At 38.4% G+C, this 144,179-nt stretch overlaps 10 protein-coding genes across 12 annotated transcripts; 6 read left to right on the top strand and 4 right to left on the bottom strand.

Annotated features, from left to right (window-relative positions):
• Positions 1-42,448: 42,448 nt before the first annotated feature.
• Positions 42,449-46,832, bottom strand: LOC122036000 (ERBB-3 BINDING PROTEIN 1-like). The gene is made up of 10 exons (XM_042595166.1): positions 46,674-46,832; positions 46,492-46,604; positions 46,323-46,407; positions 46,084-46,233; positions 45,843-45,996; positions 43,719-43,934; positions 43,456-43,592; positions 43,258-43,349; positions 42,902-43,081; positions 42,449-42,677 (listed from the first exon to the last, which is right to left on the bottom strand). Exons 2-10 carry the CDS (start codon positions 46,583-46,585, stop codon positions 42,613-42,615), a joined length of 1,173 nt encoding a protein of 390 aa, XP_042451100.1. The 5' UTR covers positions 46,586-46,604; positions 46,674-46,832; the 3' UTR covers positions 42,449-42,612.
• A 25,331-nt stretch (positions 46,833-72,163) lies between these two features.
• Positions 72,164-76,388, bottom strand: LOC122036002. Its single transcript, XM_042595169.1, has 2 exons — positions 75,522-76,388; positions 72,164-72,522 (listed from the first exon to the last, which is right to left on the bottom strand). The coding sequence occupies exons 1-2, from the start codon at positions 76,317-76,319 to the stop codon at positions 72,496-72,498; spliced, it is 825 nt and encodes a 274-aa protein (XP_042451103.1). The 5' UTR covers positions 76,320-76,388; the 3' UTR covers positions 72,164-72,495.
• A 7,230-nt stretch (positions 76,389-83,618) lies between these two features.
• LOC122035999 lies at positions 83,619-85,573 on the top strand. The gene is made up of 2 exons (XM_042595165.1): positions 83,619-83,806; positions 85,014-85,573. The coding sequence occupies exon 2, from the start codon at positions 85,019-85,021 to the stop codon at positions 85,184-85,186; it is 168 nt and encodes a 55-aa protein (XP_042451099.1). The 5' UTR covers positions 83,619-83,806; positions 85,014-85,018; the 3' UTR covers positions 85,187-85,573.
• A 12,476-nt stretch (positions 85,574-98,049) lies between these two features.
• LOC122035993 (fatty acid desaturase DES3-like) lies at positions 98,050-101,225 on the top strand. The gene is made up of 9 exons (XM_042595159.1): positions 98,050-98,125; positions 98,309-98,802; positions 98,877-98,966; positions 99,053-99,119; positions 99,987-100,079; positions 100,163-100,348; positions 100,449-100,529; positions 100,717-100,854; positions 101,005-101,225. The coding sequence occupies exons 2-9, from the start codon at positions 98,423-98,425 to the stop codon at positions 101,194-101,196; spliced, it is 1,227 nt and encodes a 408-aa protein (XP_042451093.1). The 5' UTR covers positions 98,050-98,125; positions 98,309-98,422; the 3' UTR covers positions 101,197-101,225.
• Positions 101,226-101,527: 302 nt separating this feature from the next.
• Positions 101,528-103,375, top strand: LOC122036006. The gene is made up of 2 exons (XM_042595174.1): positions 101,528-101,692; positions 102,904-103,375. Exon 2 carries the CDS (start codon positions 102,909-102,911, stop codon positions 103,074-103,076), a length of 168 nt encoding a protein of 55 aa, XP_042451108.1. The 5' UTR covers positions 101,528-101,692; positions 102,904-102,908; the 3' UTR covers positions 103,077-103,375.
• Positions 103,376-122,719: 19,344 nt separating this feature from the next.
• On the top strand, positions 122,720-123,987 carry LOC122035997 (CAX-interacting protein 4-like). The gene has a single exon (XM_042595164.1). It carries the CDS (start codon positions 122,802-122,804, stop codon positions 123,729-123,731), a length of 930 nt encoding a protein of 309 aa, XP_042451098.1. The 5' UTR covers positions 122,720-122,801; the 3' UTR covers positions 123,732-123,987.
• A 2,765-nt stretch (positions 123,988-126,752) lies between these two features.
• On the top strand, positions 126,753-128,161 carry LOC122036003 (noroxomaritidine/norcraugsodine reductase-like). The gene is made up of 5 exons (XM_042595170.1): positions 126,753-126,947; positions 127,050-127,257; positions 127,334-127,550; positions 127,675-127,781; positions 127,863-128,161. Exons 1-5 carry the CDS (start codon positions 126,859-126,861, stop codon positions 128,037-128,039), a joined length of 798 nt encoding a protein of 265 aa, XP_042451104.1. The 5' UTR covers positions 126,753-126,858; the 3' UTR covers positions 128,040-128,161.
• Positions 128,162-129,772: 1,611 nt separating this feature from the next.
• Positions 129,773-134,495, bottom strand: LOC122036004 (mitochondrial substrate carrier family protein B-like). 2 transcript variants are annotated; one of them, XM_042595171.1, is made up of 7 exons: positions 134,044-134,495; positions 133,124-133,300; positions 132,885-133,034; positions 132,405-132,506; positions 132,254-132,324; positions 132,101-132,168; positions 129,773-130,346 (listed from the first exon to the last, which is right to left on the bottom strand). In XM_042595171.1, exons 1-7 carry the CDS (start codon positions 134,296-134,298, stop codon positions 130,105-130,107), a joined length of 1,065 nt encoding a protein of 354 aa, XP_042451105.1. In that variant the 5' UTR covers positions 134,299-134,495; the 3' UTR covers positions 129,773-130,104. The 2 variants fall into 2 exon arrangements, with proteins under 2 accessions (XP_042451105.1, XP_042451106.1); XM_042595172.1 differs by lacking the exon at positions 129,773-130,346 and adding an exon at positions 130,365-130,492.
• An 872-nt stretch (positions 134,496-135,367) lies between these two features.
• On the top strand, positions 135,368-138,381 carry LOC122036005. Its single transcript, XM_042595173.1, has 6 exons — positions 135,368-135,804; positions 136,028-136,124; positions 136,374-136,549; positions 136,629-136,695; positions 136,785-136,845; positions 138,104-138,381. The coding sequence occupies exons 1-5, from the start codon at positions 135,679-135,681 to the stop codon at positions 136,799-136,801; spliced, it is 483 nt and encodes a 160-aa protein (XP_042451107.1). The 5' UTR covers positions 135,368-135,678; the 3' UTR covers positions 136,802-136,845; positions 138,104-138,381.
• Positions 138,382-138,719: 338 nt separating this feature from the next.
• Positions 138,720-143,509, bottom strand: LOC122035996 (coronatine-insensitive protein homolog 1a-like). Of its 2 annotated transcripts, XM_042595163.1 has the most exons (4): positions 142,768-143,499; positions 140,254-140,740; positions 139,362-140,160; positions 138,720-139,184 (listed from the first exon to the last, which is right to left on the bottom strand). In XM_042595163.1, exons 1-3 carry the CDS (start codon positions 143,244-143,246, stop codon positions 139,369-139,371), a joined length of 1,758 nt encoding a protein of 585 aa, XP_042451097.1. In that variant the 5' UTR covers positions 143,247-143,499; the 3' UTR covers positions 138,720-139,184; positions 139,362-139,368. The 2 variants fall into 2 exon arrangements, with proteins under 2 accessions (XP_042451097.1, XP_042451096.1); XM_042595162.1 differs by lacking the exon at positions 138,720-139,184 and having other exon boundaries at positions 139,203-140,160; positions 142,768-143,509.
• Between the last annotated feature and the right edge of the window lie 670 nt (positions 143,510-144,179).

Here is a 144,179-nt window from a genome sequence, read left to right as displayed (position 1 = left end):
GGTGGTGGTTCTTCTTAAATTACAAAGTATGAACTTTTTTTTTAATTGAGTTTCTTTTTTATTTATTCTTTTAATACTCTTATTTATTTATTTTTTTGCAGTTCTCTAGTAAATTCATATTGGAGGAAGATTTTACCTAATAAGTTTTATGTTAGGATTTTTTGGCATATCATGTTATAGTTATTTCTATATTTTTATTTTACCTTGATACTTTGTATTATGTCATTTGATGCCATGTTTTATATATTTTTATCTTCCTTACTAAATGCGAATTTAGCTTAGGTTTTGATACTTTTATTATGTTATGGAACATTTAATACATGTATTTTGTGTTATGCCATGTTTTATATATTTTTGACTTCCTTACTTCTCAATGCAAATTTGGCTTAGGTTTCGATACTTTTGTTATGTCATGGTGGAACATTTGATACATGTACTTTATGTTATGTCATTATTGTTGCGGTTGCAAGGTTACAAACATAGTCCCATATTGAAAACACATGGAAAAGATCATGAGTTTATAAGAAAAAGATATCTCCATTGGCATGAGGCCTTTTGGGTAGAGCCCAAGAGCAAAACCATGAGGGCTTAGGCCCAAAGTGGACAATATTATGTCATTGTGGAGATATCTAAATTCTTTTTGATCCTACAAGTGGTATCAGAGCGAGGCCGCTCTTCACCGGAATCATCGCCGGAAGGGGCAAAGAGCTAGAGGGTGAAGAAGTTGGAGCAAAATTCTTCAAGTCAAAGATTTCTTCAATTGTTCAGCTTCAACATGGAATTCCAAGACGGACTTGGATTCGACACAAGGGTGCCTCCACCATATGTATCTACAAGCTTCGATTCTTGGAGATCAAGAATTGAAAATTTCTTGATGATGGAGATAGAGCAATGGTTTGCTCTATTGGAAGGCTTCGAGACTCCAAGAAACTCAAAGGGCAAAATCCTCAAGAAGAGTAAATGGAGCCAAGAACAAATTCAAAGGTGTGAGGCGAATAACAATGTAACCAAATTATTGGTTAATTTATTGTCAAGCGCCATTCTTTGCAAAATTAGAAATTTTGAAGATGCAAAGGAGCTTTGGAGCAAATTGGCATCAATCCATGAGATCCCCTCCATTGTATTGAATCAAGAGGAATCCAAAGAGGGTGACTCATTGGAGCAATACCAAGAGGAGGACTCTGAAGTTGAGAGATGCTCAACTTCCGAAGAAGAAGTCCAAGACGAAGCTTCATCTTCGAGGGAATGCAATGAAGGGAACAAGGAGGGAGCATACTCCTTGTTCCATGTACAAGATGAAGATGAAGAAGTCTCCACCTCTAGGATTGAGGGGGAGCAAGTTTTGGTGACACCGGATCAAGAGGAAGGAGAAGTCTTCACATCCGGGTCAAGAAGAGAAGAGGATGAAGAAGCTTCCACCTCCACAAATCAAGTCATATCTATTGGAGGAGAATCATCATCGGATCAAGAGGAAGCCTCCACATCCGGATCCAAAGGAGAAGAAGTCACCCCTACACAAGAAGGTATAAATAGTTCATTTAAAAATAAAAATCATATTATATGTTTTGAGTGTAGGGAAAAAGGGCATTACAAAAGTAAATGCCCTAAATTGGTCAAGAAGAAGGGCCAAGTGGCACAAAAGGGCAAGGAGAAGCCCAAGGAGACCATCCCCAACACAAAGAAGAGCAAGGAGCACATTGTGTGCTTCTCTTGCAATCAAAAGGGGCATTACCGAAGTCAATGCCCTAAGGGGAAGAAGATGGTCAAGGCTCAAGGAGGAAGCACAACTCAAGGGGGAGCCTCCAAGGTAAAAAGGAAGGTATCATTCATTGAACCTACTTCCTTAAACAATGGTAAAAAGCATGATAGTTCTAATCTATATCATTTTAATGCTATTTACCATGAAAATAGGAGGCATGATGTTATCAAAGAAAATCATGTGGCTCTCCATGCTAAGACAACCAAACCTAGGTCTAGGAAGGTAGGTAAAAGTCTAGGCAATAACTCTAAGGATTTTAGCTACAAGCCTAGAAACCAAAATGCTCATGGACTTAATGGGAAACCAAAAACTAAGAACTTAGCAATGGAGAATCAAGTCTTGAGATCAAGACTTGACAAACTAGAAAAGACCCTAAAAAGGATGGAAAATATCCTTAAAGGGCAAAATGAGCAAAGTCTAGGTTTAGGGCAACAAGGGTCATCCAAGGGCAATAGAGGTTTGGGATACAAACCTAAAACCAAAAAAGATGTACCTACTTATCATAGAGTTCCATATAGTTATGGAACAAACCCTAGGTCTAGTGGTCAAGTCAAGAATACTAGGGAGGTCATTCCTAGAAGTATTTTTGCAACAACAAACGTGACTAAGACTTCTAAGAAGTCTAAGAAAGTCACTAGGAAGGTCACAAGGGAAGAAATCCCTAGGGTTGACCTAGAAAAGGTGACCAAGGCTTCTAAGAAGCCAAACAAGGTCACTAGGAAGGTATCTAGGGAAGTTATCCCTAGTGAGTACCTAGAGCATCCAAGGAGCACCAATAGATTTTGGGTTCCTAGGAGCATCTTCTCTATCCCATAGATGGGTTAGAGAGTGTCAACTCTAAGAAGAAGGGTAGTTAACCCAACTTTGAAGAAATTGACACTCAAGGAGCATTTTCAAGGTTATTATTAACCCTTTGAAAATGAAATGGATTTATGATTTACTCTTTGAAAGAGTAAAATGTGCCAAATTTGAGAAGTATTGATTTTATTTTTAATTGGCACAATTTGGGAAAGCATAAGAAATACCAAGTTGGGACGTTGGTATTTTCTTAGTAATTTAAGGCAAATCTAAGCCTTAATTAAATGTGCTACTCTTGTGGAAAAATGAAATATGCCAACACTTGAGGAATATGCTTAATTTTAATCGGCATAAATTTTGTCAAGAGAATTAAAAATGTCAATTTAGATTTTGGCATTTTCTTGGAGCGTTTAGAGGGCAATCTAGGTTAGATTTTAAGTTAGCTAAGGTTTAAGGACACTTAGATAGGTAATCTAGGTATTTTATCTATGCTAAACCTTGTCATGATTGTTTGCTCACTATATGCCATGACATCATGATTATTTTTGCATTCGTACCTTATGATGAAAAACACAAAAATATCATGTCATGACATACATACATCATGTAGTTATAAGAAATTTTCTTTTGAAAATTATTTCTTTTTGATGTATGCCATAACATTATCATGCATTATGTTTATTTCCTTAAAATTAAGGACAAATGACATTTATCAACAGGTGATATAAACAAGTAACATCCTTGGTGGATGTTTGCCACTCAAAATGCATAGATAAAGATGCATGATCCCTAGATTAAGGCAAAACCAAAATCTACATCTCACAAAGACCTATAAGGTGACTTGTATGTGTTTTAGTACACAGTAGATACAAGTGAGATGTTAGGATGATGAACAAAACTCAAGATGTTTATTTAGTGCATTCTTTTTGAGTTTTAAGTTCATCAAAACACATAGTTATGTGTGTTTCCATCATTGGGAAAGCTAGTATACAAGTCATGTGCATTAAGCCCAAGGAACATGGTGGGATATTGGTTTTGAAAATGGTTTTGAAATGATTTTGGAAAACCTTGGTGAAGGCCATCTTTTGATAGTAATCATCATTGAATAGTAAAACACAAACTTGAAGAAAATACTGAAGTTTTTGCAAGTTTTCAAGTTTGTGTCAATCTTTAAAAAGATGATGTATTTTCTTAGAAAACTATTTTTTCTTGAAAATATATACCCTAAATAATATATACACAAATTTTCACGATTTTTGAAATTTTGTAGAATTTTCTAGGGGTTTCTGAAGTTGACTGAAATGAACTTTCAGCAACTATCAGACCTCAATCGATCACCCGATCGATTGAAGGGTCTCAATCGATCGGACGATCGATTGAGAACAGGCTTCTCGCGAACAGAAGCCGTCTGGATTTCGTCTCAATCAATTGATCAATCGTTGTATTTGCTATAGCTTTATATTTTTGCCTCGGTGCTTGAACGAGATACTTTAGGTTGCTTTTTCGAATTCCATGAGATAAGATTTCGTCCAAGAAATATTGCATATCCACTAGTAGAGCGTCTATCTTTAGGAGAACTTGCCCAATCTACATCACTATATGCATGTAAATCTCGAGATGATTGGCGATATAAAAGAAGACCATGTAAAATAGTACCTTTGAGATATCGAAGTATTCTTTTTACATTATCCCAATTTTGTTCAATTGGAGCATGCATGAATTAACAAGCACAATTTACCGTAAAAGCAATATCAGGGCATGTGATAGTGACATATTGTAAAGCTCCAACAATACTTCGATAAATCTGTGGATCAGATAGAGCAAGAGAGGATGAAGTTGGAGAGTTGTTTATAGCAATTGGTGTAGAGACCGGACGTGCTCCATCCATTTTGGCTCTTTGAAGAAGTCCAGTAATGTATTTTACTTTGAGAGCGAAGATAGTCATCCTCATGTGGAATAAGCTCAATACCAAGAGAAAATGAGTAATACCCAAATCTCAAGTAGGAAATTCTTGATTGAGAAGACTTAATAAAGTTGTGATACCCTTATGATCATTGTAGTTATCAGAATGTCGTCCACATAAATAAGAAAAAATATCATAGATCCGTCATTATATTTGTGAAATAGAGACGAGTTAGTCTTTGATCCAGAAAATTCTTGAGCTTATAACCAATTAGATAGTCGATGAAACCATGCACGAGGAGCTTATTGAAGACCATATAAGGATTTATTAAGTTGGCAAACATGACATGGAAATTGTGGATGAATGAACCCAGGTGGTTGCTCCATAAATATAGTTTCCTCAAGATGACCATGGAGAAACACATTTGAAATGTTCATTTGTTGTACATGCCAATTAGAACTAACAGCTATTGATAATAATAGTCTGACAGATGTAATTTTGATGACTAGGCTAAAAGTGTTACTAAAGTCAATACCTGGTTGTTGACTAAATCCTTTAGCTACAAGTCGAGCTTTGTGTCGTTCAAGAGAACCATCAGCTTGATGCTTAAGATGGAATACCCATTTAGAGCCCACAACATTCATTGAGGGAGTGCACGGAACTAGACTCCATATTCTATTTTGAAGACGTGCATCAAATTCTGTAGTCATTGTACTACACTAGTTTAGATCCTTGCTTGCTTGTGTAAAATAAGTTGGTTCAATAGATTTTGAAGAGACCACTAGATCTCGTGAAAGGGGATATCAAGTTGCATTTGGTGGGTAATGCTCATAAATGTCATTAATGGGAAGCATGCAACGAGGAGCATTATCATCTGAATCACTTGTTGATGACGACGAGGAGTAGGCTGACATGGTGATGTAGATGACGGACTTGCATTATTCGAGGATCCAGAACTAGAGAGCATATTATCTTCAACCGGTGAGGCTTCCAAGATTAGAGCAGCAACTTGAGGTGATTTTGATGGTATAGGAGTTATTAGAGAGTTCCGAAGTAGGACCTAAGTGACATCACTTCTGACAATATTAGGTGGCATCAAGAAAATGTCACTTGTATCTGGAGGAGAGATCGAAGAAACTACCGAAAAAGGGAATAGAGACCAATCAAAAGTAGCATGCCGTGAAATATAAATTCGTCCTGTTGGTATATGCAAGCAACGATAACCATGATGAAAATTACTATAACCAAGAAAAGCACATTGTAGTGAACGAGAGTCAAGTTTGTGTTTAGAATAGGGGTGTAACCATGGATAACATGTACAACCAAAAATTCGAAGGAAAGTGTAATCAGAGATTTGATTATAAAGTTTTTCAAAAGAACACTTATGATTGAACAATGGAGTAGGAAGTTGATTTATGAGATATATTGCAGTGCTAACAGTTTCATCCCAAAATTTACGTGGAACCGATGCATGATGAAGAAGAGCTAAGGCAGTTTCAACTATATGTCTATATTTTTTCTCAATAGAGCCATTTTGTTTTAAAGTGTGAGGACAAGAAACTCAATGAACAATTCCATAAGAGACAAGATGATGATGTAGAGCTTGATATTCGCCTCCCCAATCATAATGAAAGGAGAGTATTTTACGATTAAAATATCATTCAACTTGAATTTGAAAATTACAGAATATATCAAATAAATCATATTTCCTTCTTATAGGATAGAGCCAAATATATTTACTAAAATGATCAATGAAGATAATATAATATTAAAAACCTTGATTAGACAAAATAGGTGCAGGGCCCCAAATATCATAATGGATTATTTCAAGTGGAAAATTAGAAACATGATCAGATGAAGAGAAAGGTAGTTTATGACTTTTAGATTCCATGCAGGCCCTACATGAATGAGATGGAGAGGAGATAATGAAAGTAGGTAAACCATACCTATTGATGATTGACTGAATAATACGAAGGGAAGGATGATCAAGTCGAGTATGCCAAGTTGGTTTATTTGTACGTTCACCAACAAAAGCTTTGATTGAAGAACTCTGAAGATAGTAGAGGCCATTTTTGATTTTCCCATAAAACACAATAGCATTTGTTCTTCTATCCTTTATAAGATAATGATTATGATGAAACTCAAAAATGACATTGTTATCAAGACAAAACTGACGTGTAGAAAGTAAATATTTAGTGATAGATGGAACATGAAAGACATTGCGCATGTGAAAAGTTCGATTAGATAAATGAGCATATGTGTTTCCAAGATTAGCAATTTGTAAACCTGAATCATCGTCTACTTGAATCGTATCTGAGGCATAATATGACATTACGTCTGTAAGGATATTATAATCTGATGTGACATGATGAGTTACTGCAGTGCCAATATACCAATCAGTAGATGAAAATTCTGGGGCTTTACCATAAGTAGGTACAGATGAGAGGACTTTAGGATATATTTGTGAAATAGATGGTTGTCTTGAGGTTGTAGGACCACCAATGAAATTTGAGTCAAATGGACTAGGACATTGAATATCAAAATATCCATTTTCGAGATAAATTTTACATTTTACCCGAAACCAATCAAGTCTTTTAGGGCATATATTTCCAGTATGATTAACGATGTGACAAATCTGACATCAGTTTGAACTTTGCTTTTGGCCTCTTTGATGTCGTTGAGTATTTGACATCTAAAGTAAAAATAACTTGTCCGGCGGTAGTTGTTGGATGGTGTCACAAGAAAGAGCTTCTACCTTGTGGTTGATGGCCGTGGAGAAAAATCACAGAGACAGAATCGTTAAGGAAATCCTTTTTTTCTATGGAAGAGAAACACAGAGATTAAGGAAGAGGAAAGAGAAACAAAGGGGTTGGCGGCGGAAGAAAACAGAGAAGAGCGAGAAAATTAAAATACGTAGGAAAGAAGAAGAGGCTTGAGGGAAAAAATTAAAAAGGGTTCGCCATTTATTGGATCTTCACCTCAAGAAGTTGAGGGAAGATAAAAAGAGATGGCTCTGATACCATGTAAAAGGAAGAATAGGGAGAGAGCAAGAAATAATATGATAGCAATAAAATCTATTGTTGTTTGATATTTGCCCTAAGGACAATACAATATATAATGTTCAAAAAGTACTTGGTCAATTGACCAATTAATAAATAACAAAATTATTCTAAGAATTATTCTAATAATTATAACAAAATTATTAGAATAATCTAAATACTAATTTGATTTGATTTAAAAATTTGATCCGATCAATTTTGATAATTCTCTTTTATCTCTTTTAAAAGGTACTAGAAAAGAATGTATTTATTGCCCGTGTTTGTACATGTATTCATTCAGTTATTCATTATGATTGGTGCATTCAAACTCAATTGAGAGATATCGATCAAACATCAACAAAAGAAAGAAAGAAAATGGCAAAATGATTGGGTAGTCTTGCATTTTCCCCATTGACCATTGCAGTGCTTGCTTTTACTTGCATTTTTCCCATTTCAGTACTTGCTTTTAAAATTATTTAAACAACATAATCTTATTGATTTCATTTTCTATTTTACCCTCTTCCCTCCTCTATTACTATTCATCCAAAAATCAGCACCACAACATCATGTTTCCCTTGTTCTCCTCTCTCGATCTCCTCCTCCTTTGTCTCCTCGTCTTTCTGTTCTTGAGCACCGCGCCTGCCATGGAAGGAAATCTCGAGTTTCTTGACTAGGAGATCCCGATGGGCCCCAACGCCGATGAGGACGATTGGAAGCCCTCACAAGAGCACGACTCCAGCGACATAGTCATTGTGCTCGACTACTTTGTATTAAATTTGCACGAGGAGCGTCGTAAAGGAGTCTCCTTTGATGGAAATAGCCATGATGAGGAGATGGTTGAGGCAGCGGTGATGGGCGATTTGAAAATCCTAGTTGGGTCAACCCGAGCACGAAGGGGAAGGCTGTCGATTTTCCAGAGGTGAGTATTGATTCGGACGACTGTGAGTTCGAGTAGCTGGAGGAGGAGAAAAGATCGTGTCTTGGTAGCCAAAAGGATGAGCGTAGTGGTGCTAAAGCGTCGGAAATTGTCGAGAAGATACATGAAGATGAGGAAAGTGAAGAAATAATAGATACCATGAAAATGAGAATTGAGAAGTCCAAGTAAAATACGGTACCCAAATAATAATTAAATAATAAGGTTTATTAGATGAATAATCTTAACGAAATTTTTAAAAATTTTTAGAAATTTTCTGAAAAATTTTCGAGACTCATATGACGAGTTTAAGGGGATCAATTATTGGACCAAGGAAAAGTCTGTTTAAGCTACCCCATTTAAACAAGGAAATGTTGAATTTCCTTAAATAATTTTTATTCTTTTCCTTTTTCTTTATTCCTTTTTGTTGGTGCAGTGGAGGCCGGCAAGAAGGGGTGAATTGCCTGCAAAATAAAAGTATACCCTCCTCAAAGCTTTCAACTCAAAAATACAGCAACAATAATAAAATTAAAACAGAAATAAAAGAGAAGACAGAAGTTTAACTTGGTTACAACCAAGACGGTTGTTAATCCAAGGCAGTCGAAGATCGTACTAGCAGAGTCTCCTTCACTGTAGGCGAAGAAGTCTTTTTACATACTTAGAGCGCTCACTAGTTGCTAGAAATGAATACAGAGTTGGTTACTGAGTTGATTTCTAATTCTTAGCTCTAGGGGCCTTTATATAGTGCTTGGAAAGTCTATCCTGAGGGTCCAAGGCGCCTCCTACTCAGTGAGTGGATAGAATTCTATCCTGTGCTCGAGCGGTCAATTTGACCAGCTTGGAGGTGCCTCCACAGTGTTGAAGGCGCCTCCATTATTGAAGGCACCTCCAAGATGGAGGACTGCACAGGCGCCTCCAGCACATCCTTAATAGCGCCTATAGTAGCTCTTTAGCTCCTTTTGACTTTGTTTCAGCTTCCAAAGCTCCGATAAACTCGGGTGACTGCGACCAACCGGAATAGGGCTCACCTGAACCCAATTTCTGGCCTTTTCCTCGAGCAGTCTTCCTCCCCGGCTTAACGTCCCTCGAACGCCGCATAAATTCTTCTCGCCCGCCGGTGTACTCTTCCGCAGCTCTCTCGTCCTTCGGACGCACCGAGCCCATCGGCTCCCTTCCCGTGCCATCCTTCTCGCTAGCTGCATCTTCCGCTCGACTTCCTGGGCTCCTAAGCTCCTGCACACTCAGATACAGGGATCAAACACAAAGCAGGACCTAACCAACTTTGTTGATCACATCAAAACACCACGGGGTCCAACAATCTCCCCCTTTTTGATGTGCATCAACCCAAGTTCAAGTTAGGGTTAAAATAAACAAGTAGTAATTTTTTAAATAAAAATACTAAACTAACATGTTAAGCATAAGTTTGTAATAAAGAAAATTACAACTACTTAATTAAGAGTTAACCAGAATTTTTTAAAAATATTTTTAATTTTTAAAAAAAAAGTCTCTCCCCCTAAATTTGTACTTTTCTCTCCCTCTTTAATCACAGTAAAAACGGGGTAATAATAAGAGAATATGATTTTAACAAAAATATTTAGCAAATTTTAAGTTAGAAAAATTTCTGAACAAGATGAATTTTTCAAAAAAAATATCTAAGCAAAAATGAATTTTTAGAATTTTCAAAAAAAAATCTATATAAACTGAATTTTTAAAATTTTCAAAATAATGTCTAAGTCAAAATTAATTTTTAGAATTTTTTAAAAAAAAATCTAAGTAAACTGAATTTTTAGAATTTTCAAAATAATTATTTTTTAGAATTTTCCAAAAAAAATTCTAAGTAAACTGAATTTTTAGAATTTTTCAAAATAATTTCTAAGTCAAAATTTTTTAGAATTTTCCAAAAATATTTGAAAAACTTTCAAAGCATTATTTAATTTTAGTTTTAATATTTTTTTCAGAAAGTTAATTAAACATTTTATTTCAATATTTCAGCTTCCAGGTCGTGGCGAGGCACTAGGCCTTTTTGGTTATTGGAGCAACAACCACTTACTTAGACAAACTTCATAAAGAAATTTTAACGTTTAATTTTTCTTCTGAAAGCCTTAATTAAAAGAAAATTAATTTAGCATAGATTTCGGAACCCAATAAAGGTTCCTTTCTATAGGATTAATCAAAAATCTGGGGGGGGGGGGTACATAAGTTTTAGGAATTTTCCTAAGTTGACTTTGATGATGTTTAACATACCAGTTTAGTTTTTCATAAATCTTAAGTTTTGATTTCTGAAAAATATTTTTTTTTTAAACATGCATCAGATTTCAATTTTTCAATTTCTAATATTAAGTTATCGTTTTCTGATTTCAACTTTTCTAAGTTTCTATTTAAGTCAACATTCTCTTTTTCTAATTTAAATAAATCTTTTAAAAGAGACTTGATAAATTTAAACGACTGAGTGGGGGTTAGAGTGCGTACCTTACTTACCTGACTTGGTGATGCTCCCCCTTCACTACAGCTTTCCTCGTCTGAAGTTCCTCCCCCTTTATCTATGCTCATTTCTGAGTTTGACTCTTCTTCCAGCTGATGGTTAGCCATTAGTATTAACCCAGAGAAGGCTTCTACGTCTGATTCGGAAGTAGCCGAATCTGACCAAGTGACCATCAGGTTCTTATGCTTGGAGGATTCTGGTTTCTTGTACTTTGTCTTTTCCTCCTCTTTCTTCTTTTTTCTTTAATTTTAGGCAGTCATCTTTGATGTGCCCTTCTTCGTTGCAATTGTAACAACGAACCGTTCTTTTTCTTTGCTGATGCCTCTTTGTCTACGATCTAAATTTATTAGAATTAAAAAACTTATTGAAACGCTTTACCAGTAGTGCCGCTTTCGATTGGTCAATTGAGACTTCGGAGTCAAAGTCATTTGATCTTGCCTTTAGAGTAATGTTCTGACTGGTCTTCACTACTCCACTGGTCTCTGCAACTCGAGATTCGTGAATTTCAAAAGTTGAAAATAAATTTTCTAAAGTACTTACCTCGAAGTCCTTAGAGATGTAGTGTGCATCTACTAAGGAGGCCCACTCTGGAGTTCTGGGGAAGGCGTTGAGTGCGTACCAGATCGAGTCCCGGTTTTATACTTCTTCTCCAAGATTGCTTAATTGAGTTCTTAGCTCCTTAATTCTTGCTTGGAGTTGCGCTACCTTCTCGCCGTTGTTCATCCGAAGGTTCATTAACTGGGTGCGGAGGATGTCACGCCTCGCTAGCTTAGCTTCCGAGGTACCTTCGTGAAGCTCTAGGAATTTATCCCAGAGGTCTTTAGCGGAATCGTAGCTCCCGATCCGACTTACCTCCTAGGGTGGCAGCACGCTAAGCAGGTGGAACTCTGCCTTTCCATTGGCGATAAAATCGGCTTGCTCCTTCTTGCTCCACGTGTTTTCTTCCTTATCTTTTGGAACTGCATAGTCATATTTCATGATTAAGCAAATATCAAATTCTGTCTTGAAAAATACCTCCATCCGGCGTTTCCATGTCACGAAGTCTCCGTCGAACTTCGGGGGATGAATATTCGCTCCGGCCATCGTCTTGATCGTTGTGCTTCAGTCGGCGGTTAGTCCTTCTGAGACGGTCTGGCTCTGATACCAATTGTTGGTGTAGCAGAGGTCGGCAAGAGGGGGTGAATTGCCTACAAAATAAAAGTATACCCTCCTCAAAGCTTTCAACTCAAAAATACAACAATAATAAAATTAAAACATAAATAAAAGCGGAGACAGAAGTTTAACTTGGTTACAACCAAGACGGTTGTTAATCCAAGACAGTTGAAGATCGCACTAGCAGAGTCTCCTTCATTGTAGGTGGAGAAGCCTTTTTACACACTTAGAGCGCTCACTAGTTGCTAGGAATGAATACAGAGTTGGTTACTGAGTTGATTTCTAATTCCTAACTCCGAGGGCCTTTATATAGTGCCTGGAAAGTCTATCCCGAGGGTCCAAGGCGTCTCCAATGAGGTTCAAGGCGCCTCCTACTCTGTGAGTGGATAGAATTCTATCCTGTGCTCGAACGGCCAATTTGACCAGCTTGGAGGCACCTCCAACAGTGTTGAAGGCGCCTCCATTATTGAAGGCGCCTCCAAGATAGAGGACTGCGCAGGCGCCTCCAGCACTTCCTTTAAGGCACCTACAGCTAGCTCTTTAGCTCCTTTTGACTTTGTTTCAGCTTCCAAAGCTCCGATAAACTTGGGTGACTGCGACCAACCAGAATAGGACTTACCTGAACCCAATTCCCGACCTTTTCCTCGAGCAGTCTTCCTCCCTAGCTTAATGTCCCTCGAACGTCGTGCATGTTCTTCTCGCCCACCAGTGTACTCTTCTGTAGCTCTCTCGTCCTTCGGACGCACCGAGCCCGTCGGCTCCCTTCTCGTGCCATCCTTCTCGCTAGTTGCGTCTTCCACTCGATTTCCTGCGCTCTTAAGCTCCTGCACACTCAGACACGGGGATCAAACACAAAGCAGAACCTAACCAACTTGGTTGATCACATCAAAACACCACGGGGTCCAACACTTTCCCGTGCCCTAACTTCGCTGACTCGCGCCCCCTCTCCCTCGCGACGCCGAGCAATGCCGCCGTCCCTAACCCGACACGGACCACCTTCTCGGCTTCCCCAACCGGCGCCGCCCTCCCGACGCCTCACGCTTCTTCTTCCTCCACGCTTACAAGCCTTCGGCCAAGGGAAGCCGAGCCCTCTCCCTTTTTCCCCTAGCGCCGACCCCCCCCCCCCCCCCTTCTCTCTGCCCTAGCGACGGTAGCGCAATCCCTCTCCGCCTCCACAGCTCGATGCCACAAGTGGATCATGTCAGCTCCATTCAACCCAATGACAATGCTGACCCCCTCTACCCTAATCTCCACCGATTGACCACTCATCCTGCGTGCCCTAGTTTCCGTCTCCGACGCCGCCGATGGTTTGCTACCGACCATGGAGATAGTAGTCAGCCCCACATCTTCCTGTCCCTATCGCCACCTCGTGCCCTAGCTGTAACGACCCGCCTTCTACTACTAGGCTATAAGGCTGATCGCTACAGTTATGCTGTGCTAACTGTGCGGAAAACTGATCTAATTTAAATTTTTGTTGCTAACTGATAACTATTCTTGGTTTTACATGTACTGAAGGATGTAGTCTAAGGGATACAAGATGTATCCTACATCTCCTATAAACTAGAAGCTGATCTGCTAAGTTTCTCGGTCGAAACTGAACTTCCCAATCGATCCAGACTGAACTGGGTCGATGGCTCTCTGTTGGATTGATCCATGGATCGATCCAGACCGCTACTGTGCTCGGGTGATAATCTGGATCGATCGGCTGATCGATCCAGTGATCGATCCAGCGTGCTTCTGTGCACAGGACTTTATTTGGATCGATTGACTGTTCGATCCAACATAAGTCAATCGATCCAATGATCGATCAAAAACCTTTCTGTTCGCGAGGAATAGCTTGGATCGATCGACCGATCGATCCAGAGGCCTTCTGTTCGTGGCAGAATGTGACTGGATCGATCGGCTGATCGATCCAAAAACCTTCTGTTCGCGGAATCAGCCCTCAATCGACCCATGGGTCGATCGGGGACCCCAGATCGATCCATGGATCGATCGGAGTTTCTGATTTCGCACTGGAACTCTGATTTCAGCACTCTGGCGTGCCAAAACCTCACACAACAATTCTAAAATCAATTGGAATATATTCTAGCAACTATTAACCAGCATTCTAACATAATTACTAACAAACTAAATAAATCTCCCATGGTTTAAACATTCTAAGGTCTAAAAATGCATGAAAGAAGAAATACTAAGAATTCAACTATTTAAGCTTGCTAAAACCCCTGAGAATCTTTAATTCCAGTTCCTGCCACACACCATCTTTGCATTGAACTCCAGCTTCCTCTGCTAGTCTATTTTCCCTTTACCTTTATCTGCAGTATAAGGAAAGTAGAATCTGTAAGCTTAAAGCTTAGTAAGAAACCAACTACCTCACTAAAACATGCAACGATGCAAACATGCTTTTAAAGAATGTTATTTAAAAACATGTCCTGCCATGGCATACTATGGTTGCAAGCATAAACTGAAATAACTGAACATGTAAGCTGAAACATGGCATAGCAAGCTAATCACATAGAACAATAATAGAGAACTAAGCTAACTGAAGCTAACCTGAAGCTGAAATCAAACTCAACTAACATAACTGATTTTATGAGTTTTGAAAACTAATAGCATAGTAGATCAAAATAATAATCATGTGCTGTTGGGCCCGGCAACTGTACTTACTGTGCGCGCATCCCTAACTAAACCCGGGTTTGCAAGTCCCGAATTTAGTAGGGTTTACTAGGTTATCTGAACCTAGGGACGACTGTGGGAGTCCAACCCAATGGATATCTAATCCGGTATAGTGCCAACTGAAAGTAAAATACTGAATATAGCTAAACTGTTCTAAATTACTGTTTATAGGTTATCTGAACCTAGAGCTAGGTTGTCTGAACCCAGAGGCGACTGTGGGAGCCCACCCATTGGACCGTAGTCCTATATAAGCTAGAATAAACTGATTTACTGATTTAGATGCTTCTAATGCATTCAACTGAGCTGTTAAAATGCCTAATTTGCATTTTTACTTAACTAGCTATTTTATCGAACACTTAGTGTGTCCCAACTCTCCTCTCTATTAGGGAGACCACTTCTAGGCACCCGACAACGTCTAGAAACCCCCACTGAAGAGGGATTACGTGTCCGGCCCATCTAAAAGTGCTCACTAAATCCCTAAACCTGCGAGGAGGATCAATTTCATGCTAAGCGTCGATAAAAATCTGCGTATAGCTAAATTAATGCATAGAAAACCCAAACGGAGCTACTTATACTGCAGGTGAGGGGTTTCTTACCTCATACGCTAATTTCCTTACAATTCTAATCGCTAGAATTTCCGGTGGAGACGACTTCTCGACGATCTTCTCGCGTTTAAGCGTTCCCTTCGCGAAGGAGAGCGTCCTCATGCCGGAGTTATGGCCGGAAGATGTCCTTGGGGCCCTAGGGAGAGAACCCTAGGTCTTCCTTGTGGTTGGCGCCGAGAGAAGGAGAGAAGAAGGGTGTTCGGCGTGAGGGTTTGGAGGGGAGGAGTTTGCCGAACCAAATTCTAAAATAAACCAAACCCAACCTAACTCTTCTATTTATATTAAGTGGATAATTGAACCCAACTCTAATATAAATATAATTGATTCTTCTTTCTTTCAGCACGGTCCTGCTGGGTTCACCGGTTACTAAGGCTAACTAAAAGTTATCGGATCCAAGAGGTTCCGGGTTCGATTCCCGCCTAAGCTATTTTGCGGTTCTAATTATTTTTGCTGCTTCCGCTACTCGGAAAATTCCGGAAAAATATCTAAAAATTCCAGAAAAATCATAGAATATTTATAATATAGTTTTGAGAATTTTCGGGCATTACAATCCCCCATACCTTATAAAAAGTTCATCCTCAAACTTAGAATAATTCTGGGTACTTCTGTCTCATGCTGGCTTCTGTCTCCCAAGTTGCCTCTTCTGTTGTGTGACTGTGCCAAATGACTTTGACTAATGGTACTTCCTTATTCCGTAATTTCTTAACTACTCGGTCTATTATCTTAATAGGCCGACTGTCATAGCTGAGGTCTTCGCGGATCTGTACCGACTGGGGCTCAATCACCTGGGTGGCATCTAGGGTATGCTTCTTCAGCATAGAGACATGAAATACGTTGTGGACAGCTGACATTTCCTGGGGTAGCTCTAGCTCATATGCTACTTTGCCCACTCTTCTGCTGATAAGGTATGGTCCCACATATCTAGGACTTAGCTTGCCCTTTTTCCCAAACCGCATTACTCCCTTCATGGGAGCTACTCTGAGGAACAATGAATCCCCAACTGAAAACTCTAAGGGTCTGCGCCGTGTATCAGCATAGCTCTTCTGGCGGTTCTGAACTGTCTCTATCCTCTGGCGGATCTGCTATATAGCTGCTGTGGTATCTGCTACTAGATCTGTCTGAAGCTCTAGTTCTTTCTGTTCACCACCCTCATACCAGCAAATTGGAGATCTACACCTCCGCCCGTAGAGAGCCTCGTAAGGTGCCATACCGATAGTGGCCTGATAGCTATTGTTGTATGCAAACTCTGCTAAGCTCAGATATTTGCACCAACTTCTCTTGAAGTCTAGGGCACATGCTCGGAGCATATCTTCGAGTACCTGATTTATCCGCTCCGTCTGTCCATCTGTCTGAGGATGGAAAGCTGTACTAAACTTTAACTTCGTGCCCAAAGCTGACTGTACACACTCCCAGAAGTGTGATGTGAATCTACTGTCTCTGTCTGAGATGATGGTTCGTGGGACTCCATGCAATCTAACGATCTCCTTGGTTTCCCGATGTATTCAAACTATGCTTCTGCTTCGGGTTGGAATACGACTTTCTGTTTACGGCACTCTATGGAAGCACTGTATCTGATCAGGAAGTCCATTCCAAAGATGACAACGTAGTCAGTCATATCTAGTACTATCAGATCGCAAAAGAGCTCTCTGTCTGCTATAGTAACTGATACTGCTCTGAGCCAGTGCATAGATGCCATAATTTCTCCCGAAGGTAAAGTCGTCAGAAACTGACTACCGAGTACCTCTGGAGGTATTGCTAACTTGTTTGCGAATGCCCTGGCTATATAAGAATGGGTTGCCCCCGTATCGAATAAGACAGTTGCTATTTGCTGAAAAATACTAATCTGACCTGTAACAACTGTCGAGGCATTTGCTACGTCCTCTCTGGTGAGTGAGTAAATCCTCGCATTGGTCATAGCTAGAGGAGCTTCTATTCTGCCCTGGCTGATATGTGGACCATCTAAAGCGGCCTGCATCTGATGTAACTGAGCTGGCTGGCCTTCGTACTGAATCGACTGTGGCTGAGGAAGACTGGTCTTGTTTGGGCACTGCTTAGCCATGTGCCCTTCTTGTCCACATTCAAAGCATCCTCGTGTGCCCTTACGACAAACTCCAGGATGGAATTTCCCACAAGTAGCACACTTTGGATAACTGGGCTGCTTGCTGGCTGGTCCTCCTTTTGGGTAACTCCCTGGTTTGCGCTTGTTGCTGGAGTTCCCTTTCCAGTTAGAGCCATGAGAGCTGTGGCCCTGCTGCTTCTGGGTACCTGAGCCTCCTTGACCCTTAGGTTCTGAGAGGATTTGCTTCTGCTACTTGATATTATTCTGGTAGTGCTCAGTGGTCAAGGCGCTGCTGACTAGTTCTTCGGTGGTTTGCGGCCTGTGGATGCCGCCAGCCAGGTTCATTGCTATTTCCGGCCTCAGCATCTTGAGCATCAACCGAACTCGTTCTTTTTCTGTGCTGACTAGTTCTGGGCATAGACGAGCCAACCTGTTGAATTTCTTCACGGCTTCCTCCACTGAAAGGTTGCCCTGACGAAACTCTGTGAACTCGTCGTAGTGGCGGTTCGTGACCCGCATGTGAAAGAATTCCTCAAAGAACTCCTTCTCGAAGTCAGCCCACAACATCTGGTTCACTGGGCGCTTCGCTCTGATTCTCTCCCACCACATGCGTGCATCCCCTGTCAGGCAGAAGGAGGCACACTTCACCTTCTCGTGTTCTGGCCAGTCCAGAAGCTCCATCGTACTCTCCAGTGTTTTGAACCAGGCTTGTGTATCCCATGGTTCACTAGTGCCTGAGAAGTTCTCTGGCTTGACTCTCTGCCACTGGATCAGATAGGCTTCTCTCCTTGCCTCTACTGCTGCTGGGGCTACTGGTGCTGTAGGCTGGACTGGTGGAACCTCTAAGACTACTGGTGTTGCCAAGTTTGGCTCCGGGGTGACAGTGGGAGTGTTCTGCTGACTAGCCTTTAAGGTGGCTATTTCCTGTTGCTGTTCTGCTAGCTGCTGCTGTAACTGAGCCACTAGTGCTGTAAGGTCTGGGGGAGGCACTGAACTGCCTGCCTCATGCTGGGGCTCAGTGGCTGGTGCCCTTCTAGCTGGGCGTCCTCATGCCATTTCTAAAGACACAGAGGACATACATAACTAATACAATCATGTTTATAGAATTTCTACTATCATGTTTAACTAGCTACTATAAACATGTTAAAGCTATCATATATAAGCATGCTATAATTATCCATAAACATGAAAGCAAGCCATAATTAAAGTAGAGATATTCTTACTTGGAAGCTGCAGGTTCAATGCTGATGTGTGTGTAGAAAGTATGGAACTTGGCTCTGATACCACTCTGTAACGACCCGCCTTCTACTACTAGGCTGTAAGACTGATCGCTACAGTTATGCTGTGCTAACTGTGCGGAAAACTGATCTAATTTAAATTTTTGTTGCTAACTGATAACTATTCTTGGTTTTACATGTACTGAAGGATGTAGTCTAAGGGATACAAGATGTATCCTACATCCCCTATGGACTAGAAGCTGATCTGCTAAGTTTCTCGGTCGAAACTGAACTTCCCAATCGATCCAGACTGAACTGGGTCGATGGCTCTCTGTTAGATCGATCCAGACCGCTACTGTGCTCGGGTGATAATCTGGATCGATCGGCTGATCGATCCAGGCTCGCTGATCGATCCAGTGATCGATCCAGCGTGCTTCTGTGCACAGGACTTTATTTGGATCGATCGACTGTTCGATCCAACATAAGTCAATCGATCCAATGATCGATCAAAAACCTTTCTGTTCACGAGGAATAGCTTGGATCGATCGACCGATCGATCCAGAGGCCTTCTGTTCGTGGCAGAATGTGACTGGATCGATCGGCTGATCGATCCAAAAACCTTCTGTTCGCGGAATCAGCCCTCAATCGACCCATGGGTCGATCGGGGACCCCAGATCGATCCATGGATCGATCGGAGTTTTTGATTTCACACTGGAACTCTGATTTCAGCACTCTGGCATGCCAAAACCTCAGACAACAATTCTAAAATCAATTGGAATATATTCTAGCAACTATTAACCAGCATTCTAACATAATTACTAACAAACTAAATAAATCTCCCATGGTTTAAACATTCTAAGGTCTAAAAATGTATGAAAGAAGAAATACTAAGAATTCAACTATTTAAGCTTGCTAAAACCCCTGAGAATCTTTTATTCCAGTTCCTGCCACACACACCATCTTTGCATTGAACTCCAGCTTCCTCTGCTAGTCTATTTTCCCTTTACCTTTATCTGCTATAAGGAAAGTAGAATCTGTAAGCTTAAAGCTTAGTAAGAACCCAACTACCTCACTAAAACATGCAACGATGCAAACATGCTTTTAAAGAATGCTATTTGAAAACATGTCCTGCCATGGCATACTATGGTTGCAAGCATAAACTGAAATAACTGAACATGTAAGCTGAAACATGGCATAGCAAGCTAATCACATAGAACAATAATAGAGAACTAAGCTAACTGAAGCTAACTTGAAGCTGAAATCAAACTCAACTAACATAACTGATTTTATGAGTTTTGAAAACTAATAGTATAGTAGATCAAAATAATAATCATGTACTGTTGGGTCCGGCAACTGTACTTACTGTGCGCGCATCCCTAACTAAACCCGGGTTTGCAAGTACCGAATTTAGTAGGGTTTACTAGGTTATCTGAACCTAGGGACGACTGTGGGAGTCCAACCCAATGGATATCTAATCCGGTACAGTCCCAACTGAAAGTAAAATACTGAATATAGCTAAACTGTTCTAAATTGCTGTTTCTAGGTTATCCGAACCTAGAGCTAGGTTGTCTGAACCCAGAGGCGATTGTGGGAGCCCACCCATTGGACCGTAGTCCCATATAAGCTAGAATAAACTGATTTACTGATTTAGATGCTTCTAATGCATTCAACTGAGCTGTTAAAATGCCTAATTTGTATTTTTACTTTACTAGCTATTTTATCGAACACTTAGTGTGTCCCAACTCTCTTCTCTATTAGGGAGACCACTTCTAGGCACCCGACAACGTCTAGAAACCCCCACTGAAGAGGGATTACGTGTCCGGCCCATCTAAAAGTGCTCACTAAATCCCTAAACCTGCGAGGAGGATCAATTTCACGCTAAGCGTCGATAAAAATCTGCGTATAGCTAAATTAATGCATAGAAAACCCAAACGGAGCTACTTATACTGCAGGTGAGGGGTTTCTTACCTCGTACGCTAATTTCCTTACAATTCTAATCGCTAGAATTTCCGGTGGAGACAACTTCTCGACGATCTTCTTGCGTCTAAGCGTTCCCTTCGCGAAGGAGAGCGTCCTCGTGCCGGAGTTATGGCCGGAAGATGTCCTTGGGCCCTAGGGAGAGAACCCTAGGTCTTCCTTGTGGTTGGCGCCGAGAGAAGGAGAGAAGAAGGGTGTTCGGCGTGAGGGTTTGGAGGGGTGGAGTTTGCCGAACCAAATTCTCAAATAAACCAAACCCAACCTAACTCTTCTATTTATATTAAGTGGATAATTGAACCCAACTCTAATATAAATATAATTGATTCCTCTTTCTTTCAGCACGGCCCTGCTGGGTTCACCGGTTACTAAGGTTAACTAAAAGTTATCGGATCCGAGAGGTTCCGGGTTCGATTCCCTTCTAAGCTATTTTGCGGTTCTAATTATTTTTGCTGCTTCCGCTACTCGGAAAATTCCGGAAAAATATCTAAAAATTCCAGAAAAACCATAGAATATTTATAATATAGTTTTGAGAATTTTCGGGCGTTACACTAGCTCCGCCCGATACAGCCACCAACAACCACTTCAGCTTTAGGTAAGTCCATTGATTATGGGTTCTAGGTTTTGCAGAGGTCTGGAGTTCAAATTCAGGATAGGATGTTGTGTTAACTGGATAATTGCTTCCTGGCATTGGCTTTTGGAAGGTGTCGGCTATAAATTTCGAGCAACTGCATTTTTCGATCGTGAGTCAACAATGCTAGTTTGAGAAGAGGTAAGGTGCACAAATTGTTCTGGTATTAGGTTGTGGAATTGGTGTGTTGATTTCTTGATCTCCTTCTTGATCTGAACAGTGAGGTGGTTTCCAGCAGCTACTCTTCCGACAGTAACCATCCCTGGTTGTGGATCAACAAGAGTGGCTGTGAGATTGAGGTAAGGTGTTAGGAATTTGTTCTTGCTGTAGCTTAAATCCGAATTAATGCGGATATGGTTAGGGATAGATGGTCATGTGGTTTTGGTTAAAATGTTGGATCTAATCTAAGCTTCGAGTTAGATCTTATTAACCGAGATCAATGAATAAATTAGGGTTTCATGGTTAATAGGAATTTGGATTTAGTTAATTGGTGTACTTCGGATTAGCTAAAATTATATGCATGATGTTACAGGACTTTGATTCAAGACGAGCGTCTCAACGTGGAATCTTTCGGATACGATCTCTATTTTTGAGGCGGGTACTTCTGACTTATCTCTTTGATACAGTCATTTTAGATATGCATAATAGTATATAGCTAGTAGCAATGATTATGTTTGCATTTGCTTTTATATGTCACTATTTGGTTCTTGTAGTATGTCTATATTTTTATCTGTTATATATTTATGCTTATATCATCTTGATTGTTGTCATGTGTACTCCTGTTCTTAGAAATAGTGACATATATTGACCTACTGTGTAGTAGACTCGTTATTTGTCATATTCGATTTATGTACGTAGATTTATGATTCCTAGATCATTGTATGATTTATTTCCTTTTTAGTGCATTTTATATGGAGGTGTATACTGTCAGTATCTACATATTTAGTGTTATGCACCATCTTGCATGATTGTATGTTGTGTGATTGTCGACTCCATTGTTGTTGAGCACATCGCCAGTTACATGATCTGCACACACAACCACTCATAGGTTAGTGGTATATCAGGCAGGGTGTGTGCAGTTTGATCTGTCAGGCTCCGTTGGTCTACTCTTGGGTAGTGTTGACTACAGTGTGGTAGCATGCAGGGATCCCTCCTCTGGACTGTCTCAGAGAGATAAGAGCATTGAGTTCCTCCACTCTATTTGGGGTAAGAGGATGTGTGTACTCTGACAACATCCTGTCCACTCGGCCACTCAGGAGCAGTGATGGCAGAGTGTATAGTTGTCATAGCCCTATCCACTCGGTCTCACCATCGCGTGTGAGATGGTTGACTGGCGTGAGGGGTGACACATGTCATTTTTGCATCATATGCATGGATTACAATTATTATTTATGCTTGCTACATTATGTATGTTACATTTTGGTGGTTGCATATGATTGACATGCATACAGGTGACATTTTGTATCTGGTCTGACAACCCTTATTTCCAGATAGGAGGTTCTTGCGAGTACAGTTTCTTCAGCCCTTTTCAGTCTGTATTTTCTACTTTTGTTTAGGAAACTGTACCGCATAATTATTACTGTTAGTTATATCTTATTATGCATGTCTATCCGGTATCCACTGAGTTGTTGAACTCACACCGTTGATATATTTTTATTTCAGATATCAGGTAGAGGTATGTGGAGTCGCTTGGAGTATCATGTCCGCCGGTTCCCACGTCACATCAGAAGACTGTTACCGTTTTTATTTGTGTTTTATTTGTTTTATGTATTAAGTGTACTTGGCATTGTATATTTCAGTTTTATTTCTGGAGTGTTGTTATGTGGTATTTTTGTTATTTGTTGTGTTCTGTAAGCCTAGTCGATTAGCAGTCTATGTGTTGTTTTATTTGTATGAGTTTTCTTTCATTTTCCGCTATCTTTAGTACAACCGTGTGAGCTGTTTAATATATATAACTGCGTGATTATTGTTACGTTACCACAAGTGTACGGTTTCGTCGTCAGTAATATATAAGATTTGTCGAATCCACAGGGACTGTTAATTAAACACTAGAGATGTCGCAAAGTAAGTTATCTAGACGGTCGAAAGTTGGCTTTGGCGCTTGCAAACTAATGAGAGTGATTGAAGAGATAAAGAGAAGGATGAGAGAATCGATCTTGGAGGGAGTTAGGATGTATACTAAAAGCCTAGCTTTTGTATAAACATTTATAGAATCACATTGGTCAAAAGTCTATATTTATGCTAAGTGTAGTTGTCCATTTAATTTATATTGTAGATAACATGGTGTGAGGTGACACATAGAAGATCATATTATCAGTTCCTTATAAATTATAAATAGTAGCTCACAACCAAGATGGAATGAGGCAAACCATTGGAGTAGTTGTAGTGTAATTTGGTGTTAGTTTATCTTGACTATAAAATTATACTAGTACATTATGAGTGTATTGAGCAGGACCATTTGAGGTAGTTTCTTTTTATACTGACTACATAAAAGAACAAAACCTCTGTTATTATGGAAGTGCGTACTCTTAATCATGATATAATAACAAGCACGTATACTTAATATTTATTTCTTTAATTTATCAAAGGGTGCGATTTAGTTCGTTAAATCAATAGGCCCGATAAGTTGGGAAATGATATTATTTATATGGTGTATTGTTGATTATAGAATGAAACTGTGTCCCAGTAATTTAGGTTGATGATGCCCCCTTGAGGAGCTCATAAAAATTGTCATGTAAACCCTGCAGGTGGACTTAGTCCGACATGACAATAAGGTTGAGTGGTACTACTCTTGGAGCTAAATATTAATTAAGTGAGTTGTCAGTAACTCATTTAATTAGTGGGCATTCGATATCTTAAACACAGGGAGACTAACACACTCATGATAAGAAGGAGCTCATATTGTAATATGGGATTGGTACGATAGTGCAATAATAATTCTTTAGTGGTATGAGTTATTATTGATGAACTTGAATTGGGTGTTCGGGGCGAACACGGGAAGCTCAAGCTCATCGGGAGACTAAAACCAATTCCTCCTCTCGACCCTTGTTGTAGCCTCTTATTTATAAAGTCTTATATCCACTTAAAGTCAAGCTTCTTACCCATCTTGTTGTGGTCGGCCAAGCCAAGCTTGGAGCCCAAGCTAGGGCCGACCAAGCCCTTCATGGTGACCAAGCATGGGGTCGACCAAAGTAAAATAAAAGGAAGTTTTGTAAACAAAATTTTGTTAAATCTTTCCTTATTTGTAGTAATCTACAATGGTTAAAAGAAAGATTTTAATTTTGTTAAAAACTTTCCTTTTATAGTCATCATCATGGTTTTAAAAGAGAGTTTTAAAATTTTAAAATCTTTCCTTTTATAGCTATTTACAAAGGATTAAAGAGAGATTTTAATTTTGTTAAAATCTTTCCTTATTTGTAGTTATCTATAATGTTTAAAAGAGAGATTTTAATTTTTGATAAAATTTTCCTTTTTTGTAACCATGATTTAAAAAGAATTAATTTTTTCTTTTTTTTGTAGTTGTCTACATGTTTTAAAGAGAGATATTAATTTTAAAACTTTCCTTTATTACCATATACAATAGGAATTTTAGAAAAGAGAGATTTTAATTGTTGTTAAAATTTTCTTTTTTAAAGGGAGGCCACAAATAAGGAAGTTTTAATTATGTTTAAAACTTTCCTCTTTTACCTTGACCAAGGATTATAAAAGAGAATGAGAGGGTGCCTCATGAAAGAACACAACCCTATTCTTTCCTCTCTTTTCCTTTGTGTGGCCGGCCCCTTCCTCCCTCTCTCTTCCTTCGGTCGGCGGCACACCTTCCTTCTTCTCTTCTTTTCTTCTTTCTAAGGTCGGCATCCATATTCCTTGGTGGTCGAAACTTGAAGGAAAAAGGAGAAGACTCTACATAGGCGGTTAGTTACTAGAAGGAGAAGGAGAAGAAGAACAAGAAGAAGAAAGAAAGAAAGTTTCCTATTTTGGCATCCCTTGGTGGCTCAAGAGTCTTGGAGGAAAAGAAGGAGCTTAGGTGGATTTCATCTTGGTAGATCATCGCCCACACGACGTCCAAGAGAAGGAGAGGAATACAACAAAAGATCAAGAGGTCTATAAGCTACAAAGAAAGATATAACTAGTTATTTGTTTCTACATCATAACTAGTTCATGTTCTTTGTATAGATCTTGAAAAACCAAACACAAGAGGCTATCGATTTTATGTTATCGTTTTTGTTATCGATTTTGTGTTTCGATTTCATGTTTCGATATTGTGCTTCTATTGAGGTCTCTGTAGTTAAACCTAGCTTACTATAAGAAGTTAAATATCTGATTTCTTTGAAAGGCTTTGTCTAGGAAGTGGTGGATGATCTCATAACCAAGAAGGCCTAGTGTCTCGTCATGTTTAACCTGGAAGCCGATCTTTGAAATAGATATTTAATTAACTTCTGTAATATGGTTTAACTTAGGAATATCATCTCGGTTAAACTTGGAGTAAAAATGTTAAGTATCGTTTCCAATCCAAGTTTAACTTCAGAAGAGCAACTTGGATTAATAATGTTAAACATCGTTTGCAATCCAAGTTTAACTTCAGTAGAACACATGGGTAACTAGGTTAAGTTCTATGCTTGTACAAATTTTTGTACAGGGGAACTAGAATGGTATTCCGAGTAGCAACCAACAATTGAGCTTTGGGAGATGGATTCTAAGATTTCGATTTCATTATGATGTAGGATTATGTCCCTAATGCATAGTCACTTCCTTACCCTCCATGTTTAAGGATTAATCCTTATGTTAAGACCTTTTGACTCCATAAATTGGATAAGTATCAATGTCCTTTGTCACTAAAGGCATAATATGTCTGATTGAATGGGTATCCTTTGTCACTAAGGATCCCCAGTTATCCAGTCTAGTAGCAACCTTAACAAGGAGATAAATCCCTCATGTCTACATGCTTATACCATTCACACGCTTTATCAAACACATAAGAGGCACAACATACGTAGAGCATGGCATAAAACCTTCATTGAACAAGGAAATTAGCGTACACTAGTTCATACATCAATCAATACATCAAAACTACTCCCTACATCCATAGAAAAGGAGATATACTCCATTGTGAGGGAAGAATAACCCCAAAACATAAAGTAAAGAATACTTACAACCCTTGATGTGAGAAGAAGGGGAAGAAGAGATGCTTGCCGAGGTTTCCGATGTCTTGGGGATGCCTCCTTACTCTAGAGATGGACGGAACGTCAAGGGATGGCGGTGGATGAAGCTCTAGGGTTTCCCCCAAAGGGGAGAACCCTTTCCCAAGGAGAGGGACGAAATCCCAAACCAAAAGATGCCCCAAGAATAGGGTTCTTGATCCTTTTATACCTCCTCCAAGCTGCCCAGGAAAACCAGGATTACAGGGGTCCGGTAAACCTAGTTTTTCACCCATTAAACCAGGTTTTCTAGTGATTTATCCTGAACCAAAGTTGTCGATCTTGAAATTATCTTCAATCTGATACTTGGATCAAGCCCTGACTCCAACCGAGCCGAAAGTTATGGCGGTTCAAAGTTTGGTCTACAATTTGGGAGGAGGTCCAGTTGAACCCGTGGTTGGAAGGCATGACCATGCCATTTAGCATGGGCAGACAATGCTTTCTCTCTGTTGGATCTGAAGAAAAGTTGTAGATCTTGAAGTCAGCTACATTTCGGTATAAATAACATCCCAAAACTCCAACGGAACGCAAAGTTATGGCCAAATTACGAACGGTCTGCAATCTGCCCAGAATTCAGCATAGCCCTGTTTTGGCGTGGTACGTCCTGTGTTCTTCGTCACACGAATCCACACAGCCTCACACGGCTTCTTCTTGGGTTGAGTCACATGGCCGTGTGGCTCACACGGCCATGTGGCTCACACGACCGTGGCCTTTTTCTTCTCTGCCAAGGTCACACGGCCGTGTGGATTCACACAGTCGTGACCTTTCTCTCCTCTGGATCGTTGGCACGATCGTACCATTTGGCACGGTCGTGTGTTGCTTGTCACGGGATGTTGGCACGGCCGTGTGTCTCACACGGCCATGGCCCTCTTCATATTTGGATTCCAGGCACGGTCGTGCCATTTGGCACGACCTGAACATGCTAATGGTCACACGATCGTGTGGCCTACACGGCCCAAGCTCCTGTGTGTGTTTTTGCTCCAATTTCACTCCAAATAGCATCCTGTCAATAAAAACAAGCAAAGAGTAGATCTCCGAACAAAATATAATGGAAGTATGACATTACAATGAAATAGAGTGCAATAAACATAGATTATGCTAATGAAATACAAGTAGATGTGTGTCAAGACATGCATAAAAGTATATATAATTTACGCACATCACACCCCCAGACTTAAACCTTTCCTTGTCCTCAAACAAAACCCGCAATATAGATTTATGTGCGTAGATGACATGTAATAATTCATAGTGAATCAATATAAACCTATCATATAGTTTTATTGATGAGCATAATACCAAAAGTGTTTGAGTGTGGCCTAAGTAGAAGTTCTCCGTGCTCAGTGTAATAAGTGGCTTAACTTTTTTCAAGTGTCAATCTCTAAGCCTAGTCAATTTTTCATTTAACCGTGTTCCTCATACTTCCAGCGATAGGCACTTACCTGCCACACGCAATGTTCGTTCCTCTCAAAAATGTTATGCATCGTCGACACAAGGTCTCAATGGAATACTCAGTATCAAGAGAAACATAACATTCATTTCCCCAGTAACCTAACTGAGTCTCAAAGGGGTGAATTGCTAGTTTCCACTCACGATAACTATTTTTTTATCCCTTATTTTTTCCTTATTTTTTTTAATGTTTGCAAAGTATCAAACTTGAACAAACTTTCATTTTTCTTTTTGGATTGATTTTTCAAATGAGCTTACATGATCTGAGTTTATCCAGTAACCAAAATGTAGTTGAGAGGTCACCATAGAAGCTAGAGTACTAGTCCGGTTCTATGAATCATGACTGTTTTCAAAAATATCTACCATCAAAGTCAAGCATAATGTGAAGAGATCCTAAAACTAGGCCAACATTCAAATTCTTCTAGTAATAACAATGCTCACTTCATGCTACTATGGAGAGGAAAATAAAGATCAATAGGCATACTAGCATACCAAATCACAACATAAATATCTAGATGAAATGTGCTAATATTTTGTATTAAGGAACAAACAATCATAATGTGATGAATGATGCAACTAGGAAAAACTTATTATGCAAAAGAAATAAGCAAAAACTAAACTAAACCAAATGCATCTAATGCATCCCCCAGACTTAAACTTTTCATTGTTCCAATGAAAACTAAAAGCAATGTGGAGGAGATTAAAAGTAAGAGAAGTTACCAAATGATGCGTGCCAAATGCCCATGTCATTAACTTCTCCACCGTATAGTTGCCCTCCTCCTAATCTTTGAATCCTATAAAAAAAGTAGACAACAAAAATTAAGTAGAGAATACATGTTTATTATAAAGAAATGAAACTAGAAAGAACTAAAGACATGAATGAAAATGAAGAAAATGAACTTGGGTTGCCTCCCAAGAAGCGCTCGTTTAAGATTATTAGCTCGACCACCTCATTAGATTCATCGAAATCTCGCTCTTGGAGGGGTAAGATATTTCATCACTCTCTTACCAAGGGCTCTTATTATGGAGGGAGCTTTCATCAAAGGAACTACAGAGTAAAGTATAACTCTTTCCATCTTCGTTTTCTTTGAAATTCTTTTAGGTGGTCGAAGACAGTTCAGTCTGAGCTTCCAACTATGGGCCTCTTGAAAACCTACACACCCAAAAGAAAGGTAAACCTCCCACAAGCATGTAATATAAGAAGGAACTAGAACCATATTAGTATGAATTGAATATGTATCAAAAATTGAATCACATCCAACAAAATCAATTATAGGTACCTCTATAAAATTTTTCAAAAGATCACTAGAAATACTAGCCTTGCATTGTTGAGATGTACCTGAAAGTTCTAAACAAATGGACATGACCCCTTCAGAATTATGTGGTGGCTCTAGCTCTGACTCGAGTGATGGTGCTTCTGAAAGTGGTTATTCTTGGGGCTTTGCTTCCATTGCACAAGTCCCTACATATTTATCATCGACCAATTCCATTCTTATAAATTCCATTATATCAATTGGTTGTGCAACCACAGGAGGTGATCCTTGGGGCATTTCCTCCATAGTACATGTCCCTACACTTTTATCCACCACATCATCATCATAAATAATGAAGAGTCCACTAACATCTATATCATCAATAGAAGAATCAACAGCTTTATTAGAAATTTGTAGTAATAGTTGTAAAGCTAGGATCCCTCGTTGCACCATTAGCTCTTCAGAATCATGTGTTGTGGTCTTCATCTGACTTGGAGCAGGAATATTTAGGTTTTGAGAGTCCTCCAAGTCCATCAGTTCATCTGGTTGTAAATGATGTGGTCTGTCCAATGAAAAATCATCTTGAAACTCTGATGAACTTTGATTTACTTGGGAAATATGCTCAACAGTTTGTATGCAGTTGTAGTCCAAATTTTGATGGTCCATCCAAAATTGATTGTAATGTTGATGCATGTCAGGATTCTGCTGCTGGGATAGTGACTGCTCATGTTGCTCAGGAATTAACTGGAGTTGAAGGTTCTGGATTTGATAATCTCCCCAGTCATAGTCATAAGTGTCAGGAACTTGCTCATATGTATCTTGATGTTAAGGTTGGAATAAGTGCTGAAGTTCCGTGGAAGAGCTAGCAGCATTTTGGAAGAAGTGACATAAAACAGTCGGAATGGATGAACTGCCACAAGCCGTGCAGATATTATCAGTTGGTTCTGTGGGAGGGCCATCTTCCTTTTGAAAGAGGTGACATATGGCAGACGGATGAGACGTGCTACCACATCCTCCACAAAGGAACTTAAGTTGCTCATCTGGATCATAGCCTTTATCAATGGGAGATCTGGGTCTTACACTCATGGATGTGAAAAATTCTCTTAAAGACCTACTTGACATATTAGTGTTCAAGATATCTAAAAAAAACAATAAACAAAATGCAAAATTTAAATTGCAAGAAAAAGAGAAAAAAAAATACAGAATTTAAGGACAAGAAAGAAAATGCAGGGTTTTTTTCGATTATGTATATGGAAAACAAATTGCAATTTTTTATTTTTTTTGAATTATGAAAATGGAAAAGCAAAAACTATTCACAAGTCTAGATTAACTAAATTACTAATCTACCAATGTTAATGCGAATAGTCCCCGGCAACAGCGCCAAAAACTTGTTATGCTACCGTAAGTGTACGATTTCATCATCAGTAATATATAAGATTTGTCGAACCCACAGGGACTGTTGATTAAGCACTAGAGATGTCATAAAGTAAGTTATCTAGACGGTTGAAAGTTGGCTTTGGCGCTTGCAAACTAACGAGAGTGATTGAAGAGAGAAAGAGAAGGATGAGAGAATCGATCTTGGAGGGAATTGAGCTTTGGGAGATGGATTCTAGGATTTCGGTTTCATTATGATGTAGGATTATGTCCCTAATGCATAGTCACTTCCTTACCCTCCATGTTTAAGGATTAATCCCTATGTTAAGACCTTTTGACTCTAGAAATTGGGTAAGTATCGATGTCCTCTGTCACTAAGGGCATAATATGTCTGGTTGAATGGGTATCCTGTCACTAGGGACCCCCCCCTGGTTATCCAGTCTAGTAGCAACCTTAATAAGGAGATAAATCCCTCATGTCTACATGCTTATACCATTCACACGCTTTATCAAACACATAAGAGGCACAACATAAGTAGAGAATGGCATAAAACCTTCATTGAACAAGGAAATTAGCGTACACTAGTTCATACATCAAAACTACTCCCTATATCCATAAAAAAAGGAGATCTACTCCATTGTGAGAGAAAAACAACCCCAAAACATAAAGTAAAACATACTTGCAACCATTGATGTGAAAAGAAGGGGAAAAAGAGATGCTTGCCGAGGTTTCCAATGTCTTGGGGATGCCTCCTTGCTCTAGAGATGGATGGAACGTCAAGGGATGGCGGTGGATGAAGCTCTAGGGTTTCCTCCGAAGGGGAGAACGCTTTCCGAAGGAGAGGGACGAAATCTCAAACCAAAAGATGCCCCAAGAATAGGGTTCTTGACCCTTTTATACCTCCTCCAAGCTGCCCAGGAAAATCAGGATTACAGGGGTTCGGTAAACCGAGTTTTTCACCCATTAAACCAGGTTTTCTCGTGATTTACCCTGAACCAAAGTTGTATCTCTTGAAACTATCTTCAATCTGATACTTGGATCGAGCCATGGCTCCAACCGAGACGAAAGTTATGACGGTTCAAAGTTTGGTCTGCAGTCTGGGCGGAGGTCCAGTTGAACCCGTGGTTGGGAGGCACGGCCGTGCCATTTAGCATGGGCAGACAATGCTTTCTCTCTGTTGGATCTGAAGAAATGTTGTAGATCTTGAAGTCATCTACGTTTCGATATAAAGAACATCCCGAAACTCCAACGGAGCGCAAAGTTATGGCCAAATTACGAACGGTCTACAATCTGCCCAGATTCAGCACAGCCCTGTTTTGGCGTGGCAAGACCCGTGTTCTTCGTCACACGGCCGTGTGGAATCTACACGGCCTCACACGGCTTCTTCTCGGGTTGAGTCACACGGCCATATGGCTCACATGGTTGTGGCCTTTTTTTTCTTTGTCGAGGTCACACGGTCGTGCCATTTGGCACGGCCGTATGTTGCTTGGCCACGGGATGTTGGCACGGTCGTATGTCTCACACGGCCGTGGCCCTCTTCAAATCTGGATTCTAGGCACGGCCTGAACATGCTAATGGCCACACGGTCGTGTGCCCTACACGACCCAAACTCCTGTGTGCGTTTTTATTCCATTTTCGCTTCAAATAGCGTCCTGTCAATAAAAACAAGCAAAGAACAGATCTCCGAACAAAATATACTGGAAGTATGACATTACAATGAAATAGGGTGCAATAAACAGATTATGCTAATGAAATACAAGTGAATGTGAGTCAAGACATGCATAAAAGTATATATATAATCTACGCACATCAGTTGTGTTTTTAGTCCAGCCGTGTGGGCTGTTTAATATATAACTGTGTGGTTGTGTATATTTTTCAGCCGTGTGTGGCTGATGCATACTTGTGGTTGTATAAATGATTCAGATTATCACATGTACAGGGGAGATGCTGCCGGATTTTTCCTCTGGCTGGGACTCCTCTGGGGCGTGACACCAAGAAAGAAGGGTGTGAAGAATATGTGGATATTGAGGACATTGACTAATGACTTGGTTAAAGGATGAGAGAAGAAAGTAATGGCTTGATGGAAGCTCCTGTTTGAGCTTTTAAAGTTGTGTTTTACAATTTATTATCTATCAAAGTACTTTTTTTCCTTTGAAATTATTCTATTATTATTATGTTATTATCAGAGTTCATTGCTAAACAAATATTAGATAGAATGTCAAGAACTCTCTTTTAATGCTTGCTCCTCTTCGCAGAAGCCACTCCAGTCTCAATTGAAGACCCAAGTAGTGCATCTCAATGAAGCCTTCTCGATCGTGAGATGCCTTTCGATTCTAAAATCTCAATTGCCTGTTGATGGATTAACCTCATGGTCAATTCTAACCCTTCAGTGAGACATTTTACGGCTTCACCCAAGGAAAGTTGGCTCTAACAAGGCATGAGATGATTTTTCCTACTAGTTATGAAGCTCATCTAGACACCCTTAGCAATGCATTTTCAAGGAAGCTCTGAGTCCCTAATCGCTCTTGGAAACTCATTTTCTTTGCCACTAGGTTTCATGCTAGTGCAATGTGTTGGTGCAATTGGCGTCAATGATCAAACCTAAATTTTGATAAATGACAAATGAATTAAAGTTAGATGTTGTGTGATTTAACCTTTCTATCAACTGTGCAGGACTTGATGGGTCTGACACCAGACTGAAATCTAGCTAGGTCTGGATGACTTGGTAGCTGATGCAGAAGTTCAAATAGGTGAAGGAGTGACCCGATATTTGGCAAAAAATCTAGATAAGTCAAGGAGTGACCCGATATTTGGCGGAAAATCCAGATAGGTCAAGGAGTAACCCGATATCTGGCAGAAAGTTCGGCTGAGTCCGCGAGACTTGACAACTAGCCGAAGTCCAGTTGGGTCTGTAAACCTGACAACTGGCGGGAAGACCTCGTGAGCCGAAGTAGAGTCTGTTGTGTCTAAAGAATGTCCACATATCTTCACAATTACATGATATTGTCTACTTTGGGCCTAGGCCCTCATGGATTTGCTCTTAGGCTCTACCCAAAAGCCCTCATACTAATGGAGATATCATACGTCCTTTTAAACTCATGATCTTTCCCAAATTTTTCTAATGTGGGACTTTGATTGAATCCCAACAATCCTCCCCTCAAACGAAGGACCACAATTATGTTGGAGCAATCTAGGTACCCTAGGTTTTGATATTTAGGCAAAAGTTTAAGTTAGGTTTATTATTGTATTTGATATGAATTGTAAGTGTGTAAAATACAAGTACAATAAAGAAAGTCCAAGTGTGATTTTAACAAAGGAGGAAAGTCAAGGATAAGTCTTGGCAGTGTAAGTCCAAGCATGTAGTTTTGGCAACGTAAATCTAAGTGTGACTTGGCAATGGATGAAGTCTCAGAGGTGTGACCTCTTGGTAAAGGAAGACTCGACAATAATGACAAGGCCGATGGAAGCTTCAAAAGGCAAGGCGTGAAAGATGGGGAGGCACTCGAGGGATGCGAGGCTGATGGAGAAGGCTAGAAGACTAAGTCTAGGTTGTGCGGGCAAGGACGATTGCATGAGAGATTGTACTCAGGATAAAATCCTAGGTTTAGGATTTTATTATAGCAGTTATTGTAGCAGTACTGTAGCAGTCGACTGATATTTTAATCAGTTGACTGGTAATGAACAGAATGTCTCTGTTCGCTCAACCCATGTGAATCAGTCAACTGGTGTTTTCATCAGTCGACTGGTATCGAGCAGTTGGCTTGTAACAGTCGAATTCCACTTAGGACCAATCGACTGTTGTTTTTACCAATCGACTGGTGGTGGAAAAATAACTTGGTATTTTCTCTCGAGCTATATTTAATAGAGCTCGGGGTGCTTAGGCATGGTTGACGAAATTAGTGGTGGTTATCCCTAATTAAAGTCTTCAAGTGTTCAAGTGATCTAGTGTGGTCTTGTGTGAGTTATGGTGAAGTTTCTCCACCCATAAGGAGCTATGCGAGCTAGCTGGAAGTTCTCCGGGGAATCATCCACTGACAGATCGGGATCGTTCATCTTACGAACAGTCGTGGAGTAGGAGCTTTATCTCCGAACCACGTTAAACGAACGTGTATTGGTTTGCTTCTTGTCTTTATTGTTTTCTAGGGTTAGTTTTCCTTGTGTTTGTTAGTATCTTTGTTTCCACTGCGTACTAACGAGTGTAGGAAGCGACGTTTTGGGTGAGACACTATTCACCCCCTCTAGCGGTCGTCAAGGTCCCAACAAATTACTCTCATGGTCCAGGTCTTCCCGCGAACATCCAGTCATCCTAACTTACTCCGGGCCTCCCTGTTGGGACCTTAGATGGCTAGAGGGGGGTGAATAGCCTCTTTGAAAAACACTAAACACAAATTTCTTCAAGAACTTTGTTAGCACAGCGGAATTAGAAAACTAAAACAAGAAAGCACAGCACACTAACTCAGAGATTTACGAGGTTCGGGGATAACTTGCCCCTACTCCTCGGCGTGTCCGTAAGGTGGACGAATCCTCTTGATCTTTCGGTAGATCACACCCCGGAAGCTATCCGGCTAAAGGATTCTCCTTCTCGGTGGAGTAACCTCTCCACAAAGTCTTTAACAGCAGTAAGAAATTTAGCACAAGACTTACAGTAGTGGCTCAAGTGAAATGATCAAAAGAAGCTCACAGCCACAATCAGCGAAGAACAAGCACACTGCTTCGATCTTCCAGAGAGTTTTTTTTTTCCTTCAGTGTTTTTCACAGCAAGAGCACAAAAAGCATTATCACGAGAGCCTCTCCTCTCCCTCTGCTCTGTAACGGATCTCTGCAGCAAATCCCTGCAAATCCCTGCAACCGTCCACGACGTCGCCAATCACGCTTCTTCCTTGTCTGATTGTCTCAGCTCCCACCAATGGCATCCTCGTTTCCACTGGTACCTCTGAGCTTGAACCTATCAGCACAAGTCAAGCTGATTTCGACCAAACGGCTGCCAGCAGATCGCAAACGAGACGTTGCTACCAAAACTGGTTTGTCCGCAGCGAGACACAGCAAAAGCTTTTTCGTCGCCTTCTACTAATGATCCTTAATTTGAATTCACCCAACATCAAGTAATCTGTAATCTGTAACCTGTAACTTCGAGAAAGCTTACAGCAGATGGTTAGAAACGAAATAGGTAAAAGCAATTGCGAATCAGAAACAATAAGAGAAAGCGCATGCAAAACAAGCCATACTGTGGATCGGTCAGCAGACCGATCCACGCTTCTATTTATCGTCACTGATCGGTCTGGTGACCGATCAGGTGCTTGTCTGATCGGTCCCAAGACCGATCCACCCCTTCACGCGAATCTGGCACCGAAGCCTGATCGGTCTGTGGACCGATCAGGACTCAGCTGGATCGGTCCGTAAGACCGATCAGTATCCACTCAGCGCTACTGAGGATCATCTGATCGGTCCCCGGACCGATCAGTATCCACTCAGTGTGCTACTGAGTGTTATCGGTCCCCGGACCGATCAGTATACACTCAGTGTGCTACTGAGTTTTGCCTGATCGGTCCCCGGACCGATCAGTATACACTCAGTGTGCTACTGAGTGTTGCCTGATCGGTCTGCAGATCGATCAGGCAACTGGATCGGTCTACAGACCGATCAGCCATGCCATCGTGCCACTGGATCGGTCTGCAGACCGATCCAAAACTGTGAGTCTCGAGTCAAACTTCCAAGCTTGCTGTCCTCACCCCCGACGGTCCAGAGAGCGTGCTACCGAACCCTCTCCGACCATACATGCCAAGCTTCCACACTTGGACTTCCCAATTGCCTGGTTTCACTCACCAGGACTTTCCAATTGCCTGGCTTCACTCACCAGGACTTTCCAACTGCCTAACATCCCAGTTAGGACTTTCCCACTGCCTGGCTTCACTCACCAGGACTTTCCAACTGCCTAACATCCCAGTTAGGACTTTCCCACTGCCTGGCTTCACTCACCAGGACTTTCCCGTGCCAAGCTCCTCGCTTGGACTTTTCCCAATCAGGTCAATCAGGTTAACCAAGTCAACCTTGATTAGTAATTAATCTGAGTTAATTTAATATCTGATTCAAACTTAAATCAGTGTCAACATCAAAACAACATCCAGGTCAGACTGTATCAACACTCCCCGCAAGCATTCAATCACCCTGACCTACTCCGAGCCTCTCCTCAACTTCGTTCAAGGCCGCCCACATGGTATCTGGTTTAGACCATTGCTCTGATACCATTTATTGTATCTAAAGGATGTCCACATACCTTCAAAATGACATGATATTGTCCACATTGGACCTAGACCCTCATTTCTTTACTCTTTGGCTCTACCCATAGTTTGTAGAATCGCGATCCTACGTAGAATCCATTTAGGGTCAGGATCGGATCGTAGAATCATATGATCCTACCAAAAACCCTTAAAATCTTATCATACATGATTAATAATTTTAAAAAATGCCTAAAAAACTTATTTACATATAAATAGACAACTAATTTTGCATATATATGCAATCATTTACACTCAACATCTCAGATTATATTATTATATGTAAAAATTTAAATTAACTAGTAATTTAACTACCATTTTTGCATAGTAATAATATTTATATTTTCATATCATAAAATAAAAGAATATAAAATTTCTATTAACACAATAACAATAACACATACGACGTCAAAAATATTTTCTTGGTTTATAAGATGATTTAATTTAAAGGGCAACAAAGCACCTAATGTACATAACAAAAGCTATTGAATATTTTGATTAAAATATGAACGCTGAAAATAATTTTCTAAAAATTGGTTGATGCCACGCAATACTAGACAATAGGCATCTAAAAACTCATCATTTTGGGGAAAAGAAATGACAAAATATTATTGATAAAAAACTAACTCAAAAATAATTAAACATATGTTTAAATAATTTAAAACACTAACAAGACGAAAAAAAGATAGAATCTTTTAGGCATTCGAAAAGGATTTCAATGATATTTTTTGGATTTAAAATAGGGTGATTAAGGATAAACTTTAAAATTTATTAAAGATCTCTTAACGAGCTTTGATTTGATATATTATAGGCCCCGTGATTCAATCAGAGTAAAAAGTTATAACCTCTCAAAGTTTCCACCGATCCTGCTTCGATTCTACTCCGATCCTACCGATTCTGTTCTGATCCTACTGTAAAAATTGATTCTGCATGATCCTGGATCGATTTCAGATCGTAGGATCGTACAATCCTATGATCTGGATCGCGATTTTACAAACTATGGTTCTACCCAAAATGTCTCATACCAATGGAGATATCATACATTCTTTTAAACCCATGATCTTTCCCAACCCTTTCCAATATAGGACTTTGATTGAATCCCAACAGAGTCAAGTGATTCTGTATGGTAAGTAAGGTAAGTCATTGGAGGAGAGTGTTCCAATGAGAGTGAGTTTCAATTAGGGGCTTTAAGTGCAGGTCCAGTTTAGGTCTATTTTGAAAACTTACACTGAGACTGTGACTAGATCATAGTCTCAGGAAGACAAGATTTAATTAATAATATCATTTTATTATTGTGCTAACTTTGTTTTGTATGTTACACTTTATTTTTGGACTAACTTGTTTTACAGAAGTAAAAATGCACAAGGCACACTCGAGTGAACAATGCCTGAGGCGCCTCCTATGCGATTGGAGGCGCCTCGACTAGCTTGGCCGAAGGCCCGCATGGAAAGGAGCGGAGGCGCCTTCCATGTCACTGGAGGTGTCCTGGAGCATGACGCGAAGGCGCCTCAGAGCTCAATAAGGGCACCCTTGAGCGGATAAGGCAGAAAGCTTCGTAAAGGATGAGGAGCCACTTCTTCAGGGATGAGTTTTGGGGTTGAAGGCACTTCGAGTGACATTGGAGGTGCCTCTAATGCTCTATAAAAGGGAGGTTCGGCCAATCTTCAATGCAGAACTTCTATACGCGATCATTTGATATTCCAACTGCTCTGACTTCATCCTCCCACTATACTATGACATTGCTACACTCTACTACTGCTGAGAAGTCGTCTGACATCAAGTTCAATCCAAAAATCTTCAAGTGTTAGGCAATGAAAGTTTTAATTAAGTGTTTAATTATTACATAAAGGAAAATGTAGATTATTATACTTGTCCTTAGTTTTCTATTGTACTCGGTTCCCTTTTCTGGCAGTTCAGAAAGAGGTTTTTAGTGTATTGCCCGTCGATACTGTCTGAGAGATTGTGGATCTTTAAATAGGAGTCGTAGAAGGCTCTGTCAAGTAACTCCTCATGTACTTGTGTTATTCGATTTCTACTTTATTTTATTCCGTTGCGTACTCACATTTAAAAATCGAATGTGTGTAATGATCCACGTGATTCACCCTCCCCTCCCCCCCTCCCCTCGCATGTGTGTAATGATCCTACACAATGGTTGTCTTCCTTGTATTATTTAGTTTTATCATTGATGTTGGTCTGTGTTTGAGATCAATAATGGATGTCCTGTGCTTTTTTATATGTTTATCAAAAGAATATTGGTTGTATTATCTTTTGAGTATTTTATTTGTTTATTTTAAAGAGCTCACATAGAATGATGAAGATTATTGATTGAAAAATTAAATCAAGACTAAATTATTTGCAGATATTATATACAGTTTCAATGTAATATATCGAAAATAAATATAAATAGAGTCATAAAGATAAACCAACAATACTTGTGTGGTTGGTTTCTGAAAATCAGCAACACTGTATTGCTGATTTCTAAAAATCAGCAATTACATGTTGTTGCTGATTTGCGAAAATAACCCCATGTTACTAATTTCCGGAAATCAAAAGTTATGATTTCTAAAAATTTAAATCAACAACATGTTGCTGTTGATTTTTTTAAAATCAGCAAGATTGTCTTACTGATTTATGAAAATCAACAACACAACACTGATTTTCGAAAATCAATAACATTGTGTCGTTGATTTCAAAAAATCAGTAACAAATGTCGCTGATTTCAGAGACCATAACTTTTAACTGAGATTACACCACGGGATGCACAATATATTAAATCTGAACAATATTCAATTTGATATATTATGTCTCATGGTTCAACCCGAGTCAAAAGTTATGATATCTTAAAGTTTAACTTAGTAACATGTTGTTGCTGATTTTATACTACTGAAATTAGCAATACAATATATTGTGTTGTTGTTTACGCCTGATCTTCAAAATACCATAACTTTTGACTGAATTAAATCACTAAACGCACCATATAACAAATCGAAGCTTGTTTAAAGATTTTCAATTTGATATAAGTTGTAGAAGTTGTGATTTCGTAGCTGCTACAAGGTGTTGTTGATCTTCGAAAGACCAGTAACCACATTGTTGTTGTATTAAACTTTGAGAGATCATAACTTTTGACTAGGATTAAATCACAGAATGCATAATATATCAAATCAAAGCTCATTTAGAGATCTTCAACAAAATCAACTATTGTTTTTCGAAACCCACAACACAATACATCGTGTTGCTGATTTTTCAAAATCAACAACATGACATTGTTTGCAAATCAACAACACAATGTATTGTGTTGATGTAAAGTATTGGTCTACTAAAGATCAGCAACATGTTGTAGCAACTACCAAATCGTAACTACTACAATTATAAATTATAACTTTGAGGGATCATAACTTTTGATTCTGGTTTTATTACAAAACACATAATATATCAAATCGAATATCTCTGAACAAGTTTCGATTTTATTATTATACGTCTCGTGATTCAATTTCAGTCAAAAGTTATGATCTCTTAAAGTTTACAATTCAACTTCATGTTACTAATTTCTGAAAATCAGCAATGATTCACCTTACTGCTATCGCTGCTCCTCCTATTGGGGGTGGTGATCCTCCTCGCGTTGACAGTGCAAACCGTGGTCTACTTCGTTTGAAGTCATACCACCATGAGAGCTTCGACATGTCGAGCTTGGCAGGTCATCTAGAGGCGTACTTGGATGAGTACCAGCCGTTGAAATCTCAGGATCTGCAGATGAAGTAGATGAATGTTTGATTCATAGATAAGTGACGTATGTTGTTGTGATTTTAGAATTCACATAAAAATTTCAACTTGCTGACGATTGAACACTAAACAAATAAACGATCTATAAAATTCTAGGAATGCTTGTGTTTTGTTTGTGCTCTACTATTTGCGATCAAAAACAAATTCTCTTTGTGATCGCTTATAAAAAATTTTGGAGTACAGTGAACATCACATCAAACAAATCAACCTTTTCCGGCGATAAACAAAAACAAAGACTATCCAATGACAAATGATCAGCATCAGAATTTACATAATTTCTAGATGAAACAGAAGTTTCTCCTTCTCCTTCTCATCCCTCCAAAGATTTTACCAATAGCTTCTTTTTCTACCTGCAAACTTTTTATCTCCTACTGCAAAAATACAATAACTTATTCCTTGGCTCTCCCCACAAAACTCTCGCTTCCACTCCTCAGCATCCCGAACGAGTTGAGATCCTCTGTCCCCAAAATGGTGTGCCCCCATGTCCCCTCACCGATCGGATGGTTTAAATCATATCTCAAGGATGAAGTGCACATCACGATATTATCATGACCATCCAATCAACGAGGGGACATGGGGACACACCATTTTGAGAACAGAGAATCTCAACTGATCTCGAACCACCCTTTCAACTCCCCCCACCATCTCTTTCACTCTCTCACCACCGCTGGCCACCTCCATGTGACACTTCCACACCCTGGTGCTCTCCAACTCTTCCCTCAGCTCCTCAGTCCTCGACCGCACCTGTCAGAATTCCCACATTTGGATCCCCGACGTGGCTCATCCCACTTCTGCTACCATCCTCTACCGCAGCCTCACAATGCAGAGTATTGTTTCCGACATAAAGAATGTAGAGTAGGCCTCGTCAACAACAACAACAACAACAACAACAACAACAACAACAACAACCCCCTCCCCCCCAAATAGGGCCTGCAGTGTACCAAGCCCCACAACAACATTAGGAGGTGGGAGCCAACATTCCTTAGCATGCAAAGCATACTTCTAAAGCCATTACCCAGGACGCTTCCTCAAATTTCAACGATGATTTTTAAAAATCTATAATATGAGACTGATTTTCAAAAACAAGCAACACAAGTGTTGTTGATTTTTGAAAATCAATACCACCACATTGCAATCGATTTCCAGAAATCATCACCACAATATTATTAATTTTTCGTATTGTTGATTTCTAAAAACCAACATCACAAATGTTGTTGGTTTATCTTTATAGCCCTATTTATGTTTATTATTTTCAATGTTACATTAAAACTGTATATTATACCTACGGATAATCTAATATGTGATTTAACTTTTTAATCAATAATGTTTGTGAGCTCCTTAAAATAAACAAACAAACTACTTAAATGATAATACAACTAATCTTCTTTCCATAAATAGATAAAAAGCCATAGAACATCCATTACTGATCTCAAACACAGATCAACACCAACAATAAGACTAAACAATACAAAGAAGACAACCATTGCACAAACATGAAACCTAATGACAAAAAGAAATGAATTTCAAAAAACAATTAGGGACTCAGAGCTTCTTTAAAACTCATGGTGTTTGGATAAGCTCCGCAACTAATAAGAAAAAGCATCTCATGCCTTGTTTGAGTCAACTCTCCTTGGGTGAAGCCACGAAACATCTCATTAGAACTGACCATGGGAAATTAACTCAACGAGAGTACATTGTTTTGACAATTTCAAAAGCAAGTGCTGAAATGGGAAAAACGCCAAACCACTTGCCCGTTTTGGTAAATTGCCGAAAAAAAACAAATCAACACGGTCTGAAATCTCAAAATAACTGGAAGAATGAAACAGTGGTCTTCTGGAACATGCACACTATTCAGCAACACTTGCAGCAAACTAAGCAGACATGAATACAAAGTTAAAGGTTGAAGATATGCACAACCTTGTAATTGAAAACATTTGAATTTCATAAATACCAAAATCTTTTCATCACAAGCAAAGTAATCTGTTTTAGTTTCCAATATGATTTTGAAGTAAATTATCGAAAAGTTGGGAGGTGCTGGAAGAAGCCAAGTTCAAATAACAGGAAAAAAAATTGGCTTCTTATCCACTAAGCACTAGTGCTATTTGTAGTATCCATTGGTTCAGATTCATCTTGTGCATCGCCTTTCTTCCCTACAAGTAGCAAAAATAACCAAATAGAAACCTAGTATTAAAAAATAGTTTTGTTACATTAATGTACCAAATATCTAGAATCCATATAGAAGGTATATTAAACATTTTACCACCTATTTCTGCAGATATATGCCATGTTTGAAATTCTAAACTACTTGGACATTTCCTCAGGCAGATATTACCAATTGATTTCCAGTAGTTGACATAAGAAAATAGTTACACACCTTTTTTCTTCTTTCCTCCACCTTTTTTCTTTGTTTTTGTCCCCAAGGCCAGCCATGCCTTAATTTCAGGGTCATCAATTGACTTGGTAGACAGCATCTGTTGAAGTGGATGAGAGGTAATCTTGTCTGACCCATTTGGCATCAATAATACTGTAAATTTGATGTGTGCAACAAGTTCCCCTGAAAATATAAACCATCAGGTGTCTAGTTATTTGATACTCTGTGGAACTGTTATCTAAAATGCAAGTGTTGGATTACGATAAATGGCATCGATTGCTTCCTCCAATAGTATTTATAATGAAGCAATGAAAAGGGTTCAACTAATGACAATTAATCATCTGAGCCAAAAGGCATACCAGGTTTTTCATGCAACACAGGGTATGGCTGTAAAAGATCATGGCTCACGCATTCAACAAGTCCAAGTCGAGATCTTTTCTCTTCCAAAACCCTGATGACGACAAACAAGAAGCTCATGGTTGAAGAAAAAATAAATAAATAAATAAATAAATAAAAGAGGCCACACAAGTCTATGCTGAAAGCTTAGCACAACAAACCTTGCAGTAAATGGCATGATTGGAAACTTTTGGCTTATTTCACTGAAAATGAATCTTGAAGACTTCATTTTCAACTGATAGCTCTTATCGACAGCTCTTTTATAAATAGTAGTTTGCTTCTCATCCAACAGTTTTGGCTACAAAACCAATATCAAAGGATTTAGCAAATAGCAAACATGAAGATTTAAAAAATTGAATGATTTAGTACAGCAGTGTGACAGCTGATCTTGATCGCAAAGAACCCCCACAAGCATCATACTCACCTTTCCTTCACCAGTACTTGTCACAATATCAATTGCATACACTTCGTTTTCTTCAAATTCCACTTCATCAACGCGTGTTTCTGGATTTCCAACACTTAAAACTACTTTGTTTCCATCAATTACAAACTGCTTCAACTGATGACTAAGCACTCCTTCCACAATTTTGCAATCAAAAGCTGCAGCTACCTTCTGAATAGCTTCTGTAACATCCTTATTCTATAAGAGAAAAGAGGCATGATTAAGAAACTGAAATTGGAATAAATCACAAGCATATAAAAGCACCAGCTAATACAAAATTGAGTTCCATTTGGTTAGAGTAAACAATCATATCAATAAACTGTAGAGTACTAGATCTGTACATTCCTGGTCTTGAAAATGATGATGACATTGTACATACTGTATTGTAAAGGAGAAAAAAAATACGAAATATTAAAAGGATAAGGAATACTTAACATGATAAGAAATTGGGTAACAGGCCAAACATACTTTGAACTAATCAAACACATTCATTTTTTTATATTTCTTGAAAAGGCTCACTTACTAGAATCAAATTGCCTAGTAACAGTCAGACAAGAAAACTGAACAAATGAAGAGAAACCATGAGCTATCTGCATGTTCAATGACACAGATGCCAACCTCTTCCTACAATGTTTCAAATTTAGAAATTTGAATCAAGGAGAACTTGTTTCTTGTACCTTAGCATCAGCACCATTACCATTACTATCTAAATGAACAAGATTGTAACATAAATTACAAAATAGAAGAACTTTTCGATCACTTTCTCATATTTATATACAAATGACTGTTAGATTCTAGATACAATCCAAAATTCAAACAACTAGAATATCTTACTCGAGAAATGATAGTATTGAAATGATTGATGAAATTACTGTCTACATGTCAGGCAAAATGAATCATGACTGTTCTACCATATCTAGATTTAAATAAAATTCAAAGTGAGCATGAAACAAACAAAAAAAACAATACTGAAAATTATGAAAGACACTGGGTCAGATCCAAGAGGTCATTCCATCAATTATTAAAGTCTAAGCCATCATGTCCTTCAGGAATTCCCAACAAGTACATGTGTCTATTATCAATTCATACAGAAAACACATAAAAATAAAACATGTTCTGTACACTTTAAACAGAATATTTTGCATTGTTCAGTTTGAAAATTACCACACTATATCTATAGTTTAATTCAGTGTTCAAAAGAACAATTTTAATGAATGATTTTAATTATTTGGTTCAAATTGAAGCAATCCACATGTATGAAGGTTGATTTGCTTTTGTTATATTTCTTGATGGAAATGATTTAATTCAGTTGTATTAAGAGGTCTTGTTCAAATCGTACTACAGCCAGCTACAACTGAAAGAAATATTGCTTAGGTGATTTCACTAGCAATCAATTTTCCGATTCTGAAACTAAGATTAAACCAGGAAAGACCCAGCCATCAATTTGCAGCTTCTAAGTATCAAACTTAATGGCATAGAAACAAGGTAAATGTTGACATGAAAATTGATTGTGCTAATTATTTCAGATGGATCACTTAAAAATCAATGTTCACTAAACGGACCTTTTATCCATTGGATTCTTTGATAAGCAAATAAGAACTTAAATAAATAAATCATAAAAGAAAATTTAAGAAGAACCATCAAAATGATAAAGATCTTAAAGTAGATGTTGTATGGCATTCATCCATGAGACAGAGAATTTATCACATTCTCCAAACAAAAAAATTACAATTAGTGTGAGAAAATATAAAACAGAAAGTGTAGGATGACATAAATGAACAGAAATTTCCCAATTTCCTTTGCTATTCCGACTGCCTTCAAGAGTTAACACACCAATTGCTTGTAAAAGTTAATTTTCATAAATTGCAAATTGGTTGAGCGTCAGTCACCATGAGCAAGACACAACACTGAGTTGGTCAAATACGCACCAGATGATGGTACTATTGAAGTTGGAATTAACATCAACGTGGCTTGAAGTGTTGACTTAGAACAATGAGCAGTCTTGTAACGTCTTCGCAATGCATATATTAGAAACTAAATTCAAAATCCCTCTACATAGTTAGGAAAGATTATTAACAATTTCATCTTTGTCAAATATAAAGGCACCTTTTTTCCTGGCCTCACAAGGCGCAAGGCAACTTCTGCTGCTGTATTGGCAGCAGCAATCACATCTGCTGCTCTACCAGTCACTGGTCCTTCCTGTATAACATGAGTGTGTGCTACCACAGCAATAAACCCATCAATATGACACCCCATGTCACTGCAACACAGAGAAGATATTGCCCAAAAACCTCAGAAGAATTAAATCGTAGAGAGTCACAAAACAATCTAGATAATCAACATATACATTTTAACGATGTCATTCTCTTCCAGTACATTCTCGTCATTGCCAAGGGGTGAGAAATGGCACACGGTGTTATTGATAGAAATGCATGTTGGAAAAGCTACGCCCCTTTCAATCTTTCTCTTCACATTCTTGTACACGTTACCAGTTTGCCTATAGGCATCAACAACTTGCTACTTTACTTTATTCCTCTCGCATTAACTGAGTGAAAAACACAGTGCTAGACTAGAAAGCATGCATACTCTCTGATGAAGGAGTCGCCTTTCTCGCATAGATCAACAACCTTAGCTTTGGGCTTGCACTGAGATACCACCAATTGAAGGGCCTCTGCACATGATAATAGATTAAATCTCTAACGAGTAACGTCTTCACTAAACGAAGAAAAGGCAAAGAAAGGTTGGGGAGCATTACTGTTAACAATCTCTGCCGCGGTCTTGTACTTGGTAACAACGTCTGGGAAAGTGAGATCCAACTCCTTCTCCTCCCTCGCTTCGTCATCCGACATTTCGCTAAAACCTTAAATCCTAAACGCCAAAACAAAAGAGGTAAAATAAGGGGGAATGGATCGGAATAAGCAGGAGATGGATTAATACCTGGAAAATGAAAATGAAATGGAAAGTAGCAATGGTTAGGAAGGTTTCCTCCTATCGGAAAAACCCTATCAGAGCGACGGTAGCGTCGACGCCAGTACACGAGTTCTGAGACTTGTGCGGCGGCTTAGGGCAGAGATGGGGTGACCGTGACCAGTTATCACTAAACGAGCATGAGAGAAACACGTGCGGGAGGTGACCCATGGGGAGTTTAATTCGCTTTCCGCGACGCTTCTAATTTTTTTTTTTCGGTTCTAATTCTTCTTGCAAAATAAAATGGCATGCGCCCGAGATACTGTTTAGACATGATACTAGTTCAATCCTTCAGATGAGTCTAATAATTAACGCACGTTGTCATCCTGAGATTTAAAATTCAAATCTCAATAAAATTAAGATAAATATTTTTTTTATGTGTTAATCACTATTTCAAAAATTAATAGTCATCCATGATTTACCTCCTCCGTATTAATTCTGGAATGAATTGATGGGGGTGCTCGAGTGTGCGTATTCACTTTTTTACTATTAGGTATGAAACTAGTTCACATAATTTTTCTTATTTTAGATATATGTATTTATAATTTATAATTTAAAAATTAAGTTATAATATATTTGAATCAAAACACGACTATATATATATATATATATATATATATATATATATATTTTGATTAATTTAAATTTTTTAAATATTTTAACTTAGATTAAGTCAATTAAATTTTATCATTAGTGTTTAAGGATTTAATTATAATGTTCAAGTTAAAAAAATTAGCTGCTCAATAAGAATATAATTAGGGTGTCTAATAGTATTTTTTTAATTATTTTTTTAGCTCTGGATTTAAACCAATTAAATTTTACCTTTAGGGTGTGTTTGGTTGGGGGTTATTCTGGATAACCTTGGTTATCCATCTAAGGTTATCAACAAAAATCCTGTTTGATTTAGATAATTGATAATTCCCGAATAATGTTCCATGCCCGATACGTCAACAAAAGGAGCATGCAACCAGGAATCGAAAAACTTCGGAAAACTGAGATTTTTCTTGATTTCGAGGTTAACGAATTTTTTTCCCAAAATACCCTCAGATACGAGAAAAATATGACAAAAAAGAAAAGCATAAAGAAAAAATAGAAAAATATAAAAAATAAAATAATAAAAAACATAAAGAAAATAAAAAATCATAAAAATAATAAAAAAAATAAAAAATGGTAAAAAAACTTTAAAATAGAAAAATATTAAAAATATATTAAAAACATAAAGAAAATGAGAAAACATTAAAAAAAAAATAAAAAGTAAAAAATAATAAAAAAAACGTTAAAAACATAAAAATAAAAATATAAAAAATATAAAAAAAAATTAAAAAAACATGAAAAAATAAAAAAAAATTAAGAAAAAAATAAAAACTTAAAAATTAAAAAAAATTCCAAATAGTCGTACCCATTGAACTTAGTACAAAACCTTGGTCTAACTAGTTAGGATCTATAAAGGGTAGTTTCGGTCAGTTCCACTTAGCCAAATGTACCAGGTCGAAGTCATATCTTCCTAGACATGTGATGACTAAGCTTCCCCAACGTACTATCATCAAATACTTCATCAATACCGTTAGTCAAGTTAAACCTCGCCCTTTTTATTCTACCCTTAATTACCCTGCCGGATAGTCTATTCTTGGTTACCCTTGTCGGGTAGATTAAGTTTTGGAGGTGCCAGCTATTCTGGAGCCTTCCCTTGTATTTTTAAGATTTTGTACGAATTTATTTTATAAATTGATTTAAATTTTGAATTAATCTGATTTTTTAATTTGAATTTTAATTTCAACTTTAAATTTAATTTTAGATTGAATTTTAATTTCAACTTTAAATTTAATTTGATTTAATTTGAATTTTAATTTAAAATTTAAATTTAATTAAATTCTTTTTATTAATATAGTTTTTCTACTAGCTCCTCCTGGATCATAATCTTGATATGGTCTATCGAGGTAATGTATTTGATCCTTAGGGATCCAATATTGACCAAGTCCAGCTTGATTGATCAAGTCGGACTTGGGTACCCATGCTTGGATTGATTTACTATTTGGTCTGTTTACTAAGGATAGATAAGATCTATATTTTCTTTTGATTTTATATCCTAGCCCAGTTTTATTGTAAACGGCTCTTTGTGTCCCAAGAATTTGGTCAAGGTTCTTGGAGCCCAAAGAAAATCGTTCTAACGTTTTCTCCAAATCCTTGACCTGAGTTTTCAGACTAGAATTTTCTTCCTCAAGTTTTTGAACTTGAGTTGAACTTCCAGTCTGAACTGGGTCAGGCAAGGTTTTGGAGTTAGTCACTTCTTTAAGGACTGCTACTTCCTTTAGAAGTTACTTGACCCTAATATTTGATTTTGCTAATTTGCGTAATAAATAATTGACTAAATTATTTAGTTGAGGAATACTTACAGCGGGGTCTGGCCCTTCAGAAACGGATACGAATCCGTGGCTTCTTTCCGATTCTACTTCTGACTCGCTTTCACTCTCAGACACATCGATCTGGTCCTGGGCCATCAGTGCGAGGAGACTCATCTGATCGAGTTCGTCGTCGGTATCTTCTGAGGACGATTCATCCCATGTCGCCTTGAGGGTCTTCTTCCTTCGCTTCTTTGCGTCCTTCTGATTAGGGCAGTTGGCCTTGATGTGCCCCTTCTGGTTGCACCCGTAGCAGATTACCTCGAACTTAACTTTTGAATTGGGTTGAATCTCCTTGGATTGTACTGTCTTCTTTAGGTCTCTTTTGTTGAAGCCCTTCTTCTTCTTATAGAGCTTCTTCACGAGGTTTACGAGCTCGATTGTCAGTTCGTCATCTTCATCGTCTGAGTCGGGTTCTTCTTCCGACTCGGGTTCAGTTCTTCGTCGTGATTTTGGTTCGCGAGTTCTGCTGGTACCTGGAAGCAAAGCTACACCTTTCTCGATTGGCTGTGCATTAGTCTGCTCGTGTAGTTCAAACTCAGAAAATAATTCATCTAATTTTATACTGGATAAATCTTTAGAGACTTTGTAGGCATCTACCATTGATGCCCACAATGTACTCCTTGGAAAAGCACTAAGAGCATTCCCGATGATATCCCTATTTTCGACTTTTTGCCCGATTCCGTGGAGGGAGTTGAGGATGTCTTGAATACGAGCGTGGAGTGAACTCGCCGCCTCACCTTCTTGCATCTTTAGATTATATAGTTTATTAAAAAATAAATCATGTTTACTTACTTTGGTGTCTGAGGTGCCCTCGTGCAGTTCTATTAGTTTCTCTCACAGCTCCTTTGCGGTTGAATACGGACCAACTCTGTTGAGCTCCTCTTTGGTCAGGCCACATTGGAGGGTGCAGGTCGCTCTGGCATCGGCTTTCACCTTCTTGATTAGGGTGGGTTCCCATTTTTCGCAGGGTGTAGGCTTGCCATCTTCGTCGGTTGGTAGTTGCAGTCCGGTCTTGACGATCATCCACGTCTCGAACTGGATTTTGAGGAAGGTTTTCATTCGTCCCTTCCAGTACCCGAAATCTTCTCTGGTGAAGAGCGGGGGACAAACAGTGCTGAAACCCTCTTGTTGGGCCATTGATAGTATGCAAAACAAAAAATAATAGAAGAGATGTCCCAAGACTATGTCTTGGATTAGCAGTGCGGGAAATAAAGTTAAGATTACGAGCTCGAGTGGTGTTGCACCAACTTCGAGCAAAAGTCGATTCGTAAAAAGAATTAGAATGTAACTATTAAGCTAGATTCTAATTTACTCCGTAAAATTGAAAAACACCACGAAAAAAATTACGTGATTGGTGGTTGCACCAGATCAACGCGACCCCGCTCTGATACCAATTGTTGGATCGAGAAGCGCTAGAGGGGGTGAATAGCGCTCATGGCTATTTTGTGTTTCGGAATCGATTTCATAAAACTTGACGAGTAATAAGGGTAATAACGCAGCGGAAAATAATATGAGAACAATCACAACACGAACATAGGTCGTTTACTTGGTTCGAAGCCTATGACGACTTCTACTCCAAGGCCCACAGTCGTTGACTGCTTTCGGTGGGCAACAACTATAGAATCGATAAGAGTACAATAAGTTTTACAGTTAAATGCACTAAAAGAGTATACCGACAACAAAAGATGAAGAAAAATGAAGCTCCGGGTCGTCGGAAGGTTGTCGCAGCACTTCGGGATCGTGTCGTTAGCCGTTCGTCGCAAAGGATTGCTTGGATTCAATTGTTGTGAGTGTTGCCTCGAACCCCTCTTTTATACTATGTTGGAGGCGCCTCCAAGCCTGTCCAAGGCGCCACCAGGCCGCCGAGTCGCACGGGTGGATCAGCACAAGCCTGGTCGCACCCTATCAGGTTTAAGGCGCCTTCAAGCCTCCTCAAGGCACCTTCAAGCCTTGGTCCAAGGTGCCTCCAGCTTCATCCGAGGCGCTTCTAGTTCCTCTGGACAGCTGGCTTCGGCTTGCACCCAAGGCGCCTCAAGCTCCATGGAGGTGCCTCGGACACTGTTCCTCCGAGACTAAACTCTAGTTTTTAGCCCTGCAAAACATGTTAGTCTGCAAACACATCCTGCAAAACCAAGTTAGCACAGATATTAATCAATATGATATTCTGACAGTCTTCGGACTGTCCGGATCTGACTTCAGATTTTCAATCGGAAATCCTAGGTCGACCCGACGCCTACTGTTCCCTCTGCGAGGAACGCGTCCTCACCTACTCCACTCAGGAGTTTTACCTGTTGCCAGTACGATCCTCCAGATCGACTAGACTTTTGCTCGGCGCTCGATGCTTCCAGACTCTCTGCTGGACTTCCGCTTCTCGACTCATCCAGTCTTCCACCTAGTTCGTGACACCAGGACTTTCCACCTAAGGTTACCACCCCCTAGTACTTTTGCCTAAAGCCCTCGATCCGCCAAGACTTTCCGCATAGGATTACTGTCCCCTATGACCTAGGGTTACCACCCCTAGGGTTTTCCCCCTGCCTAACCGCAACTAGGATTTTTGCCTAAGTACCACTTAGGACTTTCCTGCAAACTCCATGAACCTTGTTAGATAACAACATAACCTTAACTTTGAATTCGTTTGTCATTATCAAAACAACGGTTCAATCGTCGGATGCTTCCCGTACCAACAAGTATCATGTCAAGATATTTGGATCTAGTTGTAAATTTTTCAAGTAACTCTTTTAGTTTAACTATTTCATTTTTTAATCAAAAATTATCTTTCTCAAGTTTTGCAACTCGATTTAGGATTTCAATTTGAATTGATTCATTTGTTAAGTTTAATTGTTTGTTAAGTGATTTATTTTCTTTATTTAGATTGCTTATTTGATTTTCATAAGTAGCTAATTTCTTATTTAAGCATGCAATGATTTTAAAGAACTTTTTATTTAAACTAAGGTATACCTCATCGGAACCTTTGGAAACGAGTATGGACTCGTGGCTTAATTCAGGTTCAGACTCATCTTCCGATTCGTTCTCCGAATCTATTTCGTAAGCCATCAGTGCGAGGTAGTTGGAGTGCTTCGGTTCTCCGTCGTCTGATTCGTCTCCGGATATTTCGTCCCATGTCGCTTTGAATGCCTTCTTCTTCTTTAGATTTGGCAATCGGTCTTGTAGTGCCCCTTCTTGTTGCATCCAAAGCGGGTCACATTTTTGTTAGAGTTTAAGGTAGAGTTGATCTTCTGCAAGTCCTTGCTCGTGAAGTTCTTCTTTCTCCCGGTGAACATTTTTCTTACCAAGTTCACTAGGTGTTCTTCATCATCTGAGTATGGGTCAGACTTGACTTCAGGTTTCAGCTTGGATTTAGACTTGTCTTTGAATGATCCTGCAAGAAGAGCAATGCCTTTCTCGGATTTGGCGTTAGTCTGTTCGTGCAGTTCTAGTTCACAGAATAGTTCATCTAGTTTTAACTTTGACAAGTTCCTTGAAATCTTATAGGCATCCACGATGGACGCCTATAGTTCATTTCAAGGAAATGTGTTTAAGGCATACTTTATCAGATCACGGTTCTCTAATTGGCGGCCGATTGTGTGAAGTCCGTTGAGGATGTCCTTTATCATCGCGTGTAGCTCACTGGCAGTCTCACCTTCCTGCATTTTGACATTAAATAATTTATTTAAGAATAAGTCTCTCTTTGTTACCTTAGCGTCGTTGGTTCCCTCGTGCAGTTCTATGAGTTTGTCCCATAGTTCCTTTGCATTTTCATATGGGCCGACGCGGTTCAACGCTTCTTTTGTTAGTCTGTACTGGATTGTGTTGAGTGTTTTGAAGTCAATTTGTGCTTTTTTCTTCATTTTCGAATTCCAATGTTCCGGGTCCATTGGTATCCTAGCGATGTCGACGAGAGCTTTGTAGCCTCTGGTGATGCTAAACCACTAGTCAAAGTCAGTCTTCATGTACACCTCCATCTGCTTATTCCAGTATGAAAAATCGTTACTATTGAATAGGGAGGACGAACGGTATTGTACCCTTCAAGTTGTGTCATTTCACAACTGAAAAATAAAAACTAAAACGAGGTACTAAGACTTGATCTTGGATTAGCAGTATTTGAGATATTAAAAACATGTAAGAAAAATTTGAGAGGTGTTGCACCAATCTCAAATTAAAATTGAACAAGAAAAAAATATTATCCGAGCAGGTAAGGAAAACAAAATGTGAAAAATAATTAAAAAAATGATTCCCCTGGCTTGATTGGTGGTTACACCAATTCAGAGCAAAACCTACTCTGATACCACTGGTTGGATGGATCGCACGTGAGAGTGGGGGGTGAATCATGTGATTTTCAAAAACTTGTTGTTTTACCATTTTAAAATCAAAGTTAGAAAGCAGCGGAAAAAAAACACACTAGAGAACACGAGCGGTTTACATGGTTCGGAGTCTTCAACGACTCCTACTCTAAGACCCAAGTCCCGCAGACCTATCGATGGGTAATTCACTATAAGCCTCTTCCGGTACCTCTGGAAGAGGGAATCAAGTACAAAGAATATCGAAGAAGTGCAATAGACTGCACTTCTTGTTTGTAGAATAAGTACAAAAAAATTGTTACCGACACTCTTGGAGTTGAAGTGAAAGCGCTTGTGTCAATGTCTGTCTGCTGGCCTCGATCAGAACTCCTCGGAGCAATCATTGAGTGTAGCAACTTCACAGCAGAGTCGTAGCAAGAGCCTGTAGCAGTAGGAACCTCAAATAGGCGCGTAATAGCTCATATGGAAGTTGTTTAATGATGCTTGGTCGAGCCTGCCTTATATAGGTTGTGGAAGGCGCCTTCCATAGGTGTTGAAGGTTCCCCCAATGGGATAAATTTTATCCCGCAAATTCTGTGTGTTATCTACTCCGAACACCAAACTTCATCCATTGGAAGACACCTTCCATGAACAATACGAAGGCGCCTTCACTGCTTGAAGGCGCCTTCGGACACTGTTCATCTGAAGGCTATTTTCTTCTTTTGTTCTGCAAAAACAATGTTAGCCCAATAACCCCGCAAAACATATGTTAGGACAAATAAATAATAATAAAAAGAGTAGTAATTAGTGTCCTTCCTAGACCAAGAACTAGTTAAGGTCTCAGTTTAGGTATCCCAAATGGACCTAAATTGAACCGACATCTACTGTCCTTTCAACCGGGACGCGTCCTCACTTGGTCACTCTCCTCTAGTGACTTACCTTAACTTACCAGTGGCATACATCCGGTCATCCCGTCAACCTGTCTGGACTTCGTGCCAGTTATTCGATCGGTTCGTTGATCTAGCTGGACTTCTTAATTACCAGATATCTGGTCAGCCCATCGACCTATCTGGACTTCGTACCAGCTATCCAGTTGGCCCGTTGACCTATCTGGATTTCTCTCCAGATATTCGGTCAGCCCGTCGACCTATCTGGACTTCCTGCACACTTGATAAAGTCGTTAGATCACAACAAAATTTAACTTAACTTACTTGTCATTTATCAAAACCTGAGTTAGACCGTTAGTACTAAAATGCACCAACATATGATTGTTAATCCAAGGCAGTTAAAAACTCAACTAAAAAGACTCCTTCATGAAGGTGGAGTGGTCTCTTATAGACTTTGAAAGCATAAAAATAGCTAGGAAAAATAATACAGTGATTGATGTTTAATTCTTAGCTCTAGGAGGCTATAAATAATAGTCTTATGTGAAATGTTACCGTCGAACTGACATGACTTCGAGGTGCCTCCAAAGGGATTCAGGGCATCTCCAAGTGGATAAAGTTGTATCTACACATTAATAGTCAGCAAATGACTTTGCTTTGTTGGAGGCGCCTTGACATTGTTCATCCGAGGTGTCTTTATTCTATCGGAGGCGCCTCCAATCTTACGACTGGCATAAGTGATTTTGCTCATTTGAGGCATTTCCACATAGCTGAGGCGCCTCAGGTCTTGATGACTTGACTTTTGCTGACTTTCTTCGCATGGGTGAAGCTCCATCCATTCGGAGTTGAGCTTACTCAAACTCAACTCCAATATTCTCCTCGAATAGGCTTCCTTTCAACTTCTCATCCTTTGAATGATCCGCGTGCATCCTTCTCGTTCACTGGTGTACTTGATAAATCCAATTTTGTCGTAAAATGGGTATTAAAGAATTAAGTGTCTGGATTCATTCTACACTAATATAGCATAGAGATGACTCAGTTCTTCTTCCAATGAATGTAGCCATGATGGTATCTTAGGATTGATTTGTTATCGCTTTTTAGGGTTTTGATATGGAAATGGGGGTTTGGGGTTTTGATTCTAAACCTAGCAAATGAGATAGCAAAACAAGTATGAAATTTACTCTAATGAAATGAACAACATCTTATCTCCCTATTAATAGTGACCTTACAATGCATTGTCACTCTACGCTACGATTTCATCATCATCAGAGTTAAACTAAGGAATGAAATAATAAAACATTTAATGAAATTGAATCTAATTCAATAAAAGAAATCATATCTATCTATTAATCATGAACCCACAACATATTGTCACTCTATGCTATGAATTACACTATTAATAGATATAAACATATTGGAAGCTAAACAAAGGCAAAACAAGAATATACCAAACTCAATCAATTATTGAAAATAGAAACTCGAATTCAGATAAACAATAGTTAAATTCATCTCAAGAACCAAGCACAAACATCGGATCTAGATATCTATTCAAGGAATTAGCAAACATTCAGATGAATTAAAGACAAGAAAACAAATCCAAAACTCTATCTAACTTAACTAATTCAGATCTACAAAGTCGAACAACCAAGAAAACAAGAACTAAGCTAGAAATTGGAAAAACAAAAATGCATGAATGAAATATAGGAGAAGTAATGAACCGAGGTGAGTTGGGGCATTCCCAAGCACTCACTGGATTGGACGAAGATGTCCAAATCTTCAGATGATGATGAATTGTTCAGATAACCTCAGGATCTGGCGGATACAGTTGGAAATGGTGCAGAAATCAGAGGGGGGGGGCAAAGCAAACACTCCTACCCATTCAAATGGTTGCAGAGCTTCGAGGAAGGAAGATCGCCAACCAAAAGACAAAGGAAATGCCTCAAAACACCGAATTCCTTCATCTTCTCCGCTTCTTCTTCCTCACATGAAATCGTGGCAGAGTTGGCGATCAGTGATGAATCAGAAGGTTGAAGTGGCATTGCCGATTACTAATGGGTGGATGTCAGCTAGAGGAAGGGTTGACCTTGATCTCACTTGCTCGTCGGCGATGAAAGATCGGAAGGAGATTGCTCGAGCGCGATCATCCCTTGTTTCTTAACGAGCTGCTGCACTATAGCAAATTGACGAACGAAATAGAGCATTGTAGCTTCTCATTTAAACTCATCTTAGATCTGAATGGACAGTGAAGATTCTCCAAAGCTTGATCAACAGCTGGATCATTTCCGATCTAGATCATAATCTTCAGATCTTGATCTATGGTGATGATCTACTCTTCCTTAAGCTTGGATGGATCAAATCATGATAGATGGCTCAGATCACCTCACATCTTTGGATGAATGGTTCAAATGGCTCTGGAGCTTGATCTCCTCATTTAAGCTCGGATTTGAACTCAATCTAGGTTGATCAACCTCAAGTCCTTGCCCTTTGGCACCTACAAAGATCATACTTGAATATTAGCTCCAAATATGATAATAATTAGATAGTTTACATTTAAGTCCAATAATAAATCCAATTCATGAAATGTGATGTAAATATGAGTTTAACCTATGAGAAGATAATAAAAGCATGCACTTATGAATCAAAATATTATGACCAAATGATGGTTATCAGTACTTTTTTGTAGTTTTTCGTCCCTCGGATGCACTGAGCCCGTTGACTCATTTCTCATGTCATCCTTCTCCTCGCTGCATCTTTTGCTCAATTTCTTGTGTTCCTAAGTTCATGCACACTTAGATACAAGGTATCAAAAATACATGGCCTAACTCAACTCAATTGATCACATCAAAACCAACCTGGGAGTACTTACAGGATCAATTCTAAGTGCCCCGAGTCAGGGGTCTGGATGAGTCTACAACGGATATATATAGTTGATATGCTCCTTGACTTTTTTCTAAGCTTGATTTTCATGACTGAGATGAATCGGGCCGTTTGGAATCACTTCGAGGTCCTAAGCTAATCTGGGCTGGTAAATGTTCAACTCGAGCTATATATATATATATATATATATATATATATATATATATATATATATATATATATATATATATATATATATATATATACACACACATAACCGAAAACTTAAAAAAACAAAAACAAAAAAAAAAGGAATTCACGTTAGGCGCGAACAAGTCTGCACGGACTCATTCGCAGCATAACTTATTTGTGTGTGGGTGTACCCTGCACACCCATGATGGATGTCCACCGTGAGCCCCCCTCACATTGAAAATGATCAGGGCTCTCAAAATTGATTTGGGTGTCCCAACCTATGAGGGTCATGTTGGTTGCTACTCGGAAAACCTAGAGGTTCCACTGTACAAAAATTTTGTACAAAGGTCTGAACCTTTTCCTAACTACCATGTGTTCTTTTATATTAAATTTTGGATCGCCTGCGGAACTTAACACGTTTGATCCAAAACTTAATCTATTCGTTCTTTTAGGTTTTGACTTGGGTCTCCTGCGGAACTTAACACGTTCAACCCAAATCACCATAAGTTATTAATTCCATTAAATATTAATTTCCATAATCGGTTCCCAGTACTGACGTGGTGAGGCACATGGCCTTCTTGGATATGGGAGCAACCACCACCGACTAGACAAAACCTTTTATAGAAAGCTAATATTTAATTTCCTAAAATAACTTTAGGTTAACCGAAAAGAACAATCAAATCACAAGGAAAAGTAAAAACAAAAGAACACAACATCGAAAAACATATTCGAAATTCTAGAATCGTAAGTCTCTTGTATTTGGTATTATTTCTAAAAATAACTAGTATGATGCGGAAAGAAAAATTACTAGTTATACCTTTTAGAAAGACCTCTTAATCTTCTACCGTATTCCTCTTCTAACCTCGAACGTTGTGTGGGCAACGATCTTCCGAGATGAGAAACCACCAACCACCTTCTTCTCCTCCTAGCTAGGTTCGGCCACAAAGAAAGAAGCTTCACCAAGGAAGAAAATCAAAACACTAACCAAGCTCCAAGAGATGCTCGCTTCCTCTCCTTCTTCTTCTTCTTCTCCAAGTAGTATCCGGCCACCACAAGAGCTCCAAGGAAAAAGAGAGGGGTTCGGCCACCACAAGAGGAAGAGAGGGAAAGGATGGCCGGCCACACCAAGGAACAAAAGAAGGAGAAAAATAATAGAGGTTGTGTCTCATGAAGGCACCCTCACCCCTTCTTTTATATTCCTTGGCCTAGGCAAATTAGGAAATTTAATTACAATAAAATTTCCTTAATTTCCTTGACATGATTTAATTGAGAAAAATAAAATAAAATTTCCCCAATTAAATTCAAGTGGTCATATCATGAAGAACAAATTGGACAAGTTTCAATCAACAATTAAAACTTCCTAATTTGTTTCCGGAAATTTTAAAATTAAAATTTCTCTTCAAAAATCTCTTCATGGTTGATAAAAAGAAATTTCCATAATTTTAATTTTACAACATGTGAATAATTTGTAAAGAGAAAATAAAATATCTCATCAATCTACAAATAAGGAAAGAGATCTAATCTCTTTCTTTAATCTATTGTAGATCTTTTACAAGAGAGATATTTTAATTTTAATTCTCTTTAATAAATTATATCTTCCACATAATAAAAATTAAAATTAAATTTCTTTTTTAATTTAATTTGGCCGGCCCCCACTAGCTTGGGTTCAAGCTAGGGCCGGCCACCCAATCTTATACCTAGGCCGGCCCTAGCTTGGTTCCCAAGCTAGCTTGGTCGGCCCCCTATTGGTGGGTATAGAAGGTGGGTATAGAAGGTGGGTATAGTACTCTATAAATAAGAGGCTACGATAGGGACCGAGAGGAGGAATTGGTTTTGGTCTTCCGATAAAATTAAGCATCCCGTGTTCGCCCCGAACACACAACTTAATTTTATCAATAATAATTCATTCCACTAAAGAACTATTATTGAACTACCGCACCAATCCCAAATTATATTTTTGGGCTCCTTCTTATTATGAGTGTGTTAGTCTCCCTGTGTTTAAGATATCGAATGTCCACTAATTAAGTGAGTTACTGACAACTCATTTAATTAATATCTTAGTCCAAGAGTAGTACCACTCAACCTTATCGTCATGTCGGACTAAGTCCACCTGCAGGGTTTAACATGACAATCCTTATGAGCTCCTCTTGGGGACATTATCAACCTAGTATCTCTAGGACACAATTTCCTTCTATAATCAACAACACACACTATAAGTGATACCATTTTCCAACTTATCGGGCTTATTGATTCATCGAACTAAATCTCACCCATTGATAAATTAAAGAAATAAATATCAAATATATGTGCTTGTTATTATATCAGGATTAAGAGCACACACTTCCATAATAACCGAGGTCTTTGTTTCTTTATAAAATCAGTATAAAAGAAACGACCTCAAATGGTCCTACTCAATACACTCTAAGTGTACTAGTGTAATTATACAGACAAGATAAACTGATACCTAATTACACTACGACCTTCTAATGGTTTGTTCCTTTCCATTTTGGTCATGAGCTACTGTTTATAATTTATAAGGTACTGATAACATCATCTTCTGCAAGTGGCACCACATACTATGCTATCTACAGTATAAATTAATTGAACAACTACAACTAAATGTAGACAATTTGACCAAATGTGATTCTTTATTCATAATGAATGTTTACAAAGTTTAGGCTTTCAGTATACACTCCAACAATCTCCCACTTATACTAAAAGACTAAGCTGCCATATCTGCTGCCATACATCTGATTCTCAACCCTTCAACATGCCCATCAAAAGCTCTTGCCTTAAGGACCTTAGTGAAAGGATCTATAGGTCATTACCTGATGCAATCTAGGCGGCAACAACTTCTCCTCGTTTATACGATTTCTCGTATTGGGTGGTACTTGCGCTCTATTGTGTTTACTTGCCTTATAGACTTATGGTTTCGTTGAGTTTGCTACTGCACCAACATTATTACAATAAATTGTAATAATCTTTAGACAAAGCAGAAATCATATCTAAGTCTATCTTGAGGTTATTGAGTCATTCAGCTTTTATGGCTACCTCAGAGGCTTGCCATATACTAAGCTTCTATGGTAGAGTCCAGAAAAACACCTATGCTTATTACTTTTCCATAGTTATGACTTTACCTCCTAAAGTAAACACAAAACCCCGAGGTTGACTTATTATTGTCCTTATCCGATTGGAAGTCAAAATCCGTGTAACCCACAGGGACCAAATTAACTGCCTTGTAAGCTAGCATATAATCTTTAGTGCCTCTAAGGTACTTTAATATATGCTTTATTGCAGTCCAATGTCTTTGTCTAGGGTTACTTTGATATTTGCTAACTATGCCCTTGGCAAAATAGATTTCTGATCTCGTGCATAACATACATTAGGTTGTCTAACTGCCGAAGCATAAAGAACTGCCTACATGTCCTCAATCTCCTTTGATGTCATCGGAGACATCTCTTTAGATAAAGACACTCCATGCTTAAAAGGTAAGAAACCTTTCTAGGAGTTTTGCATGCTTAAAATGAGCAAGGATTTTACCGATGTATCAAGCTTGGGATAAGTAAAATATATTTTTTCTTGCGATCCCTTATTACTTTGATCTCAAAAATATATACATTCTCCCAAGTCCTTTATATCGAATTATTTGGACAACCATACCCTTACTTCTGACAACATTTTGATATTGTTTCCAACTACCAAAAATGTTATCTACGTATAGTACAAGAAATACCACCACGTTTCCATCACATCTTTTGTATACATAAGACTTATCCATTTACTCAATAAATCCATAGGTCTGGATTACTTTGATAAACTGGATGTTCCAAGATCTTGAAGCTTTGTATCAGTCCATAGACTGATTGAGCTTGCACACAAGATACTCTTAGCCCTTTGCAATGAACCCTTCTAGTTGCTTTATATGGATACTTTCATCAAGACTTCCATTAAGGAATGTTGTCTTGACATCCACCTGCCAAATAGATAAAAGAATCCGGATAGACTTAAGCATGGCTACCAGTGAAAAAGTTTCCTTTTTCATCAAGCCTTGCTTTGAAAGTTACTATGTTCCTTTCTATCCCTCTTTTCCTATTATAGACCTTTTTACACCCAAAGGCTTTTACACCATTTGGTGGTTCTACAAGCTTCCAGATTTTATTAGAATACATATATTCTAATTCTGTTATTCATTACTCTATGCCAAGATGTTGCATCTTTATCTTGGAATGTTTCGTCATATGTCCGGAGATCAGGTTCATGTCCTCCAGGGATCGAGTCCAAAAACTCTCCCAAAACATGAATCTTTTTAGGTTGCCTAACAACCCTCCCACTACGACAAGGCACTTTCTGCAATTGTGTATCATTTGTGATACGTGTTGCAGTTTCCTTGTGGTATCTCATCTTGTACAGTTGGTACTAGGTTAGACATGTCCTTTATTATTTCCTTAAGAACAAATTTACTTATGAGCACGTGGTTCATTATATAGTCCTTTTCTAAAAATCAGTCATTGATGCTAACAATGACCTTCTGATTTTTAAGACTATAAACCTACTTTTGTTTATCTAGGATAACTTACAAACAAGTGAACTCCTATCCAACTTATCATTGTCTCTCTTTAACATATGTGTTGGATTACCCGAATCCGAATATGCTTCAAAATAGGTTTTCACCTATTCAGCAATTCTATATGAGTAGAGAGTTCTAACTTGGAAGGTACTATGTTCACTTTCGTTTTCAGAGTTTATCCTTAAAACAAATTTGGTAATTTTCTGAATAACTCATCATCTATCTAATCATTCCATAAGAGTCCTTTACCTTCTTTCTACTACACCATTCTGTTGGGGTGTACCAGATGCAGTTAGTTGGGATTGAAATCCAACTACTGATAAGTGACTCCTAAAATCTCTCAAGAGGTACTTGCCACTACGATCTTCCATAGTGACTTTTTACTTTAACATTTCTCCGCATCAACCTTGCACTCTTTGAACTAATCAAAGTACTTAGTCTTGCGGTATATTAAGTAAATTTATTTGTATCTTGAATAGTTGTCTATAAAATAGACAAAATATTCAATACTACCTCTTGTCTGGATAGTCATAGGATCACACAAATCAGAATTAATCGTTTTCAACATATCTTTGACTTCATACCCCTTGGACTTAAAAGCTTCTTGGTTATTTTTCTTCCAAGTAAGACTCGCAGGTTGGAAAGATTTCCACTACTAATGAACCCAAAAGTTCATCAGCTACCAATGAATCCTACTCAAGTATAACCTAGCTTTAGATGCCAAAGATATAATTGGTTCATTTCTAAAGGTTGCTTTCTCTTAAAATTAAAAGATGTGTTACTAATTTCCATTTGTTGCATTGTGGGAGTTATTGGATTATAAATTGTCAACCATCATACCAGAATAGATAACTTCCCTATTTTTCTTGATAACAACTTTGTTATCAAAATAGACACAATATCTATAATAGTTTAGAAACTGAAATCAGGTTCTTTCTAAACTTGGTACGTAAAGACAATTACTTAAAATCCATATTTTATTCTTATCAAAAAATAAACATCTCTCACTACAACAGCTACCACTTTTACAGTAGTGCCCATGTGGACGGTGATTTACCTTTCATTTAGTTGTCGGGTTTCCTGGAACCCTGCAATGAATTGCAGACATGATTAATGACATCTTGTATCTACACTCCAGGTTCTGGTAGATAACACCACTAGACATGTTTCAACTAATGAATTAAATACACCTAAATTGTTCTTAGTTCTAAGAAGACAGTCTACCTTAATGTCCAAGTCCTATTTCCAATCATTACAATTGGGACTACTAAGTCTTTTTCTATAGTATGACTACTAGGGATTGACAAACATCCTAAGAATCACAAAAATATTTGGTCAAGATCAACTCCTTAAAATCTCCATGAATTTTGTGTATACAAAATCGAAGAGGAGATTTTATTCATTAATTTTATTATCTCGTCAACTTTACTTTATGACGAATAAAATTAATAGTTGATCTGTCTTTGATCAAATATTTGGTCAAAACTCTTTGAATTTAAAATAACACTGATTCCTCAAACAATATTATTTAAATTCACCAACACCTCAAACACCGTGAATTTTACATGTCACGTTAGTGTGGACGTATACAAATTCATCATTTGTAAGAGGAGAGTTTTACCCATTGACTATTTTGTCAATATAACTTTTTGACAAATAAAATTACCTCAAACACCATGAATCTTGTATGCCACGTTAGTGTGGACGTATACAAATTCAAACATTTGTAAGAGGGGTTTATTAATTTTATTATATTGCCAATCTAGTTTTATGACAAATCAATAGTTGGTTTCCCTTTGGTCACACAAGTGATAGTAGTGACTCCGTTGGGGAGGATACTATTAAATGTGTCTAAGTGTATACCATTACTTGACACTAAGTCCATTAATAAGATTATGCCCCTTCCGTTGGGGAAGATCACACGCTCTTAATTAACTTCCTATAGTCATCCAAAAATGGAAGTCTGTTCTAGTGATCCACAAGCAAGCTCATCCATTATGGAGGAAGGCACTCAGAGCCAACGCGCAAGCTTGTTTGCATCACTTACAAACCAGTAATGGAGACCATGGGATTTACTTAAAAATCTCTCTCCCACTTAGTTATTTATAAATGAGGAATTTTAACTATGCTAGCCTACTAAATATGTAAACCAACATGCACACACAACACAATATAAAAGCAATAAATAGAAAATCTAATTTTCAACTATTATGGCTTTTATCTCTAGTTGTCCTCCGTGTGTTGTCATCCCAAGCTGCTGCCATATTTGGCCACCGCCACCGGGTCTAGCTGTCGCATCCATCTTGCTCCTAGTTCCGCTGCGCCTCTGGTCCTTAGAAGGTTCCACGCTTTGCAAGATTCGATCCGCGACATAAATAGAATTTTACATTTTTGATCCTATATTCCATAAAAGGAATGTACATGTATCTAGATCAAAAATAAAATCCTAATAAAACTAAATACAGCTCCTGCTGTATTTTATAATACAATCATGCACACACATATAAATGCCCTTGACATGTCCAAGGGTCCAATCACACACATAATAACTAAAAGTCATAATAGTTGGATCCTGCATCCACAAAGTTAGCACATCCTACTATTATCCTGCCTAAATTATGTATGACATGTGCATAATTAAACTAATACCAAATACACAGAGGCAAAACCCTAGCTCTGATACCAATTGTTGGTTGCTACTCAGAAAACCTAGAGGTTCCACTGTACAAAAATTTTGTACAAAGGTCTGAACCTTTTCCTAGCTACCATGTGTTCTTTTATATTAAATTTTGGATCGTCTGCGGAACTTAACACGTTTGATCCAAAACTTAATCTATTCGTTCTTTTAGGTTTTGACTTGGGTCTCCTGCGGAACTTAACACGTTCAACCCAAATCACCATAAGTTATTAATTCCATTAAATATTAATTTCCATAATCGGTTCCCAGTACTGACGTGGCGAGGCACATGGCCTTCTTGGATATGGGAGCAACCACCACCGACTAGACAAAACCTTTTATAGAAAACTAATATTTAATTTCCTAAAATAACTTTAGGTTAACCGAAAAGAACAATCAAATCACAAGGAAAAGAAAAAACAAAAGAACACAACATCGAAAAACATATTCGAAATTCTAGAATCGTAAGCCTCTTGTATTTGGTATTATTTCCAAAAATAACTAGTATGATGCGGAAAGAAAAATTACTAGTTATACCTTTTAGAAAGACTTCTTAATATTCTACCGTATTCCTCTTCTAACCTCGGACGTTGTGTGGGCAACGATCTTCCGAGATGAGAAACCACCGACCACCTTCTTCTCCTCCTAGCTAGGTTCGGCCACAAAGAAAGAAACTTCACCAAGGAAGAAAATCAAAACACTAACCAAGCTCCAAGAGATGCTCGCTTCCTCTCCTTCTTCTTCTTCTTCTCCAAGTAGTATCCGGCCACCACAAGAGCTCCAAGGAAAAAGAGAGGGGTTCGGCCACCACAAGAGGAAGAGAGGGAAAGGATGGTCGGCCACACCAAGGAACAAAAGAGGGAGAGAAATAATAGAGGTTGTGTCTCATGAAGGCACCCTCACCCCTTCTTTTATATTCCTTGGCCTAGGCAAATTAGGAAATTTAATTACAATAAAATTTCCTTAATTTTCTTGACATGATTTAATTGAGAAAAATAAAATAAAATTTCCCCAATTAAATTCAAGTGGCCGGCCATATCATGAAGAACAAATTGGACAAGTTTCAATCAACAATTAAAACTTCCTAATTTGTTTCCGGAAATTTTAAAATTAAAATTTCTCTTCAAAAATCTCTTCATAGTTGATAAAAAGAAATTTCCATAATTTTAATTTTACAACATGTGAATAATTTTTAAAGAGAAAATAAAATATCTCATCAATATACAAATAAGGAAAGAGATCTAATCTCTTTCTTTAATCTATTGTAGATCTTTTACAAGAGAGATATTTTAATTTTAATTCTCTTTAATAAATTATATCTTCCACATAATAAAAATTAAAATTAAATTTCTTTTTTAATTTAATTTGGCCGGCCCCCACTAGCTTGGGTTCAAGCTAGGGCCGGCCACCGCAATTTATACCTAGGCCGGCCCTAGCTTGGTTCCCAAGCTAGCTTGGTCGGCCCCCTTTATGTGGGTATAGAAGGTGGGTATAGGTGGGTATAGTACTCTATAAATAAGAGGCTACGATAGGGACCGAGAGGAGGAATTGGTTTTGGTCTCCCGATAAAATTAAGCATCCTGTGTTCGCCCCGAACACACAACTTAATTTTATCAATAATAATTCATTCCACTAGAGAACTATTATTGAACTACCGCACCAATCCCAAATTACATTTTTGGGCTCCTTCTTATTATGAGTGTGTTAGTCTCCCTGTGTTTAAGATATCGAATGTCCACTAATTAAGTGAGTTACTGACAACTCATTTAATTAATATCTTAGTCCAAGAGTAGTACCACTCAACCTTATCGTCATGTCGGACTAAGTCCACCTGCAGGGTTTAACATGACAATCCTTATGAGCTCCTCTTGGGGACATTATCAACCTAGTATCTCTAGGACACAGTTTCCTTCTATAATCAACAACACACACTATAAGTGATACCATTTCCCAACTTATCGGGCTTATTGATTCATCGAAGTAAATCTCACCCATTGATAAATTAAAGAAATAAATATCAAATATATGTGCTTGTTATTATATCAGGATTAAGAGCACACACTTCCATAATAACCGAGGTCTTTGTTTCTTTATAAAATCAGTATAAAAGAAACGACCTCAAATGGTCTTACTCAATACACTCTAAGTGTACTAGTGTAATTATACAGTCAAGATAAACTGATACCTAATTACACTACGACCTTCTAATGGTTTGTTCCTTTCCATTTTGGTCGTGAGCTACTGTTTATAATTTATAAGGTACTGATAACATCATCTTCTACATGTGGCACCACATACTATGTTATCTACAGTATAAATTAATTGAACAACTACAACTAAATGTAGACAATTTGACTAAATGTGATTCTTTATTCATAATGAATGTTTACAAAGCTTAGGCTTTCAGTATACACTCCAACATGATGGATTACCACAAGGATCCATCACATGCTTCTTGGATTTCAAGATGGCCTTCCTTCGTCGTTTTGTGGGACCCGCCTCAAGCATTGGGGCGCCAGGGACCGAGGCAACCCGGTCACTGGATGCAGGTACTGTCGACCCGGGGACTTCGGATGACTTGGTCAGTCAACACAGAAGACAGCTCATCATCCGGGTCATGGAGATGCGGTCAAATCTAGGGAAACAAGGTGATCAAGCTTTGGATCGATTTGGACCGTTCATTGAAGATCGGAGAGATCTGAGTCATCCGTCAAGCACCTGGTCGATCCGACCTAATGAGGAGTGGATCTGGACCGTAGATGAAGATCAGTACTGTTGGATCGGATTTTAGGCTATTTTCCACCGTTGATCAAGCTTCGAAGCATCTCAGCCGTTGGATCAAATTTGAAAGGGATATAAAAGCGTTGAGAAGCTACAGTGTACACCGGGGCTTGGGCGTTCGCGATTTCACATTGTAGCAGCTTCTTCTTCACACCGACGCGTAGCTCCCATTCCACTTCTAGATTTGATCTTCACTTCTCTTCATCTCCGGTGAACCTCTAGTGATCCGGCGACCAGCAAACGAAGTGCAGAACAACGATTTGTGGGTGTTCTTCGATCGTGATCCTGCTGTCCGCGAGCTTCATTCCGGCTGAGATTTGAGGGTGTTCCCTGGTCTTAGCTGCTGTCATGCTCACTGGAAGATTTGAAGGTGTTCCCTGGTTCTTCAGAGGGTGATCCATCTTCATTTCCACCTCGCGTCTCCGGATTTAGCAAGAGTGCTCTGTTTCTTCGACGGCTGGTGATTTCAGGTGAATCCGAGCTAACTAGGGTGTTCTCTATGGCTTTCGAATTCTCCTGAATGTGCTGGTGATTCAGAGGTAGTCGGTGATTGCCGGAAGGGCGTTCCCAGAGGCAGATCTGTGGTTTCAACAGAGAGAAGAGAGGTTTAGTTTCGATTTTGGTTTATGGAATGTTTAGGGTTTTGATTTCTTTAATTTTGTCTTTGTATTCTCCATTACATTGCTCAGATCACCAGATCTGATTACCTAGCTTCGAAATTTCATCTTTGTTTCAGTTTAGTTTGCAATTCTATTTCTGATTTACTACTTTGCAAACCTATTTCTGATTTCTAATTGTAATTCTGATTTTCTCTGAACTTCTATGATTCTAACTAGTGTTTAACTGATAACTTAGTTTAAAATGTAATTCTAGTTTTAATTCCATGTTCGGTTCACAAGTTACAGATAGTTTCAATTCAAAAATTTAGAAAATATTTGTTCGATGCTTGGATTTGTTGAGACATCAATTGAGTTTCAATGTTGAATGAATCACTTGATTGTCACATTGTTTACCTTTGTTAACTTTGATTATAGAAATGAACTGAAGAGTTGGAGATCAAATTGAGTGATGAAGTGGATGGTGATCAAGAATTGAATGCAATTCGGTTTCTATAAATTTGTTGAGCTTGAATTTAATTGTCAATGTAATTATTAGCTGAAGAAATTGATTCCATGATGCTTGATTGATGAGAATGCCTACTAAACTTTGAAGATAAAGAAGGCAATATGAACCAATTCTAGAACAAACACATACTCACTAGTTATCCTTAGAAAAATACGACTTGGGACTCGTTACTACAACATTTGCTTTTATTTTAATGAGTTTCAATTTTAATCAATTTGGGGTGTCACATGACATGTAATATGGCCAACACCAATATGTATTATGGGATAGTAATCAGGAAATCCAAAAACATTGATTCTGAAGCTCGTCGTTTTGAAGTTTCAACACTTTTGCTTTAAGTTGGGTCAGAGTTGAGTAATTGGACCTATGATTAAGGCCTGAAGATTGTATGTTTGTTTCTTCAGGCTCAGTGATAAATGTTTAAGCATATGTTTTGTCTAACTGAACTTTTCCACCTGCTTTTAATAAAGTGCTTATGAAGAAGTTAGTGTTTGTGCATTCCCAACCGAAGTAAATGCTACATTTAGAGAGTAAAAAACTTTTATAGGATGGTTTTTCACATCCTTAGATAGTTATTTTGACTTATTCCCAATTATAATAGACTCATGTCTGTGTTCAAGAAAAAACTACATAACAAGAGTACTTCTTACCTTCTAATTTTTGTATCGTTGTCAATAAGTAATTGGATAAAATATTGATTATGACAATCTTATAATTGAAACTTCCTAGTATTGTTGGGATATTCCAGATATTGTCAAATAAATAATTTTGTATATTGTCAAATTTTTCTCTTAAGGAGAAATGGAATTGATCCTCGTATTTTGTGAATTATTGAAATTTTTGGTTGTCAAACCTCTTCATGGTAAAATTTCGTACCTTTCTCTATCTATCCATTAATCTTGAATACTCATTAAAGGTTAGTTGGTTAGTGTAAAAGCTTTGATAAAGTGTCTGCTAGGAAATTATTAATTATCGTAATATGTTTCTAGTGGATTTTTAATCCTCTATTTATGATTGCATCTATAAACTTTAACCATGTTTTTATACTTAGAGTTTTATTTAATCCTTTTGTTTATTGGTTGTAATTAACAACTTCACAATCAGTTCTAATGGTAATTTTTGATTTGCTGCAAATAAATAACATAAAGGCATCAAAAGAGTAGATTACTGCTAAGACTTCATAATCTAGAGAAACTAAGTGACCTTTTTCTTTATATTTTTTCGAAATGTATCTACAAAAGGCTTCAGTTGTTTTTGGTTTGTATTTTGAGGTTTTTTGAATAAGACACCTCCCCATCTTGACCCACAGCCATCAGCTTCAATTGCCATGTAGTCTATGTCTAATGGAAGAGTTAGAACTGGAATGGTTTTTACCATTGCTTTGATTTATTTTACTAGGTAAATATCTTATTGATTAAAATATCTTTGTTTAGTAGTTAAAGTTTTATTATATAGAGATCTATTGATTTTTCTAATATTTTTTAAGTAATATCTGACATAGTTAAGAAAATCAAGAAAAAGCTTTTAAGGCTTTTGTCTTCCATTTTATCTGAAAATGCTAGTAATTTGCTTGTGATGTGTGGTTGAAGGGTAATTTTTTTCTATCCTATTTCAACTTCTAGAAATTTTATGTGTTTTGTAGCTAGTTTCATTTTCTTTCTAGAGATATAAGTCCATGTTTCTCAAAAAGGTTGAAGATAGTAAATAGATAAGCAAAATATTCATCTTTTATTTTAGAGAAGACTAAAACATTTATAGAAGTAAATTAAGAGAAATTTCTAAAAATATTATTCATCTTTCTTTGAAAGATTTGAGATGTCACTTTAAATCCGAATGACATTACTTACAATTCAAAATGTCTTTCTAAGCCTGAGAAGGTTGTCTATTTGATAGATTTAGGATGCACCTTAATTTGTTAAAATTGTAATTTCGCATTGAACTTAGAGTATCATTAAGAGTTAGTTTTTATCAAGTATTTTATATTCATCTTCCTGAAAATTATCATTTAATCTTTTATAATTAAATATCATCTGTGATTGTCTATGTTTTTATTCAAATTCTTTATTTACTGAAGGTCGGACTTCTATTTCACATTCTGTTTCCTAATTAGTATATCTTAAATCTTGTTTCCTAATTAGTATATCTTAAATCTTGCGTCTTAATAGTAAGGTCGGAGTTGATTATATGAATAATTTACAATATGTCTTATATTTTTCCTAATATTTGATGGAATTTTTTCCTATAATTTCTTTTTTTTCTAGTCTAGAAATCATAGAGTCTAAGTAAGTCCGTAAGTATTAACAATCCTATATTTTTGCGTGTTTATTAATTGGAGGAGGTATGTTGGAGAAAGTAAGTCCGTAAGTATTTACAATTCTCCTGCATTGATGTTTTCTTGTAAATGTTTTGAGATAAAGGTTTATACAACTAAGTATTATTAGTTGATGTTCTTGGAGGGCTAGTGAATAAGAGAGGTGCTGAGCACAAGTTTTGATGCTCATAAAGTGAGTGTAAGCTAATGGATGAATGAGTGTACTTTCTTTCATTTAACACTTTTTTTTATCATTCAAATTTTACCCCACTAATTTTAAAAAGTAGATGATTAACCTATTGAATAAATTTAAAATATAATTTAAATCTTATATTTTCCTAGCGAATGGATAGAGCAAGCAATGAATTATGCTATTATTGAATAGATAAATAGAAAAATCATAAACATATGACTTGAACCGTGTTAGTATGAGCTATTTAAGGAGGTTGGCGTTAATAATAGTGTTCAATAGCAATCATATTATAATAAAGAATCACTATGTAAATATAATTGTTATCTATAAATGAAATTATATTAGAGGGAAACCCTATGCATTCCTTCCATTCAAGATTATAATGGTGATGTTGATTGATCCAAAGGACTTTCTTTTTCAAAATATGTCGATAGAGGATTCATCATAGTTGCATGAGTGCAGATCTGTGTAGATTAGGAATTTGGCCAAACTAGTAAATCATGATGAAGTGTTAGACGCAATTAGGCTGGTGATTGGTTCAAGTCACTTGAACCTAATAGTTTTGATATCTTTCTCAATCAGAAGAATTGAGAGAAGGTTTAAAGCGAGGTGGTCAAATTTTCTTTAGATGTAAACAAGAAATTATTATAGTTCTTCTTAAGATTTACAACCAAAGAATCAATTCTGTTCCATAAGCTTGTGTAATATCTTTAAAGTTAAAGCTTCTTCCTATCTAATGACTTTCCGTTAACGAATAATATATTCTGTTCATCTAACTAATTACAGAAAATTAATCTCCAACAAAACTACTTTTCACTAGGATGTACAACGCCAAAATAACATACATTTGAAACCTTGTCCAATGACATCTAGAGACATGTCTATGTCAACATTTATCTATGGAACACTGAGATATAAAACAATTAAAGTGAAGGCCAACTTTTAGTGTAGACTTAGGCTCACATCTGATGAAACTTGCAACAAAAACAAATCAAATGTTGCGAAGGAATCTTCCATATATTTTTTAAAGAGAAACCCTTTTTTAGTCGTTGGATCTTGCCCAAACTTAATTTCCAATCAATTAATAAAGAGTGGCCAATGATATACCAAATTCTAATAGAACCGGACTCTCTAGAATTTGATCCTGGATTTGAGCCACAAAAATCAGCATCGAGAATGTAACCGGAAGCAGAACTGCAAAAGCTAAAATATATTTTATTTATTTTTTACCAATTCGGCTCATCAAAATAAATCTGGAAGTATTTGGGGACGACCAACAATCTAACATCCCATGTTTATCATTACGAGAGGAAAATGTCACTACATAGAAGCCCTACTGCTGCACAGTAGTCAGGGGGCAAAGCTAAAATATAATATGCAATTATCGAACATGGCTTTAGATAGGGAAATTTGACCAGCCAGAGCCATAGTATTATCTCAGTTTACAACTTTTGTTGACTATAACATGGAATGGGCAAAATACTGAACCATCCATTGTGCATTTGCAATTAGCAGTACGATAGCCAACTAGATATCACCCTGACATGCCTGGCCCTGCAAATGTAATCAACATTCATTGTGTCATGAAACGAAAGAGTGCATGCATACACTAGCATTGCCCAAGGCTTATGATGGATTTTACATTTTTTAAAAAACAATTTTTTATCTACCAAAAGAAAGAGAAGTAGTATTTTTTTTTTTAAATAATCTTAGAAATGACAGGTTCGGTCTCACAAAAAGTTCTCATTCATCACTAGGATAAATCCAAAAGCACGAACAACCCGTTCAACGTTCTTAGATCAACCGTCCATTAAAAAAAATCATCTGCTAATTCGCCACTCAATCCTTAAATGTTTAGAAAACTAAAAAAGGCAATCTGCACTGGGGCAATAAGTAAGATAACATTAACTGACATAATAAATGTAATTGATTCTAATCGAAAAAGATGTTATAGGGAGTCCGCCCCTATGTCCTATGGATCAAATTATTATAAGTCCTCTGCAGGAGTTAGACCAAGTTTATAGGATTTGGGATCCTGAAGAGATATTGTAGTACTCCCTAGTCTCTTTCACTGACTAATACTAGTCATCATCGATGTTATATGTTTTAATAAACTTGCACATGCTCAGCTGGTCATATATGCACTCCATATAACACATTAGCTCTTTTCTCCCCTAAGCAATGACTTTGATGATTTAATAAGATACATTTATAAGGTTACCATCCTTGTAGGAAGTTCCCAGTAGAGAAGGCACAAACCTCATAAGTCATAAACTCGTCAATATCAAACTCAAGCCCACATGAAAAAACTTTGATGATCATGTTCCGCCATAAAACCTCCAATGTAAGTCCAATGTCCAAATATAAAAAGTTGAAAGTTGCAATGAACCTTGACAAACACCATCAATATCATGTAAACTCTATGAGCAAGAGTCTTAACCACGTTAGGATATGGTTAGCTCGTCGTTCAATTATTAATGGTGTTATAGTCTTTATATAAAATTTAATGGAGGGATAAGATCCATCAGGTCAACTCCAAATAGTTGGGACAATCATAGCCTAATGATGGTGATGATAATAGAAACTTGTTACAAAAGATAACTATAGAATATTCTTAAATTGCATCCAATTTTATATGTTACAGTGGTATCCTATCTGAAGTACCGTGGAAGCATAAATCACCTAACAACTTCCCTCTTCCATCTTCCGAGAATTGATACATGATCTCAAGTCGCCTCCAAACAGGCTTATATTCTTTTATTCTCTTTTTTTTTTTTTTTTTTTGTAAGTTAGCACTAGGTGTCCAGCTTAACAGGCTTATATTCTTGATCCAACATATCAGCATGATTTAGAATCTACAGTTAATAATGAAAGTCCAGTTGGACCTTCTGTTGATCTTAACTATGCTTATCCATTTTTAAGTCTGGTAGACAAGCAAACCATACATTTGACTGGTCAGGATTTGGCATATGTATTTGTAATAATGAATCAGAAGTGAATTTATGTTCATCATATTTAAAATACTCAGAGAAAGATAAAATAGTATACTAACTTGTTTGACTTTTACATTGGCAGATTGGCTTCTTAAAGCCTCCACCAAGCAAAAAATGCAAGTTTAAAAGTATGCTACCCAAACTAACAATCGGTTAAGAAGAAGCATATAGGAAATAGATGAAGAGAGAGCAAGAAAGCAAGCCAAGTCCATGCAAGGAAAAGAACTTTATGCCGACATAAAATACTTAAAATACCAAGTTCCTAGTTTACGGTTCACATGGAAGATGTTGGATAGTATACATTTTGTTTACTCTATGGTGTTATCAACATAGATAAGATAAAAATTTCTCCCTTCAGGTGCTTATAGTTAATCTAGTTTGGTTGCAGATCCATGCATCAAAAAGAGATGGCTGTGTTTAGTCTTACTATCAATACGGAATTGTCAGTAGTTTGTTCTATAAGAATGCTAGCTGTTGCAGGGAGTGATGGAACACACTTTTTATGGTCTATATACACCACATGAAAAAAATAGGGAGAATTTTTATACTGAAAAAAACCTATTACACTAACACAGATATGGTACAACAGAAGCGAGTTGTTTTGCACTTGATGATAAGAGAAAGGCACACCACAATCACAAGATTTTAATGGTTACATTAACTAAAATATTTGGTGCAGACTACTATGTGTATAAGAAACATTGTAGGTGGAGCAAAATTCACTCAAAAAGGATATATCTAAATTTTTAAATATATGCCGAACTGACATATAAACAAAAATTTAGGTTCTCTATCAATGAGGATTAATAGCACCTTTATCGACACATAGTTGAGATAAACACTAGAAGTTGTTTCAATACACAAGAAAGGTAAAGGGTTGCTGAATGATTTTGTCATAAAAATATGACAGACTAATGTATAGTTTGTAGGTACTAATTTTTATATTATTTATCCTTTTCAATTTTTCCTATATTTCTTGGAAGAAAAGTAAAAAAGTTTGATCACTATTCCCTTATTTTTAAAACTAATTTCACAATCATGGTTTTGCTGTCTCAATACAATACATAAGGTTCTGCCATTATTTTATCATAAAGTAAAAATGTCCTAAAAATATAGCACTGAGGATGGTAATCCACAACAAATGTTCTTGTATCATAACATTACAAATTTCCGGAAGCAATTAATGTATGAGGAGATCATTATGTGACATTGTATTGCACCAAAGAATACAATAATAGCTAAGAATGCAACATTTTGCTTGTCTTGAATCATGGCTGCATTGACTCTTCATAATCAGAAATTTAGTTAGTCTAGTACTGAAATTCAAACTGACGAATAGTAATCCACTCATACGGACTATTCATCCCAAGACTGTGTCCCAATATCTATAATCTTAGAGGTGATACCAGGAACGACTTGGACACTTGGACACATACATTTGGAACATTGAGATAGCTACTACCGTTGGAGGAATTAAACCACAAAGAACACCTTGATCTAATATTGTTGACCCATCAAGAAGAAGAAATGGGAATAAAAAAGAAATTTAGGTTATCTTACTTGGAGTGATACCGAAAGCTCGGCCGGCACAATTTTTGGTCCAGAAGGAGGTTGCTCTTTCTCTTTCTCGTTGCCTGATCGCCCCACAAGACCCAACCTTCTCTTCTTCCTGTTCAAATTCCAAACTTTCTTATCCCGGACCTTCCACATAATTCCGTTCCTAAAGATGACCTTCTCCGACTTCCAACCCGGATGACTAGTATCAATGACGGTTACATCGGTCCTCGAGCACGCCGACAAGTCCAAGTCCGTCGAGCCCCTAGCGGTGCCCCGCTTTCTGCGCATTTTCGTCCGGTTATTCTTGGCCTCGGCCACGCTGTTGTCCGCGCTGGAGGGAGGGGAGGTCGCGGGGGGATCACGGCAGCCGTCGATGCTAGCGGAAACGGAGGGAATACAAACCCTAGGGTGGGACTGCTTCCGGGCGATCTTCTTGGTTTTGGTCGCGGCCGGTCCTTCCATGACAAAGAGCTCCGCGAGGACGCCGCCGACGAGATCGAAGATCTTCTGGCTCTCATCGAGTCCGGCTCCGAGAGAGGGAAGCGGGTGCTTCTTTCGGGGGAGAGGACTGTCGGTGGGAGGCAGGCCAAGGGCCTCCGGGGGCAGGATTGCAGGAAGGTTAGGATTAGGGTTGGTGTTAGTAGGGGGATCGGGGTTGAGATCAGAGGAGAGGAAGTGATCGAGGTGGTAATGGAGGGGGACGGAGAGGCCGCGAGAGCTGTGGAGGCGTTGGAGCCAATCGGAGGTGGAATTGGAATTTGCGTCGGCGGTGGAAGTGGAACGGGAAATGGAGCAGAGCATTTTGATTAGTAGTGGAAGGAGGAGTTGTCGTCCTGCGACTGCTAAATTGTAGGTGGCGAAAACTGGAAGGGGGTGTTTGTTAATTGTTAGGAGAGGAAAAATGGTTAATGATTAATTAGAGTAAGTTTGATGATTAATTACTCTGTTTAATTATTATATGTTATACATACAAAATTAAGAGAAATATTAAATGAGCGTTATTTTTTTTTAAAAATAAATAAATGGACACCTCTTTAATGATTTTATTCAAGTTTAGGCCTAGTAATTTTTACAGGTTGTAAACCCTAACCTAAGTATATTATAGTAGTTACTCTGTAATTTTTATAGATTGTAGCTTCTATTACAACTTTGAATCAAAGAGTATTTTTAAAATAAAAATATTGAAGAAACGACATTTTAATTATTATTTTTTTTTGAAAAAAAAATGTGATTTGTAATATTTAAGATGCTTTTTTTTTTGTCTCGGAAAAAAAAATAGGTATAAGCACAAAGGGAGTCTACTAAATTATATTATTCTTAAGGCAACTCAAATGCAAACTATTGGAGATGATGAAGAATATTAGCCAAGTGTATTATAGGTAACTGACATCAATTATCTACTGAATTTAGACATCTTGGAATTAAAATTAAACAATTGCTTACACAATATACTAAATTGTTCTATATCAGAAAAAGATTAAGTATGGCATCATAAAATTTGCCTTATCATAAATTTAAAATAATAAATAATAGACATAATTGAATTCATCATATGGTTTATTTTACTATCAATTTAACATAATAAACAAAATTATGCTATTATATATTCTATAATTTTTTAAACTATAATAAAAGATATTAAATATTTTAGTGCAATTTTGTGGTTCGAGACTGAATATACAAATTTCGCTTGGGTGAAAAGTGAAAAGGGCAATGAGAGAGAATTACTTATCTATTCAAGAATGATAATATAAATTTGATTTCAGCCAAAACTTTCGTTTTTTTTGTTTGGTACGTGCCATGAGAGGGGAAAAAAAAGAACAATTTAAGATAGAAGCAAGTCGGAATATAGACTTGACGTACAGATCAGAACGTACAAATCATGGATAATAGTAAACAGAAGTAGATTGGTGTACAGACCGGGTGTGCAGGTCGGAACGTACGAATCATGGATTATAGAGAACAGAAGCAGATCGGTATACAAACCGGTCATACAGGTCGGGGCGTACAAACCAAGGATTACAGAGGACAGAAGCAGGTCGGAATACAGACCTGACGTACAGGTCGGAACGTACAAGTCATGGATAACAGCAAACAGAAACAGGTCGGAATACAGACCTGGCGTACAGGTCGGAACGTACAAACCATGGATAATAGCAAATAGAAGCAGGTCGGTGTACAGACCAGGCGTGTAGGTCGGGACGTACGAACCATGAATTATAGAGAACAGAAACAGGTCGGTTTACAGACTGGGCGTACAGGTCGGGACGTACGAACCAGGGATTACAGAGGACAGAAGCAGGTCGGTATACAGACCGGGCGTACAGGTCAGGGTTTACAGCCTTATGGCTCAGGATACTTGGATCGATGAAACGAGCAAGTCGGGACATACGAACTAGGGATTATAGAGGACAAAAGCAGGTTGGTATACAGACCGGGCGTACAGGTCAGGGTTTACAGCTTTATGGCTCAGGATACTTGGATCGATGAAACAAGCAGGTCAGGCTGTGCCAGCTAAAGATGCAGGTCAGGATTTATAACCTCTTGGTCCAAGGTAAACAGAATTGGATGCAGTATACAGGTCGGGTCGGATGAAGTTAGACGTACAGCTTTGGAGTCGGGATAAACAGAACCGAATTAAGGTCGGGAGGTGATATCAGATCGGGGTTAGCAAGCGCAAAGACCCAGCTTAGCGATCACGAGCAGAGGATACCAGACACTATATGATAAGCAAGCAAGGGAATCGTAACTACTTGTCAGAGGATAATCAGAGTGTCAGGGAATATGCCAACAGTCGGGGCTCATTACTCCTTTTGTCATGTCGCCAGCCTATGAGAAGATGTCGCGTGTCATTCACCGCCAGACAAAACCTGACAGCCGACATTCCCTAACACCCACAAGACCCCAGAACACATCCGGTGCAATATAAAAAGGGATGTTTTGTCCCTTACGCAGGTACGCTCACTCGTCATTTCTCACTCGTCTTTACTTTTCGTCCTTTCTCTGTGCTTCTGGAGAAAAAGTACCTCACTTAAGCGTCGGAGAGCCTGACCCAGGGACTTTTCCCCTGGTTTCTGGTTTCTAACGACTCGTGGACTATTTTGAGAATACGCAGAGCCCTAGCGTCATCATCCTTGTCATCACCTTTCGTCATCCGCCCGTGGGAACCCTTCCGGAGAGTGTCAGATAGATCGGACGCAGCAGCGACTTTCCGTCAACCTCCAGTACATTGAGGCCCGCCTTCATTCGACTCAGCTTCCGGACGGGATCAAATTTGGCGTCGTCTGTGGGAACACAATAACCTGTTCCGGAACGTGAAGATGGAGGAGTCTGGTCGCATCAACGTCACCATGACTGCAGGAGAATACGAGCTCTTCAAGGAGGCCAAGAGGAGAGTGACCTCCGAGAAACAAGCAACTGTCTCACGACCGCGCCAAGCTCCTGAAGCTTCCAAGGAGCCCATCCCTGTTTCAGATCGGGGCTCTAAGAGAAAACAACCCGAGGAGTTTCCCCAGATTCCTTATCGCGAGCCTAACCTGGGGTATTATCAGCCAGGTCCCCATGGCCTCAGCCTTAAGAAAGAACAACCTCAAGTCTCCATGGCTGAAAGTTCCATACCCCGAGATTCAAAGAAAGGGAAGACTCTCATCATATCGGAAATGCTCCCAGAAGATCCGGATGAGAAAGTACCCTTCTCCGCTAGGATTTTGAACGAAAAATTACCTAAGGGCTACAGGGCCCCATCGATCGGGGAATATGATGGAAGCAAAGACCCAGAGGATCATCTACGTAAGTTTAAGAATGCAGCTCTATTACACCAATATAGTGATGCTGTCAAGTGTCGAGTTTTCTTAAATACTCTATCTAGTTCGGCACTAAAGTGGTTTGATGGATTACAACAAGGATCCATCACATGCTTCTTGGATTTCAAGATGGCCTTCCTTCGTCGTTTTGTGGGACCCGCCTCGAGCATTGGGGCGCCAGGGACCGAGGCAACCCAATCACTGGATACAGGTACTGTCGACCCGGGGACTTCGAATGACTTGGTCAGTCAACACAGAAGACAGCTCATCATCCGGGTCATGGAGATGCGGTCAACATTCCAGACTCGACACACCGGCAGGTCCGTCCTCTCAGCTTCCCGACAGGATCAAATTGGCGCCGTCTGTGGGAACGCACCTGATCTGGAACGTGAAGATGGACGACGCCGGAAAATTTTACCATACTCATGACCTCGATGGGTTTCGACGGGTATATCGTATCCTCCTCACTCCATGGGTATTCGGGAGTCGAGGAACTGAGCCAGATCCTCTACTGGGTGGCAGGTCAGTTTTTGCGTTATCTTTCATCTTTCAGTTATATGATCTGCCCTAGTTCCTCGATCGAAGACCCCCCGCCGATCGGTCGAGAGTACATTATCCGAGCCATGGGCTCGATGTCGAAGACCCCGAGCCGATCGACCGGGCGTATATTATCCGAGCTGCGAGCTCGATGTCGAAGACCCCGAGTCGATCGGGCGGGCGTATATTATCCGAGCCACGAGCTTGATGTTGAAGACCCCGAGCCGATTGGCCGGACGTATATTATCCGAGCTGCGAGCTCGATGTCGAAGACCCCTCGCCGATTGGCCGGGAGTACACTATCCGAGCCACGGGTTCGATGTTGAAGACCCCGAGCCGATCGGCATGGCGTATATTATCCGAGCCAAGGGCTCGATGTCGAAGACCCCGAGCCGATCGGGCGGGCGTATATTAGCCGAGCTGCGAGCTCGATGTCAAAGACCCCGCGTCGATCGGCCGTGCGTATATTATCCGAGCTGTGAGCTCGATGTCGAAGACCCCGCACCGATCGGCCAGACATATATTATTCGAGCTGCGAGCTCATTGTTGAAGACCGTCGAGCAGCGACGTTAAACTCTAGAGTCGAACCGACGACTATAAACCCTTCGACCTGAAGACCGTCGAGCGGCGACGTTAAACTCTAGAATCGAACCGACGACTATAAACCCCCCGGTCTGAAGATCGTCGAGCGGCGACGTTAAACTCTAGAGTCGAACCGGCGACTATAAACCCCCCGGCCTGAAGACCGTCGAGCGACGACGTTAAACTCTAGAGTCGAACCGGCGACTATAAACCCCCCGCCCTGAAGACCATCGAGCGGTGACGTTAAACTCTAGAGTCGAACCGGCGACTATAAACCCCCCGGCCTGAAGACCGTCGAGCGGCGACGTTAAACTCTAGAGTCGAACCGGCGACTATAAACCCCCCGGCCCGAAGACCGCTTCATGGACCAGTTCATCGGATGTCCCTTCTCACCCGTTTGGGGTTGAGTGATCGGCTTATAAGATATTTTGTCTCCCTTATTCAGGGTCGAGTGATTATCACTGATATCAGATCAGCTTCAGATATTTTATTTCCCCCGTTCGGGGTCGAACAGTCTTCACGGGCATCTATCTCTCTCGTTCAGGGTTGAGTAGTCTTCGTTGGTCGTGGTCCAGCTTATCGGACTAGCATATCAGATATTTTATCTCCCCCGTTCGGGGTCGAGCGGGCATCACTGGCCTCAGACCAGCTTACTGGATATCTTATCTCCCTCGTTAGGGGTTGTGCGGTGATCACTGGTCTCAGACCAGTTTATCGGATCTTCTATTTCCCCCGTTCGGGGTCGAGTGTCTTCACTGGTCTCGGACCAGCTTATCGGATCTTTTATCTCCCCCGTTCGGGGTCGAGCAGCCTCCACTGGGCACGAACCAGTTTATTAAGTCATCGCCAATGGTCTCGGACTAGGGTATCTTCATTGTTCGCCGATCGGGGCATCTCGCGGGCTCCAGGTCTTTCGATTGCATGAGCCTCGCACCCACTTGGGACGCTAACTCCGTACTTTTCGTTCTCCCGTGATCATCTCCTGGGCAGCATTATCTCACTCGGTATTATTCAATTGACGGATCAACATTTTGTGATCGCCCGTTTAACATTCTCTGGGCTGCTCAGTGAGCACTCTCGTAGTTGTCGGACCGATATCACTTGGTCGTCCGATCGGCCACACGCTTGAACTAGGTCGCGCGCTCGACGCTCCCTAGGTCGCCCAGTTGCATTTTACAGGCATCCAGTCGGCATTTCTTGATGGCTCGGTTCCCGTTCTCCTGATCCTTCGGTCGACATCCTCGCGGTCGTGCGCTCAGCACCTTCCGCACGACGTCTATCCACTCAATCGACATCCTTTCGATCGTCCGATCGGCACCTTTGTGGTCACACGCTCGACATCGCTCATCTGCTCGGTCTACTATCATATTACTTGTCGCATGCTTGACATTCTTGCAGTCCCCTCGGCATTGTTTCCATCCCTCATGATACACCATACAACGATTGCTTGCGTAACATTATGCGAGGGATTCGACGATAGGATTTTGTTATCGAGAGCGTTTCAGCTTGTGCGAGAGCAGTTCGGCTTTTGCGACTAACTATCTAGTCAATCGGACTTGCGCCTCCTTCGACTAGACTTGAAGGAGAGGCTTGTGATCCGGATGCAGGTTATGGCATAGGATGGAAAGAGAGGGAAGAGGAAGGGCAAGGAGGTCTTTTCATAAGATAAGGGTTTTTTCTTTAAAGGGGGCACTGTAGCAATCGCAAGGGGGGCGGTTCATGCGTAGTGGAGGCGCCGCCACTAGGAACCAGTGGTTCCTTCGTCCATCACCGACACCACCAAGGAGCTCCGCCGGCGACGAACTCCACGAGGCCAACTCCTCTGCTTCTCCAGCCCGCCGTCGACGACGCCTCCGTCAACCTCCGCCTCATCCCCTTCCTGTTCATCGCCGTCGGTCGCCCACTTGGCCGTGACAGCCTCGCCAACGTCCACTCCCGCCAGCACATGACCCTCGTCGAGAGAACATACATGCTGGAAGATCCCTTCCGCCGCGCCTTCGCCGATCTCCGCCTAGACGCCGCCATCTCCTACTGTCTCCTGCCATGGACGATCGCCTCCGCCGCGAAGTTCCGCCTCCCCCGCCTCGAGTTCCTTGGCCACGGCGCCTTCGTGTTCTACGCTACCGCGTGCCTCCCCCAGAGGCTACCGCCACTGACATCTCCTGTTGCAGCCACTGCCGCAACCACCTCCGGAATCCAGCGCCGTCACCTCTGACAGCCACTGTCGCCGTCGCCTCCGGCCGTCAGCGCCATCGCCTCAATTGTCGTCTCCAGCGGCAGCGGAAGCCGCCGCCGACACCTCCAGGCAGCATCGTCACCCTCCGAGCAGTCGTCGTCCGAGAGCTCAGGTATCATACTATGCCTATATTCCGACCTGCGAGCCGAGGGTGTGTTCGACCTTCGTGCCTCTATTGTATCCCGCCCTGCGAGCCGATGGAGTGTTCGGCCTTCGTGCCGCTTTTGCATGCCGGCTTACGAGCCGAGGCTGTAGTCGGACCGTCTGTTGCCTTGCGGATCCATATCGCGCACGGCTTCGAGCCACTGGAGCCAGCTACTCATCTGGCGGGCATCTATCTGCTCTTCACAGTCGCGACGACTCGATCAACGCCGCAATCAGCTCATCCATCCATTCGAGGGCGCCCCCCTGGGGTCAGGGTACGTCATCGTACCTTTCCTGCATTTATTTCACTATTTTGTCATTAGTGTTCGGCTACTTATACATTTGTGGGACCCGCCTCGAGCATCGGGGCACCAGGGACCGGAGCAACCTGGTCACTGGATACAGGTACTGTCGACCCGGGGACTTCGGATGACTTGGTCAGTCAACACAGAAGACAACTCATCATCTAGGTTATGAAGATATGGTCAACATTCCAAACTCGACACACCGACAGATCCAACCTCTCAGCTTCCCGACAGAATCATATATATAAAATAAATGAAAATTCACTTCAAATGGCCTTCAGAATTCAGATATGTCACAGCCACAGGCCGTGTAAATGCCGTTGTGCTAAACCACATGCTTGTAGATACTTCAAATTTTATAAAATTTGGGAATGTTTTTAACAATTACATCGGGTTTTGTGAAGCGGATCCGGATCGTGGGCACAATGTCTGGTATAGATCCGACCCGTTTGGATGGTTAAGAACTACGGGTGTGTAGTCACGCTTTCTCATTTTCACCGGCAAAATTGCGAACAAATCGGCAACGGCGACGACGAAGACGAAGACGAAGACGAAGACGACAGTTGCTACCACCGTTTTCTCTCTGCTTCACTTTTCTTGTGTGCATTCGCTACTCCGCTGCCCTGCACAGTCGATCGCCCAGACGAAAACGTAGTCGATCGATTTCTCGGTTCAAAGCAGGTTTCGATTCGATCACCACTCTCTGATTTACAATTCGATGATTATTTTAATAGAAAAAAATATTTTTATTTTTGATTATGAAGATTCCGGCAAAAGGGGTGGGAAGGGAGCTGGGTATGGTTGTTAAGGTACCAAAAGTACCAGTTAGGGTTCTTTGTTCTTCGGAGAGCCATGTACTCGTAAGGACAAGGAAATGAAGTGAAAGCATTTATCTAATTGCGACCTTTATGCAATCATTAAACTTGCAAGCTATAGGTTTTCCCTGACGGGGAAAAGAAGTCAGCAATTGGCTGAATGTCAAGTGTTCGATGTTCTTGCTAACTGTTGGTTCTTTTAGGCTCTGAGTTTTGGGAATATTGTTAAAAGTACTGAGGTGGAACTTTTTGGTTGAAATAAAATGCAACGTAACAAATTTTTAGGATTTAGTGGCTATCTCGGCTCTTGCAGATTGTTAAGACAAATCCAGATCATCTAGTCCTTTTTGTTGAGGCAACTAGCAGAGGGCTTGTATGTAGGCAGTTGCTTGGCCTTTCTTTTCTGAAATTAAATGTATGCCTGCTGTCAAGACTCAAGATCCTGTTCTCTGGTGCCTGATCCTGAATTTTGTTAAGAAAAAAAATTTTCAAGTCACTCAAATATGAATTATTTACCAATAAATCAACGCCTAGTTCAACTACCAGAGTACTGTTTTTTCATAACCTTTTCTGATGGTTTGATCAATAACTAGAAATTGATGTAAAATATCAATAATATTTGATACTTCTTAAAAATGTTTTTGGCATGAGTCCATAATGAACTAAAATTAAAATAAGTTTGTCTCAATGTGTCCATCGCCAACTCATATTATGGGAGATGTTTTGCAGAAGCTAAGTAGGGAAAGATTGTTTTTGTTTCAAAAATCATCACCTCAACACACCACCAACTTGCCCAAATGACAGAAAAAGTTTGTGGCTGATGATGTATTCTAAAATATCCACTGTCTTGGAGTACAATCAGAATTTTATCTCAGGATGGATGTTTATCTCAAATCTGTCATATTTATTATGTATCATTCGTCTCATGTCGCTATGCATGTGTTATAGTCCATAATGTAAGTGTGTGTTCTGATCTAGATCATTAGGCATAGCTGTCTCACTTTGATCTTAACAGACTTGCCACTTAAAAACTCCTTAATATTTTATTTCTTTTTTTGGATTATGCATTACAGGTAATATGGGGATAATCAGAAGCAGTTTCTTCTTTCTAGTAGGGACTGGTTGCGGAGTGTACGTTGCCCAGAATTACAATGTCCCAAACATAAAGAAACTCATAAATACATATATGTTTGTGGCAAAGCACATTGAAGAATCCTACAGGAAGCCTAAGAAAGATGACGATTAGCCGGCATAAAAGTAATCTTTTCCTTGGCGTTGATTTCCCAAATATCCATGGACCCCTTAGCTGAAGAATGGTTGAAGATCACTACATTTAGCTGATCATGATTTGACAAGATAATATACTTGCACCTTTATCTTTCTGATGGATAACAGCATTTGTGCTATAGTATGCTTCATTCAACCTATTGTTGCAGAATTTGCTTGACATATATTAATAATTCAGCACAGCAACATACTTTGCACGGATGAAGAATTTGAGCTTCACGCTGTAAAATTAACATTTCTTGTGAATTTCATATGAACTTGCTATGCATTGATCGCAATTTGAAATTTAGCAGTGGTTTAGCTCCTCATTTATGGATGAATGCTATCCATTGCAAACTTTTCCCCATTTTCAAGTGTAATTGTGATGCTTTGTCAGAATACGTCAATGCTTTTTAATGACATCTAGATCATTGCATTCGTCAAAGTAAACATTGCATTCTAGATAGTTGCCACAGCTCGTCAGCACATTGTCATTTGTCAACTGCTACCCAAGTGCCCATGGAGGTGTGCGAGGAGTTTCACATTCAAATATGGTAATACCTCGAGTTTGAAAATTTTTATTTAATTTTTCATGTTTACTTCTCAAATTTCCGGCCCCTAAAACCAAAAACTTCAGCCTCGAACTTGTTTGGTCTTCAAAGGAGGCAATCTATTAATCAGAGATGGTCAATTCCAACTGATAGAATTCCAGCGCCTCTCCGGTGGCCCCCGCCGCCTAGGAAACCCTCCACTGTGCTCGAAGAGGAGCAGGGTGGTGGATATGGAGGAGAGGGGAAGCTTTGCTAATTCGAGGCAGGAGCTCGAAGAATTTGCGTCGGACTGTTTCCATTATTTTGGAGGACATCTTTTTGTCATCCATCTCTACTTTGATCATCATGTAATGTTTGAACACAGAACCTTCACTTCTGAGCATGGCGTCGAGATTTTGTTACTGTCGTTTTATATCATTAATATTCCATCTTATTTCAGTGTGTGTTGCTGTTGATCCCGTTTGAAAACGGTGGCGACGTGAACTGCTTGTTGTTGGTGCATCAGGGTCGGTAAGAGCAGGGTGAATTGTTTGCACATTAAAAATATCCTCCTCGTTTCTTACAACTAAAAAAATACAATAATAATAAAGAAATAAACTAACAGAAATAAAGAGGAGACAGAGAATTTAACTTGGTTACAACCCAGGGGTTGTTAATCTAAGGCGATGAAAAAGCTCAGAAAGATCTCATTCTTTGAAGGCGGAGAAGCCTTTTACACACTAAAAGTTCTTACAAGTTGCTAGGAAGTTGTTACAGAGTTGATTGATTAATTTCCTAGCTCCAGGAGTCTTAATATAGCTTCTGGAAATCTTATCCCGAGTGTTGAAGGCGCCTCCAAGAGAGTTGAGGGCGCCTCCAAGCAGTTTGACCGGATAAAGCTCTATCAGGTTGCAAACATTCACGAAAACTGGGTCTGAGACGCCTCCAATGCCCTTGAAGGCGCCTCGGACTAGTCTGAGGCGCCTTCAAGGTGATGGAGACGCCTTCAATGTTGAGGGCGCCCTCAATGATGTTGAGGGTGCCTTCAACCTGCATGGTATAAATAGCTTTCAGTTTCTCTTTTTCCTCTTCTTTCGAAGCTCCGATCGCTTGGGTAATTTCGGCCAATCGAAATAGGGCTTATCCGAACCCAATTTCTGGCATTCTCCTCAAATAGGCTTCCAACCTGACTTCTCGTCCCTCGAACGTCACGCACGTTCTTCTCGTCCACTGGTGTACTCTTCCGCAGCTCTTTCGTCCTTCGAACGCACTGAGCCCGTCGGCTCCCTTCCCGTGTCATCCTTCTGACTAGCTGCGTCTTCCGCTCGACTTCCTGCGCTCCTAAGTTTATGCACACTTAGGCACAGGGATCAAACAATAAGCAGGACCTAACCTAACTTGGTTGATCATATCAAAACACCCACAGGGTCCAACAATCTCCCCCTTTTTGATGTGCATCAACCCAAGTTCAAGTTAGGGAAACAAAATAGAGAAACAATAATTTATAGAAATTACTAAACTAACAGTTCAAGTATAAGGATTGCAATAGAATTTGCAACACAAGATTTTAAGTAAAAAATATTAAAAATTCTCCCTAAACTTGTACCTATCTTTCTCCCCCTTTGATCACAGCAAAAAGAATGGGGTAATAATTATCAAGGAAAAAAAATTCAAGTAAAAAAATGATTTTTAAAATTCAAGTGCAGTATTTTCAAAATGATTTCTAAGAAAAAAAGATTCTAAGTTCAGAAGAAATTTTAACTTAGGGAAGTAAAACTTAGGTGAGATAATTTTTTTTTTTGAGAAAAAGATAAATACACATTTCTAACCAGAAATTTTAACTTAAAAAAATGTTATTTGAGAATTTTTTTTAAGTAACAAATATTTTTCTCAAGAGGAAAAAAATATTTTTGAATAATTTTAAAAAAGATGTTTGAAAAATTTTTTAAAGCATTATTTAATTCTAATTTTAATGCTTTTACCAGAAAGTTAATTAAATATTTTATTTCGATATTTTGGCTTCCAGGTCATGGCGAGGCACCAGACCTTCTTGGTTATTGGAGCAACAATCACTTCCTTAGACAAAGCTGTTGGTGCAATATTCCCTAGGTCAAGGTTGACTTGGTTGACTGAGCTTGAATTGGGTCAAGCTCGAGTCTTGATGTTTGGATTTCGATATTTAACAATACATGGAGATAAGACATGGAGATTGCAGGTGCAATTGTTCATGTAGGGAGATTGTGAAGAAGAGTCAAGTAGGTCAAGGTTGACTGGATACTTGACTGGAAAATCCTGGTGAGTGAAGCCAGGTGAAAGTCCTAATTGGAAAGTTAGGCAGACTAGAAAGCCCTGGTGAGTGAAGCCAGACAATTGTGGAAAGTCCTAGTGAGTGAAGCTAGACAGAAGAAAATCCTGGTGAGTGAAGCCAGGTGAAAGACCTAGTGAGTCAAGCTCGAGTCTTGATGTTTGGATTTCGATATTTGACAATACATGGAGATAAGACATGGAGATTACAGGTGCGATTGTTCATGTAGGGAGATTGTGAAGAAGAGTCAAGTAGGTCAAGGTTGACTGGATACTTGACTGGAAAATCCTGGTGAGTGAAGCCAGGTGAAAGTCCTAATTGGAAGGTTAGGCAGACTAGAAAGTCCTGCTGAGTCAAGCCAGACAATTGTGGAAAGTCCTAGTGAGTGAAGCTAGGCAGAAGAAAATCCTGGTGAGTGAAGCCAGGTGAAAGACCTAGTGAGTGAAGCTAGGTAGAAGAAAATCCTTGTAAGTGAAGCCAGGTGAAAGTCCTAGTGAGTGAAGCTAGACAGTAAGGAAAGTCCTGGTGAGTGAAGCCAGGTAGATGAGAAGTTCTAGTAAGTGAATCTAGGCAGAAGGGAAGTCCTGGTGAGTGAAGCCAGGCACGAAAAATCCAGGTGGATCAAGGTTGATCAGACACCTGGTGGAGATAAGTCCAAGTGGGTCAAGGATGATCGAACACTTAGCACGAGGAGAAAAGTCCAAGTGGGTCAAAGGGATTGACCGGACACTTGGTGAGGGAGTCCTAGCAGGTCGAGAATGACCGGATGCTAGACATGATGTACCAACAAGTCATGATTGACCGGATGTTGGTTTAGGGGATTTTGAACTTGGTTTTGGGCAAAAACAAGGAGCTGGATCGATCAACTGATCGATTGGCTCATGCCCAATCGATCATCCCGATTGGGTGAGTCCCCGTGACAAATGCTTCCCCAATCGATCAGCCGATCGATTGGGGAGAATTCCTGATCGCACAGAAAGCCTCCCAATCGATAGATCGATCGATTGGGAGCCTCCAATCGATCGGTTGATCGATTGGGAGCTACGATTTCGCGGAATAAGCCTGGATCGATCGGTCAATCAATCCAGGCAATTCCCAAGAGCATAGAGGCGCTCTGGATTGATCGGTCGATCGATCCAAAGCATCCCCAATCGATTAGGAGCAATCAAATCGATTGGGATCTGACCGTTGGCGCAGATATTAGCTGTTGGCGAGCGTTTCTTCGGCACTTCTTCGATTCCACTCTACGGGCGATCACAGCAGTTCTCCACAGCGATCTTTTTCACTCTCACGCCAGATCTTGAAGGTTCTTGGAAGCATTTCCAAGTCAAGAGGCGAATCTATAGCAAGAAGAAGAAGCTAGGGTTAGGGTTTCTTGTGTAAACCGTGTAAGCTTTCCCTTGTATTTGCTTCTCTTTGTTTCTTACTGTATTTAGAGTATTGTAGGGTTTCTCCGCCTTCGGTAGTTACCGAGAATGAGTGTTTTCATAGTGGAGGGTGCGTGAGTGTGTGGATCATTAGACTAGTCACCTCTTCTTGAGGTGGATACCAAGTAACTCCCTAGAGTTAGCGTTGTGTGTTTGTTTTCTTGTATTTCCGCTGCACATCATCGCAAGAGGCAAGCAACGACGAGCATGAGATCGCACCGAGCTATTCATCCCCCTCTAGCTACATTTTCGATCCCAACAAGTGGTATCAGAGCGAGACCGCTCTTCACCGGAATCATCGCCGGAAGGGGCAACAAGGCTAGTGTAACACCCACGAAATGCTAAGCTATGTCTAGGAGTATTTTCTTTAAAAATAAAAGAGAAGGAAAAATAGAAACCAAAATAGAATAAGAAGAGGTGAGGCCAAGGATTTGAACATTGAACCTCCCACAAGTAATAGAGTTAAAGTAGTGGATGGAACCACTAGAGTAATGAATGATAAGTGAATAAAAGAGAATGGAAATGGTAGTTAAAGGAGATGATTAAGTAAAAGAGCAAGAGAAAACCAAGTTGTTTACCTTCTCTTCCTCTTGGTTAAGAGAAGAAGCAAGCAAAAGATAAATTGCCTACTTCCCTCCCTCTCTCTATTTTCGTGGAATTAAAGGAATGAGGGAAAAGAGGAGTCGAGGGAATGAATGAAGACATGCTTCATTTACATAGGAATAAATAGGATTGGGAAAGGAAAAGCAAGGGATTAAATTCTTCTTCTTCCTCCTTCCTTCTCCTTCTTCATTCTCCACCGAAACCAAGAGCCCTCCCTCTCCTCATTCCAAAAGCTAAGCTAAGGTTTTCTCTCCAATAAAACTAATTTACAAGAAGAAGCCTTCAAGATCTACCCCTTCCAAGCAAGAGAAGCAAAAAGGACGTGCAAGAAGAAGAAGCTCTCTCCTTCATTTGCACCTAGGGTACCTTTTTCCTTAAGAAAAACCACAAGCGAAAGGAGGTAAGTTTCCCCTCACCTGTGGTACAATAGCTTGTGTATTTTCCTATGAGATTTGGTTGCCTAAAAACCTAGGATACCTTCATGGAATTTTCGGCCAAGACAAGAAGGACCTAGGAAATGTAAAGACCCAAATTTGACATGCTCAATATGTTTTTTTTTGTAACATGTACCTTATGGTAGAGGATTTATCTAATGTTCATATGCTAGAATGTTTGGTTAGAACTTAGAGTCATGTCCTTAGACTCCCGGCCAAGCATGAATAAAGGAAATAGGTAAGTTAAGACTCAAACCAAGCATGCCATGATTTTTACCTAAGATAAGATAAGGAGTTAACATGATATGCTCATGCTTGTATGTTGATTTGAACTTTATTTCATGCTCATGAACATTCGGCCATGGTAGGTTTTAGGGTCTAGAAGGACTTTAAACCTAAACTAAGCATGCCATTATGTTCCTTAAGACAAGATATGTAGGTAACATGATATGCTCATGCTTGTATATTGATTAGAATTTTATTCCATGCTCATGAACATTTGGCCATGGTAGTTTTTAGGGCCTAGGAGAACTTTAAACCTAAACTAAGCATGTCATGATGTTCCTTAAGACAAGATATGTAGTTAACATGATATGCTCATGCTTGTATATTGATTTGAATTTTATTCCATGCTCATGAATATTCGGCCATGGTAGGTTTTAGTGCCTAGGAGAACTTTAAACCTAAACTAAGCATGTCATGATGTTCCTTAAGACAAAAATATGAAGTTAACATGACATGCTCATGCTTGTAAGGTTGATTAGAACTTTTCATGCTTTATAAACTTTTGGCCACAACTAGTTTAAAGGTCTAGGAAACTAAGAACCCAACCTAACTATGCTTATGATGTTCCTTGTAATAAATGCTATGAAATTGGTTTAGGGTTTTTCATGCTTTTATGCCACATGAAACCTAGTCCCATGATTAATAAGATTCGGTCATGACAAGATTTCTAAGCTTAGGAAACCTAGAACCTAAACTAAACATGCTTATGATGTTCCTCACGATTTATGATATGATATTAGTTTAGGGTTCACATGCTTGTATGTTGCTTTTTGCCCAAAGTAATGCTTGATAAGATTCGGCCATGACAAGATTTCTAAGCTTAGGAAACCTAAAACCTAAACTAAACATGCTTATGATGTTCCTCACGATTTATGATATGATATTGGTTTAGGGTTCACATGCTTATATGTTGCTTTTTGCCCAAAGTAATGCTTGATAAGATTCGGCCATGACAAGATTTCTAAGCTTAGGAAACCTAGAACCTAAACTAAGCATGCTCATGATGTTCCTTGTGATACATGATACGATATTGGTTTAGGGTTTACATGCTTGTATGTTGATTTTTAACCTAAGTCACAACTAGATGTTTCAGCCACTATATGATATTAGGGTTAGAGACTTAAATATGATTCTCATGTGTCTCACATGCAATGTTTTCATGATATGATAAGACCTTGCTATGCTTCTATGTTTAATTATGTATGCTCATGATCTATGCACGTTGATAACCCTTATGATGTGCAGTGTGCCCAAATTATGCATGCTATTTATGATGAGTTGTGTGCCAAATTATGTATGCTTTTATGATGAGCTGTGTGCCCAAACTATGCATGTATTTATGATGTGATGTGTGCCCAAATTATGCATGCTATTATGATGAACTGTGTGCCCAAATTTTGTATGATATGATACGTTAAGAAATATGATGTGCATGAAATAATAAGAACCATGATATATATGATATGCTACTTTACTTTATATGGCTTGTACCAAGGGTGGGCTCCATAAGCGCCCCGGGGTCGATGGACTAAGAAACGAGCCTCGTTAGGGATGAGCTCCTAAGTGCCCCTAGGTCGATGGACTAAGAAACGGGCCTAGTATGTATGCCTTGTAGGGTTCGAGACTTGCTACCTTGAACCTACATAGGACGCGCGAATTTATGTATGTGGTACAAGTCGGGGCCCTAATCATGTTGAGATTATGTTTAAGTATGTATGTAATAAGTTTTCAAAAGACATGTTGCATATATTTTTCATGATACATGTTTTTGAAAGTCATCTCGCATAATACTTATGACTATGTTATGATATGCCAGGATGCACTTTATGATTATGTTATGATATGTCATGATACTTATGATTATGTTATGTTATGCTAGGATGCACTTTATGATTATGTTATGATATGCCATGACACTTATGATTATGTTATGTTATGCTAGGATGCACTTTATGGTATGCCATGATACCTTACGATTATGTTCCGATATGATGCTTCCATACATGATATGATGAGTTATCTTTATGCTTTATGCCTTATGAATATGCTATGTTTTACAGTTTTTGTGAGTAGGAAGGATCTTACTGAGCCTTGTGTGCTCATAGCTTACTTTCCTTGTACCACATATAAAGGCAAGGAATGGATATACTAAGGGAGCAGCAGGAGGGGCAAGAAGGATGTGTGTAGTTGTGGCTCGGCTAAAAGAGAATGACCTGTTTTTATCTAATAAGAATTATGCTTATGTCGTTCTTTCATGACTCCATGACATTTCATCATGCTTATTAGTATTATGACTTAAATTTATGTTAAGCATGCTATGTGACTTTATATGATAGGTAGTTAATGATGATGATTTGAAAAGTAAAAGAAAGTTTTAAAAAGAAAAAAAATATACTATAAACAAGACTTCCGCTGTTTTAAGTAGAAAAGATTATTAACAAGTAAATAAGTAAGATAAGATAAGAAGAAAAGGATAAGTAACCCCGTCAGCTTGAGCAGGAAGGGGTGGGGCGTTACAGCTAGAGGGTGTAGAAGTTGGAGCAAATTCTATCAAGTTAAAGACTTCATCATCAAGCTCAACTTCAAATGGAATTCCAAGATGGACTTGGATTCGATACAAGGGTGCCTCCACCGTTCACAATGATGAGCTTTGATCTTTGGAGATCAAGGATCGAAAATTTCTTGATGGTGGAGATAGAGCAATGGTTTGCTCTCATGGAAGGCTTCGAAGCTCCAACAAGTTCAAAGGGTAAAATGTAGGATCGAAAAGAATTTAGATATCTCCACAATGACATGATATTGTCCACTTTGGGCCTAGGCCCTCATGGCTTTGCTCTTGGGCTCTCCCCAAAAGGCCTCATACCAATGGAGATATCTTTCTCTTTATAAACCCATGATCTTTCCCATGTGTGTTCAATGTGGGACTATGTTTGCAACCTTGCAACACCAACAATTCCCCCCTCAAACAAAGGACCACAGGCTTCCCATGTCCGATCCTCGACCCACCAGGTCTTCCTGCCCCTCGGTCCACCCGACCTACTAGGACTTCCTTGCCTAGCCGCAACTAGGACTTCCTGCCTGGTGTCTGGTCCTCTTGATCCGAACATAGGAGCCCCCACTTTCTTTGTTCGTGGTCAATATTGTACTCACATGACTCAATCAGACCATAGCTCTTGTGCACAGTTGGCGGTTAAACCTTCTGGCAGTCCGGGCTCTGATATCACTTGTAGGATCGAAAAGAATTTAGATATCTCCACAATGGCATGATATTGTCCACTTTGGGCCTAGGCCCTCATGGTTTTGCTCTTGGGCTCTCCCCAAAAGGCCTCATACCAATGGAGATATCTTTCTGTTTATAAACCCATGATCTTTCCCATGTGTGTTCAATGTGGGACTATGTTTGCAACCTTGCAACACCAACATAAAATTCTCAAGAAAAGCAAGTGGAGCCAAGAACAAATTCAAAGGAGCAAGGCCAATGATAAAGTGACCAAGCTTTTGGTCAATCTATTGCCTAGCCACATTTTGGAGCAAGTTGGAGAATTCAAGGATGTCAAGGAGCTTTGGAGCAAATTGACAACGATTCATGAGATCCCCTCCACTGTACCAGATCAAGAAGAATCCAAAGAGGGTGACTCATTGGATCAAAATCAAAAGGAATCCAAAGTTGAGAGATGCTCAACTTCCGAAGAAGAAGTCCAAGAAGCTTCATCTTCAAAGGAATGCAACGAAAAGGACAAGGAGGGAACATACTCCTTGTTCCATGTACAAGATGAAGATGAAAAAGGCTCCACCTCTAGGATTGAGGGGGAGTGATTTTCGTCCACACTGGGTCAAGAAAAAAAGAGGATGAAGAAGCTTCCACCTCCACAAGTCGAATCAAATCTATTGGAGGAGCATCATTGTCGGAACAAGAGGAAGTTTCTACCTCCGGATCAAAAGGAGAAGATGACATCCCTACATATGAAAGTATAAATATTTCAAATAAAAATAAACAACATATCATATGTTTTGAATGTAGGGAACATGGGCACTACAAGAGCAAGTGCCCTAAATTGGTCAAGAAGAAGGGCCAAGTGACACCAAAGGGCAAGGAGAAGCCCAAAGAGACCGCTCCCGGAACAAAGAAGAGCAAAGGAGCACATTGTGTGCTTCTCTTGCAATCAAAAGTGACACTATCGGAGTCAATGTCCCAAGGGGAAGAAAGCGGTCAAGGCTCAAGGAGGAAGCACAACTCAAGGGGGAGCCTCCAAGGTAAAATGCAAGGTATCATTTATTGAGTCTACCCCTTTAAATAATGGTAAAAAGCATGTTAGTTTTAATTTATATCATTTTAATGCTATTTACCATAGAAATAGGAAGTATGATAGTATTAAGGAAAAACATGTAGCTCTTCATGCTAAAATGATCACACCTAGGTCTAGGAAGGTAGATAAAAATTTAGGCAAAAATTCTAAGGATTTTAGTTACAAGCCTAAAAATAAAATTGCTCAAGGATTAAATGAAAAACCAAAAATTAAGGATTTAATGAGAGAAAATCAAGTCTTGAGGTCAAGACTTGATAAATTAGAAAATACCCTAAAAAGGATAGAAAATATCCTAAAAGGGCAAAATGAGCAAAATCTAAGTTTAGCACAACAAGGGTCATAGAGATTTGGGATACAAACCTAAAACCAAAAAGGATGTGGCTTCTTACCATAGAGTTCCATATAGTTTAGATTTTTATTTCAGGGCAATTCACCTCTCCCCTCTTGCGGGTCTCCAAAGGGACCAACAGAATTTGCATTTAGAGGTGTAAATTCAAGTTGACCATGGCACGCTGCTGAGGTCGCACCTGACCTTGCCACCTCGTTGCAAGGTCGTGGCCAAGGAAAGACCTCACTATGAGGCCACGACCAAAGCGAGACCTCATTGTGAGGCCGCCACCAAGCCTTCACTAAGAGAAGAGAGGGAAGGGGAGAAGATCGATCATACCGACGGGATGCATGCCAGTGCCGGAGATCGAAGAGGAAAGGAGTGTGCTAGAGATCGGAGAGAAGGTCAGGAATATTTTAGGGCGTGGGAAAGAAAAATAGAGAATGAAAACTTTAATTAGAAAGTCAATTAGTGATGAAAACTTAATTCAGTCGCTAAAATAGCGACATAAACTTATTCTATTGTTAAAATGGTGACAAAATTAAGCTTTCATAGCTAATTAAATAGGATAAATAAGTATAGAGATAAAATTGGCAATGAAATTTAATTTTTGTCCCAAAATTACTAACCAATAATTTATTTTGGTTGCTAATTAGTGAAAAAAATTAAATTCCTTCTTTAATTACAGGTTTTTTTGTAGTGAATTATATGATAAGTTGCAATAAATTATATGATTTAATTGATCAAATTTGACATACTTGACTAACAAATAAAATTATAAATATATGAAAAATTAACACTATATGTTTTTCAAGACTTTAATTCGTAATCGAAAGAGATAAAGTAAGAAAATTTTACCTCAATCAAAAAGCGTTTGTTGTGGAGCGTCGGCGAAGTGACGACTGCAGTGCTGGCAACAAACGACAGCAGTGCTAGTGATAGCGGCATGCGACGATGGCAACGTGGATGACAACGATATCAATGTGCGACGAAAGATTTTGAGGGTAAAATTAGAGTTAGGGTAAGAATAATAAGGAGATTATGAGAGGAAGAAGACCACGGGAGAGAAAAAAGTAGAGGGGATTAGGAGGAAGAAAAAAACAGGAGGGGGAGGGAAAAAAAGTATGGGTAATGTGAGAAAGAAAAGAAATATCTAGAGAAAAAAAGGTTGGTAGAGGGAGAGAAAAAAAGTTTTGTGTTCTTGTTTATTTTAATTGAACATTTTGTGAAAAAATTTTCAAATTTTTAAAATTTATAATTATTTTTTTAAAAAATCATTGTATTAATTTTTTCTCTAAATTTTAGAGAGACGGTCACGGGACCCCGGATCCTCTGGTCCGTAAAGATTAGACCAATCTCTGGTCCAGCCTTTATATTGGTGGAGGGCAATGGCCCCTCACCTGTTAACAGGTGGGGGTCATTGTCTCCCATCAATCCCTTTATCTTGGTCCAGGAGCGGACCAAGCCAAGGGGACCACAGGATCCGATCCTGACATTCACACCCTATATCTCATATAACTATGTCTTACTTGTACATATTACAGTAATCATTTAATAATTTCTATAACAATTAAAGAGTATTTTTGGAATAAAATTATATTGAAGGAGTGTCCTTTTATTTATTTTATTTTTATTTTTTTAATTTAAGGTGCCCTTCTTATTTTTGCCCCAAAAAACTTAAGTATAAGAGTCTACTAAATTATATTATTTCTAAGGCAACTCAAATGCAAACGATTGAGATGAAGAATATTAGCCAAAGTGTATTATAGGTAGCTGACATCAATTATCTACTGAATTTAGACATCTTGGAATTAAAATTAAACAATTGCTTTCACAATATGCTAAGTATGGCATCATAAAACTTGCCTTATCATAAATTTAAAATAATAAATAATAGACATAATTGAATTCGTGATATTGTTTATTTTACTATCAATTTAATTAACATAATAAAGAAAATTATGCTATTATATTTTTTACAAATTTTTAAACTATAATTAAAGATATTAAATATTTTAGTGCAATTTTGTGGTTCAAGACTGAACATACAAATTTTCACTTGGGCGATTTTTTTTTTTGTTTGTTTTTTTCAGGTGCAATGAGAGAGGATTACTTATCTATGCAAGAATGAAAATGAAAATTTTGATTTGGGCCACACATTTTCGTTTTTTTTTTTTTTTTGTTTGGTAAGGGTCAGGAGAGGAAAAAACAAAGAACAATTTTGCAAAGAACTCTTTTTAGTCAGATGGTTGTACAGACTTTATTTCAATGTGAGAAACTTTTATTATTATTATTTGTTCCGTGCAAGAAAAAGGAATTTTATGAAGAACTCCCTCAGTCATGTCTCGATAATGAATTTACAGATTTATTTGTCCGAGAGAAGTTTCTATTTTTTATTTGTTCCGTGCAAGAAAAAGAGAAGGGAATCAGGTGGGTAATAAGGTTCCATGGCTCGATAATAAATTTGCAGAGACTTTATTTCTTGTGAGAAGTTTCTATTTTTATTTGTTCCGTTGGGTAATAAGGTTCTAGGCGGTCAGAGAGTTGAAACAGGCCGCCGAGACTGCATGCATTTAAGACTGTGAGTGTAGGCGAATTTTCCCTTGCCGTCCCGATGCAGCGTTCACGGTGGCAAAAGGAGGCAGCGACTTGTTTGCTCGGCGTGGAGGATATTTGTTGTAGAGTATTCGGATGGATCTAGTGAGATGTTGTCATTAATAAAGTTTAAGATTTAAATTTTGATAAAATTGAGATAAATATCTTTTTTATATGTTGGTCATTATTCCAAAAGTTAATAATCATTCATGATTTATCTCTTCTGTGTTGATCTTGAGACGGATTGACAGAGATACTAAGACGAACATATTCATTTTTTACCACCAGTTGAGGACATCTCTGTACGAGCGGGGAATAAGAATAAGCGGGGACCTATAAATACCTTCGCCCAACAGCCGTTGGCGCACCACTGTAGACTCACTCATCGTCCTCTCGATCGCCATGGCCGGGGCATCGACCAGGCTCTTGAACTCCTTCCCTACCCGTCCCATTGCCTCTCTCCTCCTCTGCATCTGGCCCTGGTCCCACCAGCTGATGAGCAGCGTGCCGGAGAAGGGAGGAGCGGAAGAGGTCCTGGCGCTCGGTGACTCCGATCCAGCAAAGCCTCCGCCGTTCCGGATCAGCGACGTCCGAGCCGCCATTCCTGGCCACTGCTGGGTGAAGGACCCGTGGCGGTCGATGAGCTACGTCCTCCGAGACGCCGCCGTCATCGCCGCTCTTGCGAACTGCGCCGTCTACCTGGATAGCTGGGCCTTTTGGCCTCTCTATTGGTTCGCCCAGGGCATCATGTTCTGGGCTCTCTTCGTTCTCGGCCACGACTGGTAAGTGCCCTTGCCGTTTCCCTATTCTACATTTCGACTTAGACCTAATTAATCGACGCGGATTGCGGCGGCAGTGGCCATGGAAGCTTCTCCGACATCACGTGGCTCAACAACATGATGGGCCATTTGCTCCACTCCAGCCTTCTAGTGCCATACCATGGATGGTGACTGTTCTGGTTCCGACAAATGGACCTCTGTTTCTATGAATCTGATGTGTAAAATCTTAAATTGTTTTTATTTTATAAACCAGGAGGATTAGCCACAAGATTCATCACCAGAACCATGGGAATGCGGACAAGGATGAATCTTGGCACCCGGTCAGTAGTTGTCTATCGCTTTCAACAGTGTAAAATTTGTGTTTTTCATGTTACTTTATTCTATTGTTTTTATTCTTCCCGTAAAAGTTTCATATATATTTTGATTCTATTTTTGTTCGCAATCTAGTGCTTCATAGTCCATAATATCACATTTCTTAGCCTCAGTGAAGTAAATATAAGAATTAGCTGCAGTGACCGGGCGATCCTTTAAAAGAAAAAAGAAAGAGAGATTATTTTTCTTTAACTTTGAGATTGTTGCTGCCTACGATTAGGAAGACTGTCAAACTATTATCCTGTTTCTTGGTTTGTTTGGCAAACAACAATAAACAATCAAAAGCACCGTTGCTACTGACTGAAGGAACAAATTAAATTCATGGTTAGACGTTGTGGCTTAATGTGTTTTTGTTCGTTCTTTAATTTCCATGTGTTGTCCTTATCTTTTGAGTGCTTCGTTTACACCATAACATGGTGGGAAAGAAGCAGAAATAAAACTCATAGAGGATAATACTATAGCCACCGCACAATCGCCTGCTCTACCCCAGTTATGTAAGACACGAATTGATTATGGTTCAAAATGTTCAGTTTCCATTGTGCTCCTAAAATCTTGCCCACTCATCAGTCATAGCACAGTAGTATGGTATTTCCCCGGACAACTTAATGGTGAGTGGTACAATCAACTTAACTATTATTTTCCTGTTTCCTGGATCAAAAAACCGAAGGGGAGAAATTAGCGATGGTAGAACAAATAATAATTTTGAAGAAATGGAGTAATTATTAATGTCAGAAAAAGATGTGAGCTCAAGTTCTTAATTTGCCTTGTAATCTGTTCTCAAGAAACAACATGTCAGAAGTCTTTCTTTGCTGCAGTTACCTGAGAAGATCTACAAGGAACTGAATTCAACGAGCAGAAAGTTGCGGTTCACTGTACCATTCCCCTTGTTTGCTTTCCCCGTATACCTGGTGATGAGTCTGTTAAATTTATTGAACTGTCTCTTTCCAGAGTCTTAACTTGACTTTTCCTCTTTGTTCTTATAATCCAAAAGATGTGGAGGAGCCCAGGAAAGGAAGGCTCCCATTTCCTACCGAGTAGTAGCTTGTTTGATCCTAAAGATGAACAAGACGTAGTGGTATCAACCATGTGCTGGTCTGCCATGGTTGCTTTGCTTGTGGGTCTATCCTGGTTATATGGCCCCCTTCCGATGCTCAAATTGTATGGCTTACCCTATATGGTGGGTGCATTCACGGACTTTAAAAAATTATCAACAGAAATTGCTTAGAAATCTGATTTAAGATCGCATAAGTTTATTAACCTGCGATTCTTTTGATCAGGTTTTTGTTATGTGCCTAGATTTGGTCACTTATTTGCAGCATCACGGCCATAGCCAGAAGCTCCCCTGGTACCGAGGCAAGGTAATTCGTACACCATTTCTTTGCTCAGTGGGATTGTAGTAGGTTGATTGCTATAGAACATATTTCTGAAACATCTGATGTGATAATATTAACTAGATCCAAGAAGATCAAAGCTCTTGTTGATTCCTAAGGCCTAATTTTACATGTTCCATCTCAAGACACCTCAGTACCTTCTTCCATCTTTTAGGAATGGAGCTACCTGCGAGGAGGATTAACAACCATTGACAGGGACTACGGTTGGATCAATAATATCCACCATGACGTTGGAACTCATGTCATACACCATCTCTTTCCCCAGATCCCACATTACCATCTTATCGAAGCAGTAAGTTCTCCTCTCTATGATGTACGCTTATTTTGCAATCAAATGCAAGATTTATTAATTAGTTCGTCAAAATTTATAAAAAATATGATAATTATTACCATGAACTAAACACACAAATAATTTTGCTGCGGACCATGTTGCATGCTGCAGACGAAGGCAGCAAAGCCTGTGCTTGGGAAGTACTACCGAGAACCTAACAAGTCGGGGCCTCTTCCGCTGCACCTCGTGGGCATTCTACTGAGGAGCTTCAGAGTGGATCACTTTGTTAGCGATGAGGGAGACGTTGTCTACTACCAAACTGATCCTCATTTGTTTGGAGATATTAAACACAAATCCATGTAAAGGAAGAACATATATATATATATATATATATATATATATATATATATATATATATATATATATATATATATATTTGAAATAATAAATAAAATTCACTTCAAATGGCCTCAGATATGTCACAGCCACAGGCCAGGTAAATGTCGTTGTGCTAAACCACATGCTTGTAGATACTTCAAATGCTATAAAATTTGGGAATGTTTTTAACAATTACATCTGGTTTTGTGAGGCGGATCCGGATCCGGATCGTGGACACAATGTCTAGGATAGATCCGACCCGTTTGGATGGTTAAGAACTACGAATGTGTAGTCCCGCTTTTTCATTTTCACCGACTTTTGCGAACAAATCGGCGACGACGATGACGAAAACGAAGACGACAGTTGCTACCACCGTTTTCTCTCCGATTCACTTTTCTGGTTTGCATTCGCTACTCCGCTGGTCCGCACAGTCGATCGCCCAGACGAAAACTTCGTCGATCGATTTCTCGGTCCAAAGCAGGTTTCGATTCGATCACCACTCTCTGATTTACAATTCGATGATTATTTCAATAGAAAAAAAAATATTTTTATTTTTGATTGGGAAGATTCCGGCAAAAGGGGTGGGAAGGGAGCTTGGTATGGTTGTTAAGGTACCAAAAGTACCAGTTAGGGTTCTTTGTTCTTCGGAGAGCCATGTACTCGTAAGGACAAGGAAATGAAGTGAAAGCATTTATCTAATTGTGACCTTTATGCAATCATTGAACTTGCAAGCTATAGGTTTTCCCTGACGGGGAATAGAAGTCAGCAATTGGCTGAATGCCAAGTCTTTGATGTTCTTGCTGACTGTTGGTTCTTTTAGGCTGTGAGTTTTGGGCATATTGTTAAAAGTATGAAGGCGGAACTTTTTGGTTGAAATAAAATGCAACCTAACAATTTTTTTGGATTTAGTGTTTATCTCGGCTCTTGCAGATTATTAGGACAAATCCAGATCATCTAGTCCTTTTTGTTGAAGCAACTAGCAGAGGGCTTGTATGTAGGCAGTTGCTTGCCCTTTCTTTTCTGAAATTAAATGTATGTCTGCTGTCAAAATCCTGTTCTCTGGTGCCTGATCCTTAATTTTGTTAAGAAAAATAATTTTTAAGTCACTCAGATATGAATCATTTACCAATAAATCAACGCCTAGTTCAACAACCAGAGTACAATTTTTTCATTACCTTTTGATCTCAACAATTTCTGATGGTTTGATCAATTACTAGAAATTGATGTAAAATATCAATAATATTTGATATATTTTTAAAATGTTTTTGGCATGAGTCCATAATGAGCTAAAATTAAAATAAGTTTGTCTTAGTGTGTTCATCGCCAACTCATATTATGGGAGATGTTGTGCAGACGCTAAGTAGGGATTTTTGTTTCAAAAATCAACACCTCAACTACACCACCAACTTGCCCAAATGACAGAAAAAGTTTGTGGCTGATGATGCATTCTAAAACATCCACTGTCTTGGAGTACAATCAGAATTTTATCTCAGGATGGATGTTTATCTCAAATCTGTCATATTTATTAGGTATCATTTGTCTTGTGTTGCTATGCATGTGTTGTAGTCCATAATGTAAGTGTGTGTTCTGATCTAGATCATTAGGCATAGCTGTTTCACTTTGATCTCAACTGACTTGCCACTTGAAAACACTCCTTAATATTTATTTCTTTTTTTGGATTATGCATTATAGGTAATATGGGGATGATCAGAAGCAGTTTCTTCTTTCTAGTAGGGACTGGTTGCGGAGTGTACGTTGCTCAGAATTACAATGTCCCAAACATAAAGAAACTCATAAATACATATATGTTTGTCGCAAAGCACATTGAAGAATCCTACAGGAAGCCTAAGAAAGATGACGGTTAGCCGGCATAAAAGTAATCTTTTCCTTGGCGTTGATTTCTCACATTATCCATGGACCCCTTACCTGAAGAATGGTTGGAAGATCACTACATTTAGCTGATCATGATTTGACAAGATAATACACTTGCACCTTTATCTTTCTGATGGATACAGCATTTGTGCTATAGTATACTTCATTCAACCTATTGTTACAGAATTTGCTCGACATGTATTAATAATTCAGCACTGCAACATACTTTGCACGGATGAAGAATTTGAGCTTCACGCTGTAAAATTAACATTTCTTGTGAATTTCATATGAATCTTGCGACATCTTGATCGCAATTTTGAAATATAGCAGTGGTTTAGCTCCTCATTTATGGATAAATGCTATCCATTGCAAACTTTTTCCCATTTTCAAGTGTAATTGTGATGCTTTGTCAGAATACGTCAATGCTTTTTAATCATTGCATTCGTCAAAGTAGACATTGCATTCTAGATAGTTGCCGCTGCTCCACAGCACGTTGTCATTTGTCAACTGCTACCCAAGTGCCCATGGAGTTGTGTGAGGAGTTTCACATTCAAACTGGTAATAGTGTTGGATACAAATAGTATGTTGTCGGAGATTTTTGAAGACTTAACTAAATTTAAAATTATAGAATCTAAATTCAACTTACAATCGAGATGACCTAGCGAATAATCTCAGACTGCCAGCCAGAGCTGGTTTCTGCTATTTGCCGAAGAGCGACTGATCGGACTCAGTCGCCTAGCGGGCAGACTTGCTGCTCCTGCTGAGCAGTAGGTCTGTATTTCTGAGCTGAGCAGTCAAGAGACAGACAGGCAGATCTACTGAGCAGCAGGTCTGTATTTCTGAGCTGAGCAGTCAAGAGACAGGCAGATTGATCCGACAAATCAGCAGTCCAACCAGAGTGGCCGAGCAGTACGATCGGGCGGGCAGAAAGGCCTAGCGAGAGGCAGGCCGGGTGAGCTGACAGGCAAACAAGCCGGTCGGGTGAAGCAGTCAGGCCGAGCGCGGACTGATCGATTTAAGAAGATAGGTCGAGCGTCAGTCAAGCCGGTCGAAGCAGTCAAGTCGATCGAACGAAGCAAACAGGCCGGGCGTAGCGACAGGTTGAGCGCAGACTAGCCGATCGGGCGAAGCAGACAGGCAGAGCAGGATGGTGCAAGTCGGGCGAAGCAGTCAAGCCGACCGAACGAAGTAGACGGGTTGGACGAACAGACAGGCTGACCGGGGCAAAGCAGGCAGACAGGTCGGGCAAATAGAGAGGTCGACCGAGCGGATGAAGAGACCGATCGGGAAAACTAACCGAGGCTTGCGACTAACGCAGTTTTCTTGAAACAGATTCGCCCCACCTCTGGCAGTGCTTCTAGGTTTACTCGGGTCGTCTATTTCCCAGGATACAACGGTTGACCGTGATTCCACCAAGTACTAGTACCCGAATGCTATCAAGGGCACTCTGCCGAGCAGGAGTTGCACGATAGAGGATGAGGGAACGAAGGTGGAGAGAATTACTTGTCGAGCAATGAAACGCCCACCGTTTCACTGCACCTATGCATGAGAGAGAGTCTCTCCCCATGTATTTGTTTACATTTTCAATGCATGTCAATCAATATAAACCAACCATCATGCCATGAAACTCCTAATGTGGGACTAAAGTCTCATTTACAATGGAGTCTCTTTCCTCTTCCACCTCTTCGCCCCCACGGGCTGGATCAGCTCGAAGGGTGTCTGACGCTTGCAACGGAGGTTCAGGGGTCGAGGGTCGCCAGTTGCACACGGGCGTAAAACCTCAGTCTGCTGCGTTTTAAATTCCACTCGACCCCCAATCACCCCTCCTGCCCAGCTTAACCGTGATTTATCCCCTCTGGATATTTGTGGGGCCGCTAATGTGGCGATTCCACCTTTTGCAACTTTTATTCAACAAATAACTTGCGTTTGAAAGAATTTTATTTAAAATTTCATGTTTACTTCTCAAATTTCCGGCCCCTAAAACCAAAAACTTCAGCCTCGAACTCTTTTGGTCTCCAAAGGAGGCAATCTATTAATCAGAGATGGTCAATTCCGACTCATAGAATTCCAGCACCTCTCCGGTGGCCACCGCCAAGGAAAGTCTCCTCCCCCTCCTCCTTCTTCTTCTTCTTCACTGCGCTCGAAGAGTAGCAGGGCAGTGGATGTGGAGGAGAGTGGAAACTTTGCTAATTCGAGACAGGAGCTCGAAGAATTTGCGTCGGTGTTTCCATTATTTTGGAGGACACTTTTTGTCATCCATCTCTACTTTGATCATCATGTACGTGATTTGATATACCAAACCACGTATATGGTTTTTATGTTACCCCTCGCTCTCATTAAAAATTTATCTGAACCACTCTGCTCTTTCTCTCATGAAATTTCCTCTCTTTCCTCTTTCCTTCCTTTGCGGAGGTAGGCAGTGACGCGGAGGTCTCTTGCCAATCTATCTGTAGGTCAACCTAAAGAAGATAAATCATGATTCATTATTAGTCATTATTGTAAAGGTCAAGTTACGAGAAAGGAATGTTTGGACACATCAAATTTCGACCGTAAAATCTCATATGACATTACCTTATATTTCAACCACCACCATTATGAAGAAATGACCTTATGTGACATCACCTTATATTTCAACTACTGCACCATAGGGAAGGCTTCTAACAGCTTATGAGAGATTGTCGGCAATGTTTAAATATTCAATAAAAAGTCATTATAGTTTTTGTAATTATTTTGACTGAATACAACGTTGAGTTCACGGAAAAGATATTCATAGATTTAAAGTGAATGTTGCAGTATGAATCATTAAGAATAAATTTTGTAAATTAAAATTAGAATGAATCATCAACCTTATTATTGACGTGTTATAGTATGTTTATATTTCTTGTATATTAAATAATGTAGTAGGTTTATTTGTTGTAAATTAATACTTCATCTACTTATTTGGTATACAATTTTTTTAGTCTAGATTATTGTTATTATTGATTATTATTGTTCTAAATTATTGTGTTCTATTGTTTTTTATTGGATTGTTTAAAATTTTTATTTTGTTCTTGTATAAAATTGTCATTGTTTAAAATTGTTGTATTGTTCTTGAATTTGATTATTTAAAATTGTTGTATTGTGTTGTTCTTGTATTAGATTATTATTGTGTTATTTTTTATTGGACTGTTATTGAATTGTTTAAAATTATTTTGTTGTATTGTTCTAAATTGTTCTCCTATTGGATTGTTATTATATTGTGTTAAATTATTATGTTGTGTTGGTCTAAATTGTTCATCATTGTTGGATTCTACAAAATTATTATGTTGTGTTGTTTAAAATTATTGTATTGATCTTGGTATTTAAAAAATGACACATTTATCAAATGATTATCAAAAGTTCTTGAATTGTGTTAAAAAAAATTGCTGCTCTCAATATAATATATCGTAATGATGTTTGAGTGAATAGACACATTTAGGATACCAACTCGAATACACAAACATTGGTTCTATGTCAATCTAAAATCATTTGATGCATCAGATTTTACTCAAAAATCACTCATCGACTTTAAAAATTATTTTTAACCTTAGAAAAATTTTAAAATTTTTTGTCAATATGAAACACAGTAAAAATGATGTTAGAAAAATTTTCATGAGAAAATTATTTTTTTTAGTTATAAAATATTTTTATTTACATACATGAATATTTTATAAAATATATTTTTCTACAAATAATCTTGATTTTTTTATCTTTCAAAATCTAACCATTATATTTGGAAAAGATATTATATTTTAAAAAATAATTTCCAAAAATTTTTAATTTTAAAATTTCATTTTTATAGAAAAAAAATCATAAAAAATTATGTAATAGTAAAAAAAAATTAAAATATTTTCGGCTAACAGAAAACCTATCTAATCTATCTGGGCATTATAGCAAAATTTAAATTCAAGGAAAATAAAGTGTACGAAAATTAATTTAGCAAATGCTTTTAAAAATTTGACTAAAATAATTTCAAGTATGCACATAAAATTAATTTAATAGACTAAGTATAATTTTGAAATCCAAAAAAAATCTATTACTGGATTTATCAAAAATATTCTTGAAATATAATTCTTAAAACTTTAATAATTTAACCCCTATAATTTTTCAAATATCAATTTAATTCTCCATAATATCTAAAATTATTTTCTAGGGCATATGAATTTCAACATATAAAAACTTTTTCTAATTTTAATTTTTCGTTCTTTTAATTTTATATTTTAAGTTAAAACTTTATTAAAGTATTCTTTTATTTTTCCATTTCTTCTAGTGAACCTGCATATTTTTTTCTTTTCATTTATATATACATATATATGTGGTTTTAATTTTACATAAAGGTTTACTTAACATTTTAATAGCATCATACATTTAGTCAGAAGATAAGAATCATACTTCACTTACTGTATTGGATTCATAGGTTGAGGCTCTCCCTTTATTGTTGCTCTCTTTCGAAGTGACTTTGTCATTATCTTCTTGGTGGCTAGCTGTTAGTCATAGCCCGAGGTATTATTCTGTCTCGGATTTTCTGATGATGACTCGCTCCATGTTACTTGTAGGTTCTTTTGTTTGAACCTTTTTGTCTCTTTTTCTTTTTCTTTATTCTTTATTCTTCAATATGGGACAATTGTTTTTGATGTGTCTTTCTTTATTGTACTTGTAGCACCTTAATGTTCACTTCTTCCGAAGTAGCTTCATTACTTATTTCTTGTCAAAATTGTTAATTTCAAAGAATTTACTAAACTTTCTTATTACGTATGCTTTTTCGTTTTCGTTGAGGGATGACTCCGAATCTGGTTCGATCTTCTTAGCTTTTAGTGCTAAATTTTGACTTGACTTGTCTTCATTTCTTGAACATGTACATCTGGACTCGTGTAATCTGAAGATAGAAAATAACTCTTGTAAAATATTTACCTCTAAGTCTTTTAAGATGTACTAGGCATCTACTATTAATATCTATTCTTGGATTCTCGAAAAAACATTGAATGCATATCGGAGAGAATCCCGATTTGAAAATATTTCTCCGAGGTTGGTCAGTCCAGTGATCAGCTATTTGATCTTTGTGTGCAGTTGAGTCACCTTCTCTGCCTTTTCCATCCAGAGGTACGTTAATTGATCTTAGAGGATATCCCATCTTGCTAGCTTGGCCTCCGATGCTTCTTCACCAAGCTCTAGGAACTTCTCCTAAAATTCTTTGGCAAAGTCATAGGCGCCAATCCAGTTGACTTCTTGGAGCGGTAGTATGCTCAGCAAATAGAACTCTACTTTGCAGATGACCACAAAGTCAGCTTGCTATTTTTATTCCATTAATGGTCTTCCTTTTCCTCTCTGTTCTCATCCCTAGGTGCTTTAAGACCTTATTTGATTTTTAGCAATACATCAAAATTTATTTTGAAAAATACCTCCATATGGTGCTTTTAAAGCATGAACTCCTGCTTGAATTTTGGTGGGTGAATGATTAATCTGACCATCTTTTTTTTTCAGTTGGCGGTTAGTCCTTCTAAAGTGGTTGGATTCTGATATCATTTTTTTGGATAGGATTGACCTATTAAAGGGGTTGAATGACCTACAAATAAAATTATAACATCTCTTGCTTCTGTCTTAGTCAAGACACACTAATTAATTAGATAAAAAAATAATATAAAAATAGAGAAGAGACTTAGAAGATTTACTTAATTACAACTTAGATGATTATTAATCTAAGACAATGGAAAGCATTAAAACAAACTCCTTCTTTGGCAAAGGTCAGAGGCAAAGAAACCCCTTACAACAGTTGGAAGCTCAAAATTTGATTACACGAAATGAATATTAAGTGTGTTATTGAACTCCTAGCTCTAGGGTGTTATTTATAGTCTTCTAGTCACAAGTGACCATTGATAACGTGGCATTTGAGGCACCGCCAATGTCATCCAAGATGTCGATAAAATTTTATCCACATTGCAACGGCTACGCAAGGGCTCTACTCCATTGGAGGCGCCTCAAGTTGATCTAAGATGTCTCGGTTACGTTTCATTTGAGGCACCTCTAGTCAACTGAGACGCCTCATGTCTCTTCCACGGTAGCTGATCTATTGGGCTTTTGAGGCTCCTTCAGTCCCATCTGAGACGTCTCAAACATAGTTCATTCGAATGGTCAATCTCAGCATTGATCATTCTTCGTTCTACTCGTTTGGGTGATGCTCCGATCGTCCAAAGTTGAGTTCACCCGAACCTAACTATAGCTTTCTCCTTAAGCAGACTTTCTCCTGGCTCCTCATCCCTTGGATCCACCGTGCACATCCTTCTCGCTCCATCGATGTATTATTCCGCAGCTCCTCATCCCTTGGATGCACCGAGTCTGTTGACTTCCTTCCCGTGTCATCCTTCTCACTCGTTGCGTCTTCCACTCAACTTTCTGCATTTCTAAATCCCTACACACTCAAACACAAGACATCATGTACATAGCGTCCAACTTAACTCGATTGATCACTTCAAAACTAACCTGCGATACTTACACCTAGATCCCTTCCAGGCATCTAGGTCCCAAGCGCCTAGAAGGTTTCCAAGTGCGTGGATCACGTTGGTCTAGAAAACTTATACCTGCATCACAGAGTTAGTACAACAAGTATATAATATTAAGCATGAAATAATTTGATAGTCTTTGGACTGTCTGGTCTTGATTTTTCGATCTTCGGTGAAACCCTAGGTTTGACTAGCACCTACTATTCTCTCTTGGGAAATGCATCCTCATCCACTCCTCTAAGGAGAGATTGTTGGGACCGAAATGTAGCTAGAAAGGGGGGGGGGGGTGAATAGCGTCTCACCCAAATCGATCGCTTCCTACGTATTCGTTAGTGCACAGCGGAAAACAAATAATATAACCACGAATACAAATATGAAAGCTAAATACAAAGGAAGAGATGTAAACCGCTAACACATTCGTTTAGGTGGTTCGGAGATAACTTGCTCCTACTCCACGGCGTGTCCGTAAGGTGGACGATCCCACAATCCGTCGGTGGATTAGTCCCTGGAAAACCTCCGGCTAGCTCAAGCTCCTTGTCAGTGGAGAAACCTCGCCACAAACACTTGAATACAAGCACACCGATCACACAAAGGCTTAGGAGACTCTAATAGGTTTTAACCAAGTCTATTTTGTCAACCATGCCCAAGCACCCCGAGCTCTATTAAATAGAACTCGAGAGGAAAACACTAAGCTGTTTTCCCGCTACCAGTCGACTGGTGTATGCACCAGTCGACTGGTCCTTTAAGTGAAGCTGACCGTTACCCAACAGTCGACTACCAGTCGACTGCTACAGTGCTGCTACAGTGTCACATCAATGTTTCTACAATATCACTACAGTACTGCTACAGTGTCGCTACAGTACTGCTACGTTGAAACCTAAAACCATAAGATTTCGCCTCGAGTACAATCACTCAGCACTCGTCCTCGCCCGACCAACCTAGACCTAGCCTTCTAGCCTCCTCCATCAGCCTCGCATCCCTCGGATGTCTCCCCATCCTTCATGTCTTGCCTTCTGGAGCTTCCTTCGACCTTGTCCGTATTGTCGGGTCTTTCTTTGCCAAGAGGCTCCTCACCTCCGGGACTTCATCCATTGTCAAGTCACACTTGGACTTACGCTGCCAAAACTACATACTTGGACTTACACCGTCAAGACTCATCCTTGGACTTTTCTCCTCTGCCAAGATTACACTTGGACTTTCCTTATTGTACCTGTATCTTGCACACTCACAATGCATATAAAATACAACAATAAGTCTAACTTAAACCTTTGTCCAAACATCAAAACCTAGGGCACCTAGATTGCTCCAACAGAGATTACCTATTTTCCAAACATCCAGTCCTCCAGACCTATTTGGACTTTTACTCAGTATCCGATCTTGACCTTTGGGACTTCCTGCTAGATGTCCGGTCCTCGATCCATCTAGACTTCTGTCTAGTGTCCTTGACTTCAGGGCTTCTCACCTAGTGTCCTCGACCCCTAAGACTTCTGCACGATGTCCTTAATCTGTCAAGTCTTCTATTCAGTCCACTCAACCAAAACTTCTTTGCCCAGTCCACTTGACAAGGACTTTTTTACGCAAACTTAACTTGGACTTTCTTGCACATTTAGTCAAGTTCATTAGAATAATAATAAGACCTAACTTTGAACCTTTGTCAATATCAAAATGTAGATTTGATTAGCTAGTCCTTCCAGCACCAACATCAAGGAGACTAGATATTAGGCATCAGAAAGACCTAGTGGGTTAGAAATTTAACTTAACTCATTTCATAAAATTATATGATTTCCTGATTGAAAATATAGATTATGTAAGATGAATAAGAATTTAATAAATTATTTGAATCAAATTCAAATTTAAAATCTAATTCAAATTAATTAAATCAAATTTAAATCAAATTTGAATTAATTAAAACAAATTCAAATTTAAAATTAAATTTAAATTAATTAAATCTAATTCAAATTAATCAAATCTAATTCAAAATCAAAATTAAATTAATTCAATTCAAATTCAAATTAATTTAATTCATGTTAATTAAATTTAGATTTAAATTCAAGTTAATTAAATTTAAATTAAATTCAAAATTATGATTACAGCCACATAAGGCGCCTCCGATACAATCGGAGGTACCATCGAAAGGGCTGAAAAAATTCTACCCTAACCAACTAAAGGCGTCTTCTGTCGGTTGAAGGCGCCCTCCATAACGCATGGAAGGCGCCTTCATACAGGCTGAAGGCATCTCCAATCCAACTTTTTATAGCGAACAGAACTTTGCTCTATTCATGATTTTACTCACAACAAGGTGCCTTCCCGCGGATGATTTCCACTCTTTCTCCATTTTTTTTCCTTCCAAACCTCAACAATGCCTCCTCGGTACACTCTAACTCAACTATTTAGTTAGTTTTGGTTATCTATATGTCGTTATGTGAATATTTGCATGTATAAATTATTTTAGGAAATGATGTAATATTATTTCGTCACAACCTAGTTCCAGTAGCATCCCCTCTACTGATGCTAAATTTCCTAATGAGCAACTTAGATTAGATTTCATAAAATATTCATATATTCCACTTAAATCCAAGTTTTTGAGTAGGTTATTCTTCACTGTGCCCCTGTCATAGAGGTCGTTGATTATTACCAGTTAGATAGGCTAGTTTATTGTAGTCATTTAGTAAACCTAGACTTGTGTGCACATTTTTATAATAACCTAGTTAAGATCGACGATCTGACATACTCCATTAGAGTTGGTGGGAAGGACTTTAGCTTCTCCCCCATTCTTTTGTATGATAGCCTAGGACTTAGGAAGTTTACCTTCCTATTTTATGTTATCATAGTAGGGATTTACCATTTGGTGAACCCTACTCTCATGTTACATTGGATACTATCCATATATATTTTTTTGGGGAGGAGAGACTACCTACTGTGACTGACTGTAGGTCACTCCCCTTTAGGGTACAGGACTATATCCTGTATCAGTCCTGACCACCTGTATTTTGCCGATCACACCTCGTGACGTTGCGATGATGCGACCCTCCCACTTTTTCTTCTTATATGCACAATGCCAACGCCAAGACATCAATATTGCATTGCACATGTTTCAGAATATCATCCATGCATCTAGTCTCATCACTAGGAGGCAGGTTCATATGCCCTATTGTCACATTTTGACATACATATTTTTGACCATAGGGGTAGATATGACCTGGGGTACGTCCACTCCCCTTAGTGTGTATGACGAAATTGGTCAGTGTCAGCTTGCATTAGTGCATATAGACATGACTACTCAGGGGGGACTAGGTTGGAGAGTGCGACTGCAGCTAGACGCTCTAGGCGAGGTCGAGGATAACTTTCCACCCATCATTCTGGTCGAGGGAGAGGATTTATCGACATTTACAGCTGAGGAGCTCTTTGGACATCCTCTGACTCTAACCTAACCCTCGACCTCGACTCAGCCCTTGACTTCATAATCCATCGAGGATCAACTTGCTCAACTTGAGGAGTCTTCTGCTCAGATCCAGTAGTCGGTCTCAGACGGATTCAACACTATTTGAGGAGAGATGACCACTAGATTCTCCTCTCTCTGGGAGGAGATGACGACCAAATTTTGATAGATTCTTTGGGCTTTCCGAACACCTAAGCAACCCCTACCTCCTCCGACTGATGATGACCAAGCCTGAGTGTTTTTAGTACACTATTATATATTGTATATCTGGTTGACTTGATCTATATAGTTAACTACTTTTTACCACTTTATTTGGATAATCCTCTTAAACTAGGACTACTATTTTTAAATGGTTTGCAAATTCTAGGGAAAATTCTTTCCTTATATTTTTAAAAGATTCCTATTTTCTTAGAATTTCAAATGATTTTTTATCCTAGACTAGATCAAATTCTTATAAAGCATGTTCCTATAAATCTAGAAATTAAACATCTCACAAACACACTAGGTCTATCTTGATTGTGCATTTATAAACTTAGAATGACGTGAAATGTGTAGGCAAATTACCTCGACTTAAGATACTTATATCAGTGCATCAACATAAGTCTAGGTAAAAAATACTAAAATTATAATGATCATGTTAAGTAATTCATCTTAATCAAATACTAATTAGATACATTTACGTAACTCGACTAACCAAGTGAATATTGCTATCTTCTGATAGACAGTTAGTAATAAACGGTTAGACATTTAAGGATAATTTCTAGATGAATATTTTTCTTAAATAATATCAAGTTCAGGATGAGGATATTTGAAAAAATGATTTCAAAAATATATTTTGAAACTTCCTAAAAATTATATTTTTTAAATTAAAAACTGTGTTTGAAAACTATTTTAAAAACTATTTTGAAAATTATTTTGGAAATCTTTACTTAAATTTTTTTTCTCAAAATAACTGACAATATTCCTTTGAAGCTTTTGAAAATATTTTTAAGTTAAAAACTCTTATTTAAAGTATTTTAAAAATATTTCTAAGTTAAAAACTCTGGTTTAAAGTATTTTCAAAATATTTCTAAATTAAAAATATTTCTCAATCCTTGGTTAAAAGATTTTCAGAATATTTTTAAATCCTTCGAAATTTTTACTTAGAAATTGTTGAAAAAACTTAATTAGAAATTTTACAAAACCTATTATAGCTTTTGTTAACTTTCAAAACATGTTATAATTTTGAAAATCTTTCAAAGTTTAGTGAAAATTGTTTTAAAACTCTAACCTCCTCCCTACAATAAACTTGCAAGTTTTTATGCTTATTTTGAAACGTTTATTGTGTGTCTCAATTCCTTGGTATACTTGTATTTTTTTTGATAAATGTCAAAGGAGGAGGGTAAGGGTTAAAGTAAGAAAAACTAAAAACTTGAAAACCTTAACCCTAAAATGCTCGAGAGAATAGAACAGAACTTGCTTAATTTTTATTACTATTCATTTTTTATTATTCTTCTAACTTTAACCAAGGTTGTCATTACATCAAGAACGAAGAGATTGTTGATGCAGTCAGCACCAATGGTCAAACCTGAGTTTTGATGAATGACAAATAGGTTAAAGTTAGACGTATTATAATCTAACCTTGTTACCGAGTGTGAAGGGTTGACTAACCCTAATCAGGATATTTGATTCCTAATTGGTTGAAGAGCGGATGTATGATTATGGTAATCGGGATGTTCGATTCTCGAAAGGTTGAAGTTCGGATGTGGGATTTTAGCAAGGGCCGGAATGTGTGATTTCCTATTGGAGAAGACCGGATGTACGATTCTGGTAGGTCGAGATGTACGATTTCCAATTGGAGAAGACCGGATGTACAATTCCAATAGATCAGGATGTTTGATTCCTGAAGTCTGGATATTTGATTCTGAAAGGTAACTCTACACCTAGTAAGTAGAGGTAAGTCACTGGAGGAGAGTGACTAAGTGAGGACACATCCCAATTCGAAGGAACAGTAGACATCGGTCCAATTTAAGTCCATTTTAAAAACTTAAATTGAGGCTTTGATCCTGGTCTTGTAGAGACAGGATCTAATTATTGCTCATTATTATTGTGCTAATATTGTCTTGCAGGTTATTGGACTAATATTTTTTGCAGGACAAAAGGAGCAAAAAATACCTTGGATGAACAGTGCCTGAGACGTCCATAGTATGGAAAGCGCCTTCTGCACTGTTCATGGAAGACACCCTTCTGCACTGTTCATGGAAGACGCCTTTTAGTTCTATGGAAGGAACCTTCGGCAGGATGAAATTTTAAGACTTCGTCGCAGATAAGGAGCGAGTTATTTAGGATCAGATGTCTTACATTGGAAGAGCCTTCAAGGCTATGGAAAGCACCTTCCATGCTCAATAAAAGGGTTTCTTGCCCGAGGCTTTGATATCATTGTCTATACGAGCTTCTAAGCATCTGATCGGCTTTCCGATTGCTCCGGCTTACTGTTGTTGCCCTACTACAACTCTCCTAAGCCCAATTGTTGCTGAGAACCCGCCTAAATGCTAAGCCGACCAGCTACAAACAATGTTTGGTAACTAAATTAATTACTGTACTTAATTTCTACAGACGAGAAGTGTAGCGTGTTACACTTCTCTAATTCTTTTTGTACTCAATCTCCTCTTCCGACGATTCTGGAAGAGATAATTAGTGGATTACCCATCGATAGGTCCACGGGTCCTGGGTCTTGGAGTAGGAGTCGCTGAAGGCTCCGAGCCAAATAAATCCTTGTGTTCGTGCCTTTTTTCATTTCTATCTATTTCTGTTTCCGCTGCATACTCTTGTTTTAAAATGAAAAGGACGAATTTTTTAAAATCACCTGATTCACCTCCCCCCACGTGCGTCTCAATCTAACAATATGGAAAGAACAGATCGGATGAGATTAGATCAAATAGTAAAGAAAATTATGGAGTCCAATCGCCTGGATAGGTGTTCAGCCAACTGGACAAACAGATTTCGTGAGATTGATTTGATCAGATCAGAGTAAGCAAGGAAAGATCAAAGTCCAATTACCTAATAGAAGGTTTAGAATGAGTTTTCAGTCAACCAAATGAAGAATATAAAAGAAGCCTTGGGATCCAAGGCTCTGAAATATAATTCAATCAAGTCTCTCAAACTCCTTGTTTCGCTCTACGATAAGGCTTTGTCCATTCATGCTTCATCGACTACTAACAACCTACGTCGAGTTTCAATCTATTCGAGTTGTTGGTAACATTTATTAGTGCATATTTCATTTGTAATAGAAAATAATTTTGTATTATTCTCTATATTATTGTATGAGGTTTTCTATGTCTCCGAGAGATTCTGGTAAGGAGAAGATTAGTGTTATTACCTAACCAAAAATGATCCAAGAGATAGTAGGCCTTGGAGTAACAATTGCTAAATTGTGAACCAAGTAAATTCTTTTGTCTTATTTTGTATTGTATTTTTTCGCTCCACTTTGATTTGTTTTCAAAAGAAAAGAAAATTTTTTAAATGCACCCTCTCCTCTATTGCACGATCTGGTCCTACAGGAAAGAACTTGAGTCGGTGAAAAATGATACCATCAGTGAACATCTTTTATTTTTTTTTCAACCATCTCTACTTTGATCATGTATTTTGAACACAGGTCCCCACGGGATGCCCAGTTGACTAGAAGGTGGCATGACTTACTACAATAAGATAAGAGATCAATTCCCGACATATCCCAATCACCTCTAGTCAATTTGACAATCGACGCCTAAGGCTACAATGTATAGTAGAACATAGAACTTTCACTTGTGAGTATTGTGGGGAGATTTTGTTACTGGTGATGTCTACATACAATCACTTTTGTTTACACACTATATCAACTATCTTAAAATTTTTATTATCTTCTCTTTTCTTTTTATTATTTTCTTCTCTCTTCTCTCTTCTATTTTTTTATTATTTTTCACTTTCCTTAATATCTATTTTCATTATTCAATCTATTTTTTATTTTTTTATCTCTTCCAAATTAAATAATATTTTAATATTTATTGAATGAAAATTATTTACTAAATTTAAAAATATATTTATGAAATATAAATTTAGAAAATAAATATAGTATAAATATTTTTTTCACATAAAATATAAAATTTTAGATAAATTTCATATTTAGAAAAATTGATCTCGATGCTCTACCAGCTCGTCATCTCGTTATTCACGCTACAAGATAAATTTAATTTTTAAACTTTTTAACGAATGCAAACTGTTCCATTGATAGGGTAAGAAAGGTGCAATTTGTTTATGTTTTTCAAACTTTATGTGTGGAACACAAGTTTTGTTATCTGTGGAGGTAAAGATAAAAGGTAAACTATAGGGGGGCGAATTGGAGTTTCGCAACGTTAATAAAGAGCTTCGGTGGTGCTCTCTCGCTCCTCTTCGCCTCCTACTTCGACGGCCGTTCCCACGGCCAGAGGAGCGACACTGCTGTCGGCCTCCTTCTCGGCCAGAAGAGCAACACCGCTGTCGGTCTACTTTTCTTCATATCTCCAGCTCTTGAGATCAACGTCTTCTTCCTCCTATTGGCGGATTGATTAGTCTCGTTAGCATTTGCTGGCCATTCGTTTCCCCCCGTTTGGTTTCTTCGATTTATGCTCTTATGGTTTTTGATCTGCTTCCTTGGGAGGGAGGGGAGGGAGGGGAGGGGAGGGATCTGTGGTGGAGGTGGCTTAATAGAGGAGATCGTTGATCCCTCCATCGGCGGTTATACAATGGCTGCTCCGCCTGCTAGGGCACGAGCCGATTACGACTACTTGATCAAACTTTTGCTGATCGGAGACAGCGGTAAGGCCATTCCGCGCTTTTTTTTCCACCACTGATTTAGTGAAGTTTTTCATGTGTTTTTGTTTATTCGTTTTGTCATCTGAAAGGTCTAGCTTTTCTTGTCTCTTTTCTCCCAATTTTGATTTTTGCATGATATGGACGTGATTTTGGGTCTGGATTAAATGCCTCTGCGTGAAGCTTTTATTAGGGGTCGCTGTACCAGATCAAACTGTTATGCTTCCTCAAATGCAATATTGGAACTGCGTTGTATTGGATCTCTTGATTATCATACCTTCCCTTGGTTATTGTGTGACGCGATCAAAGTCAAGACATTTTGTACTCCATGTTCAGTTACGGTGGATTAACTTTTCTTCTTATATTTCACAAAGAAAGTATTAGTCCTTTTAGCTTATTTATCTAGAGGTGTTTGATTTTGTTTTTGGTGCAGCATACATCGCAAAAGATTCTGAAGGACTTTCGTTTCTATAGTTCTAATTGTTTAGAAAACTTTAAAGTTGCCTTTTTCTGTAACGAGTAAAGTACAATTTGGTGCTTCTTGCTGGGCGTTAATTATCAGATACAGAATGTCATGCATACTTTATTGTGGACCATTTACAGAACCATTATGGTTTTTGTTGAATCCAATTGCTAATCTGTTTTTTCTTTTATTTCTTAAGAATAAAACCTTAAACCACTGGATTTTACAATATTTTATGGTATTATGAGTAAATAGGAATAACTCTACATAATTACCAAACGAATGTTCAATGTAGTTCCACATTGGCATGTCCATAGTTATGAAAGTTAAGTTATTTTATTGGAGAGAGAAATCAAGAGAAGGATATGAAAGTTATTTTCTTGACAAAGTGTACCTAAATTTATATATCTTTCATGTTTTATTTCCTCCAATCTCTCCTTGTAAGCATGTCCTAAGAGAACTTGGGTTCTCAATTAGTTACTTGACGCCTCTTGTTGCTTTGTGCATGCTTTTTATCAATTTCTATTGTCCCCGACTTTTGTTTTATAATGAGACTTCATCCAATAAGTGGCACATTTGAGAATGAAGACATGAATCTTATCCCTTCATTGAGCTCTATGCAAGGTTATATCAATTTAATATTTTTATTTTATCCTTCTATTGTTCTCTATACAAGCCTATTTTAACCTTTTATATGCACGAATTATGTCAACACTATAGTAATTGTTAATTATTTTTTAAATAAGGTTATTGTACTTTATAAGGTTCGTATGTTCTGGTGAAAGTGTATTTATTTCATGTTCTAAAAATACATACATAGCACAAATAATAAAAACTTCACAACAAGGAGTTTCATAAACATCAAATTTCTTTTACATGTAAATTAATAAGGTGCAATTATTTTTAAGAGATGGATTGAGGTGGCTGGGATGCATCCAAATGTAGTTGATAACTAATTTGCATGTTATAGGCAACAAAAGTTATCAACATAATGGACTCATGATCGGTGCTTTGTAATTTCGATCCTTCTTTTTTACATTTTTTTTTTTTTTTTTGCTACATGAAATCTTTGGCTGGTTTACTTATTTAATTCCGCCCTCCCTCACTGTTTTGTTTTTTTTTTCTTTTGGTATTGCAAACCTGCAATTCTTGTTCTATTATCTTTGTGAAATAAGTTTTGAAATGTATGCTTTATGACTTTCACGTCACTGGAAAATATCACTGGCAATTGTTATCAGAATTATAAATGCTACAACACAATTAGTAAATTCAAGAGCCACGTTAAAATCTTGGAAAAATAAAGTTTACCTATTTTATTTGACTATTCAGACAACACATTTAAGATATAAATTAATCAATAAATCTAGTCTAACTTTTATATGTTTTATATTGACCTATTACAATATTTATATTTCTGAACTAACAAATGGTTATCAAACTCTATCGTTCTAATTAATTGGAAAACTTTATCAAACTCTTTTTTGACTTCATAATATCATATGATTGGTTCTATATTTTAAACAATATGTGATCATTTTTTTTTTTTAAAAAAAATATCTTGATGAAATATTGTTTTTTTAAATGTCGACTTGGATTTCTAATTTAAATCGTGGTTGGGAGTAGGGTTGTAAATAAATCAAGTATTCGTAAATAAATTTGGTGTTCAACTTGGTAAGAACTTGTTTATGTTCATTTAATATACACAAGATAAATTAAACAAATAAAATTGAATAGCTCGTTAAACTAAATAAACAAGTTTGAACATATATATGTTCAGCTCGTTAACGTTCGTGAACAATATTCATGAATAACGTTCGTGAAAAATGTTCACAAAGCATATTTATTAATAAAACTTTTATCAATATGATATAAACAATAAAATAAATAAGTTTATATTATTAAGCTCAATAACTAATTAAACAACTAAAAGTTTCAAACAATCAAACAACCTTGAATTGAAAGTTCAATATCATCTAAACGAACCAAACTCTAGCCAACCTTGATTTGAGAACTCGATAACATTTAAACGAACTAAGCTCAAGCTCATAAAAAATAAATCAAGTCAAGCTTGAACAATCATTTCAAAGGTTTTGTTCATTTTAAGCTCAAAGGGTCTAAAGTTAAATTGTTTTGTTATCTAATGAGTTTGAATGAGATTGCAGGAAAGTCCTAAGTGTACTCAGGCAAAAGTCCTAACTATGGTTAGGCAGGTGGAAAACCCTAGGGGGTGGTAACCCTAGGTGAGGAAAAGTCCTAGCCGCGGTTAGGCAAAGGAAAAACCCTAAGGGGTGGTAACCCTAGGTTCTAGGGGATGGTAACTCTAGGCGGAAAGTCTTGGCGGGTCGAGAGCTTCGGGCAAAATCCTAGGGGGTGGTAACCCTAGGTTGAAATCCTGGTGTCGCGAACCGGGTAGAAGACTGGACGGGTCGTGGAGCGGACGTCCAACATGAAGACCGGAAGCTTCCGACGCTAAGCAAAAGTCCAGTTGGTCTGGAGGATCAACTGGTAACATGTAAACTCTCCTGAGTGGAGTAGGTGAGGACGTGTTCCACGGTGAGGGAACAGTAGACGTCGGTTCGACATAGGGTTTCCGGATGGAAATTCGAAGTCAGAACCGGACAGTCCGGTGACTGTCAAATATTTATCTTAATCTTATTTTATTATGCTAAACTCTGTTCTGCATGATATGTTTGGTATTTTGGAATAACACATCTTGCAGGGAGTGAAAAAACCTTAAAGCCTCGGATGAACAGTACCCGAGGTGCCCTCCATGAAGCTTGGAGGCGCCTCGGGTGCACTACCGGAGACCTCCGCGTAGCATGGCAGAGGGCGCCCTGGACACTAGGTGGAAGGCGCCCTCCATGGAGCTGGAGGCGCCCTGGACGCTAGGTGGAGGGCGCCTTCAGGAGGATAAGCAGCGACGAAGCAGGGATTATCCATGCGTGGTTGACTCGGGGATTGGAGGCACCCTCAATGAGATTGAGGGTGCCCTCAACAGGCTATATATGTCTGGTTCGACCAGCAACAAGAACAACAACGAAAACTGGCAATCCTTCTTCCGTGTGTTGCTCAAAGATCGATTCTACAAAGCTGTAATTCGACACGGACGACCTAAAACTTCAAACTCTCCATTTTTCATTGTCGGTATAATTTCCATTTTACTTTATATTGTAAATCAAAATTGTATATTTCCGAGCTTATAGTGATTGCTCAAAGTAAACAGTCAACGAGCGTGGGCCTTGGAGTAGGAGTCGCCTCATGTTTCGAACCAAGTAAAACTCTTGGTGTTCGTGTGTTTGCAATTGTTTTATTTATTTCCATTGCATATTTTACTCGATAGTTTTCCGAAACGAAAATAAAAATCACGAGTGCTATTCACCCCCACTCCCCCCATTCAATCCTATAATTTTAATTACTATTTTTTTTTAAAAAAAAATAACCATAGTGTATAATAGATATAGTATATATATATACAATAAATCCTTCTTCGAAATCCTATATATCTATGGAAGCTCCATAAATTAAACTATATTTTATTAATTTTAATAAATTATCAATTAAATTTATTTAATAAAAATATTTAACTAATAAATTATTTTAAAAATATGCATAATAACTTTTGGAGCCAAGCACAATATAACGGTATAATGGTAATGATAGAGGAGCGAGAAAGAAAATATAAAAATAAAATTTATAAAGAAATAATAAGTAGAATATTAAATATGTAAATAATTTTTATAAAAGAAAAAACAATTATCTAATCAATATATATTTTTTATTTATTAATCAAATTTAATTTTAATCAGTAAATTAATTTTTTATTAATAAAAATTAAATTAAATTTTAATAAAAATTAAAAATAAATTACCAAACAAATCTAACTTAAAAATTAAAATTATTTATCAAATATGATAGACAATTAAAAACAATCAAATTTAATTTTAATCTATAAAAATAAAAATTCTTGATCAAATCTAAAACAAATAAATGAAATTTTAATTAAAAAACCAAACAAACAATAAAAAATAAATTATTTTATCAAATCCAATTTTAACGAGTAAAAAATTAAAAACAATCAAATTTAAATTTAACCTATAAAAAATAAAAAATTATTAGTAAAATTAAAAATAAAAATAAAAATTATTGACTAAATTTAATTTGATAAAAAATAAAATTATGAATAGAAATAACTCTTAGTCGATAAAAATTATTTTAATCATAATTTTAAATATTTAATATTTCAACTCATATATTTTAAAAATAAAAAATAGTAATATTTTATGATATAGCGATGGATATCCAATTCCTAATATACGATTCAACGAACATGGAAATAAAAATTAAAAATATGATGGGATAAAAAAGAATATAATAAATAAGAGGAATATCAATATATATAATCGAATCGCAATCCAATTCCATTCCCTTTCCCAAACGTCGGAAATCCCCAATCTCGAAGAAGAAACCCTAGGCTCCCCAATCCTCTTCGAACAAGATGCCGGCGACGGCGGGCCGCGTTCGCATGCCGGCGAACAACCGGGTGCATAGTAGCGCAGCCCTGCAGACTCACGGCATCTGGCAGAGTGCGATCGGCTACGATCCCTACGCACCCACCAACAAGGACGCCGACAAGGGATCCGCCCTCCCCGGAGAGGATGGCGCCGCGGCATCCTCGGAAAACGCCTACGCTAGTTTCCAAGGTCTCCTCGCCCTCGCACGCGTCACCGGTTCCGGCTCCAACGAGGCCCGTGGCGCCTGCAAGAAGTGCGGCCGCGTCGGCCATCTTACCTTCCAGTGTCGCAACTTCCTCAGCGCCAAGGATCCCGACAAGGACAAGAACGACGCCGCCCTCCAGGCTGCTGCTACCGCTGTCTTCGAGCAGATCAAGAAGTCAAACGGACTCAAGCCGGAAAGCAGCGAGGAGGACGATGAAGACGAAGAAGAGGAGACTGACAGCTCGGACTCTGATGTGGATCCAGAGATTGAGAAGATCATTGCCGCAAGATTCGGCAAAAAGTCAAAGAAGAGCACCGACCGCCAGAGAGCGAATGATTCTAAAGGGGAGAAGGTGAGCCATCGGCACAGAGGGAGGTCCGGGAAGCGGAGCAGGAGGAAGAGGTCTGATGATAGTGATGAATCTGATAGTGACGAAGAGGACGAGAAGACACAGAAGAGGAGGAAACGTAGGGGCTCGGACGATGATGTGGAAGAGGACAGGCATGGGCACAGGCACAGGCACAGCGAGAGGAGTAGGAGGGATAAAAAGAGGAGCAAGAGCCACCGGAAGAGGGATGAATCTGATGACTCTGAAGATGAATCTGATAGACGACACCGACACCATCACAAACGGGGGCATCATGATTCTGATGATGGCGATAGTGACAAAGCCAAATTCCGGAAGAAGTCTCGTAGGCACCATGATTGACACAGAAAGCAGAGGAGTGATGGTTCTGAAATGTGCATGGTGGGAGGAAATCAAGCGAAGATAAGAGTGCCAGGCACAAGCACGATGGACAAATAATTCGGTCAGTAGGGTTTTCTTATGCTATAAAAACAGTAGTTGTGGTTTGCTTTTGTAATGTTTTAACTCTTAAGACTTCAAATTATATGTTTGAGATGTTATATTGTGCTAAAACTTCAAAAACTGTCTCTAAATGGACATATGATCTTGTAATTTGTGATGATTGTGCTATCATGCTTTGTCATTCTTGAATTCTGCATGCATGCTGTCTTTTAAATGATAAGATTTAGACTACCCAATTGTTCTTTCGGAATTATAAGATGCCTGCGAAGGATAGGGTTGTAAACAAGCCGAGCCGAGCTTTGGGATGTTCAAGCTTGTTTGATAAGGTAATCGAGCCGAGCTTAAAATGAACCAAGCTTTTGAAATGAGTGTTCAACCTTGATTTGGTTTATTTTTTATGAGTTTGAGCTTGTTTGAAACTTGGCTTGAGCTTGATTTATTTAGATGTTATTAAGCTCTCAATTCAAGCTTGACTTGAGCTTGATTCGAGCTTGATTCATTTAGATATTATCGAGCTCTCAATTTAAACATGTTTGATTGTTTGAAACTTTTAATTGTTTGATTGGTTATTGAGTTTGATAATTTAAATTTATTTATTTATTTTATTATTTATTTAGCATATTTAAAAGAATTTTATTAATAAATATGAGTTGTGAACATTGTTCATGAACGTTAACGAGTTGAACACATATGTATTCAAGCTTGTTTGTTTAATCAATTTTGTGTATATTGAATGAACATAAACAAGTTCTTACCAAGTCGAACATCAAGTTTGTTCACAAACGTTTGATTTATTTACAACCCTAATGAAGGATGATCGAAATTGACAAATATTGTTGTGATTCTGGTCATGATGGATATGGAATGTTCATACTTTACCATTCTTTGGATTTGTTCATTAAAATTTTAACTTAAGTTCAACAGTGGCAATGAATATGTGTCAGACTTTATTACACTAAGATGTTGGAGGATACATATCTTCTTGAAGTGATTATTCTTCCATGCTGCAAATATTTTTGAGAAGTTAGAAAATGAGGCATGGTGCCGCAACCTCTATTCTGAATTCTTTGATTTATTGAAACAAGAATTTAAGGAATAGACAGTTCATTAGTTTCCATCTTGGTAATCTAAATATGAAAGTGTTTTTCTTCCACATTGTAGCTGCATATTCATTCACACTTAATCTTGCAAGTTTAGGTAAGCACAAGTGCAAACAGGTTCCTATTCCTATTGATTGCAAACAGTTCATTATTTTGGTTGTTGCATTGCATCGTACTATTTATCATTGGGAAATGACTAGACTCAAGTTAATTTAATTGATGCATGCAACTTGAAAAAGGAGTTTTACATATCCCTATTCCTATTGATTGGAAATAAATGGATAAGCTAAAAAAAAAAACAAATCAATAAATAGCAATTAATTTCTAGAAGTCTATTTTTTTATATATAATTTTAATTTCCAAAGATAATATTTTTTATATGTCAATAAAATAATCTCAATGTGGAAAACTCATCGATGCATGCTTGTCTTTATGAAAAGAAAATCTCAAGTAGTTACTTGTATTAGAAATATGAATAAAGGTATTGGATGCTTGTGTTGTCGAATAAAGGAATATATGAATGTAGAAATCAAATTTGATTACGACGATCGCACAGTTTCCTTTTATTTCGCGTTTGTTTTGGAAGGAGAGAGGAGTGGAGAAAGGAAATAAATTATATTTTGAAAATGTCTATTTATTTTGTTTTTTATTCGAAGAATGAAATAAATTAACCTTGTGACTAGCTATCCTTCCAAATTTTTGGTGATGCCTAAACGGACTTGCCATATATAATATCAAATAAGGACAATAGTAAAATTGAATGCCTGACTGCACTTTGTTATCAGATCTTTTCTTTGGATTTATTATAATTTGAATCGGGATGAGTGGTCGAAGGTCATCCTCCTTAACGTCCGACAACTTGACTATTTGTCCATCGCCGATGGCCTTCAGATGACTTTGGGAGGCCTTCGATTATCCATCTTGATATAAATTATAATTTAGGAATTGATGAATTTATGAAGGGATTGTAACAAATTATGATTGAATCAAGCTATATATAAAAAGTAAATCAGTGTGAATGAGGAGGCTCATGCAAGTCAATAGCCAAATTAAAGCAGAAAGAAAAGTGAATATATATTGTTGTTAGAAGTGAATACAAGAACGCATTCAAACGTCCCCTGATTCAACGTACAAGGAAAATGAACGATAAGGATAGATACATCTGAACAAACATTAATTCAATAATATTAGTTCATGGACTAACCTTTACGTACCCATTATGCTGTGAATCTTATTATATATCTGCAAAAACAATTCTAAAAAAACTATAACATAAAAACCAAGATATCCACAATAAATAAATAAAAAAAAAAGTCAATACAAACGCAAGTCCTATTAAATTTTTTCCGTGTAAATCATTTCTATTAGCCTGCAGTACATTTTTTACGGTTTTGGTGCGGTTGCCTTCCTGATCGGTCTGCAGACCGATCAGATCATTTTCTGATCGATCTACAGACCGATCAGGAGTTTCCCTGATCGGTTTGTAGACCGATCAGGAGGTTCCCTGATCAGTCCAGAGACCGATCAGAAATATACGTGGACTAAACTGCACCAATACCGTAACATAAACACCGCAGGCTAACATTTATATATATATATTCTTTATTCCTCCAACCAACTGAGAAATAAATGAAATGATCTACTGACAAATTAAAGACGTGCAATAATGGATCGAGTTGGCGCATCTCCAGCCGTCCGTATATGAAAAATATATATGAAAACTAAACAAAGAAAAAGATGTCTCCTTCGCCAATCCCCCACCAACTCCCCCACCCACACCAATAACGCAACTCTGACTTCCCATCCTCCGTCCTCTATTAAACCAAATCTGTTTCTTCCATCTTCGCCACTCATCCATCATCTCTAGCAAGCTAGCTAGTAACTAGTAAACAGAGTCCTTAGGGTTGAGCTCCCACAGATCCAGAATCATGGCGGCTTCCCACAACGGCATTTTATCAAACAGATGGTCTCTCGCCGGATCCACGGCTCTCGTCACCGGCGGCACCAAAGGAATCGGGTAATTTTATCCATACGTCTTTTGCAACCGATTTAATTAATTAATTATTCTCGATTCGATCGCACCTCGATCGTCATGCGTCTTTTTAATTTCTGTTCGTAGATTCTCCATCGTCGAAGAGCTGGCCGGACTGGGAGCCGCAGTCCACACCTGCTCCAGAAACGAAGCCGAGCTCAACAAGTGCCTGCAGGACTGGGAGAAGAAGGGCTTCAAGATCACCGGCACCGTCTGCGACGTGTCCTCGCCGGCTGACCGGGAGCGCCTGCTACAGGATGTCAAGGCCGTCTTCGACGGAAAGCTAAACATCCTCGTATATATCTATATGACTTCTCCTCAATTTTGATCTCCTCTCCTTCTCTTCTCTTGATTGCCCTAATTCATCGCAGGTGAACAATGCGGGAACAGGGTACCCGAAGCCGGCGACGCTGTGCACGGCGGACGACTTCAAATTCATCATGACGACCAACGTCGAAGCGGCTTTCCACGTCTGCCAGTTGGCTCACCCTCTGCTCAAGGCTTCCGGGAGAGGCAGCATCGTCTTCAACTCCTCCATCTCCGGCATCGTCGCTCTCGAGTACCTCTCCATCTACGGCATCACCAAAGGTTTTACTTTTACAGAAATGATTTTTTTTTTTTTTTGAAAAAAAAAACTAGAGATTGTTAGATCTAGAAAAAGAATTGAATCATCATCGAATGGAAATTCTAACTGACCTGGCGATATTTTTAGGTGCGCTGAATCAGCTTGCGAGGAGCTTTGCTTGCGAGTGGGCCAAGGACAACATTCGCGTGAACAGCGTCGCCCCCGGCGCCGTGGAGACACCGCTGATGAAGCCGGTAAGCCTAACTGTGAAATTTAGTTTTAGTTTTCGTCTCGCGTCGAATTGTTTGGCTTGATGAGTTTGGGGCGATCGACAGGCGTTCGACAACAAGGAGTTCGTGGAGAGGGAGGCAGCGCACGTGCCGCTGGGGAGGCTGGGAGTGCCGGAGGACGTGGCTCCGGTGGTGGCGTTCCTTTGCTTGCCGGCGGCGTCCTACGTCACCGGACAAGTCATTGTGATCGACGGAGGACGCGTTGTGAATGGCTACTACTGAGCACGGCTGCCGTTCAAGAGTTTGTTTGTTATGATGCAATGGGCGTTTGGCAATTTCCTTATATTTTCAGTCCTAAGAGTTGTGTTTTTATTGACCAATTTAAACATCTCTTAGTTAAATAATATTATTGGCAATTTATCAAACAAAAAAAGGAAATGAATATCTAAGGATATGCATATTTTCTAAACGGATTGGAATTTGGAAGTGATGTGAGAGTCCATTGATCATAACTTGGCACTTTTAGGTGATGACTTTCGATGACATCCACACCCACTCTATTTGAACAATTGACTTCCTGCTCCATCTAATTAGCACTTAATTTAATGCCAAATAGGAATTAAAAATCGAGACTTTCTTGGGCACCACCTATCAACCACAATACTTTAATTAAAAATCGAGACTTTATCCACCGGCTGCGTCAAACTCTACCTACTCATTAGTCATCATTTTACTGCCTCAACCAATTCCGAATCTTTTTTTTTTTAGAAAATTAGTGAAATCGAGAGACTTTGGGACCAATGTTGACTCTAAATTTTGAAAATTTTAAAACTATAGTTTTTTTTTTTTTAAAAAAAAACGAATCTACCATACACTTCTGCAATTTTGCACAGTAAAACAATAGACATGGCATTTCAATAATTAATAGATAAAAATTATAAGAGGTGCGTAAAATAATAATTTCAAAACAATGTCGGTATTTCGAAAGACGGAAAAAGCTTTGAGGACAAAAATGAAAATTTCTCCAAATTCAATGATAATGTTTAATTAGGTAGCACGTAATTATCATACGAAGCAGCCGCCTTCCACTGCCACCTAAAGTCAGTGTTTTTAAAAATCATTCAAGTTTAAATAAAGATGTGATGGAGAAGGCATTCTATTATTAGGTTTCTTATAGCTTAGCTTGAACGGCACCTTCTCGAATAGTTAATTCAAAGTACTTTCATCTTAAAGCTTTCGGCAACCATATCTTAATCCTAAGCAAAACACTTAATCATATAGTTCGTTCCTGTATTCGGATGTGCTGCAGATACAGAGAAATTAGTTACTAACCGATCAGGGTTATGCAAACAGATATCGGTTGGCTCTTGCAATGTTAATTATGGCTTGCAAATATAGCTAGATATTTCATGTCTTTCATATACCAAACAGTCCATGTTTTCATACAGAGAGTATGGGATAATATAATCTATGTCATGCAGAAGAGGGTACTGGAAAATTTCTGCTTTTTTAGAACTAGTCACAAAAATATTTAAAATATTTGGTGGAGTTCAACACGTTACTTCCCAATTTATATTATCTTTATTCTTACTTATTACCATAAATGCAAGTCAAGCATTCAGATTCATATCTAATAAATTAAAACCAGTACTGGCTAATCAAGGTGACGACTGATAACAAAGAATGATATAGGTACACAATTATTCACCAATTAAAATCATGAATAAGCAAATTGAATCCCTATTATATTATATGAGTGTCGCCATGTGACCAACCAATTACAATGAACAAATTGTTAGGTATCTAACTTCACTGTTGAAACAAATCAATTGGTGATCACAAGGCCTCCAGAAGTTAAAGCAAAAGGGATACACCAGATCCACTATCTGATGCTATAGCGCGCCCAAAAACATGTCTTGAGCTCCATCCCTGGCTGTATTGAGGATAATACATGTAATTTTATCACTTGACACACAATTGCAGCAGAATCATCTTTCAGCTAAAAAATAAAAAAAGGACGGAGAACGTTGCCTGATTACTCAGTGCAATTGATGAATCAAAATTGTACATATCAACAAATAAAGAGGAGAACTCCATTTCTTTATAAGCCGTTCTGCATGGTACCAAGGCTTATGAAAACCCATGAAACTGTAATCAGTAACCTGACTTGTACTTGCACTTGAACAAAAAAATAATATATGTACATCAAAAACCTTCATGGCGTCAACAGCAAAACTCACCATCATGTGATGCCTTTGTGATGAAAACTATTTTATCTTGTACCAATGGAACTGAAAAAATGAGTCAGTAGCATCAGTGCCACAGGCATATGGCAATGTTCAGTGCATTATTCAGCTGTTGATCTCCTTGACAAGATCATTTTCAAAGTTTCATAGGTCATGAAAACAATTCCTACACTGGGTACAACTTTGAAGTACTCAGGCAGGATACCTCGATATAAACCTCGAATTCCTTCGATCCGAACTATATGCCTGAATGTCCCAATCAAGCCAGAAGTATAAACATGTGCCCTTCCACCTGCCCCTTCCAACTGCATTCTCCGTCTCACAAGATCCAGCGGAAATGTTGCTGCAGAAAAACATAAGGAAAGTGTGGCTAACAACCTGAATTCTTATTCTGTCCAAAGAACACAGTCACATGACATGAGGCACAAAGGTTCATGCATTCTCCTTCCTAAAAATGTACCGAGTGCAATGCATAAACAATGCTTGAAACTGCAAAGAATCATCAGCAAAACAATCATGAAATTAGCACATATTTCAAGTCAAGTTGCACTGTTCCATTGCATCAGTTCAGTGTTCGCACATAACACACTAGAACACCATGGGGGCACACAAATTTGTGCACTATATTATACAGAAGCAAATTCAACTAGGCAATTCTGCAAATTACTAGTAAGGGCATGACAGAATAATTGATTCTTAGACATCAACTCATTGAATTACTGACGCAAGATGAGCAGGGACTGTAGATCCCAGCAATCTCACGACAGTATGCCTTGATCAGTAATCTCATGAGGGAGGGAGGACCTCCAAAGTTTTAGTATCATTGATTGTAACCCATATGTATTGAATGAATTGAACAATATATGGATTCTTTATAGATACTATATTAGTCCAGTCTCATGAGACTCAGTGCAATATTTATCAGGTCTGCCAGAATTAGTAAAAAAACCAATAAATTATCATATAATCTAAAAAATTATTATTATTATTATTTTACTTGAAACACAAACATAACCCAATTCCACATATTGTGGGACCAACAAGATCTTATCTCGAGGTTCCTAAACTATAGGTAGAACATATTTTTACAATTTCACAACAAAAAATGGATGACGCAAATGGCAAGCTGTCAACACAAGCATCAAATATTGGACATTCTGCTCAAAACATCCACAAACAAATATCAGCTGGTTCACTTATGAATCTAATTTCTTTACATGAGCTATCTCTACTAAATGTCCATGCACTAACCACTTCTGTGACTTCATCAATTATAGCCCCCTCAAGAATTATTACAGTGGCTGTTTTCCTCAAAATACTGCTTATTTTGAAGCCGACTGGATTTCATATTAAGATTTACAGGTGAAAAATAAACAAACCAGTTCAAAGCTTGAACCTTTTCTTGGTTTGTGCCCAGACCTACTGCTATTTTATTTAGTTAACCTTTTCAAATAGAGTAGGTTTATTACCAAGGTGGTAAAAGCAAATATATAAGATAATTGAAACTATTGATCAAGAAAAATTTTGAATCATTAAATAAAATTCTCTTGTTCCTTCCTCTCCTTCTATTGCACAGCAAAATTGTCAATTGAGGCACACAGTTGTACTGCATGAAGAGGTATCAGAGTCAGCTTCATCACGTTTGAGGCATGAAGATGGTATTGTGTCAATTAACTTCATCACCCACTTCCACATTGTCTGACAATGTTGAACCAACTTAAAGGCAACATTTTTTCCTAATTATGCTGATCAAAATAAAGACCTAAGATAACTAAGAGGAAATATGACAGACACCCCAAACAACATGTTATATCAGAGTGATCCATAAAAAATAACCAAGCTGGAATTGTTAAGTATATACACATTTTCTCCCTGCACATTCTTTCTGTGACTTCCTTGAGACTAATAATTCACTTCCTCGAAACTAATAATTCTATATGCATGACACTTCTTAAGAACTAGCGGCTCATTTAGTTCACAGCAATCCTATAATTGATAGATTAGGAATCTAAATTGTGTTTTCCACAATAACTATTTTATGTCAAACAGATTAACCTCTATTTGGGTAGCATAATAATATGTTTGTTAGTAACATACCTGTAGATGACGCTATACCAGAAAGACTTCCACAAGCCAAGCTAACCAATACAGGAGAATCATGTGGCCTGATACATAAATAAATATTATAAAATAAAAAACATATTTTATATAGAAAGAAACCACCAGCACAAATCACAAAAAATGACTAACCTTTCAACTTGCCAGCAGGATCTCAAAGTTTCATAAACTGAAAAGCTAATTGCTATGCTAGGTCCAACACCCTGCAATCCAACAATGGCCATTAGGAATCCAGAACATAACTAAATTTTAATAACATTATAAAGGTTAATAGGAAATTAACCAATAATGTTGCTCCAATTCCCTTGTATAAGCCTCGCATGCCCTCATCTCTGCAGATTGTATACAAAGCATGTGACATGCCCCTGTAATACATAGTACGCGTCTGCAAATGATTAGGAGATATAAAATGTTATGAATCAACTAATCCTGCAATTACCTAATCAAACTATCATCACAGTCATAACTATACAGCTAAAATTAACAGTCAGAATCATAAATGAAAAATATCGTAAATTTAAATATAATACAATTACATCTACAACAACACAAATCCCGAAATTATATAAATGAAAGATTCAGTTTATAATTGAATTACAGTGAAATCAACAGATTATTATAATTCATTCCATTTTCACACCATCTATATGCTTTTAAATTTTGGATATGTCAAAGTTAAGAGCTTCAAATAAGATTTTGTTATCCATAAAGAGTAAAAGATAGAATACCGCTTGTTATTATATAAAAAAAAGTATGCTGTTACCTGAGCTGCAAGACGTGTCCTCACAAGATCCAATGGATATGTAGCTGACGCAGCTGTTATTCCAGCCAAACCACCAGCAAACAATCTTACACAAACATCTGCAGCAACATTATCTCTACGCTTATCTAACCCAGGAATCATTTGCAACAACTGCAAAAATAATTAATTTAGAGAATAGAAATACAAGACTGATGCTATAGAAAATTAACATACTATCTCTATTGAAATTTCCAACTTACACCCTTGTATCGCTCATAAGTATAAAAATTTAGAGAAGAATATGGTAAACGGTGAGCAATTGTCACCAAATTCCCTTTCCAAAATGCTCGAAGACCTTCTTCAGAAACAATTCGAGAAGCCTCCCTCCATATGCTTGCATTCTTCAGAGTGGCTACATCAGCGTGCATTCCTTGGACCTAAATGTGGCAACCCATAATAAAAGCCATGACATATAAAAAAGAAAATGAAGTGACAGCATCTTTGCACTCCAAATTAAAAATTGGAGTACACACATTGACTTTGTAAGTTAGATAATTATCTAAATAAATGCAAATTAATTCAAAGAATACACTATTTTTAAAAATCTAGTTGATATCATAGATCAATTACTTAATAGCTCGAACCAAATTCAGTGATACATGATAAAGGGAGAAAGTCATCGAATGGCTAAAATCTCTAAAACAGTATAAGCAACAAAAACAGATGCGCCTGCCAAACTCCCTTTTAGGATACCAAGTTGTGTTTTAAGCTTCCAAAGTGGTACTTGTGTTAATAATGCTCCTGATAAAACTTCAATGAAGCTCTGGATTAACTATATTTTTGCAATTCTTTATGCTGACAAGTATGTAGCGGCAACAAAATACAATTTCAATGTTATGAGTTCTCAGAGACAATGATTATTTATGCTAATCAATCTATTATAGGTGGAAAAATTGAAACGTCAGATTCCATTGTCGCCCCCCAAAACCCAGCTTATAATATATTCTATAAAGCTTCTTCGAATCCTAGAACAGAAAGTAATTAACGCCAAGTATTTGCGAGTTGCAGGAGGGTTCCAATAGAAGAAAATTCCAAGGATCAATAGACCATGAGAACGTAAAAAGAATGAAGAATAATTTCTTTCAATTCAAAGGCTAGAGGAGGCGAAGAATAAGGATACCTGGAAAAGAATAGTAAGGCGAGCAAGAGGAGCCGTACACGTCTTGCTGACAGCACCAGCGACGCCACCAGCTATAAGGTGCTCCGCCGTTCCGATCTGCGGCTGGTGCTGCAAGCGCTGCTTCGGTGTTTGGCTCTTCTGCTGCGTGGAGTACATTTGCTTCCCATCACCAACACCACCACCTCCGTGGCCAGACGAGAGAGCTCTCTGTCTGCTGTCCTCCACCACAACCCCCACCCGCGCGTCCGTATGCATCTCCCCCCACCTCGCGTGCGCGCCTCGAACCCCTAGAGCGAAGCCGGAAAGCTCCGGCGTGCATCGACAACCTCGCCTGGAAACGAGATTCGAAACCCTAAACGGGAAACCCTCGCTCACGTCGTCGCCTCTGCCGCAACGCCGAAATCTAATCAATTTTCTCGAGTATGTTCGTATTCTTCTTCGCCTTTTCTCGCTGTTTTTGACCTTTTTAACTAGACTTTCTCGACTGTTTCCATTTGCCCGTTGTTAACATCTCGGAGAGTGATGCGGAGTAGAACTGTGGGGCCCTTATCATTAACCAATAACAATTCTGGGTCCATCATTTTAAATGTTTTAATTAAATTAAATGATCAAATAAAGTAAAAGTAAATTGCATTTATTCAAAATGTTCAAATTTAAATATCTTACCAACAATAAAACAAATTAAATGGACACTGTATAAAGAATTTTATTACTGAAATGCATTATCTTTTTTTGCAATGCTTTCCTATACAATATTTTAAGAAATTGATCATGCAAATTAAAATATAATAATTTACGATTTTGCAAATACATAGATTTCATAAAATTTAAATAATCAAACCAAGTCAAAACTTTATTAAATTTAGATTTGAAATAATGTTAATCTATAGAACTAAAATTCAATAATAAATAACCTCTTGTGATTTCAATATTTTATTTTGGGAAAAAAAACTTTTTAGGGTTCTAAAAAAATAATCAAAGCAATTGGTTTTTTTTTCATTTAAATGTAATTTAATTTCAAAACACTGAGATTAATCATAGTGATATTAATTTCCTACTAATTTGAGAGAAGGTTCTGTATTTATATTTTAAAACTTATTAATTATTTTGAATATGGTTAAATTAGGAGTAGGTCTATTTTATTTAATTATATATTTTTAATATGATATTAATTTATTATGTTTTTATGGAATAATGACGTTTTATGGTAAGAGAATGGATATCTGATTTTTCATGGATATAAAAATGGAAATAAAAATTAAAAATGTGATGGAATAAGAATGAATATAATAAATAAGGACGGAGATCAAAAATATAAAATCGGATCACGATCGAAATCCATTCCTTTCTAATTAGTCATGGATAGATCGACATGGAAAGAGATCGGCAAAGATTTCCTCGCAGAGAGATTGAAGGATCGAGTAGGGTATTAATGCGGCCACCTGGGCGGCTTTGAGGCCGACACAGCGCCTGATCGAAGCAGCAGCAGTGCCGCCGCCATTGCATCTCCTTCCCCACTTCGCTTTAAAACCTTATCGGCTCTCTTCACGTGTTCCTCCCCTGTCTATTTATACCTCTGCTCGGTCGATCCGGAGGGGGCACGCATCGTAGCGACAATATTAGGGTGAAGATCGGATGGAAGGTGGAGGAAAGAAGCCGTCTTCATGGTCGGTCGCCGACGAGCTCTTCCCCGCGGGTAAGGATGTTGAGTCCTCCTCGTCGCCTGGCTACTTTAGCACCGTCTTCCCCCCTGCGTCCGCGGTACGTCAAGGTTTTCCCTTTTTGATTTCGTGGATTGATTGATTGATTGGTTGGTTGGGGGAGCGCGGAATTTGGATTAAATTTTAGGGTTTTGAAATTAGATTCTTGCATGTCGATCATTCGATGGTCGTGTCGCTTTCTCGTCATTTTGATTCCCTTTTCTCTGTCGTTGAATCTTCAAAATGTATTTTTTTTCCTTGTGACTTCCGAAATGGCGTTGTAGGTGGTGGGTAAAGATTCTTCACAGAGCGACTTGTACTGGACGTTGAGCAAGCCAAAGATGGATGGACAGGCTGGGAACGCTCAGGGCGTAGCACCAGGTCGTTGAATGAGTAGGCTTGTTCTAGTCCTTCATTTCAATTAGGGCTTTCGATCAGTTTAATTGAACTTTGTATCTTGGAACTGTTCAAGTAAAATCTTTGAGATCACACTATCATCTTCCTATCATTTAAGCGACGCTGAAGTCTTAATTCCATGACACAAGGTTTCATGAGGATTTGTTTGGTTCTGAATTTCTGATGGATTAGAATTTAGGTTGAAAGACGATTTATCAAATTATCCTTCTGTAGGTGGTAAATCTCAGAGCAATCCAGCTAAGAAACAAATGATGCGGAACAAAGATGGAGAACCTGTAGCTCCAAATCCATACGAAGAATCTGCCTATTTTAGCTCTTCTGTGCACTATGGTGGTCGTGATTTCTATGACAGTTCAGCATCCACTCAAGTTTCTGGATCACCAAAAACTGTAAGTGACGCACTAAATTGCAAAAATTAGGAAGGACAATGTTGTGACGACATGAATCTTTGCCTTTGAATTGTCTCAGTATAAAGATGGCAATGGGGAGAATCCAAATGACTCTGATGCTGCCAATCGTGGTGAATGGTGGCAAGGTATTCTTCAAGTGAATTGGCGTTGTCTTGAATCTCTTGCATTCAAAAATCCACTATTAAATTGGATTTCTGTTTAACTCATTTATCAGGTTCTCTGTACTATTAAAGTACCAACTCAATGAGTATGCTCTCACTCAATATTTAAAGAAGGTACTTTGAACTATGGGTTTTTCCTTCATCCATTTCCTTCTATTTGATACTTGCAAAATATTTGCCATCATTTTAGCTCATTACTATTTCTCATGTGCAAATGATCTGGAACAAAAATTAATTTATATTTTGATGTGATTTTATTCTTTTGTGTCTTCTATGCTTAGTTGTTACCACTACATCTGGACTGAGCTTTGTCGTTATATTGTTGACTATATTGTTTCAGACTGCAGAAGAAAGTGCTGCCCCTCCCTTAGTTTTGCCTTCTTTAAACATTACCCATGTTGTTCTCTGTCCTTTAGGTTTTTTTTTTCATGTTTTGAAAATGATTTCTACTTGTGAAAGTTAGTCAGGATTTTGACAAGATGCTAATTGGCGGCCTTCCTTTTTAATCAGGAGTTACTTTGGTTTATATATATATATATATATATACACACACACACACTTGGGTTTGGTAATGTGTCTCAGTGAAGAATTAGTTGATAGCTAAATCCAGGCTGGGAGCAACGAGTGTGGTCGGCTTTGACTTCTTTAACCGCCTTAATCCATGCCTACAATAGGGAACTACTGCTATCATTCTATTATTGCTTGGAAGTATATCGCTTATCAGTTTATGTTATGTGGTGTACTATTCATACTTGTTATGGTAGCACATTGTTGTGTGAAGGGTTGAACCCCAATGGAACTTCTTGTGCTGTACTCTGAGAGAAAGCAAGGTTATTTAGCTGTGGGTATGGCTCAAGTTGGCTCATACCAACCTTTATCAAGGCTTTAGAAATATGGTTTGTGTATTGTGTGGGTCGCTTGAGAGAGGTTTTCTCTCTTCCTAGCTTCCTTCTAATGTTCAAGCACAAACTTTCACATGGTGAAGGAATAATATCTTCCTCTTCATACCAATTAGGGGGTACAGAAGGTTCCTTTCGTATCATTAGGGAGCCATCCATTCTCCTTTTAGTCAATTTAGAGTGTGATGCTGCTAATTTTAGATCAAAGGCAAAAGCAAATCAACCACACTGCATGCAAGGAGGAAGGTAATCTAAGTGATGGAAGCCAAAAATTATCTGTGAATCTGTCACTTGGAGGTTATCTCTGCTTGTCTCAAATTCAGAATCATGCATAAGTAGATAAGGTCTGAGTTAGAACCTTTATCACCATTATAATAATGGGACTTTTTTGAAGATATCTTGAGGTTTAGTACCTCCATACTGCTTTGGTTAATATCACATATTGTAATGTCTTGTACTCTTTATTGTGACAGATCTGTCAGAGAGTTGCTGCTGTTCATGTATCTAGTTCGCGACGGTAAAAATAATCCAGGAGTCTGTTCTTTGCCTCTTTTGGTTGTGGCAGTTTAGTTTAACAGGTAGCATGGGACTTGGTCGTTGAAGTATTTCATAGTCTTGTGAACTGTTTATCAAGTCTAGGCAGCAAACCTTCGCCTCCTGCTTTTATACCTGTGAGGTTGTAAGGTCGCTCAATATGTTTCCGTGACTCACTAATGAAAAAAAATTACTCTTCGTAATTGATAAGCATTTTAAAGGTTTCAGATATTTCTATACGAGTAGTTTTGTGGTTGATAATTATTTAACACTTGTATCAAATGACATTTTTAACCAATTGCCCCAATAGACCAGCTTTCTCTACATTGTTTGGTTACTAGGCTTAATCAAGATCACACCTCAAATCACACATCATGCCCTTGTGCATTAACTCCATTAACACTCGAGCATTCAATCTCTATGATTAGCTCATCAAGTTAAAAAGTTCGACAAGATGATAAAAGATGAATAGGCTCATCTCAGCGCCCTCGATATATATAAGATTCATATGCACTATGTAAAAATAGTCAAATTAAGCTCATCAAGTTAAAAGACATACAAGATTCATATGCACTAGTTAAAAATAGTCCTTACGAACTGAATGCGTATATGAGAACATATAGACATCTAAAATTCAATCATAAAAAGTAGTATTCATCCAACATCCATATGCACCCACTCTCATCCGTCCAAAATCTCATCACTCCTTCATACCCATCGTCTTTAGACGTCCACGCATTCGGTGCTTTCCCACCCGGTGCCATTAGATGGCATGGCAAGTAATCGCTTGCGCATGTATACAGCACGACATGCGCGCCGCCACAGCCCTTGCGAAGATGCCAAATCCAACCCACTAAGCCAGCAGCACGACCATGACTATGCTCTGAATCCATGTTCTGCTCCTGTGATCCTTTCCTCTTCTTCAAGGAAACTTGACCATTCATATGCGGACGATCAAACCGAACTTGTCCTTCGTTATGGAACTTACTAGTGTAAAGGTGGATGCAGTTGCATTTAATTCTTCGGATCAAACAAAAGTGAAGGTCAAAGAAAGTAGAACATCAGATTAACTACCCAAATTGTTATGCTGAGATGAGATGCATGTATTTCCCTCGCGACCAATACAAAGATCAAAGGGAAAGAGGGGGGAAATATGACAACTGAACAGAAACAAAAAATAAAAGCTTAAGTACGTACAATCAATTCATGCCAGGAGTGGGATCACAGATTCTGGGCAATCATTTCTCCGACCGACTAGGGAGTAGTAGGCAAGTATCTGCGCTTCTCCACGCCTATCTTCCACTTCATCGGAAGCAGTATCCTGGCTTGGAGGAATTAATTCTATATTCCAGAACCGATGTGCCATTGACAAAAAACTAGCGCCATTCTGAGATGCCCCGTACCCTTGCACCCACAAGTACCTCAAAGAAGGCAGTTGCTGAGCTGCAATAGCCAAAGCACGCTCGCTGAAACAACAGCTCCTTAGCTCAAGCTTTTGCAAGCGCGGGCATCCTCTCGAAAACCTCAGCAATCCGATGTCAGAATCACCAACATTGCCCATCAGTATCCAGCGGACATTGCCGCTGTACTCTCCAATATAAGCAAGACCTAAATCCGACAGTCCACCGGGTCTAAGGTAGAGAGCAAACCTCTTGAGCTTTGTGCAACCTCTGAGCAGAGACCGGACACCATTATCAAGCGGTAGATCTGTTATTTTCTTTTCTCTGTCAAGCAGAACAAGCCGGAAATCACAGAGGTTTTTGCTGAAAGTGCCGAGAGCTTCAAGGGCTGCATTTGTTATATCAGAGACATATACTGCCAAGTACTCTAGCTCAGGACATCCTTGAGCTAGCATGGATAGACCAACTTGTGTGACTCGACCCTGCTCGTCCTCCAGGCCTTGTTCATCATCACCTCGCTCAATTCTGAGTCTTTTCAGTTTCTTACATGTCTGGGCCACGACTTCTAACCCTCTATCTCCAATCACATCCCTAACCTGATATCAGTTAAGATTGTAAATTAGAGTTTTGGATAACGGACAAGTGCATGGGTGAATCACAATGAAAGATTATAGACAGACAGCCTTTACCTCTAGAACCTCTAAATTTGGACAGCGTTGGATCAGCTGACAGTGATCCTCAGTCTGGAGAAATGTATACTGCAAGTCCAGCTTCTTGAGCGAAGTAGCAAATGGAAATAATAAGTGCATTTCATTTGTACCCATATACATAAGGCCAACGCAACACAGCTTTGGAGGAAATCTAACTGTTTGATACATGTTGATCTCTCCAACCTGATCATTAAATGATCCCCCACCAAATTCTTCTAGTAACGTTGCTTCTTGGAAAAAATGGATTAGAAAAGAGATATCACATTCACTGATTTTCAAAGAAGATAATGATTTGCAATTCCTGGCAAGTAGCTCAAGGTCTTGCGGTGTAACTTTGAGTTCTGTCATGTAAAAGTTCAACGCCTCCAACACACAGTTGTTAAGAGCAAGAACTCGAATCCATCTATTGTCATTACTATTATTGTCAACAATTGAGCTTTCTTCCAAGAATAATGTTGTCATGTTTCTGCATGTTACAAGTGAGAACCAGTATTCATGGATAGGCTGAAACAGATAAACTTATAGGAAAATCATTATAGGAGAGAGCAAATTAATCAAAGTTGTAGTGATTTGCATTGTAAAAGAAGCCTTGGATTCCTTTCACCAGATAATTAATCAAATTAGCTGTACCAAATGAAATATGCTTAGGTCTGCCAACTTTTTGTATATTTTGTTTGTTTAATTGTTACTTGTACATAGTGGCTAAATAATTACACTGATCTTTACAATCTACGAGTAGCAAACATTTGTACACCATGATTCCAACCCATTTGTAATTCCAAATATGACTGAAGAACAGTAACAAAAACATACACAACTATGCCATTGATTTTTAAGCAAGTCAAAATGTGTGACTTTGAATCAAATCCTCTTAACTTCCACAAAGAACATGCATTAAAGGGAATAGACATTATCGAAATTGAACCACTCGAGATCTTGGTACAAAATTGATAAAGTGAAAAAAAATTATTTCACCAATAGGTAAATCTCACATGGAGAAATTAAATTGAAAATTATATTATTGCAAAGATGATAAAAATAAAGGAGTTTTATTTTTTTTTTTATAGACTCAATTCTACAACAAATGTGAAGATAAATATTCTAAATAAAAATCTACTAATTTTAATTGGGATTATAATTATTCTTCTATATTACTAAAATAAAAAAATGCTAATTACCACACAATAAAAATTAAATCTTCAATTTATTATCTGCATGCCAATCTTGAATATTCCTCACATTGTTACCTTTCATTATGAATGCACCAATCTGAATTTATTTTCAATCTTGAATAATCTTCACCTTGTTACCTTTTGTAAGTCCTTGTGTTGATCTTATTTTAGTAATGATTTGAAGATACTAAATGATTTAAAACTCTCAATTCGAGATGATTGATTTGGATGAATTACACCATTTCCTTGGAATTAAAGTTCTTAGATCCAAGTATGGAATTCTCATCGCTCAAAAGAGTTATGCAAAAGAGATTTAAAATATTTATATAGAATGGAGAATGCTTATTACAGGATTGAAATTGAAACAAACATTGAAGGGAAGTTGATTAACTCAATCATGTTTTAAAGTTTGGTTGGAAACTTATTATACTTAATAGACATTATGTGTGTTGTAAGTTTAGTAAGCATAGTTTTACCCAAAAAAACCATTCTCTAACCATTGGGAGGCAACAAAAAAGAATTCTTTGATATGTGAAAAGACTCTTGGCTATGATGCTTTCTATTAGGCAATGTGCCACTTAATATCGTTGTCTACCCTGTCACTGAGAAACTTTAGCTTAGTGTGAATTGTGTTTTTAATCTTGCAAGTGGAGCAATAGTATGATTCAAAAAACCAACCTACTATTGCACTCTCTATCATAGAAGCTAAATACAATTTTTTTAAGATATCATTTACTTTAGTTGCATAATATTTTGGAGAATCTCAAGCATGTTTAAGAAGGTTCAACAATCCTATTCTATGACAACATTTCAACAATTTTAATTTTGAAGGATTTAGTTCTTCATGGACAAACAAAATCTATCTGAATTTGACACGATTTCTTAAGGGAGCTTGTGAATGAAAGTGTTGTTCACGTTGAATATTACAGGACCAATGGACAAAAGGTTGACATCTTCACTAAACCATTTGGAGGGGCTCTTTTCACAACAAAAAAAAAAAAATTTGCAGCAAGTATAGGAATGAAGAGTACAGGAGGCATTATTGGATCCTTATACTAAATTGCTTTAGTCAAGAAGTTTTCATAAGTTCAAGTTTTTAGAATAAACAAAAAAAATAAGGTTAAATTTGTCCTTGGTGATATTTATTTTACAAAATACCATACCTTTAACCCTCAGTGAGAAAAAAAACAGTTCATTCAAAAAAAAAAAAAAACTCTCAGTGATAGCCAAAAAATTATATAGCAAGAAAAGATAGGCCAAAAGGAGCAAAGATTAAAAGAAGCAATTAAGAACAGTTCATTCAAGTGAAGTAAATGGTTACTTGCAAGAACGGGCAATGGTCATGAGGCCGTTTGTTGAGAATCCTGAGCACTTGTCAATCTTAATCGACTTGAGCTTGTCCCCTCTAGCCCTAACCAGCACATCAATGTTCTCGTCCTCAATGATCATACGGCGAAAGTGGACGGACTTGAGGCAACTAAGGGACTCGGCGAGGCCACGAACCCACGGACCAGCATAGCCACCCCACTCTTCTGGGATGAGGTTGAACATGGCAGCGCGGGGCTTGCCTTTGAGCTTTAGCGACTCCAGGTTGGGGAACCTACGGCGGAGCCGATCGGGGCTTGTGGAGTAACAGATGGCAATCGTCACCTGCTTCCGCGACCGGGCGTCGATGTTGTACCACCGCTGGCATACCAACGAGACCGCCTCCCTATCGAGCGGGTCGTCCATGTAACCCAGCACTAACTCCAACGCGGCGTCCGGAACCTCAAGCCTCATCTGGCAGTTCTTCGGCTCCATCCTTCTTCCAACCAGCACGTTGAAGACCCCCCTCTAAACCTACTTCCAGGTTAGCCTTATCGACCAGATCCGCGGCGGATTCCGACGCTTAACCAAACCCTAAACCATTCTTTCCAAGATTGGCGCCGGCAAAACCAAGAACCGAACTAGGAGGAGCGAGAGTGAGGTAGGTGAAGATGATGACGATCAAGAAAATCGCGATCGAGCTGAGCCGCGAGCCCTAATTTTAAGAGTTGTCGTCGCCGATGGACAGAGGAAAAAGCCCAAAAACGACAAAATGTTTCCATTCCTGACAAGAAAAACGAAGTGAATGTGAGTAATCATTCCGCTGTAAATTTCTTACAATTTTATTTTTACTTGCCAAATCCATAAGCTTAGCCATTCATAAACCGTTTGTAATATTTATATAATGCACAAATTTATATAAAATTAATCAAACGGTTACAACAATTTACAGAAATTACAGAATATAAACTATAAATAAAATAAAATTACATCTACACTTAATTTAAAATATAACTATATTCATTTGTATCACTTCTTTATATATTGTATTGTATTATTTTTAAATCATTAATTTTATTAGTTTTGGAATCACTTTTTAGATTTTATTATTTTATTAATTTTTACAAAATAAATGACTTAATCAAAATTAAAGATGCCTTATTAAAAAAATTAGAAAATAGTTCCTTTTTTTAACAACTAGCTTGGACGTAAATTTTTTAAACAATATTTTTATAAAACAACTACTTCAATATTATTTTAATCAATTGGAGACTTAAGCAGTTGATTAAAAATGAAATTCAATCAAATAGCTAGAATTCAATGATTATATTTGACCTTCTGAAAGACTAAAACAAGTATTAACAGATTGAGATGGCCAGATTAGAGTTATTGGAATGCATATTATCATGTAAACTTTTGGAGAGTTTT

This window comes from Zingiber officinale, unplaced genomic scaffold (genome assembly GCF_018446385.1).
Source record: "Zingiber officinale cultivar Zhangliang unplaced genomic scaffold, Zo_v1.1 ctg129, whole genome shotgun sequence".
NCBI classification, from domain to species: domain Eukaryota; kingdom Viridiplantae; phylum Streptophyta; class Magnoliopsida; order Zingiberales; family Zingiberaceae; genus Zingiber; species Zingiber officinale.
The sequence above is the reverse complement of the archived record's forward strand: the minus strand, read 5'-3'. Positions and strand labels throughout refer to the sequence as shown.

Excerpts from the sequence above, each read along its gene's own strand:
- LOC122036000 (XM_042595166.1), bottom strand. The coding sequence starts at position 46,585 with ATGTCGGATGACGAAGCGAGGGAGGAGAAGGAGTTGGATCTCACTTTC. Across the intron at positions 45,997-46,083 it reads GAGAATGACATCGTTAAAAT|TGACATGGGGTGTCATATTG; the intron begins GTATATGTTGAT and ends TCTGTGTTGCAG. Across the intron at positions 43,350-43,455 it reads ATCATGCCATTTACTGCAAG|GGTTTTGGAAGAGAAAAGAT; the intron begins GTTTGTTGTGCT and ends TGTCGTCATCAG.
- LOC122036002 (XM_042595169.1), bottom strand. The coding sequence starts at position 76,319 with ATGCTCTGCTCCATTTCCCGTTCCACTTCCACCGCCGACGCAAATTCC. Across the intron at positions 72,523-75,521 it reads AGCTTTCGGTATCACTCCAA|GGCCAGGCATGTCAGGGTGA; the intron begins GTAAGATAACCT and ends TTACATTTGCAG.
- LOC122035999 (XM_042595165.1), top strand. The coding sequence starts at position 85,019 with ATGGGGATAATCAGAAGCAGTTTCTTCTTTCTAGTAGGGACTGGTTGC.
- LOC122035993 (XM_042595159.1), top strand. The coding sequence starts at position 98,423 with ATGGCCGGGGCATCGACCAGGCTCTTGAACTCCTTCCCTACCCGTCCC. Across the intron at positions 98,967-99,052 it reads CTAGTGCCATACCATGGATG|GAGGATTAGCCACAAGATTC; the intron begins GTGACTGTTCTG and ends TTTATAAACCAG. Across the intron at positions 100,855-101,004 it reads ATTACCATCTTATCGAAGCA|ACGAAGGCAGCAAAGCCTGT; the intron begins GTAAGTTCTCCT and ends TGCATGCTGCAG.
- LOC122036006 (XM_042595174.1), top strand. The coding sequence starts at position 102,909 with ATGGGGATGATCAGAAGCAGTTTCTTCTTTCTAGTAGGGACTGGTTGC.
- LOC122035997 (XM_042595164.1), top strand. The coding sequence starts at position 122,802 with ATGCCGGCGACGGCGGGCCGCGTTCGCATGCCGGCGAACAACCGGGTG.
- LOC122036003 (XM_042595170.1), top strand. The coding sequence starts at position 126,859 with ATGGCGGCTTCCCACAACGGCATTTTATCAAACAGATGGTCTCTCGCC. Across the intron at positions 127,258-127,333 it reads ACGGAAAGCTAAACATCCTC|GTGAACAATGCGGGAACAGG; the intron begins GTATATATCTAT and ends AATTCATCGCAG. Across the intron at positions 127,551-127,674 it reads CATCTACGGCATCACCAAAG|GTGCGCTGAATCAGCTTGCG; the intron begins GTTTTACTTTTA and ends CGATATTTTTAG.
- LOC122036004 (XM_042595171.1), bottom strand. The coding sequence starts at position 134,298 with ATGCATACGGACGCGCGGGTGGGGGTTGTGGTGGAGGACAGCAGACAG. Across the intron at positions 132,169-132,253 it reads TCCTGCTGGCAAGTTGAAAG|GCCACATGATTCTCCTGTAT; the intron begins GTTAGTCATTTT and ends TTTATGTATCAG. Across the intron at positions 130,347-132,100 it reads TGGTATAGCGTCATCTACAG|CAACATTTCCGCTGGATCTT; the intron begins GTATGTTACTAA and ends GTTTTTCTGCAG.
- LOC122036005 (XM_042595173.1), top strand. The coding sequence starts at position 135,679 with ATGGAAGGTGGAGGAAAGAAGCCGTCTTCATGGTCGGTCGCCGACGAG. Across the intron at positions 135,805-136,027 it reads TCTTCCCCCCTGCGTCCGCG|GTGGTGGGTAAAGATTCTTC; the intron begins GTACGTCAAGGT and ends ATGGCGTTGTAG. Across the intron at positions 136,125-136,373 it reads CGCTCAGGGCGTAGCACCAG|GTGGTAAATCTCAGAGCAAT; the intron begins GTCGTTGAATGA and ends ATCCTTCTGTAG.
- LOC122035996 (XM_042595162.1), bottom strand. The coding sequence starts at position 143,246 with ATGGAGCCGAAGAACTGCCAGATGAGGCTTGAGGTTCCGGACGCCGCG. Across the intron at positions 140,741-142,767 it reads ACCATTGCCCGTTCTTGCAA|AAACATGACAACATTATTCT; the intron begins GTAACCATTTAC and ends TGTAACATGCAG. Across the intron at positions 140,161-140,253 it reads CAAATTTAGAGGTTCTAGAG|GTTAGGGATGTGATTGGAGA; the intron begins GTAAAGGCTGTC and ends AACTGATATCAG.